Source organism: Manacus candei, unplaced genomic scaffold, assembly GCF_025592945.1.
Source record: "Manacus candei isolate 608988 ecotype Guabito, Panama unplaced genomic scaffold, ASM2559294v1 h1tg000014l, whole genome shotgun sequence".
Classification (NCBI taxonomy): domain Eukaryota; kingdom Metazoa; phylum Chordata; class Aves; order Passeriformes; family Pipridae; genus Manacus; species Manacus candei.
The window spans coordinates 37427495-37530728 of NW_026138062.1; the positions used below are offsets into that span (position 1 = coordinate 37427495).

Sequence of the window (103234 nt, forward strand, 5' to 3'; positions counted from 1 at the left end):
CTTTTTTATGTCTTTGCTGATGGCCTCTGTGGTGGGTTACCCTTTCTGGATGCCCACCAAAGCTGTTCTAGCACTCCCCTCCTCAACTGGGCAGGGGAGAGAAATTACAACAAAAGGCTCGTGGGTTGAGATAACACCAGGGAGAGATCACTCAGCAAGTACTGCCATGGGCAAAACAGACTCAGCTTGGGGAAATTAGTTTACTACCAAACAAATCAGAGTAGGGTAATGATCAATGAAAACCCAGTTCTTAAAACACCTTCCTCCCATCCCTCCCTTTTTGCTGGGCTCAACTTCAAATTTTCTCTGCCTCCTTCCTGCCAGTGGCACATGGGGACAGGGAATGGGAGCTGTGGTCAGTTCATCACATGTTTTCTGTGCTGCTCCTTCCGCCTCAGAAGGAGGCTCCTCACACTCTTCCCCTGCTTCTGCCTGTGGTCCCTCTCATGGGAGACAGTTCTCCACAGACTTCTCCAATGTGAGTCCTTCCCACAGGCTCCAGTTCTTCATTAACTGCTCCAGAGTGGGTCCCTTCCATGGGTTGCAATCCTTCAGGAACAGGCTGGGTAGGTCCCTTGCAGGGTCACAAGTCCTGTCAGCAAATGGGCCCAGTTTATGTCTGCCTCCATGAACTGCAGTGGCTGCTTTGGAGGAAGTGCCCAAGTTTTAGTGACAAATGGTAGGTGAGATGTTTCCCAAATATTTTCTTCTTTCATGAAGTAGCAAAACCTTGCAGAAAACAATAGAATAAAAAGATGACTGAGTTAAGGAAGAAACATGGCAGTGACTCCTCATCCACTGCTGTCAAGGACACAAAATGAAGCAAACTGAAAAATTACCTTGCTCGTTCAGACATTCTGTCCCACAGGTGTTCATGTCTGCATTGCTAATGATCATCCTGCCTCTGTTTCACAAGTACTAACCATCATTCCTTTCAGATAACTTCAGAGATAATTATAATATAAATTTAGAGCAATTTATTCTCAACCTGCATTGAAAGTCTTTGTCTTTTTTTAGCCCTGGTAAAAGACTTCTGTGCCTGAAATATCACTGTTTGTGTTTGTCAGGGGGTTTTTTGTGTGCTTTTCCAATCTTCTTCATCGAGCTCATAAATGCTATTTCTTCATCCCCGTAAATTTTCTCTCTCCAGAACAGCCCAATCCAGGAAGTGGAAAGACATGTACCATCTAATTCTTGTTTAAGCTAGTTTGTAGAGTTCAAGTGAAATAGATTATAGGTCTGGGTAATGAAGCATGACTTTTAAACTGAAAGTGTCTCTCTACCTATGACTCTAAATCACTGGATTTCTGTTAAGACCTAATGTTCCAGCTCCTTTTTTGTTCTAGGGACATATGTGGTCCCAGGACCTGGTGGTCTACATCTCATTTCCAGCTCTGTTTCTGATCTGCTGTATGACATTTGGCAAAGTTATTTGTCTCCTCTGTTCCTTGTTTTGCATCACTGGTCTTTTCTCTAAATATCTTGGTTTGCTGGGACAGGCTAGTGGTTGCTGGTGTTTGCGCAGCACCCAACAAAGGGTTGGGTACTGGAGGGGGGGGAAATGGACAACTGTGCCGATACAATCCAGGATACCTTCTTGGACACCTGGGCATCCTGCTGGCTCATGTTCAGACACTGTCCACCAGCATTCCCCAGGTCCATTTCCGCTGGGCAGCTTTCCAGCTACATTCCTCTGTGGTGCATCACTTGTAACTGGCCACCAGTTGGATTTAACTCTATTCCCCTCCACTATCTTGGCTCAGACATCCAGCCAGTTTTTCATTCTGTGAAGAATTCACCTGTCCAAGCCATGAGAAGCCACTTTGCTCCAGGAGAATGCTTCAGGAGACAGTGTCAAAGGCTTCTGTCAAAGGCATGTAGCTCATGTCCAGAGGAGAGATAGCAATGTTCATCAAAGCCAGAAAGTTTTGCTAAAAGTAGCTAAGTCAGACAAATAAATAAAATGTTTTGGGACAGATTATAATGATAACCCTGACAACGTCTGAGAAACCAGAAAAGCTATAGTCTTACCCCCAATCTTCAGGTTATCCAATAAGCTTATATATTAGGAACAGAGGCTATGATACATGTTTTTTCTCATTATTTAACATCTCCCCATCTCCCGTGTCCAGAAAACCTGAGTATGCATAAGGAACTAGGCTCAGTGACACCACTGGACATCCTCATGCACTCACAGTGTTTCGAGGAATCATCTAGAGGGAGACTCAAGGCATCACCTACACTAGGTGCTTCTCCTTCATCAAGGGCTAATATGGCAAGAACCTGAGCAAGCAGCTGCAGCTGCATTGAGCCTCCTCCTTGGCATTTGTGCAAGCCCACTTCCCCATGGAAGAGTCCTTTGCTCCTACCAAGTGTAAGAGGCAGTGGAGCCTGATGTCTGCCAGCTAAGCAGAGCCCTACATAAACATCACGGGAAGGGAGCCAGCTTTCTCATTCACAGATGTGCTTTCATGATTTCACTTACTCTCAAGATTAGTTACCAATGTCTCTGTATTGAGGCCACTGTCAAGCTAAACTAATTGACCCACTGGTGTCCAAAGGGGGAGACCCTTTGGTTAAAGGTGTTGAATATTTCTGTTAGGACATGGTTGCCACACAGGACCTAAAGGTTTTGGACATCATTTATGTCTTATAAATATGTACAATGCAGTCTGCAATGATTTTTCCTCGACACTGGGTTTGCTCCAGGCCCTATTTTGTCGGTTTCATTGTGGCTTCACTGCAAATGTCAGCAGTTCCTTGAGGACAAGTACTTGGTAGCTGCTGCCAGTTGCATTAAGTTAAATATTTCAGAATTTAGCCATTCTGTGACCCTACATTGGAGAGGTGTTTTCAGTACAGAAATTGTTTCTCTGCACTTGATTCTCCTATCACAAACTATTTCCATCAACATGCTACAAGCCTACTCTCAGGCGCAGAAGTAATTCTGATGTGACCATTGAAGGCAAGTTCCTCCTTCTCCTCCTCCTGGGTTTGGAGAACATCCATAGGATTCCCTGCTGCCCTGAGGACTGGGATGAGCAGAGGGGGCTGGGTGGTCTACCAGTCCCGATGTCAACCAGGAAGGGAAGGGACAGGACTGTGCTGCCAACGTGCACAGCTGAGGCTACACAATCCCGGCTGAGAGTTTAGACAATGAGCCCTGACAGTAAGGGCTGATGAAGGAAGAGTGACCTGTGACCTGCTGGTGGTTAAAGCTTGATCCCCAGGGATCAGAGTGTGATGCTGCCTGTGAGATCCCAGTCACCCCACCTGCTCCAGGGAGCCCCAGCTCATTCCCTTGGACTGCCAGAGAAATGAGGTCAGCTAGGGGTTCCCCCACCAAGGCACTAGTGGGGCTGCCCCTCCCCAGAAGACCCTGCAGAATGGCAGGGATCAGTGCTTACAGGGGCACAAGACTCAGGGGGCTGGGGGGGAAGTATTTGAGGGCATTGGACAACCTCTTAGAAGGTGTTTTAAGGGGGCTGTAGGAATGTACAGGACTTGTTATGGGATGTTTAGGGTAAGGATCAAAGGCAGGGAAAAGGAGGGATCAAGGTGGACTGGGGAGGAACCCACATGAGAAAACAGGAAAAAGGGGATAAAAAGGGACTGGTCTGGGTGACAAGTGACAGCTGGTCAGTACACACTTCTCTAACTGAGCCCTGTACCACATCACCACAGCCTGCCCTACAGTCTTACTAAATATTTGTATGTAATAACACAATTAATTACTTATTACTACTAATAATTACTCTTACATTCTCTCAGTTAACCTTCTGTGTGGGCACACACTCTATTCTGAGCACCTGTGAGAGACCACCAGCAACCTTCAAGCTGGATGAGTGGACAGCAGCACTTGAGCCCAGTGCTGGCAACTGGAATGGAATCCCAAACCTCAGAGGCTGGAGGGTGCCACTGCCAGCACCTGGGGAAACTGGGGCCTTAGGGAGGCCAGTTCTGGGGCCGACTGAGTAGCTAATGCCAGGTAGCAGAGCCCCATTTTCCATGTGTCAGTACAGATTTCACTAGCAGACACCAATCCTGCAGAGCTGGAGAGGAGCAGTGTCTGTCACCTGTGTTTGTTCACTGTGCAAGCACTGTGTGCAAGGGACTGCTTTACAACAGAGTCAGTGAACAGTTTTGATCAAGAAGGGTGTTTTTAAAAGTCAAATGCCCCATGGATAGCTTGCACAGGGGATGTAGTATAAAATGCTTTGAAAGGACTTAGTGCAGGAGGGGGATGATCTCCACAGATCCAGTCAAAGTCGCCAAGGGATCAGTCACTACCGGCAGCAGGTCAGATGGACCCTGACCTCACAGTAAGCAATAGCAGCTTTGTTAATGCTACTACTTAAATATTTTTATCTGAACAAAATGTTTTATCTAAAGCACCACTGAAAGCACCACTGAAAGTTCCCCTAGCAGAGCTGGGGGCCTGACTTGGTGGGGGTGGCAGGAAGGAGGCGGGGCTGTGCTTAGATGCTTTATTGGCACATCTGATTGGGAAAGGCATGTCTGACACCATGCCCACAAGTGCCTTTGACTTGAGGAACCTGAGGTGCCCAGGCAGCCAAGGAAGTTCATGCTCCAAAGTCACCTTTCCAAGCAGGACTTGATTTCCACAGATGGTTGTCATTGAAATATGCTCTTCATTGCTCAGGCCCATCTGAATACTTCTGTGGCATTGCTATTCCTCTACTAAATATCTAAATACTTGCAGAAATGTGCAGCATCTAAATGATATCATACTTTTCATACAGAGATAGAATGAGGAGTCTGGCAGGTCACCTTCAGCAGAGTGTGTGGGCTTGGTTTTAGCTTAAATGTGTAAATAGTCCCAGAGGAGTGAAATAAGAGTGCTTCTGCACTTAAATTCCTTACTGGACTGGAGCCCATGTGCCTATTTTCTAAATAAATTAAAAACTATACTAGGTGTTCCTGCATTGCTGAAAAAAAAAAGATTCCTATGAAGTTTCCATTTACAATTTAACTTACATTACAGAGATCTATCTATTATTTTATAAAGTAGAGACTTCAAAAGTACTCTTTCATTGTGTAAGAAATAATAAAAAGTATTCAATATTTATGCATTTTGCCTAGTTTTAATTTAAAAAAATAATAAAAAAAGAAGAATTTGTCCAATAAAATGTTTGGCAAAGCCAAAGTCTGAATTTCTTGCATTTTTTTTATCTTGGGATATGAGTTTACAGTCCACTTGTCTGAAGTGTGTAAATTCAACAGCATAGTAATTGGTTTATTACACAGAAACTGGAGGTTCCAACTTTACCAAGAATTTTTACTATGTAAATTCTTCACTTTTCTCACATTCATAAAGCTCATAAAAGCCATAATTCTGAAAACACATCTCTGTGAATAAAATTTCATCCCTGCCTCGGGGTGAGGAGACCCACACAATGCAGGTGCAGAGTGGGTCCCATTGTAAAACAGGTTGTTAGTCCAGGCTCATCACTCCAAGGTATTTACAGCCTTAATACAGTCCCCATACTTAGCTTTCTCTTGGGAATGCTTAGGCTCTCATGAAACGACGGGTGCTGTCAAATCTGATTTTCTTCTGTGACTGATGCAGAATCAGGCCCTGAGACCTATTTATTCTAAAAAAAAATTATTTTATTGGAGTATTTTGCAATGAATGGGAGAAGGCGGGAATGGCTGCCAGACTTTCAAATGCAGGGGACAACACCTCTCTGCTCTTCAGGTCTGTATCATCAGCTGGGATATCAAATACCTCCTGAGGAGGGACAGGGAAAGGACAGTCCTCTAGAGTAGGATTGGGACAGAGGTGGTCAGGGACACTTGGAACCTGGATTCGGGTCAGGTTCTCCATCCCACCACAGAAGTTCATTCCTGGGATGGAGAAATCTTGCTATTGTCATCTCTTGAGTATCACATCCTCACTGAACCGAGCCAAGGTGTCTGTGTGCTTTTCTAGGTCCTTGGAGGGCAGATAACACATCAGGTTTGATGCAGGAGGCTGGTTTGCTTTCATTTATTTTCTTCTTGACAAATGTTATTACAAAATATCAGCCCAACTGTTATGAATTCAGCCTGTTTCCTTACTGATTTTGGCTTTTTTTACAGGGGTGTTATTGATGAAAAGGAACTGACAAAAACATGCACCTAAGATTTCTTTTTCTGTCAGTTTAGCTATTTCCAAAGGTAAAAAAATTGCAGAGAATGATCTTTTTAAACAAAATACCAAGCCCTTCTTACAAAGGTGAGTTTACTGTTTAAAAGTAATAAACAGACAAAACAACAACAAAAAACAACAAGTAAAAATTTTTATGCTAAAAAGATAATTTTTAGTCATGCACTCATTTACCATGAGACTTAACCTAGGGCTTTAGTGACACCTTGCCATGTGTGCAGCATTTCAGCTCTTTATTGGGGAATATCCGTTTCCAGTCCAGCTCCTAACATTCCCCGCTGAGAGCTGTCCTTGAGAGGCTCCCCGGTGGTTCTCAGATCTGAATGGTTCATTGCTCAAGAACACAGACAGCACCAAATACTCAAGTAACCAATACTCTTGACAAAATTGCCCAGACCAGCAACTCTTTCTGGAGGTGAGAAGGTGAGGACAGGGCTGTCCCATGCATCTGTTCGGTGATGGGACCATTCATATGGGAAGAACTTCCCTGCAGCTTTGACTCTGCCTCCCTTTTCCCTCCTTGAGGGCAGTTAGTGGGTACATGGGAGAGGAGGGCCATCTCTGCCTCCTTGCACAGTGATGCCTGCACTTTTCTGTGTAAATGAATTAGGTAAAAAGCTTTTTAGGCACACGTCAGCTTTTGGCATCTCAAACCTGCTGGTAGCAGCGAGTTCATGGCTGAGCTCTGCCTGCATAAAAAAGGCATCCTGGGGCTTTGTGTCAGATCTGCCACCTGCAACAAAGTGTTGATGAAGGACCGGCTAAAATCACAACCAAAGTGTCCCCAGGCCCAGGGCATCAAAAAAGCCCTGGGATCAAGATGCTGATAGGCCTGAGCCTATGTACTGCAGGACCTTGTCCTCCTCAAGCAGCTGAGTCACATCCCATCTATTGCTTTCCTGAAGCAATGGAGTTCACACTCACTTTGAGTGACCACATCTCTCCACTTTTCAGTACAGAGCTTTTTGCTAGTTGAGAGTATTGGGGACAGGTTTTAATTTGTCTAAATATCAGGAAGTGGATGTGTTCTATATGTAACATTGAGCCTCATACCAAAATGAGTTCAGAAGGATGTAATCTCAGTTCCTTATTTGTGGATTTACTATATGCAATTGGTCCTAACTGAGGTCTGGGCACTGTGTGAACCACCAGCATGGTGCGTATGAAAAGCTCTATATGCATATGCATGTGTGTGTATTCATCTATGTGGGCAGATGAGGAACATGCTCAGCATTGCTTATTGCTTTCTTTCCCATTCAAAGGTTTACTCAGACCACTAGCAGGACCTGGAGGCTGTCTCCCTCCTCCTGCTGCCTCCCTGACATGTGCACACACACTCTGACAATTAGCAGACAGCACGACGAGCTGTGCACTGTGGGTCGGTTGCCCAAATTGTTGTAAAGACACTGCTGGCTATGGAAAAGGGCATCAAAGAAAGCAGGCTGGGCTCACAGGCTCACAGTGAAAAAAGGACTGTGTTCTTCAGATAATTTATTTGCAATGAATAATTCAGCTAGCTTTTGCTGTGAAGCTGGATTAAATACAGAGCATTAAGCACACTGAGATCCCCACATAAAGAGCGCTATTCACTCCTAGCACAAAGGAATATTATTTACTACCATTAATTAACTTCTACACAAAACCACAGCCATTTCTTTAGGTTCTGAGAAAGAATGGGAGCACAGAGCTGCTATAATGTCCCTTTGGTTTTCTCTCTCTTTGCAGACGCCCATTGGCTGCAGGCTGATCTTGGCTCACTACGACATTTTTGGCAGCATCGTCCTGTGTTGGAGCACAGGCAGGTCGCTTATTACAGCAGGGAGGGATGAACTGAACCCACTGCCCCCTTGCCCTCGTGGCCAGGCTGTGCTGGGGGTCCTGCCCCACGGTGCTGCAGCACTGGGTTAGTGCTGCCTCACAGCCCCATGATGACCCTGGGGCAGCACCCAGGCCTCCCAGTGCTGAGGCAAAAAGCTGGTATATGGTATAAACTGCTTAAGGGATTCAGATTGCTCTTGGTAAAGCCTTGGGAGGCAGAAAGGCATTTGCCTTTGGGAAATGGGTTAAGGGTCTGGATGCTCCATCTATCTAGTGAGAGTGTTTTTTAGATTTAATGAACCTCTGTGCTAATTAGTTCTCTGAAGTCTCTGCTTTGAAATATAAAGCTTTAGGATAAGCAGAAATGCAAATTCTTGGCAATTATCATTACTGCTGCAGCAGTGACTAGAGAGATGCCCTTTGCAAGCAGAAAGGGAGATAGGGGGCTTGTGCTGGGTGGTTACGGAGTTTGTCTTCAGCTGTTACAGTATGCCCTTTGTGGGTGATGCTGTAGGTCAAAAAAAAAAGGCTGGGTGGAGATTTAGATTTTTGGTCCAAACATTTTTCTGTTGGAAGACAAGGACTTTGGTTATATTGAAACATTTCATAAATACACATCCATTTTTTTCATTTTTTCTCTTCAAGAAGTGCTGAAGCCCTGTTCCCTTTATCCATGAAAATCCGCATTTTCTTCTGACATTTTAGATGAAAAAAGGAAAAATTAAATTCTACATCATATCTTGCTTCAATTTATGACATACTTTTTTACAAATGTCAAGAAAAAAGTTAGAAAATCAATATCATAAGTGGAATTAAAGATTCCATTTGATTCCATGTGATTTCCTTCAATTTCTCTTTTTGTTGAGAAGCCTCTAAGGCTTTGCAGCCCTAGCAACCTGCTGGGAAGAGGATGTGGGGTGGCTAAGCAAGGGAGAGAGCTGTCAGCAATCACACAATGCTACACCAACCAGCTCAGTCTGAATCTGGAGATGGGGCCCTGACAAGGGGCAGGACATGGGATGTAAAGTGCCATATTTGACTGAAAAAATATCTGGTTAGGATATATTTGGAGAAAAAGACCTAGCTCCCTGCCCTGAGTCCAAGGTGGTCAGATAGTCCTCCTGTGCTATGATCCAGACAGCTATCCTGCCCTGGATGTCCTACAGCCCCTCATGGCTGAACATGAGCTTCCTGATGTCTTGGAAGCTTCCTGATGTTATAACTCCAGTGTTATCAGGTCCTTATGAATTTAGATTTTCCTATCAGTGTGTAGAGGGGTTTGGCAGGTGAGATACCTTGCCCAAGCATCATTTATTTGAAATGTCCTAGGATGGTAGATGAATCTGCACAGGGATGGAAGATGCCACAGAGGACGTGCAGGGCCCCTGAGCCCCTGGGACAGCACCTGGAGACCAAATAGGGTCAACAGTCTCCAGTATGGCACTAGGCATCTATGGTTTGGCAGCCAGATGCTTACCTGGTGCTTGCTTTAGAGGAGTGGATTCATTCTCTGGACTCCTCTGACCACAGTGACTATATCCCCAGGAGCTACCATGGGAAATCTGCACTTAGCTCACACACACCTGTGTGTACACCCCTAATCCTTGGTGGACACCTGAAGAGCCCCCACCCAGCCTGAATCCCAGACTCACATCCCTTTTATCCTACCATTGTCTGTAAAAGCATTTTCTCAGTTCAAATCTCTAAATGGTCTTGAGGTTCAGAGGCAAGCAGGGAAGGAAAGAACCTTGTGGAGCCCCTTCCCATGCAGACAGCCATGGGCCCTTCCATCTGCTGGTGACAATTCTCCAGCAAAACTAAAAGGTGGTTGTTTGTCCATGCCGTATTTCCACTATTCCCTGTAAGTATGTCATGCTGCTTGGCATCAAACCCAAGATAGAGAGTATCTACTGCCTCCTTCATCTCCTTTTATTGAGGTAATTCTCAGAGTAAGAAAATAACGAGGAGGCAGAATAGACAGACAAGAAGTACTTTTTACAATAGATTTTTCTGAATGAAGTGTTTTGGTTTTTTTCCAGATTTCTATTGCTGTTTGAATTGGGAAAAGTTTGAGCAGGAGAGAGTATCGGTCCTGGCCAGCCCATGTGTGCTTGCAGAGCAGGAGAGCTCCACTGGGCTCAGCCAGGGAGACCTGCTCTGCACCCAGAACCATCATTACTCTCCCTCTCATGGATATTATGGAGACCTTTTCGCCAGAACAGTGGCTCAGGCTTTATTTATTATTTCTCTCTAGTCAAATGAACTCTTCCTCCTTAGTTAGGCCACTGAGAAAATGCTTTTACAATGACCATTAGTGTGCACCCTCAGGAGCCAGTGACATGCTGAACAGCATAATGGAGCAAGAAGAGTGAGAATCTCTCTGTGTCAGAGAAATTAGCTCAGACAAGGAGAGCAAAGCACGCTGATCTCATAATGCTCTGAAACACAAAGGTCAGAGCTCTACATTCAGCATCTTGCTCCAGGAATAATTATTGGAGGAGTCTTTTCTCATTAACCATGAGGGACAAGTGACCACAGCCCAGCTTGGGAGGAGGGGTAGCTCATCTCACACTGAGCACACATGTGCACTGCACCCATGGTTGTCTCCTGGGGTGTTTTCAAGCCCCTCTGTTGTTCCTGCGACCCTGCAAGCTCCCAATAACTTCCTGCTCCAGAGCAAGTGATGTGAGAGGTCCCAGCTCAACTCAGAGTGATGGTCTGGGAGCATAAGGCACCCATCCCAGCGATCACACATATCCCACAGAGTCATAGGGGCTCTCAGGAATAGTGTCCCTTGCCTTAATCTGTGAGCTGGCTCAAGGCAAAGCTGCCTTGCAGCTGAAGGATCTGCAGGACTGGATCCAGCCTGCATTTTTCTTTGAAACTGTACTTACTTTAAAGCAGTTTATTACATAGTTTTGGACTCCAGTGTGACATGACAAAAATGAACACTTCCTCATGCTGTGAGGCTGTGCTCGGACATCAGTGAGGGGGAACTTATGCTAACATGTCTCAGAAATAGGGATGCTGCTTCTTAATAATTCCTTCTTGAGATGGTGCACTATTCCATTTCAAAGCTCCTTTGCTTAGATGTTGTTGAATGGTGTCAAGAAAGACATTTCCGCTGCAAGCTGTACTCAATAGCTTTCCACTCAGGATTATGTACTTTTTAGAGAAGGGAAGGGAGGAAGAACTGGTACTTTACCCAATGTGGTATGGCTGTGTCAGAGGAAACAGCCAGCAGTGGAGGTACAACCACTTACTCCTTTGCCTGCCAGTCCTTGCAACTGCCAAAAGTTTCCTACAGAAAATCTGCACTAGTTTTTGTCTGGAGAGTTCACTGAGGGAATCTCTCTCATAAGCTAAAGAAAAATTGAGCTGCTATTCTTTTAGACCAAGAGCATGTTTCACCCTCAAGGGCTGTCTGTGGGACTCTCTGGAGACCAAATTGTTTCTGTGCTTATTAAATTCTTGGGAAGCAGCTCAGGGGTGCAGGGCCAGCAAGCAGGGAGCTTGGGTGCCCCTATCCTAGCTCTGCTGATTTTGTGGCTGCCAGAATGTCTTAAACCCCTTTTTAAATTAAACCTGGGCAGACACCAGTCAGCTGCCATGTGTAGGACAGAGTTGATGTTCCCCCATGTAGCAGAGAGGTTTTTTCTAACATAGTCCATGGTGACTAGTCATTCACTAAAGGGAAAAGACTTCAGTGATGATGCTTGCATGTAAGACAAGGAGCCATGACTGATGATGGGAGAATCTGGGACTCAGATGTGTGCAGTGACTGAGGGATACAAAGGAGCCAAAGCTGCTGAACGTGCCATGCATTGGAGACCTAAGGAGGACTGTGGGATAACATTTGCATATGTTATTTCCACAGTTTTCAGACCTTCTGGTCATGGTCACCTAAGATTTTCTTCTGAGCCATACTGCACATTTTTTAATGAAAATCCTGCCTAGGGAAGTGCTGTAAACCAGGGGGCTGCCATACATGACAGTCCAAGGGACCATGGTGAGGATATAGGACATGCATGACTTACCCAGGAACAGACTTTAATCAGACTCCCAGTCCTCAGTAGCTGCTTACAACTCCATAATGCTTACTTATTTTGTTCAGGACCAACAAAGAGATAGTTGTGGCCTTAATGTTTAATAAGTAAGCAAGCAAAAAATGCATTTTCTTTAGCTGTGCCTTCATCTGAGAAAAAAATAGGCTCATTGCTGGGAGTTTCCAAACACAGCTGCTGCTTTCTTCTCACTGCTGAACCAGGTCATTTACACACAGATTGAGTGTCAACCTTATGTCTATTTGGGCCTGAATTTGATACTGCTAACTGAAGGAGATGACCCACTCTCCTAAGGCCTGGGTGAGGTTTTATCTATCCAAGAATTAGTGTTGGGTTGGTGCTGAGTTTCCTCTACAGTTGAAGGATTGTCCAGAGGTGTCTTCTCCCACTCTGAGCTGTTCTTCATGATGAATGAGTGCCTTCTTCAACCCCCCCAAAAAGTGCCTTGACCTGCCTGCCAGGTAGATGGAGATACTTCCAAGTTCAGCCAAGTGGTGCTAGGACACTGAGGCTCCCTTGGGGGGACTAAAGTTTCCAAAGCCTAATCCAGAGCAAATTTAAGCCTCTTCTGCTCTCTGTTCACCGTACACTAAGATCAGGTGCCTGCAGAGAGCAACTTAGGGGGTCTGTGCATTGCACATCCCAGAGGCTGCCTGAAGCCAGAGGTGCCTTTAGCAAAAGCACTGCAGCTGTCGCCCACCACATAACCCCTGCCTTGGACTACTGAGGGGGCTCCTGTGTGTGCAGGTGCCCTTTGAACCCCTCAAGCTGCCTAGGGGTGGCCTACTCTTGGTCTTGTAGAGGTAAGAGCAAAATATGGAAGGGTGGAGTGAAATTCACAGGTAGAAACCTGGCACAAAGTAAGGGTCAAGTTTTATCATATTTGTCCTTTCTGTTCCCCCACAAGAGCTCCATTGTCCCACTGAGCTTCTGACACAGGGAACAAGCTGTGATTTTTAAAAGTAATTGCCTGTGGGAGATATTCTATTTTTATCCTTCCCTGTAACAAAAGCTTTCCAATAATGTCCTCACTACTCATCAGCATTACCAACTAAATTCATTTAAATAACACAGTTGCTGTCTTATCCTTTTAACTCCCTGCTTACTTCTTGATATTTGGCCCAATAAGTAAATGCCACATTTCTATTTCCAACACTGTTGTATTTATACACTCAGGGCACCTTCCAAATTTCCTAAGATAGAAAGATTCTCTGTTGTGAAGGGGACTGTCCTAACCCAGAAAACAAGAAAACAGCACACACACAACTCACAAATTGATTGAAAATGCACACTGTAAAAAAGAAGAGATTATGAGTGAATTTGAGCTTCAAATTCCATTTGAACTACGAGGATTAAGCAGAGAGTATGCATTAAGGCACTTGGTTTTATAGTCCCTGATAAAACTGGGATTAGTAAATATTTTGAGCATAGAGTTCCATCAAATATAAGATATAAAACCACCTTAAAACAAACAGAGGCATAGTAAACACCCAGTGAGCAGAAAGATCTGTTGTGAGGTACTTGGCTAGACCTAAGATGACTGTCACCCTTCATCAATACCCCCCCAAAAACAAAAAAACCAACAAGGCACCTGCCCCCAGAAACTACAGGGAAAGAAGTGAACCATAAAGCTCCTCTGATCACCCCTCATCCTTTGTCATATTCACTTTGTCAGAAGGTTTTGGAGAGACTTATATACTTATCTTATGTAGGTACCTTGGTGGTCACAGTTCTGTCAGTGTGTCTGTCCTTGCACTGTCCCTGAGCTGCAGCCTCCCACGAGGGGCTGGGCAAGGCAGGGCAGTGCAGGCAGGGAGGGGGCACACGGCCCGGGGGGGCAGAGGTGCACCATATCAAGCTCCCTACATGCAGACAACTAAAACAGCCCCAGATCCACAAATGGAGAGATTAGAAGTCAACCCTTCAGCAGTGGCAAATGGACCTGAGGGTTTGCACACTCTGAGGTACAGCATAGAAGTTCCTTGCCCATGATGAAGCTGAATCACAAAAAAAATGCTTGGATGAAGGGCCAGGGCCAATTAAAAATGTCTCTAATCCTCCCACTCCAATTTCCCTAATTTCCCAAGACAAATGATAGCATCTGAGTTTTTACATACTTCGTGCAGACTGACAGGGAAACAATAAGACCATCTACCCCCCAGGATCATATGTTTTCTCCTCTTTCTGGGTATATCTTGAAAAATGTTGAATAACTACAACCTAGTTGATGGGTCATACCTTAAAATAACTTTTCTTAGAACCACCTTTTTTCTCCACAACCTCTCTCGCCCTCCAGACACCTCCCAGCCATTCCAATCTCATCAGCAGAAGCAAGACACCTAGTGCTCCACAAACACCTAACGGAGACAGATCTTGCCAAAGAACATGCAAAAAAGGTTGATACAGTTCTACAATGTGTCCTCGTGATAGAAACACCAAAAAACATGGGTGATAGTTGTGTTCAATCAAAATGCCTTTGTGGAAATTATTTGAGTAAAAACTAAATGACCATTAGTGACTAAAACTGACTAACTGGGAGAGCTGATAAAGACCCAGAAGTATCCAGTTACCCACAAAAGATGGTAATTCACAGCACTCCATTTCTGGTTCTCAGCTTCTGATTCTCAAAGGATACAGCCACCTTCCAAAAGTAAAACTTAGAAGAGATATTCATGATTACTTCAGACACTAAATATCATGGACTCTATGAACCTGGTTATTTTTCCAACTGGGTGGTGTCTAACAATTATTATTTCCCCTTCTCAGCCCTGATATCTGAAGAGCTTTTTTCAGACTTTTTTTCATTTGCTAGGAGAACAGTTCTGCCTCCTAAAGCAACATATTCCTGCGGTGGCTACTCCGCTCATGTCAGGGAAGGACACATTGGGTTCACATATATCACACCAGAAGCTCTACACTTAAAATAACCTTTAAACTAACTCTTCAACTGAATCCTTGTTCCTGGGATTTTATTTATAAAAAAGAGAAACAAACCCACTTTTATATCCCAGGATCCTCCAGAGATCTGGTGACAGCGCAACTGGCTGTAGTATAGGTTAACTTTTAGATTTATTGGTACTTGACTCTTTATGAGCAAACACAACTGAGAAGCAGCAATTTGATCTGCACTCAGTTTTCATTGGACTTTTCTCTACAAATTGCCAATGCTGACTGACTTTTCCTGGTAGGTTTCTGACTGACAGCTCCTTTCTTTAAATCCATTCTTAATGTTTTCATCTGTAGTACTTTTTACTGCTCAGCTGCTGAAGCCATCTTGTATCCGGACTCTTCCTGTGAGTACCAAGTCCCCACGGTGGCTCATTCCCTCAGAGGTGCTGGTACTTAGTTGCTGGCTGGGGTTAAACCATAACAAGACGATGTCCAATATGACACTAATTCTCCCTGTTACCCTTCAAACATGTTAAGCATTGTCTAGTGGCCAGCCACCTACCATGGACTCGTAATCACAATAAGCTCTTGGCCAGGAAGATGGGATCCACGCCTCCAGTTCTTTTTGGTTTACTTGTTTACTTCTTAGTTTTTTTAATTGGAAAAAAATTTAATTTTTTTCCCCCTATAGATCATATTGAGAAATTGTCACATGTGCGCAATACTCCTGGTATCATACTCCAGTAAAAAAAGATGTTAATGACAACTGGATACATGTTAATGACAACATGTATCATGAATTATTTAGCATATTAAACCAATGAAGTCTTTGAAAACACACCAACTTTCAATACAATCCATTTCCTCAAAAAATCTGGACAAATTTGGCAATAAACTTACCAGATACACTAGAAATTTTATGCAATAATCTTATCAGATGCACAAAGTTTATGCAGTCGCCTAATCAAGTACACAAGGGGCTCAAGTGGGTGCTCTCTGAAGGCGCCTTTCAACCCAAACCATTCTGAGATTGTCTGACTCCCCAGCCAAATATCTGGGGTTTATAGCCCTCTGTCTGTCATTTTGGAAAACATTACAATGTTAGAAAAGATATTTTAGAGCTTGTGCTATAGTGAGATAATTTCAGTATTCAGATTTGGAAAACATTATGAACAAGCTTACCAGAATTAAATGGTATCATGTGTAAACAAGCAGAATTGATTTTCTGCACATGCCTTTTAAATGAACAGATTTCACTGTAGGAAGAGCAATACAAAAAGAAAAATATTCAAATTTCACACTTTTTTCCAAGAAAAAAAGAATTATTTTATTCAGCATTTATTCAGTTTATTTCACATTTTCAATGAGAAAATAAAAGTGGTAATTGTGAAAATAATGTAGCTTGAAATTCAGTTTGGAAATCAAAAACTTCCGGCCAGGACCTTGAAAAGTTGTCAGCAATGGAGATTTTTGCCAAAAGCCCTAATACCAAGGCTATGAAGTTAGAAAAAGAGCGCTTTGACATTACAGATGGCATCAGAGCCATGAATACACCTGGGAGAAAATGGAGAAGCATGCCCCAGATTTCTGCTGCTTTATCTCTTCAGAAGCAAGTATGATAACGTTTTTAAGGAGCACATCAAAGTGACTAGCACTGGAAGAGAGCCATGCCTGGCAGAGGCAGTGTACAGAGGATGCAGCCCTGGGTGAAGCTGTTCGGACCTGTATTGAGTTTTGTATGTAGTGTTGCTTTGGAGTTTTTGATTTTTTAATTTTTATAGGTTTTAGAAGTAGTTATGTAGTGAATGTAAGTTTTAGAAGTAGTTGTATTACATCCCTTACCCTTTAGCATAGTAGTTACACATATACCCAACCCTATTACCCCAATTCCATATCAATTCCCCTAAATTCCAGTAGCATATTTAGTCTTCTTTTCAAGGTAGGCCTTCATTCTGGTTAAGAACATCTGCCCCCTGGCCTAGACAACAAGATATCACCCAGGACTTTGGAAAGCCTCTAAGGACTTTATGTGCTGTGAAGAAGAAGAAGATGAGGAAGAGAGGGTCCCCAAACGCCCCCAGACTCAATTCCTGAGGGGCGGGGCGGGGGTGGGAGGGGGCAAAGGCCGGGAGATGGACGAATGGGGATTGGTTGGACATCATTATAAAATTATAACGCCTGGGTCAGGGGGTGTGCGCGTGGTTTGTATCTTCATTAAAACCTTCCGTTATCTTACCTCCTCCTTAAATTGCCCCAGAGTTTTTTCTCCCTAAATTTTTTAGGTAACAGTAGTCACTAATTAAATTATCCCTTGCTTTGTGCTCAGCCGTCCAACACAGCTCCAGCACTTTGCAGCAGGAGCTTTGGTGAAAGCCATGCAGCAGAAACGTGAGGTTTTCAGGTGTTGCAGGGCTCTCAGAACATGCCTGATCCACAAATTCATTTTGGTTGTTCCTCTATGGCCTTGTATACCAAGCAAAGTTATGGCAGGGTCAAGCCCTGGGTTCCCCCTACAGCTCCTGGGGAATGGAAGAGGGGCCAGAGGCAGTGCTGAAGCACAAGGATGCAGCGCTGGAGCCAGGAGCTGCTCCTTCACCCCTTCCCTGTTTCCTTTGGTAGGTTCTGGAGGGCTTGTATTCTACCAGAAGGTTACCCTACCAGGATTCCAGGCATCATAGTTACTCAAAAAGTAAGAGAAACCTGAAGAATTTCATTATTACTGAAATGAGCAGAGTTTGCTTTCAATGCAATATTGACTTGTGTGGTATATTTTTGCAGGACACCTGATTTCTGTCTGACAAAGAAACACCATAAAAAGGACATAAACTGAGCCAAAAAAACCCTGAACAGACGTACCCACGGAGTGAGTGGAAGTCATGAGAAGCTGCAGGCAATGGAGTGGGAGGGAAACAGTCAATAAATCAGGAGGTCTCTGGGAGAAGCAGCATAGGAAGTAACAGCAGAGAGGGCTGGAAGCTCAGTGCATGCACCAGTGAGGCCTGGCCAAGTGGTTTATTTTTATTTCTAAATATTCAGCATGCCCTGGAAGGAATATTGTGGTTTTCACTTCTGAAATAGTACTGTGGCTTGTATTAAATATAATTTGTTTCAACATTTTTGCTAAACCAAAACATACCAATCTGTTTGCTTTGGAGAGGTGAGGAGCAAGTGGCAATGATTGGCTAAAGGGTCTTTTTCTTCCCTCAGTGGATTCAGGCCAATTGTTTACAGATTCAGACCTGCTGTCAGAGCAGCATCCACCCAAATTTGCTGCCAGGATTGAACTCCTTAAATAACACAGGTCTCCTTCCAAGCTTGAAGTTTACAGCAAAAGGACCTTCCTTATGATTGCACTCCAGATTTGAAGGGGCAAAAAAATAACATGGTTTGGGAAATAACATCTCATTGCAGAAACCATGAACTACTGCATTGGGCAGTATGTTAGGTGCTGGGGCAGCTGCACTTGCACTGGTTACACTGCAGCTCAAGCTCACCTCAGGCTTGGACCTGATTTTTCACTCACTAAGATTTGGGGAAATTATTTTCCTGGGGAGTAAGAATTTCTGGCACATGACCCTCAGAGGAAGGTTAATGTTACAAAATTCCCATGATCTAGAGCCATTATGGAGGCTGTTCAGCTGGAAGGAAGTGGACATGGATTAAATGTATTATACATGGTGGCTTTATGGTAAACCAGGAGCAGCCCAGTGCTGGGCAGTTGGCAGTACTGATTAAAGCAGTGAAATACCATAGCAAATATCTGGCAGTTACTCTGTACTTTTATTCGAAGAATTAACTCCTGCTCCCCAGTAATTGGTTTTCCCACTTTATTTCTGTGTGCTGCTGTAAAGAAAGGTCTGTGATGCCTTGTGCCTCCTTTAAGCATTTTTACCTCCAAAAGTAAGTACTATGATGGGCAACTCAGAAGCTAGACCTTTCCCATCCTTCTTAGCCAAAGGCAAATACTTGATAAAATGCAAACCAGTAGGGAATAAAGACCAGTGATGAGATATTTAATAAGGTAATTTTTAATGTGAAGCTTGCATTCAGTGCTCAGACACAGGCTGTTAGAGTTGGAAATACATTTTCTGTATACATCACTCAACAGAGGGAGATCTCAGTCTCCTGAACTTCCCTACCAGGACAACATTCACCCTTGGAGCAGCTCTATTCTGCTTCCTCAGACCTCTGCCTCAGAGACTCCTGTGCTGCCCTTCTCCTTGAAGGGCAGGAAACTTTAAGGCAAGAGACATTGTTTTTTCTTCCCCATGCCAGGACAGAATGTGTTTTTCCTAGTTTTCTGACAAAAATCCAATGGCTGCAATGATCATAACAATTATGTTGGAAGAAAAAAAAAAAGCTGATATTTGAAGCAGAGACTCTCCTCCAACCATCCCCTGCTGTGCTTCCTCCTGAGAGTCATCAGTCCCTGGAACTGAACGAGCTTCCCCATCACTCTGAGCTACCATATGCCTTGTCTCTGTGACACCATTTGTTTTCTTTTACAGTTATTTTCATCCATTGTTAAACATTCCTCTGAGATGACACCTTCTACCTTTATCTGCAGCCAAAACCCACTGCTTGCTCTCTGGGTGGTATATGTCTGCCTCTCTCCTGGATCCAAGAAACTGCAGCTGCATCACTGTGATCTTGTGTCAGCTTTCCCTCTCTCTCTTTCTCCCCTCCAGTCAGAGTTTTCTAGGAAGGCAATGCCCTGGTTCTTCCAAACCATTACCAGTAAAGCCTGTGAGCACTCACCAGATCAAAAGCTAATGCTGGCTTACCTATGCAAAGCAGGGCTGTTAGTTGAGGAAGGGTAAAATGAAAACAGGCTGCTAACCCGCCTCTGAACCTGCTCAGATGCGCTTGGATGGAGTAAGTACACCCGACTTATCTGGGTGTTTCTTTGATCCAAAACTGGATCCTTGAGGAGAGCCATTTTTGATCAAACACAGCCTGAAAGAGGAACGCCATCTATGGCCTGGCATTTTCTTCAGTGATAATGGCACACACTTCTCCAAACCCAGAGATTTCAGCCTACCAGCTGCCAGTGGCAGTTTGCCGACAGTGGGAAGAAAATCGATTCAGCCACAGCTGCAACCCAGGTACAGCTGCCACAGGTGCCCGCAGACTTCCCTGGAGTACCTGGAAGAGTTTCCTTACATGGCACCAGCATCCCATGTTGTTATGACTTCTCATGTGTAATGCATCCTCTCTTGCCTGCTGCCATGCTGAAGAAACCAGGAGCACAAATGTCCCATACTGAACAGTGTTAGGTTACATGATTGACAGCTCATTGCCACGAACAGAGGAACCATGACAGGCAGAGGAAACCCCATAACCTCACCAGAGCTGGCTGAGCCTCTGACAGGGCTGTTCCCAGGACTGTCATGGGGATCCAGTAGTCCCACGGCCAATGACAGAGGCTCCCTGTCAGCTCCCAGATGGAGGGTGTTGCCTGCAGGGCTGGGAACTCACGGGACAGATGGCTGGAGCCCTGCTTTCTGTCTGCATTTCACCGATGCCTGTGTGCCTGTGCATCTGTCCGTCTGCAGGACCACATGCTCAGCCTTGCCGCGGGCTGGGCACGGGTACCCGGAGCCGTGGCAGCCCGGCCTGACGCAGCAATAGCTCTTTTTCGCTGTAACACCGAAGCCGAGTTTCTTTCACAGCAATAGGCATCCAAGCCGGCTCCGCAGCAAGCAGCTGCGTCGAGAGTGGTACCTGAGCTGGGCTCACACACACGGCTGCTTTAACATGCTGCGCTGCTCCCGTACGCGAATTTTAATTCCCGCGAGCGCTGTGCTGCAGGGATTTACCACCTGGGATCAGCACCAGCCCAGAGAATTTCTCGCACAGACGTGCTCTTTCCCAGAAATGGGAAAGCTCCGCCGTACCTGAGCAGACCTAAAGAAGGTCGTACCAAGCCTGTTCAAACCCCTTTTTATCCTTTCTCATCTCCAGAAGCTGCGAGGGATGCGCTCTAGTGGCTGCTCAGGGGAGAAGGCCTCGCGCTATGGAAGGGGGGAGGCACAGAGGGGATCACGCTGCCCGGACTAAAGTAGAATGGCACACGGGAGCACACGGGGCGTGTAAATGCTCAGAGTAACGTTTTTACGGCTGGGCTGAGGCCACAGGAGCTTCCAGAACCGTGGAGGGCGGTCCCAAAGATGCTTCGCCAAGCACAGTGAGGCAACAGCTTCAGATGAAGAGTTTGCCCCACTTGCAAATGCTAAATCACTGCTGGCTAGAAATGACTTTTAAAACATTTTTAAATTTGGATTAGTTCACATCAAAAAAACATTTAACTTCATAAAAAAGCAAGTGGGTTAGAAAGTAAACCTCAGGGTTCCTTTTAATGCCTGTTCTTTTATGGACAGACGATGCTTCTTGTTGCTCTCCCGGCAACTCAACAGGGAGAGAAAGAGCACCAAGGCACTGCAGCCCGCAGCAGGACATGGATCTACATGGCCACCCACAGAGACAACAGCCCCTACCACGATGCAGGAAATTCCCATTCCCTTTGTGCATCTTTTCAGATCATTTGAGGAGAAATCATCTAGAGCAGCTGCAGACTCTTCCCAATGTTTTCTACTGTTTGGTATCTCAGTGACAGTTTGAGCACCTCTTCTCCTCCTTTTTTCTCCCGAGCAATGAGGATTTTTCTTTTGTCTCCCCTATCTTTGTATACCACATCCTCCCCCGTGAGGGCAAAACACAGGCTATAGAGAATCCCTCCCTGCCCTAGCCCAGGCCTGTGAGCAGGGCAAGCACTGCCACTTTCACTGCATCTTTTTTGGACACAGTGTTTTCAGCTTGCCTCTAACTGGGATGTAATTTGAGTTTGAACACAGATGCCTTGTATCTCTTGGTGCCTGTAGCCAAAAATGGTGAACTTTTAAGATTTAGTTTTTCTGTCTGAGAAGTCAGAAACTGCCTGGAGAACTTGCCTTTCTCTCTCATGACAGCTTGCAGTCCAGATGATGGGAACTTCCGACATATCGAGATGTAGTGATGCGGCAATGCAAGGCACACCCTTCTTTCCCCTTCAGACATCACACAAACACCAAATGTCACAGAGGTGGGGACTGCTGGCTTGTGCCTGACTGTGGTTTAAGGGGGTGGAGGGAAGGGACATGACCTAGAGCCACAGACAAGCTCCACGCCACTCTTGGGAAGGCAGAAAGATGGTTTTGGCCTGGCTTCCTCACAAACCCAACCAAATCCAAAGGATCTTTTTAACCCCAAGCAACAGAAGACAGTGCAGCCCACTGGTCCCCTAATTCACTGCTTCTGAATTAAAGGTGTTTCAGCCCCAGACTTCAAGCATGTGTTGTAAACTAACAGAAGCAAAGACAACAAAGTAGGTTTTGATGTGCTCATCATTTTTGACGGAGGAGAGACAGAAGAGACCCACTGACTTGATGTTTTAACAGAGAAATGGTTTTAGAAAGCAAGTTACCTGTAATCTTTATTTGGATAAGGAAATAAATATGTATCCAACTAGTTTTGATGGTATAATTGTGTGTCATTGCACAAGAATTCATACTTACACTGGAATGTGCACTATTAACTGTTAAGTTCCACTTTTCACCCAGAAATACATTCAATGGCTTGGAGAAGAAGGAAAAAAATCCATACAAACAAGGTGTGTCAGAAAGAGGTCAAAAATAAGATTTATTTGCAAATCATTTTGACAATAAACTAGTATCTCTGAGCTGTGCATTTTGGGGACTACAAGTCAGTTCCTTTGCCCTCTGAGATTTCCATTTGCATGCAATATGGGATTTCAAAACGAAACTTCAAAGCGTCCTTTTTTGCCTTGCTGTGCTGAGTAATTCCTTCCACAGGCACACTACAGGAGACTCAAAGTCTTTGTAATGAGAAGCTATCACAAGCAACCTTGTCTTAGAAAGAAAACCGTCACATGAGATCTGTTTCACATTTGTTTTACACAGTGTTAAGCACTTCAAGATTCCCACAAGAAGTGCCTGGTGCTGTATGAAAAACACCTCAAACAAGCCAATAAAAAATTCCACCACAAATCCAAAACAAAACCTAAGGCAACCCTAAAACTCACCAAATAGTAATATCTACCCCTAAAACTCACAACTATACTGAAACCTCAAATTTCTTTCTGATGTTAAGAACGCACAGTGCGTCTTGTTACGACCCAAGTCCCCTCTCTTGGAATGTAATGAGCTGTGTCTCATGTAAAAAGAAAGAAAAAAAAGTTGAGATTTAATAATGATGACTACTGTATACAAGTGAGCTCAGTACAAAGGCAATATAAAGTAAGATTTACCTTAGTGCCTGACTGTGTGAATGCAACCTCTAAATTATGGTTAGAGTCACAGCAGCTGAAGAGGAAGACATCTTCAGCATCTTCAGAACATTTCTTCCATTTATGCCCGTGCTTCTCCCTGACCTTGATCTGCCTTTCAAAAAGCCTGGAAATTTCATCTCTGAAGTCACAGTTTGATTTAGATGAGATCACAAGTGTATTCTGAAAACCCTACATGATTAAGTTCTGAACAGACAAGTTACTGCATCTTGCATTAGGGCAAAGCCCAAAGGTAACATATGGAAACAAGGTAACTCAGAGAGGAAATCAAAGAATCTGACCCACATATATTTTCAATACAGTTCTAGAAAATATTAATTTTTTTTAAAAAAGAGGGACCTTTTTTCCTGTTTATGAAGCTCAAAACAATCCCAATATTCCGCACTGTAAAAATAATTTCCCCCCCTCTCCCATATATATGTAATAATACAAGAAAAATGTTCAGATATCATTGTTATCAGTTCAAATAAAGCAATAATGACTGCATTAGATCATTCAAATGTAAATAAACATTGTTTACATAAAAATGTATACAAATATGCCCCAAATATCAAAATTACCTTATAAGGGTAACAACTCTTGGTTGTTCTTTTAAATATTTACGCAAAGTTGGAGAGAATAATAGTCTTAGAGACATTATTTTATTTTGGGCTAGTTTAGAAAGAGTAAAACAATATTCAACTGAAAGTTCTTCATCATCAGTCCACATGTCATCTCACCATGGGTTCTCCCTATACCTTCTGGGGAACCAAGTCCATTTTTCTGGAATAAATATACTTGGTAATTTCATATCAGCCATTACTGAAATGATCCTGAGAGCAAGGCCCAGAAACTAGAAATCTCTTCAAGCTGAGCACCCTAGCTAATATCAGACTGCCTCCTGCATAAGCTCAAAACTGAGAAAGGGATAATGATTTCAGAATAAATCTTACATTGACAAACATTGCCCCCTCCAACATCTTCAGAGAACAGCAAGAATTTATCATGGGTAAATTTGCAAATCCAGTGGTTATGTTCTCCCATTAGACACCTCCAAGACTTCACTCTTCTAAGCCCTGTGTATCCTTCTGTTTCTGGTGTAGTCAAATGTAAAAACTGTTGAGGTTTACTGACATCTGATTTGGGCAACAGTTAAGCTGCAGGTGCCAGCATTCCGCATCAGCCTGCAGAATAATTTCTTCCCAGTAGCTGGTACAGTGCTGTGTTTTGGATTTATTATGAAAATAATGTTGATAACACACTGATGTTTTAGTGTAAACATGGCTTAGCAACAACTAAATCAGGGACTTTTCAGCTCCTCACCCCTCCCCAACAGTGAGTGAGCTGGGGTGCATAAGGAGTGGGGAGGGGACAGAGACAGGACAACTGACCCCAGCTGATCAGAGTGTTGTCCCAGACCAGATGGTGCCATGCTCAAAATATTAAACTGGGGGGAAACAGGGGTCACTGCTCAGGAACTGGTTGGGCATCAGTCAGCAGGTGGTAAGCAACTGCACTGTCCATCACTTGTTTTGTATATTGTAACTCTTTTATCATTATTGTTGTTGTTTTCCCTTCTGTTTCTGTCTTATTAAACTGTCTTTGTATCAACACATGAATTTTACTTTTTTTTTTCCCCCCAACTCTATCCCCCACCCTGCTTTGGGTGGCGGGCAGGCAGTGGTGGGGTGCAAGCAAACAACTGAGTGGTGTTTAGGTGCTTGCTGTGTTAGAGCCATAACATGGTCCCTAGAATTCATGGGTTTAGCAGTATTTTGCAAGACAAAATTTGACACATCTCATTAAGATTCCAAAGTTTGGAAAACTCCTACCCTGAAAGTCCACTATTTGCTGAGGAAGTATCATGTTTACTGAGAACGTGAATTAACTCTGAGCATACCATCTTAAATGACAACACTTCAAAAAGACCCCATGTAGTCTCACAAGTTTTGTTCTCTTACACATCCAGGTCTGAAACCAAGAAATACTAAGAGGTTTTTTTAGGAGAAGTCTTGTAGAAGTGATCCAGTTTCCAAATGTCATTAAATGTTTTGGCAGAATAATTTTATATGAAATCTGTAATACACTTGATAATGTTTATAATCCAATGGTTACTTACAGGAAGTATTATTGCATTTTAAGCGTAAAAATATAAGAGGTTCTATAAAGAAAATTAAAATAGCATTAATCTAATATTGATAGTCATATAAAATAACTCACAATTATGTAAGTTTCCATATTTAATTACACATTTAAAAATAAGTTATAAAAATAATTAAGCTTCTTTAGAAACCCCCAAGGTATTTTCTTTTAGGAGTTTTTACTCATATCTACTGATTGTCTAGCATCAGCAACAGCTTCTGGTACTCGAACAGTCATATCATTCATTGATTTCTTCAAGCAGATTTGGCAGCCTAAACGTGATCTGTAGGGAAATATGACACTGCAGTTAGTTCTAGCCCACCAGACATCTAACAGCATTTACCCCCTTATGCCTCCAACATTCAGCCACCCCAAACACATCATGAACTACAAACAGCCACTCTTGTGCATGGTCTTAATCAAGCCCAGTAGCAAACCACATGCGTCAACACAAGGGTCTGTGTGGCAATAATAATGATTTATGTTCAGTATCAGGGCTCAGCACACTGGAAAGTCACACACCAAGTACTTCCTGCTTACTGAGACAATATGTAATAAGGGTGACCCTTCCATTTTCAGTGGGACACTAACAGGTCAGCCAGGTGCATTTGGCATCTCTGAAGAGAAGAAGGCAAAAAATCTGAATGAAAGCCTCAGAAAAAGCACAGCTTAACCTCCCTAACCAGGGTCCAATGTTTTCAAACTAAAAAGCTCAAGATTGGGTCATTAAACCAGAAAAGTAGGAGTCATTAAACCAGAAAAGACAAGAAACACAGGAAGGAGAAGGATAAAAGGATAAAACACTCAAGGCACTCGAGGAGATGCCATCCTTTTTTTTTCTACCTACCATTCATTCTGAACAAAAAAAAGATGTTGCAAGCAAGCAATTAAAATCAAAGTATTTAATACAATAACAAAATTCTGCAGACATCGGAAGCCGCTTTTATTGCTAGGATATCTTTATTTCAATGTTCATGTCTTTGTACTTAAGTGTAGAATATTGAAAACATCAGCAAGGATGGGCAGTGTTCTGTAGCACCAGTTCCCAGAAAGACACTAGCTAGCTGACAGCCTATTTCAAAAATCTAAAAGTTACCACTCTCCTGTCCACCTCTCCATATGCATTTATCTGCACCTTTTAAGTCCAAACATCACTTCCTATTGCTCAGTAGCACAAGATTCTCATACGTCTTCACCAACAGTTTTTGATACTACCACAGAGCAACACACACTATACACAAACCTTACTCTTCACTGTTTTCCCACATCTTCCACAAACATGCTAATTAAAACCTAGTACTTATCACTTTTAGATCACACTGTTGATCACCTATTATTACCAGACAGTCTAATGCTTCTACCTTATTAAAAGATGATTTTTCTTAATGAATTACTTATCCTTTACAGGGCCTTTGTTCTTATCCTGTTGCAACTCAAGACTTAGTAAAGTTTTTTTAGACCTAAATAAATTTCATGAACTGCAAGATCTTTCTTCGCACTCAGTGAGTTATCTGAAGAACTCCCATACCTGCTTCATTCCTCTACAAAAGCTCTGTTGAATTCTTTCCTTACCCATGGTAGACAGTATAGACTATCTATAGACATCTGACTGAAGTGTCCAGTATGGAACTTCGGTGTATTCTTCAGTTTCGATGATCTTTTAAAAGTTGGGTTGCTGCCTTCCCATACCTTTGCAGGAGAAGTAGTTTTAAACCAACCAATTAAGCCTTGCAGACAGTTCAGAAATGCCAGACTGACTTCCTGTAGAACTCCTGAGTGAATGCTACCTAGCCATTACCATTTGTTACTTATTTATCTGCTGTAATACTTCCATGGACACGTCAGTTTGAGACAAGATCACAGAATACTCCAGGAAGCCTTTTGCAAAGAAACCTTTCAGTGCACGGACATCCCGTAACATCTCTAGAGACAACAATACAAAAGAAACTTTCCTTTTATGTTATCTTTTTCTAAGTGCACCTTCTACATTACCCATCAGCTCTTCATGTAGACAAAGCTTCCTGCTTCTGATAGCTTTGAAACAAAAATATTTTTTCTACTTTTTACAAGCTGTTTCTCAGCTTATTTTTTGCTTCAGCATTCTTCTTACACATTTAACTTGCCAGGGTTTGCATTCCCCTTATCTTACTACTTTTAACCATCTCTACTGTTCTGCAGTTAATCAAAACTATTTAATTTTAACCATTCTAATTAATTCCTCATTTAAAAAAACATGACTTTTATGGCAGTTGCTAGCTGAAACTTTCCCAAATACAGAGTCACTGATAAAAATAAGCTTTTATCCTTGTACCTATGACAGAGCATACAAGTGCATCTCCATTACACAAATCTGTATCAGCACAGGAGCCCAGGTAACCTGCAGTAAATATCAGTCACTTAAAGCTCCACGTTCCAGAAGAGTCATCCTCTCACACATTTGAAAGGTCCCTGGTCAAAGGAAGAACACATGATGCTAGGAACACCTAATAGAAGTACCAAACGTGTTCAGAAAGTCTAAAACTTAATTTGGTATGAAGAACTTAGAGAGAAAATAGAAACATTTAAACAAAGAGCTCTGGCTTTCTACTGTTTTTCAGTTCTTCAGTAAAATCTCCTTGCTTTAAACCTTTAAAAGATGGCCAAAGAAAAAAGATTTTTATTAGACCATTTGCCTTCAGAGCTATTTAGGAATTATTTTGGTCCTGAACCTAAAAATTCAGGAAAATTATGGTAGATGGTAAGGGTGAAGTAAATTCACACTTAATAGGCTTATGATCTTTTCAAAACCAAAAATGGGTTTTTGTGAACAGGAAGAAGAATAAAACAAAAGAAGCTGCAACAAGTATCTCGTAGCTTAACTTCTTTGCCTTTACAACCTCCCATAGAAGTTCAGATTTGTCTGAAGTGAGAATGTGTATTGTTATATAGAAATGATGAGTATGGGATTCCCATTACTGATATAAGGAGATAGATGAATTAATTCAGAGTGCTTCTTTGCAGAGACATAAAAAAACTCTATGCTATACAGGTCAGGTATAAAGCCTCATCATCACTGGAAAGATTCTCAAAAACTTCATTAAGTTGTTCCATTGAAGGATGAAGAAAAGCGCTTAAGAAACCTGGTAAGGCACAGCTGCCTACTGTTCATGGGGGCATGGTTTATGATAAAGGCTACTTGTACACCAGCAGGTAGAACAGCCCACTAGGAATGGGTCTGTGATGAGGATGTGACACCCTAATTACAAGATGTGTGATGGTGGGGGTGATGCAGAACCAAGGGTTACTTTAGACTACCACTAGTCTAATCCTAATGCCTATCAGCAGTAAGAGCACAGTTTAGGATCAGTTTCTCCCAAAAGGGAATCTGGCTTGTGTGCACCAAGAGTACTCTGAGTCAAAGCATGACAAGTAGGTACACGGATATATGGAACACTGTTTGTGCTAGAGAAGGCTTGGAGGAAGGATCTTAACAATGTACATAAATACCAGAGAGGTTGTAGAGTCTCCATCCTTGGAGATATTCAAAAGCCGTCTGGACATGGTCCTGGGCATCGGATCTAGGTGGCCCTGCTTGAGCAGGGGGTTGGGTCAGATGACCTCAAGAGGCCCCCTCCAACCTCAACCCTTCTGTGATTCTGTGAAAAGAAGATCTGACCAAAACCTAAAACACTAATGTTAACACATTCACTAGCTACAGACTAACAGAGACAGTAAACAGAAGGAAAGAGAAACAAGTACAAGAAAATTCACACACAGGACAGCAGCAGCAGAGCTTTTGTCGAAGGAATGGGGTTTTCACTTATACTTTAGTATATAACATTTCTGCACCAGACACCTCTGAAGACAAGTACTGGTAACTGACACTTTTCAGTTACAAAAGCAATACTGACATCTTTTTAGTATGAATTAAGATAGACAATATCTAAACTTAGCAGTCCCCTTTTGTGTAACAGAATCCAGCTACTCATCAAAAGCTGATTAAGGTGCTCCAAGAATATAAGACTGCCCCATCTGCAAACCCTTCTCTCCATTCTTTGATGTAGCGAAGTGCTATGTTGCCTTACGTTTCTGTGAGGCCATATGCCAGGTCCAGCATGTCCATCTCTTCATCAGTAATTGCATCTAGTTTCTCAAATATGTGGTCTTCAAATATTAAATGACAAGTTGAACAGGCTAGTGTTCCTTCACATGCACCTAAGCAACAGAACAAATCAAGGTAACAGAAAATCCAAGTTTCAAACTGCAGCAGAATTTCAGAAGAAATCCTACATATATAAGTGTTTGGCTCATACAAGAAGTCTCCGTTGATTAGTAAAATTAATGTTTTATATATTCTCACATTCATATACCTACTCTGCATTCAACTGTCAATAGTATTTCTACAGTTCCTATAGCATTAAGATTTACTTAAATATTTTAACTAATTTATAGCATTTAACTAATTCCCTTTCCACTTTTTAAAGAAAGATTTTCTACTATAAGAATGTAAAAGCAGACAACACTGTCAATCAACACTACTTGATTTATTTCCAAGGTTGATCCTTATCTCTCTTTTTCCCATGGTTTTGAGAAGGTTTCCTCCAGAAGTTTAACAGAAGATACCTGCTACACCAAAAAAAAAATCCTCAGAAGTACAGGAAGGAGGGAATTTATACTTGGTGCTTCTTCTCACTTAATAGAACACTAATTCACAGCGACAAAAGTAGTCAGGCCAGAGAGATGGTTTTATCTGTGCTAAAGGGGCCTACATGTATTATTATGAGGCAATCCAGTACAAGTCAAGGATCTAATAATTTGCTAGGGTTGAGCAGAACAAGCATCAACAACACCTACATGCTACAGCAATGAGGTCACCACAGGACAGTAAAAGTTTGAAACTAACAAATTTGTCACTGTGTTGGGCTAACACTAAGTTCTTCACATTGCTGAAAAAGAAACATGCAAGTTTAACAGGGCAGGAAAGGCTGAATACTGTGGAGAGTGGGATTGGGGCATACAAACCCCAGGCTCCAATTTAAATTGATAGGAGAGAAGCAGGTAACACATTAGCCAATTATCATCTATTTACTCATTTGCAGGGAAGGCAGAACCGAGAACACAGTGACCCCATCACCTTTGTACTCGTAAGGAAATAAGGGAAGCAAGATTGTAAGCATAACCACTGCTATAGAAAGAAACAGAGGAATTTATCATCAGACAAGAATTACACACAAAAGCACCATGCTGTTACATGCAGTAACAGTATCAACAGCATATATTCAAAGTGAGCACGACACTGTACTAGAATATCTGATTTTTAAAATATATCACATCTTCAAAGACACGTTAAAAAGTAGAGTTCAAATAAAGTGCCAAATACAAAATTTGTCTTGTCAGCAGTCTAAGGATCTTGAACGTTGGGAGGGTGAGGGAAGGAGCGAGAGGGGAAGGAAAGAACTGATCAGTCTCTTTGGACAGTGCAAGGTCTTTCCACAGCTGTAAAGCTAGCAGTCATAAACAAATTGAGTGCAGCCAAATCATTCAAGAGTTTTATCAGCCTTTACACAAAGATATTTTTATTATTATTACTCCACATGGGATGCCCCCTAGTGATAAAAACAAACAGGTAAGATTTATGTTTCACTTTTCCCTCAATTTTTCTCTAAACACAGAACATACATTTTTCCTGCATTATTTCTCTGCCCTAGTATGATGTTTCATTAGCAAGTGGTTATTGAAATGGGACCAGCATATGTTGTAATTAAAGATTGCTACAGTATTCCACATTTTTTTTTCCAGTTTGGCTTCTGATTATCGACAGCATTATTTTTTCCCACTTCACCATAATGTCTTAACATGGTTGATATTTACACAGAGAACATTTACTGTAGGATACAGGCAGACCAGCCATAAGCCTATGAGTCATTTAGTAAGTGATAGATACAGCTAATTAAACCAGTGCATTAGATGTTTTTAAAAATGTCTCTCTTAAGAGACAATTCTTCTTCCCCAGATGTATGCAGCTCTAGATATAAGAGTTGTCTCAGATATTAAGTGTAAGATTTTAAATCATATCACAGATTTCATTACTAGCAGTAAAACTTATTTGCACTTAACACACCTCAGATTTCAAACTGTGCTATAAGTCTGCTTTTTTTTCCTCCAGTTGCTTCCTATTACACATTCAGTCCTGAAAATTGTACTTCCACTTCCTACTGTAGTTCTATTAATTCTCCAGCTCATATTCATATAAATACCTCTCCAGAGGTATTTAATTGTCATTTCCTAATACCACTGCTTTGTATGGGCAGAATCCTACAACTTAAATGGAACTATCTTTGAGCAATGTGGTCTAGTGGAGGGTGTCTATTGGAGGGGGATTGGAACTAAACAAACTTCAAGGTCCCTTCCAACCAAAACCATTTTATGATGCTAACTAAGGAAAGTACAAAAGTTTGAAGAAATAGGGAGAAGTTATAGCTTCCTCCTATTTTGATTTTAAACAGAACTCATACCAAGTTAGAATTTCATGAGGGCTTTGGTGTCTTTTACTCTAATTCTTTAATAAGAATTAAACTTCTTGCTCTTCCCTGCTAACTGACATGGATTTGGTTGTTTATTTGTCTTTGCACTCAAATACTACAACAAACTGTGTTACAAAAAGTCTGATAATAAATGGAGACATTATGGCACTACAGAAGTAACCAGACACTTTTAGAAATACACCAGTTTTGTGCTGCCTCCAGAACCTTTCAGCTCAGAAGAGTCTGCAGATGGCATCTTTCAGATTCCACCTTGACAGCACTCTGTTCACATTCCCCTCCTTTAATATGCAAGCCAAGATCACCTCAAATATTTTTTTTTAAAACTTGAATCAAAATATTCTATGCACCTGCAGGAGAAAAAAAAGAGGAGAAAATCCAAGTAAAGTACAGGTAGGTTTTATATATAAATTCATATTCATTTACGGTTGGACTTGATCTTAATGGTCTTTTCCAACCTAAATGATACTATAGACACTTAGGCATAAACTGGAAAGTAATTTCTAGACACTGAATACAGTTTTCAGTGCATCTACTTACCAAAACCATCTATGTCTAGATTATTATCAACCACAACATCCAGCAGTGAATCCCCAGGTTTTCCCTTGGCTGTCAGTTTGTCACCATCGCGATTTATGAAATGAACAGTTATTTTATCTTCTGAGCTGAAAAAGAAAATTACATACTAGAATTAAAGGATTCTAGACCTTTTTAGAGCTTTAGCATTGATTGAATACTACTAAACTAATAATCACAATCAACTCTAAGAGCTGAGAAATCTAAGTTATTGGCTTTTAAAAGCTGTTACAGGTACAGGCATTTACTGGTGTCGATTGAACAAAGACCATGAAAAATAAAAAAAAAAAAAAAACAAACCTTGGTTTGTGTTTTGTCACTAAAAGCTATAAGGGATCCTGATGTTTTGCCTTTCACCAAAGAGGATCAGAGTTATTTTATTTTAAGCACAATTTTTAACAAATAAAAGAGTTCATTTTAAATGTTTCTCTCCCCACCTTTCTGTGGACTCTTGCTTTGGATTTATGACATTTTTATTGTTCTCATCATTATCATTTAGGATAAATTGTAACTTTCCCCATTTCTGCATAGAGTTTTAGATATTTTACTTTATTAGTTACAAAATTTACTTCTCCTCTCCTGCCAAAACAGGAAATACTCAAAAAACATTCTGCTGTCTTCAAGTACAGATTCTCTTAGGAGTTCGACTTGTAAATATTAATTCTAGTGAAATTCAAAGTTTTTACATGTTTTCAAAGAAAGAAGGTTTTGTATTTTTCTGCTTTGCTTTTCAGACAATTATTTAAGAAAAAACTCTCTTGCAGTGTGCATAAAAATGTCTTAACCTAAAGCTTTTAATATGAAAAAATTGATTTTTTTGCATTCTGTATTATATTATTTCACATGCAAATTAAATGAAGGCTTTAAATATACTAATGAAATACAGTTTGTTCCATTTTAAGCAGACTATTTTTTTTCCCATAGTAAGTGAGCAAAACAAGAAAAACTTATTGGATGGACAGTAAGAAATCTGCCAAGAGATGAGAGATAAAAATAGAACCAAAAGGTAATGCAAAAATTTATGTTTCCATGTGAAATCCATACTTAAGAACCACTTATTATTCTTATGCTTCTTATTACCTGTACTCATTTTTAGTAACTGTGGGCCTTGAGTGATCTAACATATGCAAAATACACAAGCTTGAAAATCAAGTCATCCTCTGTAAAACTAACCTGTAGAGCTGAATATTAAAGCAAAAATCTGAAAGTGGCCATGCTGAAACATCAGTGAACAAATTACTTTTGTAACTAACTGGCTGTAAAAGAAAATGTGTTTTTAGTAACATGAGCCCTAGGTTGTTATGAGAAACAACAAATGTTTGTTGCTGTAGACTTTATATATTTGCCACAACTGTAAGATCAGTTGGCAGCAGTGTGTGCCATGATGATTCATTATGATGTCATGCTCACTTCTTTTCCTATCAGACCTCAGTCCATTCTCCAGAAGGCAGCCACAAGCTATTATTAACAATAAATTAATTCCAAAACTATAATTGATAATGAAGGATTGACCTTGTTGATCTGCAATGCAATTGAAGCACGCACTATAATAAAATTCAGACATCTTAAATATACATCTTTACAAAATGTAATTAATGTTGCACAGTCACCTGTGATATCCACGGACCACCTCCAGCAAACCGTTCTGTGGGGGTTTAAGTTACCACTCTGCTTTTTGTTGTGCTCCTCTGCTATGCTAACACCTCCCACAGCAGAACCAAGGAAACAAGCACCCACTTAGATAAACTAGTACAAAATTCACCACCTCCAGTGGGAGTTTAACACTGGTGGGTTTCGACTGCATCTGGAAAGGGTCACATTCTGAGAGCCAAAGTAAGCCACTGACACTGTAATTTAAAATGGCTTCAAAAAGCCCTTCCAGAGGTCAAAGTACACTCTCCTTTGATGAAATATTTCTGTTAAGATGACAAACACAACCCTGACAAGAGATACAATGAGAGATGTACTTGCATTTCTGGGCATCCTCAGTAAATGGCAAATACTAAATATTTATTCCAATATCCTAAATATACCCTTTACTCTATTATAGGATGAGGTGATCACAAATAACACGGACCAAACAGCAGGATGTGTGTCTGTCCATTAGATCACTGGAACTTTTGTACATGACAAGTTGACTCCCTCCCAGTTTTCAGAACACATTTGAAACTGTCTTCACTCGTGATTACGCTTTAATCTGGTACAACACCACAGTGTCACAAGAACAGTCCTGCCCCCGCTCCTTTGTTCCTTCTCTCTCCAGCACTCACACTGTCATGTGGTAAGCTGGGCCTGGAAAGAAAACTGGCCAAAAGTCGACCCTCATAGGTCAATGGCTACATGGATGTCAGAACTGGCACAGTCAGATCTGACCCTCAGACAAATTTAACACCGGTTTAGAACAGTCGTGTTACTGCAACTTTATGATGCAATGACACAATCCAAGCTTCCCGATCAGATTAAACCAATCTCCTTCTGGTGTAAAAATGTGGGTTTGGCTGATCCCCATTTCAGTCAACTCATTTTGCTAATCTGGACGAAAATTAACCATAAAAACAAAGTAGTCCCCGCTGGACTAGACAGCAAAACTGACAAAAGCGCCACTGCCCACAGCAAAAATGAGGAAACAGCAGTGGAGCAATCTTACATTTGCTTCAGCCAGTTGTGGATCTGCACCATGGCTGTGCTTGCCTGACGGGTGTGGCATGCAGCAAGGGGACAAACAGAAATATCAGTTCTTCACAACTCAGTGGCATTTGTTGAAGACTGATACAGTAATTAATCTTTCCACAGGACCTAAATCCACCCTGATTGATAACTGAAGCTAAATTTCATTTATTTGTGTAACGTTAGATACAGCCTTCTACAGTCTTGCAGGACTGTAGATCTGGTTTTCTGCTATTACCACCTTTACCACTCCTCACATAGCCAAAACGTTTAATTTAGAAAAATCAGTGAGGCTTTATTGAGTGGTGAAAATACTTTCAGAAGAGTGGTGTATGCAATAATCAGACTAGTCAGACATTCAAAACACACTGAGCAAATCTTTTCAATGACTGGGGGATACCATTAAAAAAAATAAAATTCACACCTGCATGAAACAATACTTAGGCTTTATAAATTTCAAGTAACATAGCTTTTGTCTACCCAGACATTGTTTGCATGAAGAAAAACAACCAAGCAAATACCAACATGATGTGAACTAGTCACAGGCAGTTAATGTGAAACATGTGTCAGGCCTATGCAAGTATGAGCAGTCTCAGGATTATCAGGAAGAACAAAACATAGTTTGTGTTATCTGCATGAAGCATAAATATTCCAATTCATTCCCAGATAAACCAGATGAAAAACACAATTAATTTCTTCATATGGTTCCCACAGCACTATCAGCTTTTTTATCAAGCTTCACTGTGATACTCTATATTGAGCATGCTGCAAACACACAGAAGAGCACAAGAGAACTGTAAATGCTGTTCATTGTCTCTCCCGTAAATAAAAAGAGTAAATACTGCAAGAATCCTGACAGCTACCTCTTCCTCCTTAAAAGAAGTATTCTTTTGAATCTCAGATATTACTTCCAAGTTAGGAATCACCTCTTACATTCTTCCAAACAAAACATAAATGTAACAACTGTAGCCTAGTGTTGCACGTGGCAAGACCAACTCTGTTATTTCCAGATCTTTTAATAAACAGCAAATCCAACAGCCCTAAACACCTAAAGAGCTTCACGAATGAAACTATTAAACAGGTCTCAATTAAAACACGAAGTTATAAACCTGAACTAATCTTTAAAGCATGCAATAATTATGCTGTGCACCAAAAACATTGTACAGCTATCCAAACTGGTATAAAAGAATTCTAAAATAGCTCCTGTTCACCCTGAAAAGAAAAGGAAGGGTAACAGATAAAAATGGAACAAAAGAAAAGAGAAAATGGAAATCAAAACATAATGCCTGATGCTTCACTGAAACCCTTAGGAACCTCTGCTCACAAGAATCACTTCAGGTAATGTTTTGTATGATGTTTTCACCCTCTAGACACAAATACAGCTTATTTTACATATACAAACAATGACGTATCTTTTTACTGGAATAACACTGGCTGATTATATAAAGGTCAGGAACTGGGGCTCAAATAATACAATGCCCAGAAAAGGTAGGACTAGAGAAAATAACTCTCACATATATTGAGAAAACAATAATATCCGAAGATTTTCCTTTTCTTCTGATTCACTCAGCCAAGTTATGATATGGAATACATAAACAACACATTTGAAATACTTGCTTGCATAATCTTTTTTGCTGGTGTGCTTGCACAATGAGTGTGAAAAAATTCCATTTGTATTCAGCCTGTTTGTGAAAGACCTGAGAGATTACAGGTCTACATTACTACAGTTACTACTATTACCGCTACATTACTATTAAGTAAGGAAATCTTTTCCCTTCTAAGTATTCTTTTTCCCCCATTTTTACCCTTTTCAATAATTTGAATACCTTTTTAAAAACTGACAGTATTTTACAAAGGCGCTTTTTTTTTATTAAAAATTGCAAATCGGGGACTTCAAAATCAACTGATCATCAGCAGGGTCACTCAGAGAAGAGATGTGACTAGCAACTTACCCATCTCATATGGGAGTCCTAGACTAAAATGTTAAGTTTGTCTCTCCATATGAAAAGTATCTGCTGGAACAAAGTCAAAAAGCACCTACAGGAGAGTTTAAAAGCAAACTATTGAAACAGCTTTGATGGTGAGGGCACTATCCCAACCCTCTTGAAACAGAGCAGGGTACACCCCTGATGCTGGGCAAGTGATTGCAGGTCCTGTTCAGAGTCAAGGAAACTTTTCTGACAACCAATTAAACCAGGTTTTTAAAATTTCTGCATTTTAAATACTGAAAATTTGCTATAGACTATGATCTGTCTTCAAATATAAAAACCACAAGCCAGAAGGCTGTGCACAAACAGTTTTTTACTACATGTCACAAAACTACAGTTAAGGACTGTGGAATATTAAAGCCATACAGATGAAATGCACTTTGAAACACCTATTACATACTGGTGAGGACAGGAGGGGTTCTGCATACTCAGATCACAGAATCAAGTAAAGACGTCTGAGATCATTGAGTCCAACCCGTGACTGAATACCACCATGTCAACTAGATCGTGGCACTGAGTGCCACATCCAGTCTTTCCTTAGAGAAAGATGCAAAAGTGCTCTTCAGCAGTGGAAAACTATACCAAAGGCTGAAGAGACCTTCAGTATTGGGCTCTCTGATATGCGCTGTATTTTTACCACAAGCCTAGTCAGGCTTCCAAAAATGGTGGGGAAAAAAGCAAGCACTGCACTGCACGAATAAGCAATTTTGCTAAGGTCACAACCTTTTAGAGAAGTAGCCTGAGCACCAGGAAGCCTGGTTTACCGTCCCATAACACCACAAGCCATTCCAACGGGGTTCCAGGTCACACCGACCCCGTGCCTCACCCGGGCCGACCCGCAGCCCCAGCACAGTCCTGCGGGGCACAGGAAGGATCTCCGAGAGCGCTCCGGAGTCACCGCTCCGCAGCCGCCGGCGGACGGCGAGGGCAGGAGCGGCCGTGAGGGGCGGCGGGGCCGGGGCCCATCCCGGGTCACCGCGGGAAGGTCACCCCGCGCCAGCCCGGCTCGGGCGGCCCGTGCCACGGGCAGCCGCTGGCCCCGGGTGCCCTCAGCGCCGAGGCCTGGCCCGGCACAGCTCCTCGGGGGAGCTCGCCCGGTGCCTCATGGCCGCGACCCCCTTACCTGAGCACCGCCCGGGCAGAGAGGCTGAGCGGCCGCGCTGCCCTCACAGCAGCGGCGGCGCTGCCGCAGCCCGGCCTCATCCCGCCTGCCGGTGAGCTAGAGGAGAAGAGCCAGCGGCGGGAGGAGGCGGCGGCGGTCCGGAGGAGCCGCGCCGGCCCCGGGGCGGCCATGGCGGCGGGCGGGGAGCGCGGGCCCTCGGCGGCAGCGGGGCGGGGGCAAAGTCCCCCCGCTCGGGCGCGCGGCGGCCCTGCGGCGGCTCTCAGCCGGTTACGGAGCGCGCGGCCCGCCCCGCCCGCGTGACCGCGGGGTTACGCAGGGAGCGCGCAGGGGCGGGGCGGGCCCTTCGCACACGGCGCAGGGTGCGGGCGGCGCCGGCCCGCTGGGAGCTCTCACGGGTTGTGGTGGTTCCCGGTTCCAGACCTTAACCCTGGTCTGCACGGGAAGGTGGCGTCATGGTGCCATGGGCGTGTGCTGGCCCCCTGCCCAGCTGTGTCCATGAGGGGTTTCTCGTCATGTCAAGGACAGGGCACTGCGCGGTCGGTGGCACACGCGGTGGAGGTGTCACCCAAAGAGCCTTCACCGCATCTCCAATGCCCCTGTGGGGGGCCCGACCTGCAGGGGACCAGGCTCCAGCTCCAGGCTGGGCAAGTGGTCGGTGAGACCTGGAACCCCATTGAAACATATGGAACTCCCAGGGCAGTGGAGCTGGCAGCTGGGAAGTCTGAGCTGTCCGACAGGGCTGTCCAGACAGGGCCACAGAGAAATTCCCAGTTCCTCATTACTATTTCTTATGACAACAGATCCAACTCCTAAAACCAGGATGTCAGCAAAGGGACAGCAGCACTATCAGAGAATCTAACAGGAGATGAGCATTCATGGTGAATAGCTCAAAGATGAGTGTGTGCAATAGGAAATTTTGAGATGTCCTGAGTAATTACAGACTGCACATGTAGGCTTAATTTGTCTCTCTACCAGTTTTGATAAGATGGTTATGTAGAAACCCTTCACTCTACCACACCCAGACTGGGGAGTTCTGGGTGAATGAGTAGAAATGGAGCCTGTACTTTGAAATAATTAATTCAAACGGGAGTGGAAATAAATGGGGGGAAAAAGGGAATGTTGTTTACCTCTGATGCTCTTGAGGTTGCTAAGATCGTTCCTGATGCCTTATGATTTCCTTGCATTAGGGTAAGATCAAAGAGGGAGATATTGTACTAACTTGAACCAGTACATTTTCTTTAAGGAGAGGAGAAGGTCCCAGTGGAAATGTCGAGAACCTACAAACTGCCTGGCCAATTGACTTGAATGTGTAAGTTTTCTCTGCTTCAGGTATATAGCTGCTAGCCTCGAAGCTAGACTCAATGTTGCTAGAGGGATTCCCTTTACCCATTACAGATAGAGCCAATGTGAGGTTTTAGATAGTCTGCATCTTGTCTTTTACACTTTATTTCAGTTATTGCTATGTCAAAGTAGCTTTTACAACACCTATGCTGTAAAACCGAATTTGTTTCATGTCATTATCCTTTACATTACAGTATTCTTTCCACAAAAGCAAATATATGACTCTCCCCATCTAGATTTAGCATTGGATTTTAAAAGCTTTACAATTACCTACATACACGGTATATCTCTACATTTCAGCTGACATGAGGCTGACCACATTTTCTACGTAATTTCCTTAGAAATTTTACCTGTCACAGAGGCTGCAGTAACTTTACTCTGGTTGCCACTGTGTACAATACAGGAAGAATAGCTTTCAGTTATTCTTTGATTACTAGCAAAATAATTGCATTTGTTCAATATACCACTCATAGAATAATATTTTAAAAATATAAGTGAAATCAGTGCACTCAATATGTTTATTAAATCATATGTTATTATATGTGAATATATCATAGAGAAGTCACCAAAATAAATACTCTGAGTGTTTGATTCTCAGCTACTTTACTGGTATCCCCTCACAATGAGCTCTTTTTCATTGGTTTCTTTTCCAACACAAGAGAATGTGGCCATAAATAATACAGTTTATTTCAATGCTCTTACTACAGCATGGAGTCATATATACATAATCCTATAGCTAAATACATACAGCTCTAGCTGGACTTCTAATATTGTAAAGCCCAAAGAGCACATCAGATAATCTAGTTTGACTTCAACCAGAAGGCTGCTTGTTACAAATTAATGGTTAATGCAGGAAATAAGTCTAAAAGGGACCCTCTGTACCTTCTAATGTTGCATGTGACGTCTTTGCTGTCACATGCAACTCAAGTAAATAAATAATTTTTTAACTAAATATTTATCTTTTTCCTAAGTTTTCTTGCTGCTATTAATTGCACTGAAAAACAGTCACAAAATTTCATTCCTTGGAAGTGGAGAATGCCAAATTATTTATCAATTTTCAAGCAATTTCTTTTATTAGTTTAGTTCTTAGTATAGGATTATTTATGCTGATTTTTTCCTGGCCAGGGCTGCTTATGAATTTAGTTTTTCTTCTTTCTGAAGTTAACTGATAATTTGTACATTCAATTCAGGTCTTGTACAGTGTCTCTAATAGAAGCGTATGGCCCTGATACATCCCAAGATTGTATTTGATCTTTTTTCATGTACAAATTAAATTAGTAGCCTCAAATCAGTGAGCTTTAAATCAGTGTGATCAGTTAATAATTTAGATGTCCTTTGATGCTTCTCATTAATGAAGCCATCATTAACAGCAAGAGTTCTTGATTTGCCCAAACTGAACAACGTGAGCTCTTTGAACTTCTCTTCGATCCGCTTTCAAGTGGGATTTTCATCCATATACTGTTTTAATGAAGGCCATCAACTTGCTTTACCCCTGTGTTGGATATGTTCCATAGCTCTGTTCCAGCCCTCTGACTGCCATGGCCCTGAGCACATTACCCCTTTGCAAAAGTTTACTTGGCAGAATCCAAGGTCAGCTCCTCCACTGATAAGAGCAGTTGTGACAAAAGCCATAGCGAGGGCCTGCCTCTCCTTTCTCTTCAGAGCCACTTTTAAACTGAGGCTTTGTGCTGGCCCGTGCCTGTGCCAGCAGCTCTGTTTGCACCATCCCGCATCTCCACGAGTCTGGCCGTGATCCAGACTTGCTGACTTGGCATCCTATCTTGGTCTCGGACCTGCCTTGCCACTGCAGCCCTGCTGGGTGACCACTGGGCTGTATCTGACCCTGACCACTGTCTCTCAACCCAGTCTTGGCCGGGGGTTGCTGTTCTGCACCCTGGCTCCTTGTTGGTGAAGTGACTGCTTTTACTCACCTCAGTATTGTGCTTAGCTCCTGGCACACCTTCTGTTGCAGAGCAGCCATCGCATGCTGCTCCCTGGAACCTCCCACCGCCAAACACAGGGCTCTTCTTATTCCCTCATAGTTTGTATATAATGTACGTTTTTGGGTGGGCAAGCTTGAAAAAAATGGTGGAGCAAACTAGATCGGGACATCTTGACACAATAAGAGGAATAGAGTGAAATAAAGGAGAGAAAAATTACCAACGGGGTGTACCTAACCTCTCTCTGAATCTCACCTTGGTTGTGTGCAGGTTTTTGTTGCTTGTCTCCATGGGATGTTCATCCTAATGGTAGAGCACTTTGCAGGAGGCACTTCATCTTTTTTCATATTTTTTTATAGGTTCTTGCACACTGGGGAACAGATGTAATACAAACATTCCCCCCCCCCGAAATTATACCCACCAATTCTTTACTATTTTTAAGTTTGTACTTGTAGGAGGCCAACAAACCACTAGATGGCGAACAGTTTCAGCAAGATAATGCGTGGGTATTCATATGACCTTCTGTCCTCAGCTTCATCATTCTGTTTCTGTCGAGCTTCATGAGCTGGACCTGTTGGAATGAGTCCAGAGGAAGGCCATGAAGATCACAGAATCATAGAATCAGTTGGGTTGGAAGGGACCTCTGAGATCATCAAGTCCAACCCTTGATCCACTACCACTGCTGTTGGTAGACCATGGCACTGAGTGCCACATCCAGTCTCATCTTAAAAATCTCCAGGGACGGAGAATCCACTACTTCCCTGGGCAGCCCATTCCAATTTCTGATTACCCTCTCTGTAAAGAAATTCTTTCTAATATCTAACCTAAACCTCCCCTGGCACAACTTAAGACCATGCCCTCTTGTCTTGCTGATAGTTGCCTGGTGATCAGAAGGCTGGAGCACCTCTCCTATGAAGAGAGACTGAGTGTTGGGGTTGTTCACCCTGGAGAAGGCTCCAGGGAGACCTCATTGCAGCCTTCCAGTACCTGAAGGGGGCTACAAGAGAGCTGGAGAATGACTTTTGACAAGGGAATGTAGTGATAGGGCATGGCGGAATGGCTTCAAACTGAGAGATTAAGATTGGATGTCAGGAAGAAAGTTCTTTAGTCAGAGGGTGGTGAGACACTGGAACAGGTTTCCCAGAGAAGCTGTGGATGCCCCAACTCTGGGAATGTTCAAGGCCAGGTTGGATGGGGCCCTGGGAAATCAGGTTTAGTAGAAGGTGTCCCTGCCCAGGGCAGGCAGGCTGGCACTTCATGAACTTTAAGGTGCCTTCCAACCCAAACCATTCCATGATTCTGCGATCGTCGAGGCCATAGCGTGTAGTACCATGACAATTTATAGAAATCTGAGGTGAAGCTGACACAGTCCTTCTCTTCCCTGCCTCTCCCTCCCTTTTGCTTTTCTAGTGTTTATGAGTCAGGTGTGGTGTAGATTCATAGAGGTGATTTTTGCAAAAACTAACAGGAAAAAAAAAGGAAAGAAAAAAGAACACCAGTAATTAGAGTCTCCAATGAAAGAAAAAAGCATTTCCAACTGCACAAGATTGGTGCTACCAATGAATTACAGCCTGATATCCATTCCTCTTGTCTACTGATGCCCAATTTTCTTCTCTGAATAATGCTGTTATTAACTACCAGTAACACATTTTTGCTCTCTTCCCAGAAGCCCATACAGTTGTTTTGTAAGAACATATGCAATGAAGTGTAAAAAAATCTCTCCATTGAGCAAAGATGTTGATTGCTGTAGATGCTGCAAGACATGCTGTGCTGTCAGTAGTGAGTGGACGAGTGATGTATGAGGTCCTGCATGCTGGTCTTTACTACCTTTGAAAAATACATTTTGTATAGATGTCTACAAAGGAATGCGTTTACTCTTACTGGTAGACTATTGGTTTGTAATGGGAAGCAGCTCAATTACACATGAGAAAGGCTTTAGTATAAGATTCTTGGAGAAGGCGTGATACACAAAGGTACTGAGGCAGGAAGTTTGTATGCCCACCAGGAGGCATAGCAAGCACGGCTTCCGTCTTGCTCACAGCCCTGAACATGCTGCACATACCAGCAGTGAAGGGAAGAAAAAACGTTCATCAGATTTTTACATCCAGAAGTAGGAAATGGAGAGATATTTAGAATAAAAAATTAAAATGTGGATAACTGGCAAGAGGCTGGATAAAATGCATATAAGTCAAAATGTTCTCTGGTCAAAGGCTATAATTTCAAATAAATTTCGTTGCTGTTGTCCACAGTCATTGGAAGTCATAACTGATATGACTGAAAGATAAAAAACACTAATCAGTGTATAAAGCAATACTGGGGCTCAGCTTCTTAAGGTATACACTTATGTGTAAGAGACCAAATGAGATACTTCTGTGTACATGTGGAGAAGGACAAAGTTAGAATCATAGAACCATAGAATATCCTGAGTTGGAAGGGACCCACAAGGATCATCAAAGTCCAGCTTCTGGCCCTGCACAGGACCGCCCCAAGAATCATACTGTGTGATGCTGCAAACATTTATGCATGTGAGGGATCATTTCTGTTATATCTTAACAATATAAAAGAGATTACAAAACCAGCTAGAAGCTTACAAGTAAGTACTTGCATATTTGAGACTTCGTGGGAATCCAGGCTGTAGTAAGCTTATCAGTTATGCTGCTCTCCAGCATAACTGGAGTTAGAAATGAGGATCCTTCTCTCTGACACCCCAGGAGCACGTATAGCACACCAGGAATGTGAACAGTAGTTTTTAAAGTTGATACATTTTGTAATTTTTAAAATATTGTGCTTAAATCCTTCTTTTATGTAATTTCAAAATCTGGCAATCAGCTAGCAATTGAAAATCTAAACCTAAGCAAGGAAGAAGTTCTTTTCTCAGGCTTGAAGAGAAACCTGAATACAAGAACAAGGAAAGGAAATAAAGACAACACCAAACTATTATTAAGTCCTCATGAATTTTGTTTTTTAATGCTTGTCTCATGACTTTCTGGGAAGCGATTTGTTGAAAACCTTGGTTTGACAATTCTGTGCTTGGCTAGCTTGGGCTTGACCCAAGTCCCCTTTTTTCTTGGCAGCACTTGAAACAGTTGAGATGTAGCCTACGCTCCTTTGTAATCCAAGATTGCTTTGTGCAGTCAAGAACCTTTAAGCACGGGAAATGAATAAAGTGACCCAAAGCTGTGGGGCCCAGCTCACAGTGTGGGCCAGCAGGGCTGGGGTGAGGAGCCAATGGCCTCCTGCTCTGCTTCCCTGGGACCAGCTTCCATGTGGGTTTAGTGCAGCTGACACACTTCTGCTGGTGTAGAAATTCTGGTTTACTTTTAAATTGTGCTAGTTTAGCTGGCAATAGTCCAACTGCTGTAAACTCAGTTGCATAGAGAGAACTCATCTGATATTTCCAGTTCTTCAGCATTTTCATGAGCTGCTGCTGCACACCATAGAGATGCAGCGTGCGGCCATCTCCCACAGCAGGTCATGTCCTGCTGGAACAGTGCAGCAGCAGCGCCAGGCATTTTCGTGACCGTTCAGCAATCTCAGCAGTAAAGCAGCAATAAAACAATGCTCCCAATGTATTCCACTGGCTTTGCCTGTCGGCTCTCATTTCAAGGCAGAGCACTCTGCTGGCGTACATGTATCACATAGTAGGTTTCTCTTGCTCTGCTCTGAGGACTCTCAGCCAAGCTGTGGGCACAAGGTTTGAGTTAGTAATCCATAGCGGTTCCACTGTCGTTCCAAATTGCTGAGGTAGTGCTCTACCCTATTGCTCTTTTATATACTCCTGTTTTTTACATAGAAACAAGGGTAACAGAATCACGCAGCTCTCAAGTCTTAAAACAGGCCAAATTCTGTGATTTAAACCAGCACAGCTGTGAAGTTAGCTGAGTCCTGCTGTGTTACACCGGCTCAGAGCTGGGCTTACCGTCGCGATGCAGAGACCTGTCAAAGGCAAGTAAATGAAAGTCCATCTCCAGCTTTTATGCCCTCTGTGATTAATCACGATACTTCTTTTAGTAGCCTTAAAAGCAAATGTCTTTTAAAGTTGCCTTGTAAAATCTTGATCTCACTGACTTGCTTGCAGTTGGGATTTCAGGACTGGCGTTTGTTGCACTTGACAGCTTTTATCTGTAGACTGCTATCTTGCTCTGGGGGGAGAAATTTGAACTCTTCAGTTATATAACAGAGAAGCAAATACTTTACCAGAAGTTACTATTTGTTTGTTAAGGGAGGGCAGGGGTGTGTGGGCTGTTCCCTGGGCCACCACTGTTGCAGTCATTGCAGGCCTCCTTGTGTCTTTGTCATTTGTTAGCTGGGCCATCCAATTAATTAGACCAAACTTGTTTCCTTTTGTGGCTACCCATCCTGGGTTAATAGTTTAGAGGGCGTGTATGAAAGATGTTCCTGGCACAGCGAACATATGAATATTTGTATTCAAAAGAGTAGTTTTACTGCATGAAAGACCAAGATGTCACACAACAGCTAAAGGAAAAATACTTGGATTTTTACATCTGTATTATTACACAACATGCAAATTTTACTGAAACAAAAATACGTCAACTTAAACACAAGGTCACAGAGTTCCATGCTTTTATTTAAGCGCATCATATTTTAATAGAAGTACAACAGAAGTTAGCAGTTAGAGCAGCACCCACCCTCCAGCACCACATTGGAAGTTTGTTTGACCCTCACACGGGTGTCAGCCCACGTGACACCTGCAGAAATGCTCACGGGCAGCCCATGGGCATCCTGTCTCTATACCGATACAGAGTGGTGCCCAAGGCTGAGCCGACTTACTGCAAACCAGCCTCTGAGGTTCTTTGAAGATCTCAGATCCCCATGCTGTAGGAGGTGGCTTGACGCTGCACAGCTGGGTTTATGCCTGACAGGGTGCATCTATTCTACAGGAAAAGTGTGGAGCATCCCTCAAAAGACAACTGACATACGCCCACTCAGACCGAATATGGAACCAGAATTACCCACATCCTTCTTTGCAGTATCAATGTCTCAAGTGCCTCTGCCTCTGCTTCACAAGCAAAAAAAATCTGGGGAAAATCCTGTATTCTCTTCCCAGATTTTTGCTAGAGCTCTGACATCTTGTGTAAAGAAATATAACGGTCACAACTTAATTTAGGGTAAAAAGTATCTCGTAATCCATCTTTGCTTGATTTGCTGAATTATCTTTCTTGTCCCACAGATTTCTTTGTGGCTTTGCTACTGCATAGGAAAAATGCCAGTCCAGTGGTTTAGGTTTCCCTGAATCTGGAAAAACTTAGATCACCAGTTCTGCAAACCAAAATGCATAGCAGTGCTTTGACTAAATGATCAGTACTACTAATAAGGCTCATAGGCCTTGTGAGATTAACTTTACTCTGTATTTTAACTTACTGCAATAGAATGTAGTAAGCTTTTGAGTAATAGATTACTTTAGGTGCTACACAAATATTTTTGTAACCAATTTCTGAATATATTAAGATACAGATTATCAGGTTGAGAATCTTAAACTGATGAAGAAAAAAGGTTAGCAATGAAAAATCTCTTCTGGGGATTTTGAAAATGTAATGAGAAGCAAATGACATCTGGTTATCCTAACATCTTGAAGGCGGTCTGAAACGTCTATAAAGCATTGCTCTGAAGGCTTTAGTCTTGATGAAGAAATTTCAGCAGTTGTTCTCATGTGACAAAGTGAAGAAGTGGGCACGGAATGCACCTACACATCAGTGCAGGTGACAGTGCTGCTGCTGGTTTTATTCACAATATCTGGATTAAAAGCCCTTAAGCAGACTTCGGGTGTATCTTCATTTTGCTTGTAAAACCACCTTAATAATACAGCCTCCCTTGCTATATTTTCCAGGATGTGGTGTTTCAGTGGTATCATAGAACTGCTAATGAAAAAGACACGTAAGCAAAAATGTGTTCTGCTCTGCTACTATTGGCAATACTATTGTGACTATGCTACTCTTTGAAAGATAAGCAGGTTACAATGAGAGCTGGACTCTCCTCTTCCATTCATTTGTATAGCAGGACTATTGCCATCCAATTTTGGATATATGGGAGATTGAATATCAAAATGAGCCTTCGCAAATACAGTGAACTATAGAGAATTTTGGGAGGAACCGTGACAGACCCTTCCACAGGGAATGTCAGCACTTTCGAAGATATCTTAATAGTTGGTGATTGCATTTTTAAGTTAGAGATTTTAATTGCTAAGCAGGACCATAAACAGGAATCCAATTCATCATTTTCATGGTGAATTTCATGAATTTCCCAAAAGCCTAAGTTGCCTAAAAGAACAGACTTCCTGTGGTAATTAAGGATTTTCTGAACAGAACAGTTGTGTAACATGTATTTCTTTCATTCTCCTAAAGGATACATTCTCCTAAAGGAAGCTAAAAATTGACCTTTCAGAAGAAGGTAGTTTGGAGCAATTACTTGCTTTTCAGCAGTCTCTTTGAAAGTTTGCTTTACAAAATTAAACCTTAGAGATTCCTTTTTCTGTTTTTCCTCAAGGCATGTATAGTTTGATCACTGACATGCTCTCTCTGTAGGCTAAACCTAGTTTTATTTCTAAGAAAATGTTGATCTCACTGAAGCATATTACTTGCCATACAGCATTAGGTTCATTTAGCCCAGTTATGTATCTGTAACTGTTGTCAATTCCCATAGCTTCTGAGAAGATGCAAAACCCAAACAAACCCAAACATATTTTTGACAGAATTGGGGTGATGGAGGTTTCATCCTAATTACTAACTTGCTTAAACTTTATGTTTCAAGCTGGTTTTTTTTTTTTTAAATCTTCTTGTATGAATAATAAGAGCATCCAGAAATACAGTAATTCGGGACGAGAGAATATTTTTCTTCCTCTTAGACTCCTGCCGTGCATTTTGACATTAATAACATCCTACAACAGTGAGTTTCACAGTCTATTTTGTTCTTTGATAAAAAGACAACACTTGGTTTCAAATATATGAGTTGTCAGCTACAGAGTCTGCTTCCTCTTGTACTACAAGATTAAGAAAATTAAAGCTCACAAATCACATTCTCTATGCTATTTTTATGTTCACAATCCTTTTGCTAGAACTTGATGCAGAATTTACAGGGAATATTTACAAAAAAGTGGCCTAAATAATACTGTACCTCCCATCTACAAACAGCTTAATAAAACAGAACTTAGAAAGGAGGAAAGTAAAAGAAGGGAAATAGGATAACAATTACACTTTCCCTAAAAGACAGTAGTCATAACTTAAGAGTTGTCCCCTGATTTCTTAGGGCAGGTGACAGTTACTTACCTCCTTAGGTAGTATGTTGTTCATTGGCACTTAATGTCAAGTCCAGTGGATTGACCATCTGCCTCAGTTTAGGCTGTTGTATGTTGAAGCTTTACCGTGTAATTCGGGTTAGTTGATCCCAGTCCTATGCTGTCCTTTCTACTGACCATCCTTCTGGCTGCTGATTTTTGTTAGTCGCTTGTTAGTGATTTTGTGCTTTTTCATAGGAGATCACATGTAAAGACACAAATAATACTTGTTGCCCCAGGAAGATTGTCTTTTACGGAGCTTTCCCTGCTAGGAGCTGCTGCAACCCCAGGCTTAAAGAGAGGCTTTAGATTTGGTTGACAGCTAGCCTTGAGCACGCACATTTACACTGAGTTAGTTTGCCCAGGCTTTTCGCACATTAATGCAATTACATCACATTTTCAACTTTATACCATGTTTTTTCTCGGTGTCTTATTAACAAAGCATAACCTTTCAGAAGAAGGTTTCCAGCCTGCTCATTTCTGTTCAGCTCCTGTTCTATGCACAGCATGCCAATGGAGCACTCACACCCCTCTTGGTTTTCCAGTCTTCTACAGTGCTTCAGAGAAGGGCTGGTTTTGGTTTGGTTTGGTTTGGTTTGGTTTGTTCAGTGGTTTGTTTTTTTTCCTCTCCTAAGCCTCAGGCCTGCATATTTGAATCTCTTCTAATTTGTTTAATTTCTAAGGCAAAAAGTTCTAATTCAGTTAGAGGCCCTTTTTCCATGCCCCTTTAGTTTCTCCAAATATCTCCTAACTCAGTATCCAAATGTCTCCTAATCCTGTAGGCTTCTAGACTGCAAGAACCAGAGCTTTTTTCTTAAACATTCTGTTGATCATAGCCATGTACTGTACTGTCTAATTGATAGCTCTGTCTTTTCCTGGAAACAGTACTGTGAACATATAATGTGCACGATTAATTTTTTTATCTTCTCTACCTTGTGTAAACTTACTTTGCCATTGTGCTCCCTGTACACAAACACTGATGAAATTTCCCCAGTCTTTTGTAGATTGACAACAGAAGTTTTCTGGGCACAGCTAAAGCAATGAGGGAAAAAAAAAATCTCATCTGTACTTAAATGATAAGAAATTGTGTACAGAAGCAAGAAAAGGCAGATCTTCAAGCCACCAAACTTTCATTGTCATGCAAAGCCACAACGGTTTTGACTGGCTCCATGTAGAAGAAATTCCATATAGCAATCAAGAGGGCAACCAGAGTAACTCTCCTCTTGATCTGTTAAGTGGGCATAAGGAACATATTTTGTTTAAAAGAAGCAAAGAGTGAGAAAATCAGAGGTTTTTGCAGGAGGGATGCTTCATCTCATGTAATTAAACTCAAAAGATGAGCACCTGAGCTATAGAGATGCATGTAGCAGACAGATGTTCAACCTACTGCCAGAATTCAAGTTTGAGATGTAATAAAATTTTGAACTCTCAGATGAAAAAGGTAGTAAACAAACCTGCTGGTTTCAATATAGGCTGTGAGTAGCGTTTAATGCCAAATATCCTAATTAATAATGTGTTATCAACAGTCTAATCTGAACAGTAGTTCAGGATAGAAGAAAAAACTTGTTCATTGTTCAACAAGATAAATGACTGGGATTGGTATTTCTTCTGCCTTCATAGCGGATCTCAGTTTTATAACTACTTTGTCATCAAACTAGGTTCCTCTGCAAGTTTACTTGATAACTTTTAAAATCTGTTAGCCAACTTCAACCAAATACAACAAAGGTAGGAGCCTTGGAAGAAATTAATGTCCTAGAAATTTCACGTAAATAGCCATGTGGAAGAAGAAAAAGACAACGGAGAAGGAAGCTGGGAAGGATTGACTGAGCAATCTCGTAACTTCTTGGTCCATGGGGAATCCACACCAGGCAGAGCTCTCAAGTTTGCCTCAGCCACAGGAAAGAATAACAGCTACACCAAGTTGGTCAGTCACAGAGCTCTGTTTCCAAGCACGCACAACCTCAGCCAATTTAGTTTCATGGAGCAACTTAACTATTTTGGAATTTCAACTTCAGCAGCATCTGAAGTATCATATCTGCCCTTATGTACCATCCTCTCAGTCTCTGTTCACCAGGTAATAGAAAACCATTAGCAGAATTTAGATCCTTAAGGGGACTAATTTCCCATTTCAATTTAATCATATGTCATTGTTTTGGTACTTGTAATATTGTAGCCCACCTGGTTCTTCAACTGCCTTTGAGGTATCCTTAAGGATAGCCAAAGACCGTGTCTTTTAATGTTTTTTCTAAAGCAAATAAATACTCTTAAGTCTTTCAGGCTTCCTTCATACACAATGAAAATGAAAAAGAAGCAGCTTTTAAAAATATACTTGGAGACACAGCACACTGAAGATCTTAGCATCCTAGAATTATCTTGCCTTTCTCCTTTTCCTACCTTGTTTCTCTTTGATGAACTTCAATTAAGGGTGATTTATTCTGATAAGGTTTGATTGCAACATAGCTGCTGCAAGAGTATGTGCCCTCTTAGGGCTAAATTACCTTTAAGACTCCAAATTACATCTCTGTAGGTGTGCTGATGATAAAGCTTTGATATTATTCTAGTTCAGCAAATGAAGTGCCTTGATACATTTCTCACTTGCTATGCTTGTGAGGTGAGAAAAAAAATCAGCTTGTGGGGGTATCCACTTCAGCAATAGAGCTGTATCTGGGTTTTATGACACATGCTTTCGCTAATATCAGCTCAGTCTTTTTGTTCCTGAATTCCTTCAGAAGTTTAGAATGTCTGTGGACTTAAGAACTTGTACTCAGTACTAACAGATTAACTCTGAAATAAGTCAGTGATTTCATTAAAAAAAAAGAGAGGAATTGTATTTAGTCTCTATCTCTTTACGTAAGGTTCATGATGAGACATTTTGGAGTTTTTGCTGTTTTTTTAAAGCAGAGCTTCCTGATTAAGGTTTAGCTGAAAACAACTTTGGCAAAAATTGCCATCCGTTTTCTTCTAACTAAAACATTTTCTTCATAAAAATGGGTTGGGCAGACTGTTTTTGGAATATCCCCTTAAAGAGGTGATGAGGTGTTTCCTTTAGTTCTGCAGGCATTTTTTCATCTTTTGTGATGCTACTGGCATACCATCAAAAATTTCCCATATCCAGAAAACACAGTTCTGAACGGTCTACATCAATTTCACTCTTTTTTTTCTTCCCCTCCATATATATAAATATTCCAGGAAATTCACATCTTAAAAAAAGGCTAGAATTGTGGGGAAATACATACTTCTATTTTGACATGTCCATTTTGGTAAAACTAGGAGATGACAAAGTCTTAAGAATATAGTTGAAAAGTTCTAGACACTCCTACAGTTTTGCTTATTTCTGCTTGTTGATAAAGAAGCAAGTAAATGCAATAAAATTAGAAGGGTTCAGGACCTAAAAATACTTCAGCGATGGATTCCTAGTAAAAAGCTTTACTTTTTATTATTATTTTACTTATTCACAAAGTTGTATGGCTGTATTGCAGAACAGTGTACATGCACCTTAGGAGAAACAAAAAACCCCCCAGAACACAAAACCAACAACAAAACCACTGAAAAGCATTTGCTTTGGTTCTAACAGTTGTATATGCTTTTCAGGTTTTCAAACACTTGTATCCAATTCCTTGGTAACCATATTCCTTTTTTTCCCCCCAGAAATAGTTTAATTAAAAAAGTTGTTGTCTCGATTGGTGCCTTTTACTGTGCTTAGTATCTTACATACTATTGAATTTTGTTGTAAATACTTTATATTGCTGAAGGGAATACCTCCATCATTGCTTTGATTTCCAATGCTATGGGCAGGACTAAGCTACCACATTATAACCAAAATAGACGCTGTCACTAAAAAAGCAATGTTGTCACTGTGGAACAACTTGTACTTGTCATTATAATTATAACTATGATAAGATAAAAACATTAAGTGGACAGAAGCAGGAACTGCAGCTAAATGTCAGCTGTTAGATGATAACCTTATGTATCAGAAGAGGCATGTTTGGATGACATGACACAAGAGCGGTGACATGAGCTGATTTGTCTCATCTCGGATACAGGTGATCAGACAGCCTGCCCCAATCTTAATTGCAAGCAGCTTTATTTGTTAACCTGCCTCTTGTGCAATTACCAAGTTACAGAAACAAATCATAAAATTATAATGGTCATTGAGATTAGCTCAGTTGGTTAAAACTTGGGGCTCATAATGCCAGGGTCACATGTTCAATCCCCTGTATGGGCCATTCATTTAAGATTTAGACTTGATGATCCTTGTGAATCCCTTCCAACTCTGAATATTCTGTGAGAAATAATAGATGGAAGATAAGGGCTGTGTAACACACACTTTGCATATAAAAATTAAATTAGCAAATTATTACCACAGAGATGCAAATACTGATTCACTTAGAATGAACTGCTGAGATCCATATTTGGCACTTAAAAAACCACACTCTTCTACAAGTGATTCTGTTACTTCCTGTCTTGAGCAGAAAAGGTATTAAAATTTGGCCCTGAGTGAGGCTGACACCACTGTGGTATCTTTGCTGTAGTACCAGAGACTAAATACCCAAGAGAAAAACAAAAATGTGTCACTGGAAGAAGTCATCCTGTGTGAGAGTTGATCAGTGGTAAAGCCTTTGGGCTTCTCACTCAGCCCAACGCTGGGCTTCTGGTGGGCACAGTCATCAAGATAAACAATGTTCCCCTTTAATCTTCCACCTGCAGGAACTGATTGGGCAGCAGGAAAAGACTTTTGCAAACAACGGTTCAGATTTTCAAGCGTAAAGGTGTCTGCTGGCCAGCCAGGTTACAGTGTCGATGTTAGAGGCTAAGCCTCTCCAGCCGGGTTATTAAATGAGCAGGTAGAATGGCCTGACACTGAGCCAGCTGCCAGCACTGCGCTTCCGTAGATTCTCCTGCCCCCTGTTTGCCAGGTGTTTTGGTCAGGCTTTCAGGTGCTTTCTGTTTCCTGCATGTTTCCACTGAGGAGGCAGAATCCCCCTTCTTTTTGCACACTAGGTCTGTTCTTCTCCATCAAAACACTCATGCTATAAAATTATCCAACCAACGAGTGCTAGACTTGGACTCCCTGACTTCTTCACTGGAGCTGAGGCTTGTTGAGGTGCTGCCAAAGTGCAGGACCATGGCCCTGGAGGACACGTAGGTAAGCTTCCCACACCTATGGTCTTTCAGAAAGGAAAAAGACAACTCCCCCATGGTCATACCATATTTTGCCTTTTGAACTTGATCAAAGCTGAGACTGTATATACACATGCAATAAAGGCAATTTGGAATGCTCAGTGTTGCTACTGATTTTTATTGAAATCTGGTCTTTTAATACCATGCATGAAAAATAATTTTTGGAATTAGATACATTAAATTTTAAATGACAGACGAATTTAACAACAGACATAAAACTATGACTTCAGACATTTGTTTTAACTTCACCAAATATTTAAAATATCTGTGAATTGGATTCATCTAATGACCGCAAAATTCTTTAAATTCCCTTTGTTGCTACTGCAGACTTTAAAAGGAAACGTAACATACTTGTTGGAAAAATAAATACAGTTAATGTCCATTAAGGCAACATATCCTTTTATTGTTATTCAAATATTAACAAACGAAAATACAATTTGGTTTTACACCATACAATTAGTAATAGTAAAATTACCCTGCAATAATTTTAGACAACGTAAGGTCTGTTTCTGTAAACATATTAATAGCTGAATACATGTGTGTTGAGTCATACACATAAATATTCCCAGAGTGGCTAGCTTCCAGGCTGGTAGACTAAGTCCACATATAGCTTTCCACGTTAGGGGCAGAACTATACTTCTATCCTAGCTGATGGCATAAATCTTAACTGAATTAGCAGATAAAGTAAAGGTGTTTTGCATACCATTTAAAGTTAAAAAAAAAATCAGAAATTCCTGATGGTGATTTTTCTTCTTAGTTCTCCTTTCCAAAATGCCTTGTCTAGTAAATGCCCCTTGAACTCTACATTTAGCTTTATTGAAAGTAGATTCTAACACACAGTGAAGACTAGGTCTTTATTGACTGCTTTATGCTTTTGCAGATGCACTGGAGAAGCATTTGCCCAGAAATCTTTACTTTCAAAAGAGATTCTAGGATTGATTTCTCAGATTGGGCAATGAAAGTTTAAAATTTGGTTTTTAATGAAGAGCTGTGTTTTGGCATTACTGCTGGAAGATAAACTTTTATGTCTTGCAGTTAAGGCATTCTTATCGTTACCTTTATCTTTATAACCTGCCTCTTAAAGAACTGTGTAATTTAAGTTGATATGGGTATCTGAAAGCTCTTTTTATTGCCTGTAGCTCTTTCTTTAGTTTCATTTTCATGGCTACAAAGAACACGATCTCTAACTACACTTTTGTTTTTACTGCCCTGTTTTATCACACAAACTGCAATTTTACACCTTGTTAAGGAAGCAAGGTGAGAAGGAAATCACATTATACTGTTGACAAGGAAGATAAGGCCATTATTTATCTTGACATTTTTGAGCAATAATATTCTTCATGTAATAGGATAAGAGATAAAGCATATCCTGCGGTGATAATGCAGGAACTGAAAGGAACTTTATTCCTCATGCTATCAACACTAGTAAAGAAACTGGGCCCTAGTGGAATAGTCCTATAGCTGAGCCAGTTTTGAACAGACTGTTTTGGAAGAAAAGCAAGCCTTTAGTTCGGTCAGCTAAAGCAAACACATTTTACCTGTGCACTGCAGTGAATCATAGTTAATTTATTTAGGTGGCTGAGTGAAACAGGGTTTGTTTTCCTGGGGGTTTGTTTGTTTTTTTCGTTTCCCTTATTCTGACCTGCAGAAAAGGCCGTCTGAACTGTAGGTTGCATACTAATAGTGGCTGGTCAGTGAAACTGTGTAACTGCAGAGGCTGCAAGTTACACTTAAGTTACACTTAGAAGAGTAACATACTGCAAAATATTCTATTTCATGCCAGGATGTTCTTCACAATGAAGAACAGAAAGAAGGAGGAATTAGTCATTGTCACGTCTTCCTTGGAGCAAAATGACACAAACAAAGTTAGAAATGAAATTTTAGTCCATGGCAGGAAATTGAACATACCTTTAATAGACTGAGATGTTCAAGTTCTGTGATGACTGTGAGAGAAATGCCTGTTTCAAATATACAATATAATGCACAAAATCATCATAGATTAAACTCATTAAATGTCTCTAGAAGTGATTAAATTCAAGGTTATATAACTCAATTTCATTTCACCATAGTTTGTATTATGTAGTCATCTACTTTATTGGAATGTTCTTTAAGTTTTGTCCAAATAATTAAAAAAAATTTGTCAATGAGGCTCCCACAGATTCTCTGGGAGATTATTCCTTGTTTGCCAGGCTGATCCCCTCTTCTTCCCCTTCCCCCCACCGCAAATTCATCTTAGAATGTTCTTTTTTATTCGGAAGCAGTCTTTAATTGAAAATTCCTCATAGTTCTTCCCCCAACCTTTCTTTATCAGACAGCCAGAGGGCAAGGTGTATTAATAGCAGCTGCATGACTCAGAGTTGGTAGCTCAAGTGGATCCCTTTGCACTGAGCTTTGCTGTTTGGCCTCCCTGGTTGGGTTGCCACTGAGCTCAAGCAGCACCTTCACTTTCTTGAAAACAAAAATAAACTGAAAAAGCACAGTGAGGGCCGGGATTGCCTCAACCTCTCTGTCCTTCAGAAGGATTTTCCTTACTACTATTTTCTTCTCCATCCCCATTGGGACTGCATACAAAAAACTGAATATATGTGCATGACAAAAAAAAGTGTGATCCCATCCCCCAGTACAACTGTTTCACACAAGGGAGTGATGGAAAGAGGAGAGAGGGTCCCATCACTGCGATGAGATGGAGGAGGGGAAGAGGGTCAGCGCTCTCCACTCAAACTGTATTGCATGCTCTTACCCTGAAGGTATCCCTCTCGAGTCATCGCAGCTCGACCCCTCCCAGGCCCTGGCTCAGCACACGCCGAGCCCCGCTCCTGCCCGCTGCACCCCGGGACTGGTGGCATCGCCAGCTCCGTGCCTTCTCATCTGGCCAAACACCCCGCCTCCCACCGCGCCCCCTGAGCGAACGCTGCCAAAAAGGCGGCACTATTTCTGGCGGGCTTCGGGCGGGAAACACCCACGCTGCCGACTGCCTCCTCCCTGACTCGGCTTCACCGGCGTTTCCTTTCCCGCCGCCCGGCTGCGTTAACGGGAGAGCCCCTTCTTCTCACCCCTTCCTCACTCAGGCGAGCAGGGAGTTTCCAGAGGGCAGCTGTGCCGCTGGAGCAGCGGGCACAGGGACACACATCACACGGCCAGGGCCGCGATCGGGCGGGTTCTGCGGGGTCCCCGAGCACCGGCTCCCACCGAGCGCCGCAGTTCCGGTGCGGAGGGACCGCCGCCTCACATGGTGGGCTCTCGCTGACGTCTCCTCGCGGGAGCTCCCTGTCCCGCCCTCACCGTGCCCGGCACAGAAGGCGCGGCCCGCGCCCCTCCCCGTCCCGCACGGCAGCCCCTCCCCGTCCCGCACGGCAGCCCCTCACGGCCGCCACCCCCGCGCCCCTCCGGGCAGCCGGCTTCGTGCCGCCCGCCGCGCATGCCCGGCCGCGCCACGCGTGCGCAGTGCGGGCGCAGGAGCCACATCTGATAGGGGGGAAAATCCGAACGGCGGCGGTCGCCGCCATATTGCGGAGCTGTCACAGTGCCCGCCGCGCTCCGCGCCCCGGCCCCGCCGAACAGCGCGGGGCGGCCCCGCAGCGCCTCCTGCCCCGCTGTGAGGGGGCGGCGGGGGGGACACACTGCCCCGCCGTGTGCGGGGAGCGCCGCGCCCCACGCACCCTGCCCGGGGGGCTCGTCCACCCGCTCCGCCCGGCGCCGCGGAGGGAGCGGAGCCCCAGGTGAGGTGGGGAGCGAGGGGCGCGGGCGGCTGCCGGCGGGGCCGCGGGCGGGCAGCGCGGGGGCGGGAGCGGGGGCCCGCCCGCAGGAGCTCTTGGTGGGCGGAGGGGCACCGGGCGACTTGTTGCAGCGGCAGGTTCGCGGCTTCGCACCGTCCGTGTGCAGAGTGCCCGCCGCCTCCGCCCGAGAGCGGGGCGCGGGCGGCGACCCCCGGCTCGCTTGGCTGTGCCGGGAGCGCGCCCCGCGTGCCCGCGCAGCCCCCGTGCATTATTGATGTCCCCGGGCGGCGCGGCGCGGCGCGGAGGTTACACCGGAGGAGACATGTGGCAGCCGGGTCGGGCCGGCTGACTGCGGCGGTGCGGGGGAATAATAAGGAATTACTTCATAAACAAGTGCTGTGGAGCATCTGTTGCTGTCTATTGTTTTCGACAAATGCGCGTTTTTAAGAGTCCTTAAGTACTGACCGACGTAATGGGTGCAGCGGCCCTGAATGAGCCTTTGTGCATTGTTTTTTGAATGGATTAATGTGTTGTACGAGTCGTAGGCATTTGTAATTAACTTTGTCTCTTAAAGTTTAGCGCAGATAAGAGGTTTTAGTTTCAACTTGGTGGAATTTGCTTCTCTTTTGTCAGTTTTCTTAATTTGAACGTGGAAAAAGAAAACCTCTTTGGACTCTATGCCAACACAACTAATCACTTCAGTTATAAGGTGCTATTAAGCTGTCTTTTCCAGTCTATGTAACACCCTAGACAAGTATTTCATGTTCCTCTTTTTGGTACAGGCTTTTAGAAAGATTCAGTTTTTTAAACTGAGTCATGGGAGTGGCGGCTCTGAGTTTTAATTAATTCTGCCTTTGTGACTGGTTTCTGTCAGGCTTCAGACGTGCATCTCACTCTCGTTTCGCTTTCATCAGAGATGCCTGCCGTTGTGTTTGTGCCACAGGAGTGCTTTGGGGATGCATCTGCCTGCACGGCCCCTGACGCGTTCGGAAGATTGTGGAGCTGCCGTTGCTGCTGTCAGCTCCGAGATAGCGCGTTGGCACCGCGCTGCCGGGCAACGTGTGCCACGAGGGAGGACGTGGGGATGGAGCGCAGCAGCGTTATGGCTGCTGCGATCGAGTAGTTTTTTTAATCATTAAAGATGGGACAAGTAGTAACTGTTTATTGGACTGTAAGACTTACCTCTATTGATCTATTGATTTAGCGTGAGAGGGACCGTGAGAAAAATAAACTGCAAGTCAGTGCAATGTTCCCAGATAAGCAACATCCCAGCAAATGGCAATTGCAAGGCAGTGGCATATTTCCAAGCTTTGTCCTGAAGCGGCACGGCTCTTCTATTAGGTTGGGAGACTGGAGAGCAAAAGTATAACGAACAGCTTTAGAAAATGCATGGAAAATGACGTGGTGTGACAGGTCAGGAGCTGTCCAGAGAGTTTTCCTTGAGTGCTGACTGAAAAAAAAAAAGTATAAAAGTGTTTGTAGAGTTGATAGAAAGAGTTCTGGTCTGACTATTTCTGCCGTTGCAGTAGAGAGCGTTGCAGCGCTTGATGGTGGTAGAACTGCCAGAAAAAAACTTTCACAGAACATTGGGTGAAGCTGTAAAGAGGGTGAGGATATGGATCCACCTACAAGGAACAAAATTGGGGGGGGGGGTAAAAAGTGTAGAGGTTATGACACTAGAAGGCAGTTCCTTGTAAAGAAAGTTCCTTTAACTTTTGCTAGGATAGGTATATGGCCTTTCTTCTCCAACAGTCTCGCTCTGCTTTTTGAGAAGGGGCACTTCTGTTGACCGAGGTGAAGAGGAAAGTTGTTTAAGGCATTATGTCTTTCTGTTGGATGTGCTAAGTACATCAAAGCTGTCCTATCACTTTGCATTGCATTAGGAGTCTGTGGGAGTAGAGGAAAGGGAGGATTTTCAAGTTTGTATATGTAAACAAAGCTTTATACAAACTTCTGAAGAAAGTACTGATTGTTGAAAGATACTGACCCATTAAAGCAGCACTCAGTGTATCTTGCATGCTCAGCGAGTTTACTCCAGAGCTGAGGGGGGGCCTAGGTGAACTCTTTCCTTTCAACAACTAAGAGCTGCATTAGTGGGCTAGCTGTAGCAGTAGGCTAATTTTTGGGTGTAGTTTGAATTAAATTTTTTTCTTTCTGCTTTAGACATTTATAAATCGCTCTGTGAAATGAAACATTCAAGTCATGTAGTACAAGGAAGAAGAAATATTACATTGGCCCAAAAAGGGAGTTAATAATCTTTATACTAGACCATTTCAGTTTAATAACTCTAGTTACTGTATATGAAGAATGATGTGAGTGGTCAGTTCACATTGATAAGTTTCCTTTATATTATGGAACTAAGAGACTCAACAGTGTCATTCAGAAAATATGGCTTGAGATGGCATTATGCCCTGCATTTCAGTTATGTTGTATTTCTTTGCTAACAGTATTTTTAGAGAAAGGCTTATTTTGCTTAGAAACAACAGTACTTCCATCAGTTTCCATTCTTAATTTCCATTTTTGTTGGTGCATGATGGGATATACGTGGTAAGATTGACCATCTTGTCATTGTAGGACTCTTCAGAATCTTACGGTTGTTTCAAATAGTGCAGTTGCGGGTACTTGAAGTGAAGATTAATACTTAATAAATAGGTTAAATGAACGAAATAATATAATATTATGATAAAATAATACATATATATTAAAATATATAATACATTAAATACTTAATAAATAAGATTAAACTTAATAAATATTAACTGTATGTAAACTGTATGGCATGTCTAAAATGTACCAGTTTACTAACTGGCAAAACTGCAAGAATTGCATGAATATTCTTTGACTGGTCTGTGTTGCTTTTAGTTGAACTGCTGTGTTGGCAACTGCCAAGTGTGCTTCTGAGGTTCTCAGGAACTCCAGTTTAGAAGAAATACCTCACTCTTCAAAATGTGTTTTCCTATAAATACGCTGAATGTGTAACAGTTGTACTAGTTATACTGCAGTTATTTTTCAGGTGCAGCAAGCCTATCTTGGGTATTTCAGGGAAGGGAGGATTGGGGAAAATAGTGGTTTTAGGAAGGGAAAGATAAAGTACTCAAAAAAAAAAAGTTGATATGTAAAACTCTGCATGTGATATCTGGCACTCGTCAAATCTCAATTATTACATATTAGGTATAGAATTCAGCTTTTTCTTTTTCTTTTTTTTTTTCTCTGTGAGATAAATGTCTTGTTTTAGTTCCCCCATGGTTTGCTTATATTGCAGACAACTGTGTGGGCGATCTCTGTGTCCGTCTGAAAAAGATGTATGCAGAAGTAAAGTCTGTGGCAAATGAACTGCTTTATGGGACTGCAGCAAGTGTGTGATTAGGGAGCTGTTAGTGTGAAAGATGATTGCCTTGCAGGCATTCACAGACTCCTATGGAGTGGAGAGGTGTTTCTGTAGAAATCTGAGACCAGTTAGTCAGGTACAGTGGCCTCTAAGTTACCTATTGCTGCCTCCCCAAAGATCTAAAACCTTTAGGTACCGCAAAAAATGGAATGGTAGAAGACTTTGCAAAGTGAAAGTATATTAATTTTAAATAAGTTCCTGTAAATAAATGAGTTATATTGCTGTGGCTAAAGTTCTGTGGTCTCTGCCATCTCTATTCAGGAAAACAGTTGAACCTTTTGCTTGAGTTTAGGAGAGATGCTGCTGGGAGAACTGCTTCTGAGAGAAGGCCCTAAGCTGTCAAATAGGGACTCTGCTTTTAAGTGCTGGTTCTCCACCAGCCAAGCATCCTGCTCAAGCCTTCTATCCCATCCTCACCTGACCTCAGACCCATAGCTGTGTGTATGAATGTTTCTTTTGAAAACAGCTGCTGCATAAATTATTTGACAGAATTTTGGCATCAAGCATTTTATGCACCATCATTTTCTGAAGAAAGCTTTCTTTGTCATCTTTAACAATTGCTTTTTTTGTTGGCTTCTGTGGCATCACTGGAAACATGGATGATACTGATTTAAAAATCCTAACTCTCTTGTAGTGAAATGAATTGACATCATAGTTCTTTATTTCAAGAGAATTCTTGATGTTCTGGATGATTTTTTTTTTTGTCTGTTTGTGATGTGGAGCCTGCTGATACTTTGGGTTTTTTTTTGGTCCAGAGTCCAGATTAGTGCATACGTTGTTGGAGGTCTTCAGTGTTGTAGCGGTAGGAAGTCTGTGAAGTCACAACCTTGCTAATCCTGACTTGGAAGAGGCACTTTTAGGAATTGAAATGCCAAAGTGAGATGAGCCTTGATGTGTAGTAGGTCACAAGCTGGTTTTGGAATCCTGCAGGTGAAAGGAATATAATTTCTCATCCCAATTGACTGGGTTTTTTTTCCCCCTCTATTTGCAATGCCATTTAACATGAGCGTTACAGGTAATTAGTTGCTTCAAAGTTAAAAATTAAGTAAAACTGATATGGTTGCATCTGCTAAATATATAGTTATCTGAAATGCATTAGTAGCAAAAGTGATCTCCCACTCCAGTAATAACAGTGGAGATGCACAATATTTTGCCTGGCTGTGATTTTTGGTTTCTTTTGGCCAAATGTTTTCCTTATATGTGTTTTGTTTTTAATGTTAGCTGGTGCCAATAACGGGGATAAATAGGGTGCTTTTTGTTTTATTCAGTGCTTATTTGATTTTGATTTTTGCACAGTTTTCAGATCTGCAAACTTCTTGATTTTTATATACATATAACAGTTACAATGTGTTTGTGTGATTGGAATGTTTTGAAATTGCACAACATTGAGTATGAAAGCATATAGACACAGGCTGTTTTTTGCATTATATATAAAATGGAAACAAGTTCTGCATAGTTGGCTATAAATTTATTAATTTTCTTTTGTTTGTTTGTTTTTTTTAAAGAAATGATAGGGATTTTTTTTCTTTACTGTACTGAAAGATGCTGCAGCAAGCATTTCAACAAAAATACCTGGGCTGCTATCTGTTTTGCACAGATTTTTTTTTTCCCTGTTGCTCATATACTGTGATAATTTCTCAGGCCCATAAGATCTGTGAATCTGTGGGGCTCACAGTGAGACTTTATTTGTATTGAGTTTTGCACAAGAGGATTCTTGCTTTTTACTGATAGCTTTGTTGTCTTGCATGCAAACGTGTCTACCAGTTGTGGTTTGATGACATAGAATTAACCTATAAAACTTTGTAGTTGTGTTTCTGATTTTAAAAATTACCCTAAGGTTTTAAAATATGTTTTCAAATAAGTAATTTATGGTTTGTTGCTAGTATTATAACAACAGCTTTGGGTAAAACCCAAAGCAAAAATTTGGGACATATTCATGGAAGAATTTGTAATGAAAAAAATGTATGAGGGTATGACAGCCATTGGAGAAAGTGATAGACATGTTCTTGAGATCTCAGTCTTGTGCCATATGCTGTCATTCCTCTCCTGGAGACTGGACTTCCTTATCAGTCATCTTACCATACCCCTTCTTTTCAATGCTAGTGTAACTAAAGACGCATACAAATAGTGTGCTACTTTCTATTCCTTTTGGTACTGTTGAGTTGGCACGCTTACAAAATGGTGGATGAGAATCTAATTTAGCTTTTGCATAGTTAATTAACTGAGTATAACTCTAGGGCTTCAATCTGCCTTCAGTTTTTCAAGCAATGAACCTCTGCTGTCAAAAAGGTGAAGGATTCCAAGCGAACTTTAGCAGATACAAGAGCTAGGCTTGTTTTGCTTTTTATTACTCCCTTGAATTTTTCCAAGGAGTACATTAGGGAAAGGGGGGAGAAGAGGAAGCAATCTATTCTGTGAAATGGAAACGTGCTGTTGAATTTTTATCAAAAGCCAGAGTTGTAAGCACCTGATTTTTTTTTTTTTTACCCTCCCTGAAAGCTTTTGTGGTTTAAAAAAAAAAAAAGAGCAAGGAATTGAGGAAAATGCGTATTCATATTTTTCAAGGATATATTTAAAAGTATCTTGGAATATTAGTCTTACTGCTGATGTCTCGGTGTTAGAAAGATAAATTACTTGGTAGAATTGCCTTGTTAAGGTTGAGGGCTTGACACGCTTCAATGGTCTCAGATCCAGGGGAAGGTTAACAAAGCTTGGGGAGAAGGATGTACCACTGATAGTGGGCACAGGGAATGCAGAATTCACAAGCCACAAGGACATTTGGCAGAACTCCCAAGATAAGGAAGAAACTAACAAAACCAACTCAGCAATTGTGCAGGAATCAGCTCCAACTGGGAAAAAGGTAATTCTGGCAGGACGGAGATTGCGACCAGGACTCGGGGCCCACCAAGTCACAAACTCAACAGAAGAGGGTGACTGAGCATGTGGACTAATGGGCATGAGAAGAGAGAATCATTTAACCAGTAGAAGGTAGAATGCTAATCAGTAAGAGCTATGTAGCTTGAAGCCAATAAACCCTGATTCCTTTGTCTGCTGCAATGTATAAATGTTGTAAAGTTTTGATGATTGTGGTGCCAGCCTTTTGTGGGTTAGCATCCAGCTCCCTGCTTTGCACAGACTAGAATAAAGAAGTGGAGATACCTCATCTCGGCGTGTAAACTGGTGCTGCACGTTGGGCAGAGAGCCTGCGTTTGGGACATTACTGACACTGTCCAGTTCTTTAGAATATCTTCTGGAATTAAACAAAAGAAAAAGCTACTGGAATGTAATTGTGTTTATTGTAAACAAATGTAGTATTATACCTTTATAGTTAGGCTGCATTAGTTATATCATAATTAATATAACTTAAAGATACTGTTTTAATTTTTTCAAACTGATTTCTTGTTAAACAAAATTTTGCTCTGTAGCTGCATTATGCCATTAGATTTCTTTTTCTGTAATCCTTAATCTTAACATTCATTTTCTTTTATCAGCCAACAGCATTGATGCTTCTTAAATTCTCTTTCTATCCTTTATCTCTCTTTTCAGTCCCTTTTTTCAAACATATCTCTACAGATTAGAAAAAGAAATAAAAAATGAAGTGCTGAGGCACCTTACTTTGCTGTGCAAATGTTTCTAATATTTACTGTAATCCTGTAATTTTTTTATTGCCAAGAAACAAGGAAAATTAACTTTTTTGGTAATTTATATATAAAAATACTTCCTATTTTAATTTTTATTTATGAATGAAAGATCATTTATACAAAAGTTTGGTTTTGATAACTGGATTACTCTTAAATGTTCTGGTTTTATCCTTTTTTTTTTTCTTTTAGCAATTCTGAAAATTTTATTCATCTGTTGCAGCCATGGAGTTATAATAATGAAATCTCAGATATATTCTGAGTAATATGTCTCACTCATTTTTCTTAATATAAGTTTAATTCCAGTTTATATTATTTTTGAAGGCACTGTGCCGCCTTTGATACTCTTTGCAAACCAGCAACAGGTGTGATTCATGGAAGTCATTACTGTAAATATGTGCAAGAAGGTGTTATTACTTAAATTTATGCAAGGAGGTGACTAGCTGCTTGTTCTTTGAGTTAGAATGGACTGAAAGGGAGGCAGAATGCTGTCTACCAATAGTATTGCAAGCATATTTTTCAAGGCATAGAAGCTTTTTGGAACAGAACACAATAGTGAATACTTTCATTACTACGTGGACATAACTTACAGCCTTTCTGCTTAAAAAAAAGAAAGAAAAAGGCTCTATTTCAAGCTGAGCAGATTTTTTTCCTTTTTTTACTGTGTTGGTGTACTTGCATTTCTTTTCATTTCGGGAAAAATGACTGTATCATTCCTTCGCTTAGAAAAATGGGTGATTTATGAGATACAGTTTTGATGCTTTAAAATTGTTAGGTTTTTTCTTTTTCTTCAAGATGTTTCAAACTTTTTACTTCCTTGTAAATAGTGTTAGAGGTTTTTAATAGTAGATGATGTCTGATTAAAAAAAGTTTTAAAAAGAATTTCTAGCCCTTGAGGAACTGTTGCACATTGCTGCATTAATGCTCTACAGAAAATAAAAAGGATGTTACTGCTCGGAGACCTGTAGATTCTGGTACTGGCCAATTTAGTAGCTTTTTATTTGTCATCTTCTGAAAAGTGTATTTTGTACATCTAGAGCACTTTTTTAACTTGTTTTGGAATGTGTACTATTTGGAATGTGATATATATGAACTCAGTTTTGATTAATTTAAAAACGTACCCCTTATTTTGTTTTTGGCAGAAGGGGACAAAGAGTTTGTAGAAGATTTAAGTGGACAGGAGACTACAGAAAACAAGAAAAATGCCGAAACCAGTAAGTAGCTGTTTTTTACCCATCTAAAATCTAAGAGGGTTTTCACATTTCAGAGTGGTGATCTTATAAGTTTTTTTTCTGTTTTGACTCTGCTCTTTCTAGATTTCATAAGATCTGATAATGCACAATTGAAGTTGAGATAGTTTAGTACCAACATGTGGAAAAAAGGTGAAGAGAGCTTTGTGGTGCAAGTTTGCAGGGAACACACCTGGAAATGGGAGCAGTACTTGGAACCCATTTGGCTGGCAGGAGGAATGATTTTTCAGGAATTGTTGACTTTGAGATGAGCTAACATACAGTGGTTAATGGAGGCATAATTTAAACCTGACTCAGTGTCTGTGAGAATCAGTGAAAGGGTTTGCTGCAGGATTTGGTAAGGGAAGACAGAACGTGTGAAGTGTCTGCACTAAGTTAGATTGTAGTTTTACCATGTTAGAGGGGATCACATAGAAAGTAAGCAATGTTTGTGGTCCCCTATTCCTCTCAGTTCAGCTGAGATAAGGGTTCATCAGCTTTTTATCCAGGGGGAAAAAAATCTCCAACCTGTGTTTTCGTAATAATTCTAGAAGTCTTTGAAGAGATAATTATTGAGCAGTTTGATTCTTTTTCTGTCAGTGTAATACTGGTTGCTTAGGATTTCATCTACCATGTGTTAAATGAGTTTTGGTTGTCTCTTCCTCTTCTGTGCAGTGAGCAAAATGTTGAGGAAGGGAACCGAATTGTCAGATTGTTTTCTACTCAACTCAGTTAGTTTATGTAATAGCCTTCAGGCTTTCTTTGTTTACTGATGTTCCATTCTGGTAGTAGATTGGGAGCAGGCAGATCTTTTACTAGAATAAATGTGTCTATGTGCACGTGTTTACCACATACATATTTATACATAGATGTATAAAAGATTTTTGCTATTAATCAGAAATTACCTATGTTAATAGTCTGTATTGCATTATTTGCCATTATTTGGAGCTGGTCCAGCTTGATGGATAACGTGAACATGAGACTGTCCAAGGGCTAGAAGTTCTGTTCTGAGCTTTGTGGTTGGTCTGCTGACCAGCTGGCCATACTTTGTTGTTTCCGTAATTTCTTCCTTTCCCCACAATGGCTGAGGGACAATATCATAGCACTTGCTGAAGTTGCCTACTTCATACAGAAGGCCGCACTATAAAGGGCAGGAAAATGAATTAGCAGCGTACTGTTTTCTGATCTGTTTGAGTGCTGGCTATGAGAATTGAGTAGTGCCTTTGATGGAGATTCTCAGCTAGAAAACTGTGTTTTAAGAATGAGACAAAAAGTCACTGTGAGCTCATGTGATTTCTGAGGCCTTCAGCTCCGTGCAGCTATGGAGCCATGAAGTCACAGAAGTGATGACTAGAAAAAAAAACACCTGAATGAGGTAACTTCTTTTAAAATTCTGGGACTAGAACCGTGAAATTTGGGCAGGCGGGGTTCTCTCTATTTTAAGGACCAGAGAAAATTGAAGGAAATAGAGTTTTAGGGTTGTTCACAAGGAAAGCAGTATCCTTAGAACTGAGATTGCAGGGGTGTTGAAAGAGCACACAATCCACCCTAATAATGGAAATTACCAGATCTTGGGAAAGAAGCCGGACTCATGCCAAAGATAATTTTTTTCTTTTATGAGGGACTTTTTATGAAGAATTCTCATATATCTTTTGACCATGTAGGTGCATGTGAGATCTTAGAAGGAAGCCAAGTGAAAGGAGCCATTAAAAATGAAAATAAATTGATGACATTTCTTAGTGTCTTTCTGTAAACTGCAGGTTGCTGTACTTATAATTGGTAATCAGTGAATGAAGAGGTAGCACACATACAAAGGTTAAGTGATTTTACCTCAGATTTTGGTCTCAGTGCATCTTAAATGGTAGATGCTTTAGAGCTCTCTCCCCTTTTTTTTAATTGGTTTTTTTTGCCTTCTTTGGAGACTGTAAGAGCCTAGTCATGGGTTATGTTTAAGGAATCTGACGTTGTTCTTTGCAGAGTTCTTGCTGTTCTACTTGGATTAGATAGTACTGGACTGTAGAAGGTCTCCTGCTGTGGATATTTTACTGTAGCTCTTGGGAGTTGTCTTTACAGACAATCCACAATAACCAAATGTACTTCTAGTCAGGAAACTATTTTTGCTTTAACTCCTCGTTGTTTATTTTTGAGAGCTGTTGCAAGAAGACTGTCAGTGTTCTGTAGGTTTATTGTTGGAAATCTTTTAACCTGAAAACTAATGAAATAATCATGTATGAGAACTAAGAAAACCCAGTTAACATGACTGGTGAGATTTTTGACAGTGTTATTTTATCTCTTTTTCTGTATTACTGTGACCTATTTAGATTTTCTTTTTTCAGATTCTGTTCTGATGATCCAATTGATAGTTTTCAGACAAGTCCAGTAGTCTTGTAACCTGTGTGTAAATTCTCCCTGTGTTTTTGGAATGATTTTTTTTTTGTTATGCAAATAACAAATAATTAAGCCATAGATCAGTTTAAATGAAATCAGTGCACACCAATAAAATAGATGTTGGTTTCACTTTTTTTGCTTTCATGTTGAAAAGTTATGTAGTATTCCAAACAAAATTAGGTAAATGAAGACCAATAAAAGGTCTCGATGCATTTGAATTTTATAGCAAAAATCTTTAATTTTTCCTAGAAGTCTCAGTCTGAAGTAAGTTTCATGCCACTGTGAATGACACTATACATGGTAGTATAAGGTCATTGTTCTTATGTGTCTGGGATTTTCTCTCTGAGGCTAGTAGGTTAAATAGCTTGAGTGAAAAGGCTGTTTTGCAAGGGTAAAAGTGACTTTAATATATTGTCCTGAGTTATTAGGTAATGTGTCTGAAAAATATACATTATTGAAACATTTTCTCGTTTGACTGCTTCATAGAAAAGTCTGTTTGTTCGCTTTGGCTGTGTTTGTAACAAAGTGACTTTCCAGCTTTTCAAGCTGTTTAACTCAGCATATCCTCTGCTTTTAAGACCAAATAGTTCTGAGACTTAATATTCTCAGTTCTACCTTGCAGTGTGAAATTGTTTCGTTTAGCATCTGTTGTGATCCATTTAAAAAAATTGGTGACTTCTTTGTTTAATTAGGTCTTTACAGCTGTAATCAAAATTTGAGCTGTTATAGGCCTGTTCTCTGTGTGCTTAGTTCTCTGCATGCTGAAGAACAGAATATTTGTTGACTGTTGTTTTCAGTGCTTTCTTCCTAAAAGAAGAGATAGAAAATGTTTTTCGGCTGTATGCCATTCTCACAGATCTTCACCGAAAATAGAAACATAGAAGCTAAAATTAGACATCATGGGTTACATAACTGTTAATCATTTCATAGGCTGAGAAGATTATGTTTAATTGACTGAAATATTAGTTGCATTTATATGGTGTAAGAGGAGTTAAATTATTGTGTTTTTGGTGGCAGTTTGCAACACTTTTGTACAAGAATGCAAGGCATGAAAGAGAAAGCATTACACTGAGGAGTAACAGAGGCAGATGTCAAAGTTACTAAGATTAAAAAGGATTCCTTTTTAGACTTATTCAACATTCTACAGTATTGTGTGTTCAGAAGGCATAAATATCAGAATCTGGAATAAGATAGGGGTTTAAAATTTGAATTAATAATTACAAGATCAAGTTGATTTTTGTAAAATGGTTGAAATAGTATATAAATTATTTTTTTTACAACAGTGGTGTTTTACAGGAAAATCTTTGAGACCGTGTAGTGCAGTATTTGAATTATGGCTTGAATATACGATTTATTTCTGTAGCATAAATAGACGACTGATGTCAGCTTGGAGGACTGCTTGCTTTTGATTTGTCTGTTAGTAAAATCTGTTTGTCATTATTCTGTAGCCTTCTGTTCCTAATGTTGTTTAATCCTTACCTTATCTTCATAAAGTTTTTCTTTCATCTCCTCCTATGTCTGCTTTGAGGTTGGTATGGAGAGCATGCTGTGTATATTTGTGCAGTGTGTAAAGCAGTGGGACTAATATACTGCTACTCCTTAACACAAATAATTTAATATGCAAACTGGAAATAGTAATTGGCTGAACTAGTGAGAGGAAACTCTTTGAACAAATTTTTTTTGCTATATGTGGTTTTCTTATGAATATGAATTGGACTGGTTTCTGTGGCTTTTACATATGACTAATTTATATTGCATTTATTAAACCAAAGCAAAAGCCTTGGAAACATTTTTTATGTTATTTTAAGTGGCTTTCTTACTGAATATTGGTACCCACTCAGTTTTGGGCTTCCTGATAAAAGCTGAAGTGCCATGACTACTATCTGCGATCTAGGGCTGAAGTACAGTAATAGAAAGTATTAGATTATTGAGCTAATAGTCAGTTTTTGTGCATGTTCCACGGACTGGGTCTGTGTTTGAGGAGAGGTTTAAAGGTTAGTGTGGTGATGGTATAAAATCCCATTGTAGAGGGTTAGTACAAGGAAGAGTAATAATATTTTTTCAAGTCCTTAAAAGTGAAAGAATATAACAAAACCATAATTCCCGTATGAAATGCATGCTTTTATCAAGTGTACATGGATGTTTGTTGTTCCAGATATGTTCATTGACTATACTCTTTATTGGTTTTGATAAATTACTTAATAGATAATTTGCTGTAGATTGGGTTTTTTTATGAATACTATTTTATGAGCTATAGCAAATGTCCTTCTAACCCATTAGGAACATTTGTTGTCAGAACATCAGTTGTTCCCTTCCCAAAGAATCATCTGTACATAGTTATGTGTATGTTCTTCCTTTCCTTTAGCAGTGTTTAATCATTCTGAAGCAAGTCTGGTAAAATACAGATAAACTCAGACTGGTAGTTCTGATGCCAAGGACCTGAACAAGCTTGGGAAGTGGGCCAGTGTGAACTGCGAGGTTCAACAAGACCAAGTGCAGAGTGCTGTACCTGGGTTGGGGCAACCCCTGGTATGAATACAGGCTGGAGGATGAAGGGATTGAGGGCAGCCCTGGCGAGAAGCACTTGGGGGTGCTGGTGGATCAGAGACTGGACATGACCCAGCAATGTGCGGTTGCAACCCAGAAAGCCAATTGTATCCTGGGCTGCATCAAAAGCGGCGTGGCCAGAAGGTCAAGGGAGGGGATTTTGCTCCTCTGCTCTGGTGAGACCCCATCTGGAGTGCTGTGTGCAGCTCTGGGGTTCCCAGTACAAGAAAGACATGGTGCTGTTGAAGTAGGTCTAGAGGAGGATCACAAAAATGGTTGTTGTAATGGAGCATCTCTCCTATGAGGAAAGGCTGAGAGTTAGGGTTGTTCAACCTGGAGAAAAGAAGCCCAGGGAGACCTTATTGTGGCCTTTCAGTACTTAAAGAGGGCTTATAAGAAAGGTGGGGACAAACTTTTTAGCAGGGCCTGTTGGAATAGGACAAGGGTGGTAGTGGTTTTAAACTTAAAGGATGTATATTCAGACTAGATATAAGGGAGAAATTTTTCATGATGGGGGAGGTGAAACACTGGAACAGTTGCCCAGAGAGGTGGCAGATGCCCCATCCTTGGAAACATTAAAGATCAGGTTGGATGGGGCTCTGAGCAAGCTGATGCAGTTGAAGATGTTGCTGCTCATTGCAGAGGGTTTGAACTAGATGGCCTTTAAAGGTCCCTTCCAACCCAAGCTATTCTGTGATTCTGTCGGGTAAAGAAGAGAACTGTCACAATCTGTTAAAAAGATGTGCGATCCTGGTGAGAGCAAGTTTGAAAAGCAGGAGTTGAGTGGATCTTGTGGTATGAGTAGTGGTAGCCTCCCAATGCTTGCTACAGGAAACCTTTACACATATCCCTTGTCACCATTACAAGAGCTCCTTCCTGTTCCTGTGTTTGTGGTAAAGTTGGTTCAGATTAGTGCCTGTCTTCGTAATTTGTGGTTCAGATAATTTCCCCCTGACACCAATGTCACATAAAGAGAATTGCTTCCAAGTAGCTGCGTACCAACAGCAGGTTATATGAGTGACAATCCATTGCTTCCTAGGTCTTCTTACCTGTGTTTTCTCAATTCCCTGCCTTATTTCTAATGTGGAAACTCCTCCCATGAGTCCTGTTAATGCAGTTCATTAACTTCATTTTACAGACATGCAGCTGACCAGAGATCTGATTTTTGTTGAGAGGGTGCTGTGTGATCAAGGTTTGAATTAGATAAGTAAACCCTTGGGGCTCAGTCACAGGTTTTGACAAAAGTAACAACCTTCTTATTTTCCATGCCCAGAAATAACTGAGAGCGTGAAACAATGTTACAAGGTTGTAAAACCGTGGTATTTGTATGCCAGAAATCTAAGTCGGTCCAAATGCCTTCAGAAGGAAAACAATCAAGTGTAGTGTTAAATTCCTCTCTTCTTAAATAATTCATATCACATTTTAATGTTGCCATCGTTTAATTTGTGTCTTTCTTATTAGAACTGAAAGTGTAAATATTAATTATTAAATTAATTGTTAATTATTGTTAATTATCAAATTATTAAATATTAATTAGGTGATCTGTTAATTGGAAGTTCAAAGAAAAACAGAATTGCTAAAGACTTAAGCAGTTACTGTAATGTGTGTAAGTGGCCAGGTAATCCTAATGTATATTTGTAACTATTGCAGGTGCAGAAGCTGTGTACTCTTAGAGCACTCAGATTTTTTGAGGCAGTAACATCCAGAAGCAAACAGAATCTACAGAGTTTGCCTCTGTATTACATCTAGTATTTTATTGTTTGAGTATTTTAGTTCTTGTGAAGGATAAACTCTCAGGTAGTAATTCCTGCATTTGTAGATGACACTTGTTATAAGGATATTTATATAAGAAGTTTCTGCTGCCTGCTGCTGCAATTAGTTGAACTTGCTGTGCTTTGTAGATCTCCTGTGATGCTTGTTATTTTGGCAATGGTGCTGTTATATAACAGGGCTCTTTGGCATTTAGTAAAGTTACTTTTTGGCCTTATTCTTTGTAACTTGCTTACTTGTAGCTGCCCTGAAACAGGCTTAATTTTTTAAATTGAAAAACTGATTTAGAAAAATTAAGTTCTTGTAATTAAGGGGCAGTCCCTCACACTGAAAATAGTGCAACTGGCAGGGAGTTAGACTTGCCACTTAAAATGAGTTATTCTGTTCTGTAAGGATTTTTTTTTTCTGCTCTTGAAATGGACAGAGTGAGGCAATCTACAAAAAACATCTCTTTTTCCCTCTTCCTGACATACACCCTCTAATTTTTTTTGGCAATAAAACTTTACTATCAGTTACTCCAAAGCCTTCAACTCTTACTCCTTATCCGTGTTTGCACACACAAAAAAGTTTGCTGAGCCCCTTTTATCGTCTTTGTTTGCAGGTCTATAACCTAGAGGTCCCCAGACTCCTGCTACTCTTGTCTTGTGTATCCCCCTCATGCCCAAAGTTGTTTACCGTGACAGTAAAAGGAAGGAGTTAACAAGCTTAATCCTTTCATGAATACAAACTGTTATCCAGTTTTCTTTTTCACACCTTTCATGTTCTGTTTTGTCTTCTTTTCCCCACACTCACTTCTCAAAGTATTCCACCTGGTGGCAAAATTAGGGAAATAGTTAATGGAAATGGTTCACATATGCATAGATCAAGTACTGTAAGAACTGGTAATACAAGTCCTAATTTATTCCAGTTCCCTTTTTTACAGTAGTGAGAAATGAGAATATATCTGTGTGCCTTAAATAAGTTTCTCAAGTTTGGTTTTTTTGCATTTATAGCGAAGTATATTTGACCTCTGACACTTTATATTGCTATGCACTAAAGATAAATAAAATGTGATACCCTGACAGTAGGCACAGAGGACCATTCCAACACTGATAAGACAGTACTGTGTATTTAGTACTTTGTTCTATTTCATGAAAATTCTCACTTCTGTGTATGCCAGTTGCAGAGAAATTGAAACAGACTGTTGTACTTCCAAGTAAGGTAGGCTTCCAGATATCTCCTGCAATATTTGACTTCTTGCTTCATAGCAAATAAAAACAGTGGTTGTCAGGAGTCATCTGGAAAACGTTCCATTCAGGAGAAGGAGGCAGTTCATTAAATGGTGGCATTTCTTCAGTCTTGTATTAAGGGAAAGGAAGGGGATCAATATTAAGAGGAGTTAGCTTCTGTAGTTTGACTACAGGTGAAAACTTTGCTATTACTCTGTCATGAGGTGTGAAAGCTCTACTCCTATATACTTTAACACTGCCAAACTGCTTGATTCTAGAAATGGCAAGCAGGAAGCTGCTTGTCTTTTTATGTTGCCAAGAATACATACCTTAAAATGATAGGTGTATTACTAGAAACTGTTGCACACATTTGGGAAGCCCTCTGAACGGTAATGCCCAGTAGCTGAATGTCCCAACATTCTTCAAGTGTTCAGTAATGTCAGCTGTCCCATTAAATTAATTTTGAACTTTGTTCTCTCGTTTGACCTTCAAACCTAGTGGTAAATACTATCCTGAGTATGCTTTTATAGTAAATAAAAGATGAGATTTTTTCAGATTCAAATTTTCTGTTTTTCTAACTGCTGTGTTCTGTGTGTTCACAAGACCATTAAAATTGTTGAATTTACTTACCATATGCTGTTTCTTACAGGCTTATCACAGGATATAGAAGCATTACACTGTGACAGTATTATTTGAATGTTTCCTTATTTTCTGTAGGTCAATGTCAGAGTAACCACAATGGATGCAGAGTTGGAATTTGCCATCCAACCTAATACAACAGGCAAACAGCTCTTTGATCAGGTAACTTGTCTGTGTGTATATATGAGTACAAACACATAGAAGTATTGTGTGTGTTAAGGCATAGTTTGAAAAAGCGAAAGTGTTCCCATGTGCTGATTATGTTTTTCTTATGTTATCTAGGCTATGCTCTGAGTTAGTGTGAATTTCCTCATTACTTCTTGTGAAATGTATTGAATTCAAAGACAACTCTGTAAATAGGTTACCAGTGAGGCTTCAGCTGAATCATGTATAGAACTGTTTTGAAATTAATAGTATTTCTCATGTTTAATATTATAGTTGCGACTGCAATATAGTTGCTAGAATTACATATATTAGAAATTTGAATGTAACAGTAAGTTCATTAATGAAAGCTAACTTTTTTTCCCCAGCAATGGAAATTGTAGATTGTTTTTCACTTCCCAAATGATAGAACTAAATAATGCTGTCCTATGAACCAGTCTGAAATTTAAGTTAAAAAAAAAAGGGAAAAAACCCAATAAGGCAAAATAATGACATTAATTTGCTTATAGATTACAGACCTATCAGAACTACACATTCTCACTTGATAGTGTCTCTGTACATCAGTCAGAATGAATGATTTCTTAAAACAGAATTGTTCTTGCGCTCATGTGACACTAGCCATCAGAATCTTGAAACAATTTTTTGATCTAGGTTGTGAAGTGTTATAGAAAACATTAAGAATAGAAGCTTGTCAGTGTGTTGTTTTGTTTCCCCAATATACCAATAAATATGTTTTGTTTAAAAAATGCAGAAATATCTGAAATTACTCTTCAAAAACAGTTCAACTAGATGAATAGTTATGTCTCTTAGAACTGTTGTTTGTCTACTCCACTTTTGATGCTTGAAGTATGTACTGATGAGTACTAAGAGAAAGTAGCACATTGCAAGAGTTCTTTAAGAACATTTAAACTTTTAGTTGACCTTTTAGAGTCGATAGAATGTCCAAGTATATAACTTAAAAACAGGAGAATGTTTATTATATGTAACACTGAACTTTTTCTTTTAGATGAATGAAATTTCATTTGCAATTTTCATTTGAAATGACTGTCTGACTCTTATATTGTCTGTCCCTTTCTCTAACGTCAGTGGTAGTATGTCTTCAGCCTCTACATAGGAATAGACTTCATGATTCTTACAAGAATTCTTGGAAAAAAAGGAGTTGTCTTGCTTTTTGTCTAACCAACATCACCATCAAATAAAAGTATGGTATTCTGTGATGTAGAAGGCTCAAGCTGTTCCTTGTCTTCTGCCAACCTTTGCTATCTTCTGCCATGCAGTATCGGGTGGGGTGACATTCTGCTGTTTAAAATCTTGTGTCCAGGTAATCAGGTTCATCCAAATTGGGGCATTGGGAACAAAGATACAGCTCTGAATTTGTTTTCATGCTCTCTTCTTTGTTCCTCAGTTCATTATGTGGTGTTTGACGTCTCACCAACTCTTACCTATGGAAGTTTAAATTGAAAAAATGTCAGGTCAAGAAAGAACAACCACCACAGTTGTGTGTAAAGAGAGAAGCATTTTCAGCTTGATCTTAAATTCATGTATGAATTCTACAGAGTAACATCAAGAGCTGAACTGTATTGCAAAACTGTCATGAAATTTTCAGACAAAAGTTATCCTGTTTCTCTGGAGAAAGAGAATTTAATAGCACTGTTATTGAAAGGATTGGCTTATGCAGAAGTGGTGAACATGACGGCAGACTTGTTGATTATTGATTGCAGAAAATAACCTCTCCATGAATTTAGCTGTTATTTAGTGCTCCTCTACGTTTTTGGTGAACAATTTGTCCTTTTTTCAGTCAGTGTTCTTTTAAGCTTTTAATTGGTATTTTCTGGAGTTGTTGATTTGTTTCCCATTCCATGTGCATGCATCATCTGCTAGCAGACAAGAATGCAGCGTTTAACATCTGTGGCTTTCTCTTTTCCATTTGCAAACTCAGCATACTTTTTATTTATTGCACAAACTTTTTTATTATTATTATTACTTGCATTTCAGAAGGTGTTTTAACATATTTATCAATGGTCTTTCTGTCTGTCCTGTCAGCAGTCAGAATAGGCAAGAGAGGATCTGTCCTCCTATAGTCAACCAGTTAAGCATCTGTAGCTTTCCTAGGAGAGGAAGAACCCTGTGGTGGGTATGTTTCCAGACACTGGTGGTATTACTGGGGTTGTTGTGTTGTGTTAGCACTGGGCTTTAGTAACTCTGGTTTACTGTAGTTGCCATTCAGAAAGAATGGGAGGGTTTTCTCTTTTATTTTGAATTATACCTTGCTGTCCTTTCCAGATGTCTCAGAAGCCTTCCTTACAGCCTTTTGGAAGGTGACTGAATTAAATCCTTGTTAGGTTGTTTTTGTGTATATTTTGATTTGCCAAAATGTATATTATTCTGGTTGCTTTTCTTCAGTAAGTTTTTTTGCCTATTAATAGTCAGGTTGTAGGATGTGATGGTAGATATCTGTTTTACAGATGTGATGAAGACTTGCATCTTCAGCTACTTAATGAAATGTTTGAGCGAGAATCAAACTGCTAAGTTGCTCATTCTGTACTTATTGTATCATGCTACTGCAGTGCATAAGTGCATATATTAGCTTGGTACAAAGTTTCAGAAAGTTTTTCTTTTTTCTTTGGCCTGAGAGGCAGTGTAGGCAATGCTTTTTCCCTTATTTGTGGAGTCTGAAGTAAAACAGGCTAATATGTAAGCTGTTTTTAGTGTTGATTTGCAAGCACATGTAACTCTGCACTGTTGTATCCAGGTTGCCTCTATATAAATAATAAGCAGAGTGCATCTCAGTGAAGGGCTGTAGTTAGTGGGTGAGAGCAAAATGTTTTGACGTGAGCATAAGCACGTCTCCTTATGCCCTATGGGCAGAGCTGTTGAGCATCTGCAGCTCTTTGCAGCTCAGAGAGCTGATAAGGTACAGAGGCTCAACTTGGACAGCTGCAAAGTAAAGAGCATTCTCTGTCAGCTGATAAAGCCATAAGTAGTTTGATCAACATTACGTAGGAGATCTGTGTCGAAAGAAGCAGCAGGTCTGAAATTTTGGTGTTGGGACACCAAATTTAACCTATGTTACTAGGACCCATAGTTACTATGTTACTAGTAACATACACTTATTCTTAATGTTTATGTTCTGAAGTAAATGATGTAAAGGAAATAACTGTTCTCACTAAAGACATCAGTCAGGTTGGATCCGTGAACATTGTCCACTTTGTGCTTTGGAGCTTGACGGTGAAAGGGTAGAGGAGGAAAAAAGGTGCACAGTTGAATGATTGTTAAGTGATAATGCAAATATGCAAGGCAGCTGAAGTAAGTTTGCACAACTATCTTATGACATTTTCTAATTTTCAAAATCTTAATTTTGCAACCCGATAGTACTACTTTAAAATGGAGGAGGATCTATGTGTAAAATTCTATTTACTTCACATGCAACTGAATGCTTCCATAAAACAGCCTTCAGTAAAGCAGCTGGCCAGCATGGTCCAACCTGAGAACATACGTAAGTACTGCCATACGGGATCTTTTGGAGCCAGAGTTTGCAGTCATTTAATAATCTTTGCTGGACCTTTCTGATTAATTGCTTATTGAATCCATATGTGCTTTTGCTATGCAAGACTTGTAAAATAGTTCCACGGTTTTATTGCACTGTAGTAAAAGTACTTCTTTTTGTTTACTTTGAGCCCGCAATGTCATGATTTCTGTTGATTCTATTAATTCTTATATTATGAGAAATAATGAATAATCATTCTCTATTTGCCTTCTACATGCCATGCAAGATCTGTATCATATTTTTCCTTTCCTCGTTTCTCTGTCAGTAGCCCTAGTTCTCATCTTAGCTATGCAGAAAATGTTCCAAGTCACTGATCATTCTTTTCAACACTTCTGAAACATTTCCAGTGCTGCAGCATCCTTTTTTTAAGTTGATGTGACCATCAACTTATGTAGCATTAGAGAATTGGGAATACCATACACATGTATAGTCATGTAACAGCCTTATTGCCTTTTTACTTTACAACTAGAGCTTTATTCACATAATTTAAATTGTTGTCTTTTATGTACAGTATATTGCTTTTATGAAATACCATCTTTTATTGAGGCTTGTGTTTTTACGGTTCATTCACAGGAAGGTTTTCTACAGCAGATTTTGTCACATCAGTTTCATCCTTTTTAGAAGTCCTGTGGGACTTCAGTAGTGGTTACAGTACAAGTCTGTTATGAAAACAGAGGGTTTTTTCTTTCTTTTTAACTATTGTATCCATAACACAATCTTCCCTCTATTCAAGGACAATTTTGTTTCTTTAGTAGCTTTTGGTGATAAATGTGATCAGAAATCTTATAGGAAAGTCATGTATGGTTTATTAGCTGAATCATCCTTTATCAGTAACTCTCTTAGAAGGTTGTAAAAATATTTGAAGGAACCGATTCGTCTTTGTACCTCATACTTGTCCACAAATGTTATTCTTAATTGTCAATTTTCCAGTTATCTTCTGTAAGTGGACTTACTTTTCCATAGGTCTGCAGATCACTTCCCAGACGTGCTTTCCAATCTCAGGGTCCTGTTTACTAACTTCTGTTCCTCAGGTGCTGATGGAAGCAGTAAGCTGCATGTTCCACTTGATAGTTTTGAAACACAGTGTTTGCATTTATGTAGAGCTCTGGGGTACCATCAACCTGATGTTTTGCTACTATTTTATCTTTTTTTTTCTTCTTGTAAGGTTTGATTACATTTCAGTTTGAGATTTGTTTATGTAGGTTAATTACCATTTAAAAATTCGTAATGGTTACTGATGATTATGACTCATTTATCTTTAGGTGGTGAAAACTGTTGGTCTTCGGGAAGTCTGGTTTTTTGGGCTACAGTATGTGGACAGCAAAGGCTACTCAACTTGGCTGAAACTAAATAAAAAGGTAATAATACCCTAATATTGAGCCACGTGTACAGTTTGAAATATGCTTTACAAGGTTTGCTGCTTTAATGCTGTAGGTGAGATATAGCTGACTTCAAATTTAGTCGAAAAATTGATTTTCATTTGCTTTAAATGACAAAATACAGTGTTGAATTTGATTAGTTATAAAAGAATATGCAAAACTGCATCAGTATTTAATTTGAGAAGGAGATAGTTTTCAGTTTTTACAGTACTGTGGTGATGCATGCATTAGGAAAACTGATTCATATGGTTGTCTTGTTCTCATTTAGCAAAACATAATAGAATAAATGTTTTACAGTTTGGGCATGTGTACCAGAACAATTTAGGCTCCAGGAATTTGTATGTGTATGGATCTTTTAAACAAAGCACGAACAGTAGGCTTCTAAACTTCAGGTATCTAATAGGTAGATTGTAGGATAACGTTTTGTTTTGTTTTTTTTTTTCCTAACAGCATTGAGCACGTTGTATCTCTTAGCTATTGGGAACCAGATCATTTTACTTTAAGCTGTATTTGTGAATCTTTGAAAGACCACATCTCATCTCTTCACAAAAATCACATTTATAAAGCTTATCAATTCTAGAAAAATAACGTGATTAAAGAAATCATGTTTTTTCCACAGGAACAAAGCACGTGTATTTAGTTTGATAGTTCAAAGACTTTTAAAAGAATGCCACTTTACACTGACATCGATGAAATGTGCTGTAGTTCTTCCTAAAGAAATGTTGTTAGACCCTAATTTGTTACTTCCCGAAAATCGTCCATGGATATAGTTTTTATTTTTTTAATGTCTTTTACAGCTTCTTTTTTTCCAGATCTTTATTATGATAAATACAGCTTTCACACAAGCCTACAAAAAAAAAAATCTGTTAAACAGCCTTTAAGTAGTATTTCAAGATTGTCTAGTTTATCCAAATTGGTGTACTTGATTGTTCCATGTGAACCTTTAGTGAGTTCCACAGTGGGCTTGCTAGGAAGCACTGTGTTTCAGTTTAGAGTAGCTGAAGAGTTCAGTACTACATAATAATATTTAATATACCTTTTAGAGCTCTTTTTATTTTTTTATGTGTTCCTCTCCCTCAGGTAACTCAGCAAGATGTACGAAAAGAAAATCCTTTGCAGTTCAAGTTCAGGGCCAAGTTTTTTCCAGAGGATGTATCTGAAGAATTAATTCAGGAAATAACTCAGAGACTTTTCTTCCTGCAAGTCAAAGAATCGATCTTAAATGATGAAATATACTGCCCACCAGAAACTGCAGTTCTTCTGGCTTCTTATGCTGTCCAGTCCAAGTATGCAGATTACAGTAAGGAGATTCATAAACTAGGCTACCTAGCCAGTGACAGACTTCTCCCCCAGCGGTGAGTGAGACTGATTTTGCACCACCTGCTGCATATAAACTTAATTATTGCACATTTTTTAGAAATAAAATATTAAGTGATAACGTGCATTTAATGATGGCTTTCTTAGGAGTTCATGTTTTGCTAGTAAAATTTGGAGATCCTAATTTAGTCTTTAAATAACAAGGAAGTGTCACAGCCACAGATTTCTTGAGACGTATTTCCTGTCCTGTCCACAAACACCTGCAGAGATTTAGTTGAACACACTCCCAAAATACTCCAGAATGGGTTACTGTTATTGGAGACCTGCTTCTAAACTAAAATCAAAATACTCCAATATAGAAGCAACTAAGATTCATTTGATACTCTCTCCTTTTGTTCATTTTAATGTTTTTGTACATGTAAACGGTAATTATTTCCTGAAAGTTATTGTAAAGTGTACTGCAAATAAAATACATTGCAGGAAAATGCTAGCCTGAACAGAAAATTTAGAAACTAAATTGTTGCTGTTGAATATAAACTCTTTTGTATCAATCATCTTATCTAACTGGTTTGGGAAAGTAAGCACCAAGATTACAGTCCTATTTCTTTATGCAACTGAAACCATGCTCTTGGTGTGTTTGGCATGAAGAGAAGCATTGCAGCACAAATGTACCAAGTTAGACAGTTTTGTTAGTGTAGATGGATACATAGTGATATATTGTGGGCAAATGTGTAGTTACTAAATATGTAACATAAATCGTCAAAGAAATGAGTGACATGGAGTAATTTGAGGTTTCTTTAAGTCATATGCTTTCTAAACTAAAAACTCACTTATTAGCATAACTAAGCTCGAGAATTTTCTAGCAAACCAGTAGGCATTTCAAAGATTGTGGTGAAGTATTGAGAGAAATATTTCTGAAAATGTTTTTTAAAAATGCTGATGAAAAACTTGGGTTTGGCTGTTTGCTTCCAGCTTATGACAGTGAAGTCTATACCTTTTCCTAGAAAAATACCTTTTGCTATGAAGGCAGGGAGATGTAGAACCAGTAAAACTGTCATTGCTGAGTATGTTCACAAATCTTGGTTTTTGCTCAGTTATGATGATAGTCTGTGAACACGAGAGTGCTTGGATACAATGGAAATTCAAATACTTAAGATTCTTTTCAGTAGACAAATGTTCAGGTGATTTTTTTAATTGTCCTTTAAAATAGTTTCTCCAGGAATGCTTGAAATGCTGAGTGCGTGGAATAAAAACATAATAAAGTTATCATATGCATTAGATATTTTACCACAGTACTACATTGAAAGTTTTGGTATATAATTGGTAATGTAATTCCATATTATGGAAGAGTTGTATTACAAGAGTTATGTCTACATAAGTCTTGTAGACAAATCTCAAATAGCTTTCTGAGGCTGCTTCGCTATTGATTTTTTTTTTTTTTTAAATAAAAGAAACCAACACACAAAACCCCCAGAAAGCTCGTCTGCTAACTTGTCTGCTAGTTTGTTACACTCAGGCTTCCATTCTGTTGTACTTTGAAAGAAAAAGTGTCTTTGCATACCTGGAAATTAATTTGCAGCATTGTTGTGTGAGGATTCTATAGGTCTGCATTTTCAAGTGTTCCAGATGTTACATTTTACAACTTTACTGCTAGCTGAGATATGCCATGGTGTGACTTTTATATTGCAAAGAATACAGAATACCAGGAAAAAACTGACTTTCACACTATTTTAAAAGTGTATTTGTTCAAATACAAAGTTTGTGTCTTGTTTGTGTCAAAAAGATGAGCAGTGTATAGGAAGTCATCTTTAAGTTTATTCAATTAAAGCATGTTATGCTTTGTAACTAAACTTATTTTTGTAGCTTTAAAAGGTTAAATTGTTTGTCAGCGTCATTTAATAACAACAACGTGTATTCACAGGGTGTTAGAACAGCACAAACTGACAAAAGAACAGTGGGAAGAAAGAATACAGAACTGGCATGAAGAGCACAGGGGAATGTTAAGGTAATAATGTAAAAAAATGTTCCCAAGACCTTTTATTATTATTAGGATGTATTTTAGGAGGTGGTATATTTGTTTGGAAAACTACTTTCTTTTATTCTGACCAGGGTAGGTGGCTATGAAAAACTTGCATAGAAAGTTCAATAAGACCTGAATTTCCAGTTAAGGTATTGGTTTACTTGCATAATTACTGGTAAGGCTGTCAACTGCCTTTGTCCACAGTTGCCTGCCTCTAAAATACATTTAGGGTTTCCTTAGCTCATGGGGTGGAAAGACAAAGTGCAGTGATTGGACTCTACATGGATACTAGGGTGTAGAGCTCTTAATGAGTATCTGAGTCAAACGACATGTGAACTTCAAAGAGATATTTAATTCATAAGTAAATTTTACACTAACTGGTTATTCTGCAGTTCCCTTATTCATACAATGTACTCGTGATTTGTTGTCTACACTATACCAATTTTTCTTCTTTCATCAGAGAAGATTCTATGATGGAATACCTTAAGATAGCACAAGACTTGGAAATGTATGGAGTCAACTATTTTGAAATAAAGAATAAAAAAGGAACTGAATTGTGGCTGGGAGTTGATGCTTTGGGTCTGAATATTTATGAGCATGATGATAAGTAAGTGCCTAATACTCATTTTCTAGTTCTGTTCTAGGAGATGGTATCTGAGATTATACAACCCCCACCTTACTGTGTGTTCAATAAGATCTGGCAAAACAGGCTCTCAAAGACCTTCTAATCTATGTAAAAAATAAAAAAAGAGAGATGTTAACTGCCAGAATATTTGAATTTTAAAGAATAAATAGGGATGCAAAAGAAGGGAAAGGAAGAGCAGTTCTGTGGAAACTTAAATTTACATTGCTTAATATGGATTTATGACAACTAGACCGTATTTGTATGGTTTCTTTCCATACTTTTCACTCAAAACTTCCCCTTCAGTCTGGATGAAAAGTACATTTTGAAGCTGAGCAAGATATTTAATGAGAAACATTTGTTAGAGCCCTGACTACAATTATAGATGTTAGAGCATGAAAAACTTTGGTATCTAAAAGTAAAACCTTTTGGACATTAAAGAAAATAGGTCAATCTCGTGTCCCGATAAGGAGATCAAATAATCCGTCCTACCCGAAGAGGTATAAAACTGAAATGTACAAGATTTGAAGAATTTGGGAATAGAACAACAGACTTAATTCTTTTCTTTTTTTTACAAAGTAAAAAGTTGTTAGTAGTATCTGGTGTCAACAGTCCATTCACAGTGATTCGAAGTGAAATGTGATGTGTCAAACTCCAGATAGCAGCTGTCAATTTTTGATGTATATACTCTGTAACAAAATTCTGTAAACCTTAATTACCATTAGATGGCAATGTAACTCCTGAAGGAAGGAAATGCTCAGAAAATGTTCTGATCAGATTGAATGATGAGGCAGTTTTCGGTATTCTTTAGCTCCTGATAGTTAGCAATCAAATACTTAAATATTTTCTCTTGCTTGTAATTAAGATAACATGAATTGAAAAATCTTTCTGTGCAGATAGGAGAAAAATATATACAGGTATTGAAGTCAATGCATAACATTGTAACAGTTTCTGAACATGATTTATTTTGCTTAAGATGTGAAGGAAATAAATATAACTTTAAATTTTGGAAACAAAAGAACATATCTTAAATCTGAGCTAAATTGAAGTACAGCACTGCTGAAAGCTACTTTAATTTCACTATTTAAAATGTCAATTTCTGAAATTTAAGTAGGTACTCTCTTTGCTGAAAATAAAACCATCAATAGCTTATGCAGAATCAGTACATGATTGTGATGCTTAGCATCTACCTGATAGAAGTAGAAGTCACAAATTAAAATTCCTTTTGTTACAGTGCCATGTAGTTTATTCATTATGAAATTAATCTGATGGAATAATGTGTTTACAAAAAAAAGTCTACCAAAATATATTTGAACTGTCATTAATGTTTTAATGTAAACATAATGTTGTAAATGTAACATTCTAAACATAACTAAGCGTAATAGTGAAAATGATATGGGAATAAACCTTATTGGATATATATATATAAAGTGCACAGCCTTGCTACTTCTAATGAGAGCTTCTTCTCTTTGAAGGCTGACACCCAAGATTGGTTTTCCTTGGAGCGAAATAAGAAACATCTCTTTTAACGACAAAAAATTTGTCATAAAGCCAATTGACAAAAAGGCCCCTGTAAGTAGTGTGTAGAATAGTATCCCTTTGTATATGGATACAACGACATTTAAGCCTGCAGGGATTTGGTCTGGCATTATGGCATGAGTAAATATTTTGTGACAATTATTATTCTTACTGGTGGAATAGTCAGTAATCACAAGGAAATTTTGATTTTGAAATACAGTGTGTTTATTTTATGTCTTTTCTGTTTGATACTGTGGTGTGTTTATTTTCTCTCTTTTCTTGTTGATACTCAAGTTTTTGGTCTTTTGTTAAGTCAACTTACACTTCATAATGTGTTGAAAAGACACAGTGTAAGATGCTAAATTCTCTGCCCCCCTCCCTCCTTTGTTTTTCTTTTTTTTGTGTGTGTGTGTTACAGCAGCATGTTTCAGGAGTCTCTAGGTCAAATCTCTTCAGAATAGAATAGAGAATAGTTTAATGTTTTTAGAATTTTAAATAAATTATATAAACCAGCTAATTTCTACTTAGAGTATTCCAGATGTAATCTTGAATTTATCTTACAAGTAGCTAGATTTATAGATTTCACTTGCTCAAAATGTCAAAATACTAGTTTTTACTTAGCCAGTGCAAGCATGCAGTAATGCATGTATTTATTTAGATTAATGGATATACTGGAATTTTTTTGGTAGGATTTTGTTTTTTATGCACCCCGTCTGAGAATTAACAAGCGAATTTTGGCACTTTGTATGGGAAATCATGAATTGTACATGAGGAGGAGGAAACCTGATACAATTGAAGTGCAACAGATGAAGGCCCAAGCTAGAGAAGAGAAACATCAGAAACAATTGGAAAGGTAATTAAAAAACTTCCATGAAACAGAAAAAATTCTCCTACCCTTTTAAGGAGTTACAGAAGTATCAGGCATCTTAGAATTCTAGAAAAGAGAGAGCGGCTTTTCTTTACCGCTGTGTAAGCGGGTGTGTGGATTGGCATGGCTCACCTGTCCTAATAGAAAGCCGTATCTTTTTTTAACTTTCAGCACAGTAATAGTAGCTGTACCGTTGTTTCTCATTATGTTTTTTGTGAAACAGTGTTACGTCTCTTTTGCTTGATCCCTAGGGACTTTTATACTCTACAGGTGAGCCTTTAAAGCAAGTTCAGTGAAGAATGGCATGGCTTACCTTTTGTGTAGTTAAAAAATACTGTTGCCATTTCTAACCAGATTAAACATCATACCTAAAATGCAGATATAATTGTGGATTTATGTGCTTGAACCATAACCAAAGTTGCTGGTCAGTTCTGTTAGTAAATTGTTTTTCTGTATGGTAGTTTGAAACAGAAACTGAATTTGAAACATTTAAAGTCATATGCTTCTCTTCCAGCCGAGTAAACTGCAAAGTAGGCTACCAGCATCCGAAGAGTAGAATTTAATATCCTTGAGAGCAAAAAACCCTTTTTACTATTTTTTTCAGGGCACAATTAGAAAATGAGAAGAAGAAAAGGGAGATAGCAGAAAAGGAGAAGGAAAGAATAGAGCGTGAAAAGGAAGAACTAATGGAACGCTTAAGACAAATTGAGGAACAAACAATGAAAGCTCAGAAAGGTGAGCTCTTGGTGGTCATGGATTTCTTAAATCTAATGACAATGTTTAGTTTAGTTGGGTAGCTCAGTTCCACAATTCTCTTTGTCTGTTGGAGGGTTGTTATTTTATGGGTTTTTTTTAAAGTTTATTTTTCTAATAATAGCAATATTTGATGTAAAAAATATTCTTTTTTAGTGTTCAGATGACGGTGTGCACACGTTTGTGTGTATCTTTTTAACATAAAATCAATTTCTAATATAACAAAAATTCCAGTTTAGTAAAAAGGAAATTAATGCATACACACTTCAACTCAGGATTATGTAAGGCTTAAAGTGCTGAAAACCTAGAGTTGGAGGGAGCAGGGAAATTAGAGATGAAGATTCAAAGTACTTCCTCTAGGGTTTTGCTGAATTTAGCTTCTAACTTGGAAATTCCTTTTTCCTTCGTTTTTCTATTCCCTTGTAAGATCTGAGAAATTGAAAATTAAAATCTTGTCAGACTTTAGTGACAAAACACGTTTCACCGGTGACAATTTTTGTGTTTAATCACCCTGTAGAGTCCCTGCCTTCATGACTTCCAAGTCCCTCCTCTCCATGTTGTTTTGGGTTTTTTGCTTCAGGTTTGGCTCACATTCATAAAAGTTTTGTTGCTCCTTTCTTTTCCTAACTGTTGGCTTCACGCACGATAGAGAGAATCACTAACTAAATCTATACAAATAAGTTACATATGCCTGCCACTACTCTCTAGCTCTTCTGCTGCATTTTTCAGTCTTTCAGTGCAACATAGGTTAGACACATCCAGACAGGTAACACACTAACTGTGCCCTGGAATTGTTTTAAGGGAGAGCTGTTTGGCCCAGGACAAGAGTGTCAGGGTGATTCTGGAGGTTTGACAGTATATGTTTTCTCATAACTTTTGTAAGTGATATAGCCTAATTTCTGATGCAATACATAATGTTCACATATTGCTGGTCTTTGTGACCTTCTATTCACGTATGGAAAAGTCTTTATATGAATGGTGTCTGTTCTGTAGTTAACATGGTAGTTTAGTGTTCTCCATCTTCATGGAAAGGTTTGTTTGAGCAGTGTTTTCAAATAGTAACAGGTTTTATTTAATTTTCTAAGTACTGCATTTGTAGAACCCCACATACTTGTTATGCTGTTCATTTTAATTTTATAACTGAAGTAGTAGGAAGACTGGGAAAACAACGGACGAATAATGGTTACGTGAGACCTACTTAAAACTACAAGTGCAAAGATGAAGCATGTGTCAGCATACCTGGGAAGATGCTTTTCTAGTATTAAACCATATGGTGAAGGGCAAATGGATTGTTCCAAAAAACGAGTCATTGTTACGGTTTTCTGGTGAAGGAGTCTATGGCAGCTATGGCTAGCCAAAAACATAGTGGAAAATTTATCATTAAAATCAGCAAAGAGCTTTAGAAAGACTTTTTTTGTAGTCACTTAATTTTTCACATCAGAGTAGGAGCGTAATTTGTCTGTTTAAATCTTACGTTGCAGTACTCATAGATTATTACTTCCTCCTGTTTCATGAATGGTTCTGCCCTTTAGATTTCAATACTTTGCTAACCAGGCAGCTACACAACTATTACCCTTCCCTTGATTTAAAACTGTCGTCCTCTTTTGTATAGAGAATTTTTCTGACCCTTGCAATTGGTCTTGGGTCATTTTGCTGAAGGCACATGCCTAAATATTCAGCTGCAATTAAGGAATCTGTCAGGCAATTCAATACAGTGGAAGAGTTTTTTATTTTTGTTACTACAAGAGAGTGTGATTTAATGTACATAAAATCTCCTCACTAGTAAGAGTGAGAGTGTATGTTCATGTATATGTACATATATTTTGGTGTTTAGTTTTATCAGTGAGGTGACAATTTTCCGAAACACTGGGCTGTCAGAAATGTCAGGTGAGATGAAGTATATATCCAAAATATGTTGGGGGGGGGGAATCAGACATGTAACAAAGCTCCAGGTAATGTGCTCAACAGCTTTTCTTAGCTTGAGGCAGCTTTGTAAATCTTTGTTAGTGTTGTAGGTTACTTTATTTTGAGCGTGTTACAGCTGTTATCTGTGTTACATATGAGGAAGAGCTTGGTAGTGATACTTTGTCTGCAAACTTTCCTCTTGACAGAGCTAGAGGAACAGACTAGAAGAGCTCTAGAACTGGATCAAGAACGGAAGCGTGCAAAAGAGGAAGCAGAGCGCCTGGAAAAAGAGCGTCGAGCAGCTGAAGTAGCTAAAGCTGCTCTAGCCAAGCAGGCAGCTGATCAAATGAAGAACCAAGAGCAGCTAGTAAGAGACTTTAACCCTATTTTTAAAAAAAAAAATTGTAAAAAGTAGTTGAAAATTTAGCTTTTATTCTTGCTTATGTCAAATGAAGAAGTGCATTGAAACAGGTATGTGAGATAGCATTACAGATTGTTGTTGGGAACTGCTTTAGAAAACTGCATTAGATTTGCCACTACTTTGCAAGACAAAAATAAAACTCTGGAGCTGCAGGAGATTAAATGAAGAAGACCTTTCAGACTGACAGCACTCGTTACATTCTCTTTCTAATAGTGTCAGGCTTATCCAGCTGAGAACAAGAGTAGTTCCTTCTGCAGTCCACTGGGAAGCCTGTTCTCTAAGACAGGTCTGTTCTGAAGCTTGGTGGTGGTGGAGAGTTGGTGACCTGTGTTTTGTTGTGGTTGGGGTGTTTGTTGTTGTTGTTGTTTTTTCTGTCCCATTTCCAGCATTTGTAGAATATTCTCACATTCTTTGCTAGACTACTTGTAATTTGTGCATAATAATCGAGAAAGTCATGCAAATAGTAGAAGAAATGATTTCTCAACTATAAACCAGCTTTTTGTCTTCTGCAAATTTAGCACACAATTCTGATGGGAAGATTTAGTTTAGTAGTACTGAGATTATGATCCAGAATCATAATCTTAATGGTGGGACCATTAAGTTGTATTAGACTGAAACAGCCTGAAATGCTAATTTGTAACTGCAGCCTGGTGTTTCCTGGAAAGCTTTGGAAGTGCAGAAGATAAATATTTTTTTCTCGACTTATTTCCATCAGGCAAGAGTACTCTTGATTCATTCCCTCTCTCATGTATGCCTAAAATTTCTATTTTTAGCAGAGAAGTGATGGATGGTAACTAACTCTCTTCAAGCCAGATCACAGCAAAGACTCTGCTTTCTTCCACTGCAAAGCCAAAACGATACCAAATGTGAACTTCTACTTTGTTTTTTTTGTTTGTTTCAGGCAGCAGAAATTGCTGAATTCACAGCCAAGATTGCACTTCTGGAGGAGGCCAAGAAAAAGAAAGAAGAGGAAGCTTCAGAATGGCAGCACAAAGTAATGAGCCCATGCTGTGTGAAGTCAGAACTTCAAAGAAACTAAGGGAGAGATGAGTGCGGAAGTCCCACTGGAAGTTCATGTGGTTGAATCTCTCTCTTTCCCTTAGGCTTCAGAGAAGTCTTTCTTAAAGGTTTTTGTTCTCCAGTCTGCTGAAGACAGCCTATGCTTCTATTTAACTCATGTCTTGATATTGCATAGTTGTGAAGGGAGGGGGAATTCCCATCACAAAGGCATGGTCAAAGATCAGAAATGGTTTTCTTTCGTATGGTGATGAAATAGATTGGAGTTTTGTATTAGAGAAGAAAACACCTCAGGAGGAAGGTGTATAAAATCATGAGTTGTGGTGAAAGGATGAACCAAAACAATAATAAAGACACGTGAAATGCAACTGGACAATAATTTAAAGTAAAATTGTATTTCTTCACAAAATCTGCAGTTAGTTATGGAATGGGAATATTTACTGTGTGCACAGGTTCAAAAAGTGATTGAAAAAAATTTTCCTAAGTTCTGGTTGAGTATGAAATTTGGAGACATCATCTTTGATTTAGGAAATTTCTGAGCCTTAAATTTCAGGACGCTAAGAAAGTTAGAAAACAATCAGTATGACTACTCTATTCTTTCACTCTTTTCTTGTCTACTGCTGGAAATAGCTTGACTTTGGAAATAGCTTGATTTTGAGTCATGTTTTTTTTTAACATGTATCTCTATTTGACAATTTCCAGTGTGTAAGCTAGTCATCTTAGTTATAAAGAATAATTTCCATGTGTCTGAGAACATCTCAAGTATTTATTTTTCTATTGACAAATAATTTTAAAAGATACTCAGTACTGTTTACTGTATTTAGGCTTTTGCAGCCCAAGAGGACTTGGAAAAGACCAAAGAAGAATTGAAATCTGTGATGTCTGCTCCTCCTCCGCCCCCTCCCCCTCCAGTTATTCCTCCAACAGAGAATGAACATGATGAACATGATGAGAACAATGCTGAAGCCAGTGCTGAACTGTCTTCTGATGGTGTTATGAATCACAGGAGTGAAGAAGAACGGGTAACAGAAACACAGAAAAACGAACGTGTTAAGAAACAGCTCCAGGTAATGAAGATTCATAGTTGTATCAGCATAATTCAGGCATTGGGTTTTCATTCTTTTTTTGTCAAAAGTCTCGTTGAAGTTATGGTGTGCCAAGGAAACAGGCTTTTTAAGATTTACTAGGTTTATTACTAATATACCAACAAATATAATTCATAGTGTTCTAGAAGTGGAATAGATAGGTTGTATGTAAGGTTGTGCTTTATAGCTTAAAAGTGTTGGTATGTTGTTGCATTGGCCAGTAAACGTATCTAATAATTATATAATGTCCAGGACATTGAATGTTATAATGCTTTCCTTTCTCACTACCAAAACTCATTAAATGGTATGAACAGAAGCTTGCTTAATATTATTTGTGTGTGTATTTGCAGTCATTCACAGATGTTACAAATGCCAAAACTCAATTATACCCATTTTGGATTAATCTTATTTCCCTGAAACGGAGTGTTTCCTCCTAAAAAGTCTTACACACCCCTCGAAGCATAATGTTTTATGTTAGTGGTAACCCTTTTCCTGGTTATGAAATGTCTATTTGGGAAGAAAACAGAGGAAATGGAAAGCTGCTACTTTTTCTGGTATCAGTATCTTAGTAGTGTGTATGTGTAATGTTCTTCCTGCTTGGTTGTCACTGAATAGGATCAGGGAGAAATAGAAGAGCTGTCTTTAGTCAAGCAAAAATTTAAAAATAAGGTGATTTCCCTGCTTTATCCTGCTGGTCCCTTTCTTCTTGGATGTTATGGTGTATGAGGCTTTGGTGGTTTTTTATTTATTTTTTTTTTAGTTTGATACTCACACTTAAGTAAGGAAAGAATCCCATGCTCTCCTTATCTTTCCTTCTGCATTCTTTCTGATAGAGCTCACAGCTTGAGTTACTGAACAGCACAAGCATTTCATAGGTTGACATTCAAGAAATTCTTATCCAAATTGCAGAGTAGTTATTACCAGAAACTCCAGAATCATTAAAAGATTAGTCAGAGCACTTAAATGTAAATATTTTATTCAACAGGCTTTAAGTTCTGAGTTGGCTCAAGCCAGAGATGAAACCAAGAAAACACAAAATGATGTCCTTCATGCTGAGAATGTTAAAGCAGGCCGCGATAAGTACAAGACTCTCCGACAAATCCGACAAGGCAATACAAAGCAGCGTATTGATGAGTTTGAAGCAATGTGAGAGCTGTTATTTTGCGTATATGTTCCTCGTAAAGCTGAACCACCAACTGAGAAAAAAAAGCAGGCCTTTGCAGATTTGATGGATTGCACCCCACTTTGCCAAAGCACTTAATACCAGGTTGACTACAATGACTAGAAGACAAATTTTTAGGGAAGCTATTCCGCAGTAAGGCAGTCTATCAACCCTAGGTTTTGGGGGGGAGGGTGCGGAGGTTAATAGCACTTTTTTCTTCTTTGTGTTTTCAGTTTCTTTGCTTGTTTTTTGGTTTTTTTCCCCTTTGAAAACAGATGTGAAGCATATAATGACTGACAAGTGTGTATATTGCTTAACTTTAAGAAATAGAAAGAAGAATGGAACTGAACCTAAACTGGATAGGTACTATTTCAGTATGAAGTTTTGAAATTAGTTTTCAATGTTAACTACACCATTAAGAGTTTGATATTTGCTGACTTTCAGTTTTGGTTGTTTTTTCCTTGTTTTGGTTTTTGTTTTGTTTTGTTTTTGTGTTTTGTTTTTTTTGTTTTTTTTTTCCCAAGTGAAATTCTTTGGTGTTTCATATCCTGTCATCATTGATGGTTTTCTTTGCCTACCTGTTCACAAAGGTCTGGATGGCAGGTGGTAGTTCCAGGAAATATTTTTAAATGGAACACTACCTGTGGGCAGCACATGGCTGCTGATAGACTTGAGTAAGTATTGATTTCCTAGGTAATTCTTTTAGATGTGTAAAGTGTTCTAATGCAGCAAAGAGGGAAAAAAATAAACAAAACTTAATGTGCAATTTGCTTGTAATTATTTTATTTGCAGTAGGGAGACCTGGACCTTTCTGGCAAGGGAGCATATGAAAACATCAGTCCCAGGGAGGGGACAGTATCCTACCTCACTACTATGTACATGATGACCGGTCCTTCAAACACCATGAAAAAACTGTTTAAATTGACTATCGCTACACAGTGAATAGTCAATTGCTAGGAGCCTTTACTCCTAGGATTTTATTTTACTTTAGGATGGATTTATAGTGCTAAATACTGTCTAACTGCCTTCTGTTGAGTTTAAATTGTGAAAACATCTGATGTATTTTAAAGCTGTAACCTGTCACTGGTATACTATCTTCTGGGAGGGGTGTAGAATGTGCATGTCAGTCAGCTTGGGTTTCCAAATACAAAATGAAAGTTCCCAGAATTGGAGTAGAAGTGTTGTAGCTTCAGTTTTCAGTGAAGCTAGTATTGTAATTGTCATATCTGATGTCAGATCATTAAGTCCTTTCCCTCTTGAAAAGGAGACCTGCTTTTTTGAGAAATTTGCTTATAAATTGAACTTTAATAACAACTTTACAGTTAATGTGGACTGCAGTTATCCCTTATGTTAGAGAACTCTACTAAATACCTACAGTGGAAGAACCTAACTTTCTCTGAGGATGGTTCAGCTTTTATTCCTGTTTGATATTATGCACTCATAAATTTACACTTATCTATTAAATTTTGCCATTTTATTAAACTTTTTTTTCATGCACAATAGGTTTAAATTTCTTACAAACAGTCCAACTAAGTTTTTTTTATTTTGTGGAGTAAAAGTTTGGCTATGTGGGGTGACATCATGAAAATTAAATAAAGATACATTAATATATTTTTGGTTTGTGGGGCTAAACATATCTGCTTCACCTTGAAGACTGATGTGCAGATGCTGTGCACATGCTTCAAAATGCTGCTTGGTGGAAGTTGGTGTTTCAACTTGCAGTGCATTGTAAGAACAGTTTTTGTTTCATAGGCTTCATACACCGAAGCTTAAGCAAATTTCTGAAGTATTCAAACAGTTTGCCATAGCAGGTGAAATACTGTGCTTCCAGTGAGTTTTCATTTTTCCCTGGAAAGTGTGCACTAACACTGATACATCAGTTTCAGTGTTGGGAAGAAACACCAGTAAAGTTTATTGTTCATAAATCTACAACATATAGGGTAGGGCTAAATGAATTAGATCCATTTATAAAACTGTGTGATTCTTTTTGGTTTTTTTTTTTTTTTGTTTGTTTTGTTTTTTAAAATCTAAACAACCAGGAACAACCATTTGTAATACAGACTTTCACAATGAACAAAGTGGTAATAGCTGCTGTCACCAGCAGTTGGGAACACTTACTGGTGCAGAAATACTAAGAATACATTTAATGATTACTTGGTGAAGTAATTTTCCACATGCTTTTTCCTTTAGCATCATGTTTTTGTGTTGTACAATTAAGCTACAATTACATCTACTATTTTGGATAACATTCATTGGTTAACAATAAAGAGATAAAGTTAATTTCTCTGAGGTCCATTGTTGTTATTTAATGCCCTTTATTTCTGACAGCTTTACACACTCCAGTGGTGTTTTCTAGAGAAGTGTACAAATTTTGATTATCTTTTGTTTGTCACTCTGGTCAGAATGGAAAAAAAATCATATTGTATCCCTAGAGAATGGTGTTTTGCTTAAGAAATTATCACATACAGTTGGGAGGAAGCACTGGTGTTTGTCGATTCAAAATAGGATGTGAATCATCAGAGCAAATTTACTCTCTTGAGAACAGAGGGTAATTTGGCCATATAAGAGCTCTGTGGGAAATGTAAGAACTTTCAATCACTGCCTATGTAATGCTTAGCCCAGGATAAGTGAAATTTAGTTTAATGGGTCAATATCTTCAGCATTGAGAAACCTTGAAGTGTTTTTTTGATAACTGCACATTACAGTGGACAGTGCTGTCAAATACATGTATGGCCGTATGTTTCAGATAAGAGCAAGTTAATGGGCTTTCTCATCTCTCTAATGCACATGGAAGAGTCCCATGTAAGTAGGTGTACAAATTATCTGCTAAGCAGTTCTTGCATAAATTAGATCTCCTCTCAGGTGACATTCTATTCTCTCTTATATTTGTTTGGCCTTGTACTCAGTACAAGCACATGACCTTTTTTGTTACTCCATAGGGCAGAATTGCTATGAGGAATTAAAATGTTTACTTCATACTTTTAAATGTGCGTGTTTCTAGTTTGATATTTCTCTCTTCTTGGAGCCCCTCTTGCTGAAGCATTAGATTTGAGGTTTGTGACTTTAGTTAGAGAGCTTCTGCATAGGTATGTAGCTTCAGAATATTATGCTTGAAAGGGGAGGTAAGTGCTTTAAGGGATTATATTTTTAAAAATATGCTCTTGAGGTGGAGAGAAAAGGATGCAAAATAGTGCCCCTGTTTACAGGCCAGACTAATACAACTGAGCAGAGCACCTCATTGTGAAAGAAGATATTCTGTCTTCTTGAAGTAGTCCCCTCTTCACATCAAAACCTGTATTTTCTGTTGCCTGTACCAGTTTGAAAAGTATTATTGTGCTTTTGCTTCTGCAAACATGTTCTCTAGGGCTGTTCGTGTTAACTGCCTTAAGCACCACTGGGGATAAAGGAGGTTTGTTCTAAATGAAATATTTCAAACCTCTGAGAGCAAAGTACCTCAAATATGTTTTCTAAGTTTTTAAAGGAAATATAGAGATTAAAATGATTAGTTAAAACCTTTTGCTCTTGAAAAGGAACTTTTATGCAAGCATTTACCATGTCTGTTCACATGTGGATAATCTAAAAAGTTGTTCTGCCCAAGACATCAGGTTAGTTTCAAAAATCAGGGATTTTAACCAAAGTGAGGTATCCCAGTGGTGTAGTTGATCCTAAAGTTCGTAAATGTACTTTCTGAGTAAAAATATCACCATAAGAAAATTGAAAACTTCCTTACAAAACAGCAAAGTTCCCTTATTAATAGAAGTTTTCTCATACACATAATTTGTCTTGGCTAGGTGATAGGATTTTCCTGGAAAATGTAGTAAGTGTCAATGGATCAGCATGCAAACTGTGGTGATTTCTTTGACCCCCTCAGAGCACATTCTGCTGTTTGTGCTTGGAGATGGAGAGCACCGGCCTCCCAGCCGAGATGCTGTGCTGGCTGCCAACTGGGCAGGTGGCTCAGGAGGTGGTTCTGGCTGGCTGTCGTGGACACCTACCAGTCAGTGTGTCCCTCTGCTCCATTCCCAAGCAGCATGGAGCAGTGTCTTTCCTCCCCAGCCAGTTGGTCTGCAGGCATGTGAGTTCTATATGACTGGTCCTTTTCCCAGTTTGAGGACCCAGTCAGCAGCAAGGAGCGACTTAGGTCTGGAAGGGGCAGCATTAATGGTAGAGAGCTCTAAGAGGGAAACAAACACAAATGTTATGTGCTATAATCCCTTACTGGCCCACTTATTCACTTGTGTTAAAGACTCATTTTCAGTGTACTACTGCAGTATCTGTGTGACCAATAATTTGTTTAGCAAATTCAGCAGCCAATTTGCTGGAGTGAGTTTCACTTTTCACTTCACTGGGCTGAGTTTAGATCTAAAGACATAGGCCAGTTTTTTGGTTTTGTTTTGATTAGTGGTGTTTGTCACTTGTGTTCATTTTACTGTTTGAGTTGATAAACTGCTGCTTCGGAGTGCATTTAGAGAAACTTTGGCTTTTTTTGCTTTTTCTTCCTTCCATGCAAGATTGCCGCCATGCCAAATGTGTGTGTTTCGTTCAGTGTGAATGAAGTGGGCTCACCAACCCCAAAATGGTTTCCCACCAAACCATCACATTTTTTCACAAGAAGGGACCACAATATCTGCAGCAGTGCCTGCAATATTCAGATATTCAGATATTCAGGAAGAGACAGCTTATGCCCACATAGCTCATAGCTCAGGAAAGACAAAATTAGCAAAAGGAAATGGAGCATTTTGAATTGCTGCTATTCTATGAGGTGTTTATATTGGCTTTTGTAAATAATGTGTCAGAGTGTTTCTCTTCACAGCAGTAGGCTTTAGGCAGCAGAAGAAACGAGGGCAGATGGAAATGCACATCAAAGGAGAAGGCCTGCTTGGTGTAAATATTCCTAATGCACGTGTGCATAACAGTTAATGTTTCCTGTGCTCTGGATAAGTGGATCAGGTGAAAAGAGATCAAGCTCAGAGGTAGGACAATTGCATTGCTTTTTCTGCTTGTTTGGGGTTTTTTTGTCTGTTTGTTTACTTTTAAGCTACTGTATTTACAGAGGAGGAGGTGCCATTATCTGAAGGCTGTTAGAAAGCCTGCTGCCCAGAACCAAAAGGTCTTGGAGTTCTTCAGGCCATGTGCTCCCAGACTGGCTTCTGTATTATAACTTGCTAAATTTCAGCAGAAGACATTCTCTGCAGTCTGGTAATTTTACCTTAGCACGTTTGTGCATTGACAAGAGCTGTCTGTGTCCATGCAGTGTTCTGGCTGTCCCACTGCTTGTTCCAGCAACACAAAACCCCTGTGTACCCATGTGAAACAGTAATCACCCGACAGGCTCCGTGACCGCATACGCTGAACTCTGCGGGATCTTGTATCCAATCTACAGCTCCCTATGGCCTCAGCTTTCACACTTCTTATTCACCCTTGATTTCTTCATTAAACTTGATACAGTATTTAACTTCTTAATCTCTAGCTTCAATAAGGTTCTACTAAACTGCACTTCCAGTGAATTGTTGACTACTGTGTCAAATGTTTTCTTAAAATACATTATACTGAGGAGCTGAAGTTGCCACACTTTAGTTTTATTTAAATAGCACTTTGATTAATTAATAATCCCTGTGAATATGGTAATTCCAGTTGTATTCCCATAAAGAGATTAATTTGCATTGTGACTGAGGCTCAAAACTTTTCTGCCAAGCGTATGTTGATCTCCAACAAAATAAATTGAGAAATAACATCCAGAATACACAGACCAGCTGATCCTGCCACCACCTTTATTTTGGGAACAAATTCATTTAGGTGTAGGGATTTGGGACAGGACCCTTGTTCACACATCAGAAAAATTTCTAAAAATGGTAAGAAATTTTTGTACTATTAATTGGCACTTCTGCTGTTTGTTTCCTGTCTTTAATAGTTTCTCTTCAGTTAAATTCACTTTTTGAATTCTCGGATCTCTTCTCTTGTGAACAGTAGTTCGGGCATCCATCTTGCTGCTCTGTGCTAATTGTTGTATTCCATAGCATTTGGAAACACAGCTCTTACTCTTCTTTTGCATTTAGGATCTTGGCTTTGTTTTCAACAAAGCCAGTGAACTCATCTTTAAATTTAGAGCAATTACTGCTGCTCCTTGGAATAATCTTTGGATCGATTTTGGCTACATGTCTTCTTGTCAGTTCACACATGGCATATGCCACCCTATAGAATAAATAACTGTATTGACTAGGTAGCTTTGACTGTATTGACTGTATTTCTGGTAGCTTTCTGGAAAACAGAATGTCAGAAAACAACTATGTTAACGCAGAATCTGAATTACAGTGTTTATACCTACGAGGTTCAACTTGGAGCCCAGCCCTACTCAAACACACAAGGGAGCACGTGGAAGAGAAATTCTGTGCTGTCGCTGTGTAGCTCATCTGTCTGCCTGGACTAGGCAAGAGAAAGCACTGGAGCAGGATGGTAATGCCTGCCCAAACAGCAGAGTTATCAGGCACAACTGCGTGGTGCTGTGGCTTTGCTTTTCCACACAACAGGTGTGCTGGATGTAAAAATACTGGGGAAAAAAACCAACAAAAAACCTCCATGAAATAGTTGTTTTTTCCTGTGGAGCCTTATTTAAGAGAGTTCTGCTTATATTCCTGCCTGGCTTTGCAGGTCACCCTGGTAAAAACTCAACTCTATAGCATAAGCGCAGATACCTGAGAGGAGGAGTCGGGTATCCCATGGCTCTTCAGCCCATCTTGTCTTTAAGAAGCTGTTGCAGGTGTGTGTGGGAAAGGTCTTATACCTGTCTCTGTTCATTTTAACACGGGGCCCTGAAAATAAAATCTAGAGAACCTTCTTTCTACCAGTGACTTCTGTATCCTTTGGGGTGGCCCTTTCGTATGTGTTTCTCCCACTCTCTGAACTGGTTCTTCTCACCTCTCTTTTCTGCTTTACTGCTGGGTTTGGCCTTGTCTTTGGTGTTTTGTTTGGTTTTTTGCTTGTTTTTTCGCTTGCTTTTTTTTCTTGTTAATGTGTCATGCCATGTATTTCATCCAAAGAATAGGTTTCAGTTTAGATCACTGAGATCTTTAATGCAATTAAATAACTTTGTTTCAGTAGGAGAATGCAAATTAAGACAAGGAAGGGCAATGTTAGGTAATTGTTAGTTTAAAAACATTGTGGGGGGAGGTTTAAGCCTTAAGTCTTAGCAAAAAAATACGTTACATTAGCTGACTACTTAAACTACAAGGTGAAAACTAGAGGCAGACAGCTACATATGGCATGGTGGACTTCTCAAACTAAATTCATGATAGAAAAGTAATTTGGTAAAATTCACCAGGCTTTTTATTTATTTGCATTTACTGGATTATTTAGAGAGCACTAAAGAAGAAAATATTGTGTACTTCATTCTTCAGTCATATTTCCTTTAATTGCTTCTGTTGTGGCTTATTCTACCAATTGAAAAGTAAAAATGCTTTTTTTCCTCCCTGGTGATTTTGTAAAATTGTGTTTTGCCTATGACACTGTAACTAGCTTTGCAATCTGAAGCTTAATGGATGAAACTGTTTTGTGAGGGAAAGGTGTTATGATTTGCTTTGTGTTTAACTGAGCTTGATAATTTGCGTGTGCATGTGTGTGTATATATATATATATATATGTATACACATACATACTAAAAAATGCATATATAGCATGGTTAAACTGGAGATTTCTAATACAGCATGTGGCATCAGTCCTTGTAATGGCTGTATTAAAGTGAAATACACAAGTTGCTACTTATATAAACTTTGATCTTGAATAGTTTTAGAAATGATACTTTTTAAAACTGTGTTTAAAATATGATTTAATAGAATATTACAGCAGGCAGAGAGTGAGTGTAGTTCGGTTTTGTCCTTGATCTCAAAATCAGGTCTACTTACCTGCACGTTTGATTTTAGCTTCCTGTGAAAGCCAGTTGTTTCTGGTGTTCTCTTAGTACCAGGACACACTTCATTGGTTTCAGTGGTGCCTTCACAGCCTACAGTTTCACTCACTGGCAGAAACCGATTTCTTCTCCCCACCCCTGTCCAGGAATTGCTGTCAGACTTTTAAAACACCAGAGACTTAACCACACGTCTTATTTGCTTATGCTCAAGCTCTGGAAGTTCTCAGTGACTTTCTGTGCCAGAAAATGATTTGTGTGGGAAACAGGCCGTGGTGTAAATTTGATGTAATGTTCCTACACGTTACATGTTCTAGCTGCATTTGTAAATGTAAAAAAGAGTGCTACTGAAGGCTTCTTACTTTTAAATAGCTATTCCCCCTGCTTACTAATGACAAAGAGAATCTGGTAATTAAGTATTTTTTCCTGACTCCTTTTAAATAAAATTCTGGTATATTAATACTTAGAGCTGAAGTGTTTCATTCTCTAAAACAATTAGAATGAGAGGTTCACACTGTAAGAAGGCTGAATGTAAAATACTAGTTATTATTATATTTAAGGAAGTCATTCTCCAAAAGGAATGCAATTTTCAAGCCACTTCAGCAATGAATTGTAAAAATTAACAATGAATTGTAGCAATTCAACAATGAATTGTAAAAATCAACATGGAAAATACACAGTTTTGAAATGTATCTTCACTGAAGTAAGTTTTGACTCATTGTAAAGATTTCCACCACAGAACTTTAAACTTTAGGAGAGAAATCAATTTGAGAGGTTCTTTATGCTGTCATCACCTTTTCTCCAAAAGGCTCATGCAAGGCAACAAACTGAATAAACTAAGCACTAGAGTTTACACTGCAAATGGCACATCTACTGTGCTAAAAGGAAAAGATGTCTGAAATCATACTGGCTGTGATTGAATGTTCTACAAATATGTCCTATATTGGGTGTATTTGGGCACAAGGCATCTTACTTAAGCCACCTTTGGGAGTAGTTTTAACACAGTCTTTTACCTATGTTGCACTCAGCTGTGGTTTGTGTTACCTGCAACAGCAAATTGGTCCTTTAGAACTACTCTCTGGGTGGATTTTCAGTTGGATTCTTTATACTGCTAAAATTTTATATCAAAACTGAACTGGTATGTGCAGAAATTTGGCATAGAAGAGTCCTTAAAGAGAGTTGGACCTGCTCGTCAAGCTGAAAGTCAACAAAGATGGGTTCTGGGTGTCCCCGGGGCCTTGGCCACAAGAATCATGTGTTTCTTAAATCACTCTGTTTCTAATGCTCCCTCATTCTGCTGACATCTTAAGAAAGAAAGTTCAGTCAGAAATTAAATACGGAATAAGTAGAGGGAGTGAGGTATGGTTGGTGTGACATTGCTGCATATTTCTATCTATTGTTTTTGTTTAGTATTATTTTGCTAAATCTGTTTGATCTCTCTGTGTCTTTCTATGCAGGTTACAAAAGTACGATCTCTTGCAGCCCTTAGGATAGGAGCAAGGTAAAGATCAGCAGAAGACCTGGGGTCTGCCAAGGCCTGCTATTGCACTTCTGTAAATCTGGACAATATACAGCGCTTTAAATTAGGTGCTGCCTGGTCCGTGAAGAGTTTTTGGAAGGACCAGGAAGTGCTGTTACAACATTTCATTAGTGTTTTGTTCTCTCTGGTCTTTAAATCCTTCCTTGTGGTCTTTTCCCAGGAGAAAATTAGCTTTTTGAAGTATTTAAGCTGTTGTTCTTCCCAGGAAAACAGGAAGTAATACTAATATGTTAATCTTTAACATGTAATGGGATGTGCTAGAGTGAACAGTAATGTGACCTTTCGAAGTGCTTGAGGGATCCTGTAGGCTTTGCTTACGAGTGTTGTTGTATGGGAAGCCTGACTCTATATCCAGCCTGGGTAAAGTGTAATAATAGTAGATACTTTCCAAGTTTTATTGGTTTTCTACACAATTTCTAATAGCCTTGATGATACATGAATAGTGTCAGGTAATTTTCTAATGTAAACCTCCCAGTTTACTATGTCTGTACGTACACGTGCAGTGTAAGCACCCGTTGCTCCTTGCCCTTTTGTACGCTGTCAGGATGTGCATACTGTGTATACGTAACTGCCTCGAACTGTGCGCCCTGCACAACAGCCTGAATAAATGGGTTTTAACATTAATCCAGAGAATCACTATTCTTTTGACAATCGGTGGTGCTACTGAATTTTCTTTTGCTTCTCTCGGAAGTTTAATTAATTTTGTTGCACCAATCCAAAGGGGAGTTTTCAAGCCTTGTGCTATGACCACGTAAGCCAATGGGAGGCTTTATTTGCAAAGAATGGGTTGCTCTTGAAGGAAAAGATATCTCGTAATTAAGGAAGCTCGTAATTGAGTAGATGGGCATCCAAATTATTCCTAAATTCAGCTAGCACCCCCTGGGAATGTAGAAAACCTCAGTATATTCCTCACAATGTGCCTTGTGTTCCTCACAGTGCCTTCTGGCACAACGGCCTCCTGCACTGGGAACTGTGCGGGTAGATCCATGGGAGGACTTGGATCTGAAACAGCAGTGCCAAAGCCTTACAACATGTGCCCAAAATCATTAGCTGATAACTACCCAAGGAGGGAGCTGCCTCAGTGCTGTGCAAGCATCTGGGAAGCTGGGTGTTGCTGGGAACAGCCCTCCGGCTTGGCCAATGGAGGGGAGGCTGTGTGGGTTGGGAGCCCCGTCCCCTATTCCTCAGGACTGTGGGTGGGTAGGATAGGCTGTGGGTCATTGCCAGCCTCCTGCTGAAACCCCTGCAGAGCCAGGGGCTGTCCAGAAGGAAGCTTCCTCTGCCTCTGACTGGTACACCAGGACACCACCAGTTGAAGCAAGACCCTGGCTCAGCCCTTGGAAGACAAGGTACGGGTTTAGGATGCCAAGAGGACCATAAAATCCAGAGCTGTGGAATTTCAGGGGCTACTTTGCATATGTAGGGACAGCACTGGGGTCTCAAGACCAGCTTGCTCAGCACT

General features: G+C 40.0%; 2 protein-coding genes and 1 long non-coding RNA gene across 7 annotated transcripts; 1 reads left to right on the top strand and 2 right to left on the bottom strand.

The window, feature by feature from the left end:
* Positions 1-22593: 22593 nt before the first annotated feature.
* Positions 22594-38537, bottom strand: FDX1 (ferredoxin 1). Its single transcript, XM_051778767.1, has 4 exons — positions 38281-38537; positions 32467-32591; positions 29470-29599; positions 22594-25688 (listed from the first exon to the last, which is right to left on the bottom strand). The coding sequence occupies exons 1-4, from the start codon at positions 38448-38450 to the stop codon at positions 25574-25576; spliced, it is 540 nt and encodes a 179-aa protein (XP_051634727.1). The 5' UTR covers positions 38451-38537; the 3' UTR covers positions 22594-25573.
* A 5974-nt stretch (positions 38538-44511) lies between these two features.
* LOC127467674 (uncharacterized) lies at positions 44512-57344 on the bottom strand. The gene is made up of 3 exons (XR_007903247.1): positions 56774-57344; positions 55942-55991; positions 44512-45703 (listed from the first exon to the last, which is right to left on the bottom strand). It is a non-coding gene; the product is annotated as an uncharacterized LOC127467674 (long non-coding RNA).
* Positions 57345-57519: 175 nt separating this feature from the next.
* RDX (radixin) lies at positions 57520-102396 on the top strand. Of its 5 annotated transcripts, none has more exons than XM_051779836.1 (15): positions 57520-57752; positions 65918-65989; positions 74635-74718; positions 79528-79623; positions 80725-80999; positions 82883-82966; positions 83442-83588; positions 85079-85175; positions 85811-85974; positions 86594-86724; positions 88854-89014; positions 89970-90062; positions 90910-91152; positions 92156-92316; positions 101690-102396. In XM_051779836.1, exons 2-15 carry the CDS (start codon positions 65978-65980, stop codon positions 101724-101726), a joined length of 1785 nt encoding a protein of 594 aa, XP_051635796.1. In that variant the 5' UTR covers positions 57520-57752; positions 65918-65977; the 3' UTR covers positions 101727-102396. The 5 variants fall into 5 exon arrangements, with proteins under 5 accessions (XP_051635796.1, XP_051635797.1, XP_051635798.1 ...); XM_051779837.1 differs by lacking the exon at positions 101690-102396 and adding an exon at positions 97146-97173; XM_051779838.1 differs by lacking the exon at positions 101690-102396 and adding an exon at positions 97149-97173.
* Positions 102397-103234: the final 838 nt, after the last annotated feature.

Excerpts from the sequence above, each read along its gene's own strand:
- FDX1 (XM_051778767.1), bottom strand. The coding sequence starts at position 38,450 with ATGGCCGCCCCGGGGCCGGCGCGGCTCCTCCGGACCGCCGCCGCCTCC. Across the intron at positions 32,592-38,280 it reads TCTGCCCGGGCGGTGCTCAG|CTCAGAAGATAAAATAACTG; the intron begins GTAAGGGGGTCG and ends TTTCTTTTTCAG. Across the intron at positions 29,600-32,466 it reads TCTAGACATAGATGGTTTTG|GTGCATGTGAAGGAACACTA; the intron begins GTAAGTAGATGC and ends TCTGTTGCTTAG.
- RDX (XM_051779836.1), top strand. Across the intron at positions 89,015-89,969 it reads TGAAGAACCAAGAGCAGCTA|GCAGCAGAAATTGCTGAATT; the intron begins GTAAGAGACTTT and ends TGTTTGTTTCAG. Across the intron at positions 92,317-101,689 it reads ATTGATGAGTTTGAAGCAAT|GTTACAAAAGTACGATCTCT; the intron begins GTGAGAGCTGTT and ends CTTTCTATGCAG.